Raw genomic sequence first — 144,179 nt, forward strand, 5'->3', positions numbered from 1 at the left:
ACAATCTCTTATAGGCCATGTTTTGGGAGATTAGGGTTTAAAATCTTCATTTGTATCTAACCTGTATTTTTATAGTTCCAGTTCACTTGTGATACAGTTTAGTGATATTGAAAAGAAACATTGTGTATATGTAACTATATCTGAAGCTAGCTTTCCTTTTTGCTTGCCATTCATGTCTTTAAATTTTTCCAAGTACTCTTGGTTTTTGTGCTTTCTAACAGACTTTATTTATATTTATTTGTTCCAAGAATCATTTTAGTGCCAAATACAATTTTAAAAATTAAAATTACAGGAAATGAAGACAAATAGGGAAGGAAAAGTAGGAAAATAAAGTGAGACTAGATGGAGATTAGCACATACAATGTTGCCTAGGACATGGTATATATTTGCAAAGGTGGGAATGAGTAGGTTACAGATCTAATCTTTCCAACAGGCAATTTGAAAAGTGAGCACAATTTGGAAAAAAAAACAAAAACAAGATATTGTACAATGGTATTAAGATGAAAACAAGAAAAGTACAAGTACTCTCGGGGCTTAGTGCCCCCCAAATTTTCCTTACAAACTCTTTCATTTTAGGACTTTGGAATGCCATGAGCAAGGTCAGTCACAATTTTAGGTAAATGGAGTAATGTACTTTTAGGACTCATCTTTGGACTGGAATACTAATATCCTGTAAAAGTATACACACACACACACACACACACACACACACACACACTGTATCAGGAGAAACCAGTTTCTCCTGAGGTTAATATAAGAATGGGTTTTCAAGTAGATGGAAAGACAGGGAAAAGAAAAAAAAAGATTCCTTGATCTACCACAGAAAATTCTCCAAAGATATTGTTTCCAGTCATTGGTTTTGATATGCAAAAGTAAATTCTCTAGGTTCTTTTCATTACTTCCAGTTAGTTTCTGAAAAATCATAAGGAAGCTTATTTATAAGTAAGATCAAAGTGACAACATCTGGTAAGGGTAGAAAATGTTTTGTTTTTTCTTCTCATTCTTTTTGACCAAATATTGCTAGTTACAGATCTATAACTGGGAAAAAATCTGTGAATTGTAACAAAAGTCTGGAACAAAGCTATATTGCTAGAAAAGAATAGGGACTTATAATTTAGTTCTTATAAAACAGGATTATATTGACATTTTCAAACATTAAGAAGCCAAACAAGGACAATGGCTGCAACAGAACACAGCCAACTGGAGTCAGAAGTGGGCAGAGAGGCCCATAGACTAGAGACGCTCTCTCCAAGATATAACAGAGTCCTTTCTAAAATGAATGAGTGAATGGTGGGCCTCCCTAGAGTCCCAGGTGATAAATAAGTGGTTAAAGGCCATTCTGTACCATGTGAGTCAGAATCTGGATTTCATTCCAAACCAAGGGAATCTTCATTTTTAACAAGAATCTCAAGGGATATTGAAGCAAAAAAATTGGTAGTCCCTGCCAGGGAAGACTGGTCACAATAATGCAAACTTGGAAACAAAGTACAGTCAAAATCCACTCCCACTAAATCACTCACAGAATGTCCAACTTTAAGAGGCACTAGCACAACTTACCATCTAAGAAGTGCTGAAAAATATCAGTGCTGTTGTGTGATTGGATGAATTGTCTTCTATATAGGTGACCAGGATTTACATTGGCCAAAATCCTTGAGTGGAGGTATTAAATTATACAAACCCTGGCTAGTGAGCTTATTGGGGTATAGCTATGCAAAATAATCATGTTTATTTAACATATTTTATTAAGCTCTGTAATGATGGTAGTAGCTGTTTTTAGTGATTTATTCTGGATATTCCTGGTGACAACATGATACTGTTATATGTATATAAAATACTTAACTATCATTCTGTGCTCTGTAATTTAGTCATCCTAAATTCATCTGATTTAAGTATTGAATTAAACAACAACAACAACAAAAACAGTTACTTAAAGAAGGTGGCAGAACTCATTAATGTTTTATCCCAATGAAAATCTTGTTAAAGGAACATCTTAACAGACCATGGCTCTTAAAATATCAAGTTTTAGAACCAGTATAAGCATCAGTAGCTGGCCTTACCATCACTTTTCAACCAATTAACAGATGGTAGATGGTTTCAGTTTCTTGAACAAGTTACATTCAGGGCTCTTTTTAATCTGCTTGTAAAAAGTTGATGAACAATAAGCATGAAAGAGTGTCTTACAAGAATACATACAGTGCTGTGAACTTTTGAAACAGAGACTTCTGTTCACAAAACAAGGAACGTATTTCCTTTTTCAGCCTTCTGAACTCCACCATCTCACTGTATTCTAGTTATGTTTAAAAAACGTGATAATAAGAGCACAATCTAGGGGCAAGAAGGTAAGGAACAGTTAGCACCTTTTAGAAATGTGACTGTAACAAGCTTGGGGTAGCATTTGAAGCCCATTCTTCAGAATCTGTTGGTAAAACCAAACAAACTTATTTATGATGATACATCCTAAAGGCCTAGAGTGGATTTTCAGGTGAGGAAAGTGGAATTTTTAGAATTGGTGGACTCTAGATTCAGGAAAGAATACATACGTTGTCAGGAGAAAAGTAGTTTTGTAATACAAATATTTTAATTAATTTGGTCAATTCTTACCAATCTGTAGAAAGTTGCTTCCAGAGGAGAACTAAATACAATATACCTAGTTTAATAATTAAATGAGGAGGAGTTCTGCCACCTTTTCAACATGCCAGAGTAGAATGGGGTAAATTCTACATTTATAACAGCTCTGGACAAAAGGAATACAATCACAGGATTTACATAGTAAAGAGTACCTACTGCAGATACATTTCAGATGGATAATTTGCTATGTAAAAAAGATGAATAAATGAGAAAATTATTAATAAATACTAAAGAAAAATGATATGAACCTATTCCTGCCTCCAAACACACCTAGTTAAAAGCAAAGACTGGGGAGTAAGAAGTAAGGGTTGTAGAGGCTTTGCAAGATCAAGTTTTGCAGATTTGTGTGGTCTTAAAGAGCATTTGTAAATAATAAAATTATTTTCAGAATTGCTTCTAAAGTAGGAGAAAAAAATAATGTGTGTTCATGACACCAGAGACGGGGTAAAGAAAGCGACATAATTGAAGCCCTAGAAGTCTTCCTTCCTGAAGTGTTAGGTATCTGTACCACAGGAGAAAGGCTGGTAATTCTGAGGTCCACCTAACTTCCCAAGGTCTTTGTGCCTGGCTTGGACCTTTTATTTTCAGTGCTATAGAAGAGCGATCTCTGCATTGTATCAAACTGACATGATCTTCATTAGGAAAAAAAAAAAGTAAAAATTTGTCTTCAGTACACAATGTCTACAAATTAGTGTAGTACCATTTATGGTCTTGCTTTTTCTCTGGGTAGGGAAGGAATTTCAGAATGGACCTTGTTATTAAAGACATTTGATTCAAAAGTACTATTGGCATGGAATGTTAGAGTAGATGGACTATTCATGGACCTTTCCTTTTCATTTATTCTAATTTCTATAACCATATGAAAGCCAGTAAAAGTAAACTTAACAAAAATCAATACAAAGAAAAAAAAATCTGTTGGAAAATCTTTCTATAACAGCAAAGATATGAAACCTGGATATTTGTAACAGGGTGAGGAGAACTAGTTACCAGATTAAAAGATAAGAGAGTGAACTAGATAAAAGAGAAATCGTTAAAAGACTCATATAAAATTAAGATACATTGTGAGATATTTGCAGACCAACTACCTGTGTTGAACCATGCGCACACACACACACACACACACACACACACACACAAAGATTTACATTTGCAAACATTTTACAGTGCTTGAATATGTGTGTCAGTAAGGCTCTAATACGAGTGGGTTATTTTTTCCAATTCCATAATGGATATTGTGTATGACCTGGACACAGCTTATTAGATAAAAGTTCTCCACTTACATCTTTTAAATCCATGTCCTGTGAAAGGGAACATTATCCGTTTCTGAAGATATCCTCTGTGTCACAATTAGTAGGAAATGGAGCGCCAGGTTACCAGGCACTATATCAAGGGTTTCCCAGTTCCACAAACATTTTGGTTATTTCATACTTCCCTAGTAATTAACATATTGCCTTAGCATTTTGAAATTCATTTTGAATTTATTATGTAAAAATCAACATTTAAAAAATAAATATTATCTGTTACTACATAGGGGTTTGACCTACAAAAGGTAATGCAATCGATGTTTTGCTTCTGAAGGTGCCATAGGCTACTCCATGAGCACATATACCCACTGATCTAACTTGGCTTTGGATCTCAAAACTTGGATCCTTTCCATTTGAGACAGCAAGCTTAGCTAGGCCTTGGAAAAGGAGCCGATACATCCAGAAGTCCATGGTGAACATTATTCTGGCAATCATTGATATTCTAGGAAGGAAATAACTGACCTTTTAAAAAATGTAAAATTGATAAGGTTTTTGTTGTAAAGCACTTTTTTCCCTTTTTTTTCCCCTTTTCCTTGAATTCTGCTTCATTTTTTTTCTCCAAATTTACTACTTGCCAATTGTTCTTAAGAAATAGAGCCTAGGGTTGGGCTGCAGAGCACTTGCTTAGCATGTGTTTGATCCTCAGCACCACATATAAACCCATAAAATAAATGTCAATTGACAACTAAGGAATATTTGAAAAAAAGGAGAAGGAGCCTGAGGTCATTGGATGGTGCTGAACTGAAGGAAGGTCCAGGAGCTCAGTAAGGCAAGAGAAACTCCTAAGAGATCCATCAGTGCTGAGGTTGGGGATCTGCCCTATAGGCAATGAGTGAGAAAGCAGTGAAAGGAAGATGGGACCAAAGAGGTGCTCCAAGAAACTCCTTCTGTTACCCACTTCTCCTTCATGGCATTGGCCTGGATCAAGGTACAGATGCTCTGATCCCTCTTCAGGGTTGGTTCAAGCGGGGAGGTGATTAGTACCTACTCAGTGATCATAGATTGCTCAGAGCAAAACATTCTCACCACTGAAATAGATTATCTTTCACTATAAAAATGTTCACGTACTCCTGAGGAATACCCCTAGACTCTAATCACATCTCCCTAGGAGCCAAGTATTTATCTTGCCTGACTACTTTATCTTTGATAAAGGTTAAAATTAAAAGTGCTGAATAAGAAAGGATCTTGAACATTAAAATTCTTGGCACTTGACTCTGAAATTTAACAGAATCTTTTAAAGCAGAAAAATATATATTTTCAGAATTCACCATTGAGTTTAAACAGTCTTACACATAATGGCTTAGAACAATTAATTATGTAAATGGATGCTTTACATAATATAATAAATTGAAAATCATGAGGTTGTTTTTCTCTAAGTCAAAAGTACATTGAACCTCTGACTCAGAATGAAAGCTCCAAAATTTAATGCTTTATGTACATAACTTTATATAACTTTTAAGAAATATTTCTGTATTAATCTTAACCTTTATTGTAATACGGCTCTTAGAAACAATATTAAAGATCTTTTATAACATGATTATCCCTGGTTATATAAACTTATTGGGAAAAATATTTTGGTCATTAAGTACTGCACCAGAGGGCTTAATCTGATCCTTAACTGCAAAGATTTGACACTAATTATGAGTGAATATTCAATTTATCTAATCAACAACAACAAAATTTTTCTTACAATAGAGAGGGCAGTATGATGTGATTATAGAATTCTCAATATGATTTTTTTTTACTTAAAAACTGCATCATGAGTACTCTTCACAGCAGCGGATGTGTAATCACCTTGGGTTTGATAAGAAATTTCCTATGAAGATAGTACACTCAGGCATAAATAACTTTTAAAAGTATAATTGTTGAACAATTGACATGATGTTACACACATGGAACACCACAACTAGAAAAACACATTTCATGGAAAACTTAAAAGACCTTCAAACTTCAAAAGTTATGAAGAAAATTTAAAGAATAGGAATACGTGGCAAATCAGGGGGCATCTTTTGCCCCCTATTAGTAGCAGTAGTTATCTAGAAGACAAGACCCTTTGAACTTTGAGTAAGTGTTTTTCATGCCTTTGTACTTCATTTTCTGTGGTAAATAAAGTAATAAAATTGACAGATTAGCAATATTTCTCCTGTTTATATAATGGCTCTAAAAAACACTATTATTTTGCTTCATGCAACTTGAGAACCATTTGAACATAAGCTACTGGAATTATTATTATTTTTTTGTTTGAGTTGTGACTTGTGACTTGTAGGAAGTAGAAAAGTCATCAGTTGTGAAATTAACTTTCATAAAAAGCTTTCTAAATTGTAATAACTAGCCAGATATTTTTGAAAAGCAATTGACTATTATTATGATATACACCAAATGCAAAACATGGTATTATTACACTAGTATCAAAATACTAATAGCCCTCCTTGTAATTTGGATCAAACAACTTTGGGATTTTTGCCATTCTGAAGTTTCAGATTTAAGCATCTTCAGAGTACATTTTATGTGGATTTTCTTGATCATCTTTACAACAATGTACACTGGGAGTGAAACTTGATATCATTGTGGTGAACACGGCAATGAACTTACCAACAATTTGTGACAGGTATTTAATATCCAGAAATTCTTCATGTTTTGTGAAATTTGAAAGTAATTTTTCTCACAAACTGGGTACAATCTATTGTCAAGAATGAATGACTCAAATATCTAGGTTTGCATGGTTTTGTAGTAATTCAGAAATAATAAAGCTCAAACATAGTCTATATTAGGTAAAATTATTATCCCTATTGAAAATAAAATTTCAGTGACAATGACATCTTACTACATTTTTTTAAAATGTAACAGAAAAAAACAGAGATACATATTCAATTGTATAGCATAAAATGGCCCAACACAATCTTCATAACAAATCTTCTCATTTGTGTCATTAGCACATAATGAGGTAAGTAGTTGACCCTTTATTCCATCACATTCATAGAGCTTACGAACACTTGTGTCTTTACCATTTGTCCTATTAAGGTATCCATACAAGTCCAGCTCTCTTAGGAAGTTCCAGGGTCCACATGTTGAGAGATACATACATGGTCCATTATTTCCTTTCCCAGAGTTTAAGTACTGGCTTTATTTTATGATTTTCCTTCCAGGTAATGATCATTCTTAAAAATAATCTGCTTTCACAAAACTTAAATTTTTAATAAATAAAACTGAGAATTTGAAAGTCTTAGTTAAAAACACAAGTCATTCAGGTTATTATAAGCATATGAGTGCCTGGACACCGGTCTTCTTTCACACTGCACTTATAACACAGTGGCACTTATTTTATAAGCCATTATCTCTTTGAGTGAGATGACACTTGTGAGGTTCAGCATTGACACTCAGCCTCTTCTTTCAGACCTCCAACCAGGTTGACAGTAGTGATGACGGTGGTCCCTGTTGTAGATACCTGTGCAGTAAGAGACTTTATTTCACACGGGCTAATAAATTGATGCCAATGGTATCATTTTTAGCAGTGTTTCTCAAATCTTAAGGTGCTTGAAAATCACCTGTAGGTCTTGTTAACACATAGATTCCTGGGTACCACCCCAAGGTTTCTGGTTCAGTAGGTTTTGGTTTTGCATGTTTAGTAAGTTCCCCGGAGATGCTGATGCTGATTCAGGAACCACACTTTGAGAATCACTGATTTAGAGCAAAGAAATTCTGATTTCAGATCAGTTATACAAATGCCACCTCTCTGAGTTTTCTTCTCTCTCTCTCTCTCTCTCTCTCTCCCCCCACCCCCTCTCATTCACTCTTAAATCTCTCTCTCTCTCTCCTTTAAATGGTAAGAACTAGGTTTAATAGTTTTTAAAATACTCACTCTTATTCTGAACTTTACTTGTCTATTAAGGCATGTTACCAAAGTATCTGAGATTTTTCTCAAACTATTTAAAGTGCTAACTTTTATCCCAATCTGAAAATTACAACTCTCCTTTCATGCAACATATATAAGACAAAAAATTATCACATGTACAAAATACACTATTTGCACTGATAATAATGGAGATATTTAGCAATGTCATTCCATAAACCTGTATAAAAGGGTTGTTTTTGCTTTGAGTAGGAAAAGGCACAAGGTAACAGAATCCTAAATTCAAAAGATTATAAAACAAATCTGGATGCATCACTTTTCTCTGAAAATGATGAGTAGGGCAAAAAAGAAAGAGATAATAAAATATTAATTATCTTCTAAAAATATTCTGTCCAAATCTTTCTCAAATATTGTGTCCATATCTTGTTTTAATACAATCAGAAGACTTGCTGCTATACTATGAGATGAAGAGAACCATTTCATGAACCCTTCTTTTACTTTTAATGTAATTTCAAGGTGAATATTTGAATCAGAAGATTTTTGAAGAACAAATCTAAAGTACTCAGTGCTTTGTGTTGCAGATCTATTGTTTATGCTACACATGCTCTACTCCTTTAGTTCATGTGTGAGTTGACAGCAAGGCTCTCTTTTCTCCTAACCACCTGAATCTCAGCACAAGCCCAGTGGAAATCACTGGCATAGCGAGTGTAATTAAATGTATGGCCCCATTTTCTGGTGAGGACCATCCTCCTTAGTTGTGCCACAGCACTGCCACATCAGGTAGCATCCCTTGAGTTGTGTGTCCTCTTGTGCTCTTCAACATGTCTCCCTGCCTAGACTACAGCTCTCTTGAAGGCACTCACCTCTTCCTTATTCCCTGTCACCTTGATTTTATCTTATTTTTAAATGTTAAAGTTTTTCCTAAGAGACAGAAATCATTACATATTAGGAGTTACTACAATTTTAAAATTTTAATATACTGTCTTACTGGTCATATGTTGGGGAAGAAATATTTGCAACAGGAAGGTTATAAACCTGAGAAAATTGCCATCAATGAGTGGTAAATTAGTGGAAAATAAAGTTGAATAGTACTTATTTTATGTGGTTATGAAAGGTAGTTTATAAATTTTCTAATGTAATATTTTATTTTATATATATTCCTTCAGATGTCACATTGTATTGATAGTATTTTGTGAGTTTTTTAAAAAATATGAAGTTGTTAATATATGGCATTTGTTAATCAAGAGTTAGTAATTGCTATCTCTTCTAGTAACCAAAAGAAAATCACTGAATAATACTTGGTGATTTTTAACAGCCAATTTGAATGTGTGAGATTAAAATAACAAGGGATTATAAAAAGGATTAGAAATGTTCAAACATTTAATTGACACAAGTTTAAATACATGAAGCTAAAAGTCAAATAGCCTGAAATAAGTTCAGTAATGTTAAATGTCTAACATGTTCAAGTCAAAAGTTGAGATTAGTTTAAACTCACTTTTTTTTTTATTTTCAAAGAGCAATAAGTTATTTAAAAAAATCAATGAATAATTTTAGTTTCAGATCATTAGGGTAATAAAATTTCTTTTACAGATATTTTAAAAAAGAATAGTTTGACTCAGGTATCCTCGTCATATGAATAAATATTCTACCAGTTTTGCAGTGGTCCTGCCCCGTTGGCTGCTGGGAGTGTGCTTATGCTGGTGAGCACAACTTGCTCTGAGAGTTTTGAAACATTATCAAAGTTGCTGATCTGGGTGGTCAGGGACTTCCTGCTCTCTGTGCTTGTCCTTCCCCGGGTGAGACGATCCTCCTGGCGATGGTGAGCTCCAAGGCAACAGCAAGAAAATGCAGCTTTAAATTCCTCCCGAAATTTTCCTGGGAGAATGAAAGAGAAGGGAATTATGCATAAACGTTTCAACAAATACCGCTTAAGGTACAACTGAGGAACTCCCCTGAGCCAAACTACCAACGAGGTGCAATGTTTTACAAAGATGGAAAAAATGGGGAAAGGAAATTAATGTTATTGGTAGATTCTTGTAACAATGAGACTTCTTCTATGTGATGCTCACTCTTTGTTTCATTCCTTTTAGGTCATGTATTTATGAATTTAATTGTATTTAACTATATAATTACAATAAAAATGATCATCTATAGAGGCATACTCAGAGATACATTATTTTTATTCAAAAATAATGAAAGCCATGTTATGCATTGTCCAAACTGTACAGAAATGACTCCCTCAATTTCATTCTAAAGGAGATACTAATGGCACACCAAAGTTCAACAAAATATCTAGAAAAATATATTAAACCATTTATAAGCTTCGTAACATATCAGAAGAAAATATAGAAGGGGAGGAAATCTTTAGAAATCTGGATCAAAATTATTGATGGACAACTGGAAACAATCACCTTTATTAGAGCTAATGACAGTGCTAGAAATCATCAACTCTTTTCTTTGTGCCTCAGTTGGGTTACCAAGTGTTTACATGAGAAGATAAATGTTAAAGCATCAGGATACCCCAAGTTTCAGCAATTATTGGCTGTTTTCCATAACTCATTCTTAAACCCATACCAGGACTTTGACTTGGCAATAAAATGAATTGTTATTTTTACATATAAAAAATATCATATATTAAGCTAATAGGTTAGAGAAGAAGACAATCAAAGATGTAGTCAATGAAAATGCAATTCTAAAAGTCAGGCAGGTAAAATAGAAAGAAAACAATAGTTATTTAAAATAATTTTTTAAATCATATTTTTTCCATAGACGTAGGTAGAGTGAATAATTTATAGATGTGTGTATGTGCATGTTGCTTACATTATGTATAATTTATGAACAATAGTTTTAGTGGTCAGTGAGACCACACAATTTGGAAAAGGAACAATAAATAGATAAAAATTATTTTATATGATTGTGAATCATTAAGTTTAAGGTATGACACACAAGATTCTATGTTATTCATTTCTTACAAATTTCACTTTCTTCCTATTTCAACACTTTTCCTAAATTTACCAGAAAAAAAAAAAAAAACACTTAGATAATTTTCTCTGATGAGTGAGGTAATGTGTTTCTTCTCAGAAAAGAAGAAACTCAAGCAAATCAGGTCAGAGGAAAATTTGTTTCAAGTAGCAACAAAGCTCTTCACATACTTTAAGATTGTTCCAAACTTTTGGTTATCGATCCCTCAGTCTCTTTCAGAATTATGGTTTATAGAAAAATTAGTTTAAAACTTACCACTGAGAAAATTGTAAATAATGGGGTTTGCAGCACTATTGGCATATACAAGCCAGTGGGAAAATGTAAACCAAGCATATACAGTCTCTCTGTCTTCAGTGTGGGCAAACATTCCAAATACTCTGTAGGAAAAGAAACAAAAACAGAAAATCCAGAGTGATTCTGGGAGGCCCATTTTAAATAATCATTTCAAAGGTGAGTAGGGCCCTTGGTAGAGCCCTAACCCCTAGTCCTCTGAGAAGGTATCTACTATCACTGATAATTTCATGACAGCAGAGTCCCTTTAGAATAGCCTCAGTACCTGAACAGAGACACCATGGCTCAATCAGTAAATCAAAAACTGAGTAAAATCAGAGGGGTGGTGGGGGTCCTCTCCTTTCTGTAAACAGCAAATGCAATGTTTTATGGTAGAAAATACAGAAATTGAATATATATCCTTCTTATTTCATTTTGTTTCTAAATACAATTGTACAATGTTGTGTTGATATTCACATACTATTATGATTTAAAAAGCACTTATTTTAAGTAATACTTCTTATTTGTTGGATTTGACTGATCAGGCCAAAAGTTAAGTTTCAAGGAAAAGATGCTAGGATATTTTTGTATGTGAGAGAGAAAGAAAAAAGCATTTAATATTCAGGGCAAACCTAGAGCTAAGTATTTTAAGAAAATGTATGTGGTAAAGAGAAGAACGATTTTCAAGATTCTTTTTAAAACATTTTAACTTTGTGGGAAAGAAAACACTCAAAAGCTTGAAAATATTTTAAATTGAACTTGGACTTTTTCCTTAGAAAGCTATTTGTTTTCCTTGGATAGGATGATATTTAACTCAGAAGTATAAGATAAATATTACTGACAAGTAAGTATTTGGAAATAATGAAAGGAAAAGGTACAAGTGCTGAGATATAGGAAATTCAAATGAACAACCAAGAGAGCAGTAAATCCACTTTTTGTTGAATTTTGACTAGGTAATAAAGGAGAGAGTAAGAAACTCACCCATGACCATAGCATATTTTCTTATAACATTCTTAAGAACAGAACACAACATCTAGCAAAAATTCAGAATAAATTTGTATGGGATTTCTCTGAGCGAGAAAAATAAGAAGGGGTGATTATGGAAAGATATGAAGGCAAAACAATTTTCATGATCTAGCATATGGCTCAAGGAAAAGCCACCCAAAATCTTATACCTTTAAGGTTGGGATGGCAGTAAATAATATTATTGAACAAAAGTTTATTTTTCATTTTTTTCTTTATTAAAAAGGGCATTAGGCAATCAAAAACAAGGGCCAAAGAGAATGAGAAATTTTTGGAGCTGGTTCTACCACCTTTAGTCAGTTTCCAGCCAAAGCTGCTGCTCTCCAGAGTCCCCAGCTGTGAGGAATATGATATTGACTCTGAAGCAGGAAAGAAAAGCAGCAATTCAAGGTTAAGTTTGAAGTCTATTATAAACAGAATTAGTATAGCCTTGGGACCTGTCTATTTGCAATATTTTTGCTAATTCCCAATAAAGTTGACTGGTCCTGAAGTTCAGAGTAGACCACTGACTTTGCAACCACTTTTCCTGTCATATTGACCCATTATCTGAACTTAATAGTAGTCATGTCTGCAGCATAACAAATTCTATACTTTCCCCCATTGAAAAATGTTGTGCTAATTTTTATTAATCTTCAACTTGAGAATATTTCAGTAATTTAAAGGGATTTTCTCTTCTAAGTTTAGACATTCAGCACATAATATCTGTTTTGATTACTTTTTTGTTGTTGTTTAGTGCTTCAAACAAAAGCTTATCTCTTTTTATCCTTTGGAGAGAATTTTTTCATGATTGCCTACTCTTTGAGAACAAAGTTTTGCAAAACCCATTTGTTCCCATCAAAAAAGAATTCTTAAGCTGTAAATGAGTTTTTTTTTTTTTTTGGTTTTGTTTTGTTTTGTTGGCATTAGAACTTTTTCTGCATCTTAGGCTTAGCAATTAGCTTGAGGAGGTTAGAGGAAAGGTCTGTTTTATGTCTGCCATTCAATTGAGAATCTGCATGAACAAGAGCACATGTCAATGTACTCTGAGAGGATATTCACCTTACCTGCTGGTAACAACAGCATAACTGAGTTATCTGGCCTGACAAGCTATCAAGGCAGAAAGTGGAGATTTTGGGTTTTGCCAACAACAACAACAAAAGTTCTTAATTAAAATGTCAAGTCACTTTATTTTCAAATAGTAGATGTCCTTTACCTCTTTAGTACATTGAGGATGCTAATCGGCAGATAACAAATTGCAAACACCAAAAGCACCACCATCAACATCCTCGCTGTTTTCCTTCTGGCTCGGATCTGCTTGATTTCAGCGGCCACAGCACTAATCCGGGACTTGGTAGGCTGCCCTGGTCCTCGGGGCTGTGAAACCGGCTGCAGGGGCTTCCATTTCCTCTGAACTACAGATGATGTTCCAGGAATCTGAAAGGAAAGGGAATCCTTTGTTGGTACTTGGTTTAGGAATGTTCCACTTTGGAGAAGTCATTAGAAGACACAGGAAAGGGTCTCAGACGCTGGCTGTCTGGGAAGTTTGAGCACCTGTTTCTCCAGAGCATTTGCTAGGTTGAGTATGTTCTTGGCATTCATTTAGTCAAATGCCAAATGGGTGTTGGTAGGAAAAAATAATAATAATAATTAAAAATAATTTTGTGGAGGCATACCGAGAACAGCAAATGGAAAATATATCTTCTTATATAAAGAAAAGCAAAATGTGGGGGGAAAGAATGCTAAGAAAAGGGCAACCATATCATCCCACAAGGAATTCTAGATTCAGATCCCTTGACTAAATTTACAGAGAAAACCCTAGCAGGTAAAGGAAAAAGTAACATGAAGGGATTTTTTTTTCATGCATCAATACTGCCATCTGCTGTCAGAAGGAGAGAGAGGACTTAAGAATCAACTGCTTTTTGTTAGGTTTTGTGTTTCTCAGATTTGGACAAAGCAAATCTTTGGGGTGGGGGCTGGGGGAGACAAATATTCTCTGTTGTTTACAATTTTTTAGTAATGGAATTGTTTAAAACCAATTTTTTCAGTTCAGCCTTTTAAAATGCACTCACGCAAAAATACTGAGAATCCTTTGTGGTCTTACATTAACATTTCAAATAGTTAGAATTTGAAACAACAGTTATACAACTTGTACTTTTCCATTTCTTTTCAAAGTTATTTGATAATAGCAGGGAGTCCTGCCAAGTATAATATTTTCTTAATTATAAGCTCATGAAGATTGATAGGGTTTAGTGAGCAAAACAATAAAATTCAGCATGCCTAATTTTTTTTAAGAGGAAAATGTGCCAACAAGCACACCATACGGCTGTCTAACTTCTATTAAGATTATTCAGCTGTTGCTTTTATCTCTGTGCTGCACGCCAGGACAGACCAATGTGTCCCTGTGGTCTCTCAGAATGAACGTTAGATGGATTCTGTTGCTTTTACACCACAAGATCAAAGTCTGTTAGATAATCTTTAATTTGAGAACAAAATTTTACTTTGATGTCTACACAGCAGAAATAAAAGATGCTCCTTTTGACCATCTTCTCTCTCGAAGAATAGTCCATGATGCTAATGAAAAATAGGAAACATCTTAAATAGGAAACATCTAATAAATTATTTTCCTCCTCCCTCTGTATGTCCTGTTATGTTGATTACCCTTTTCACACAGTGGTAGTAGAGTTCAGTCTTCTCATGCAGTGGTTAAGGGAAGATGGGAGCTGAGAATTCCTTCCTCTTTTGTGACTCTTTAAGCATGTTTTTTTTTTTTTTTAAGCAATTGAGATGAAGCAGCAATGGATGCTGGAAAGTTCCAGAACTCTAGCATGAAAGCCCCCAAAGTGCCTGCTAAATGGTCTTGAACTATTTTCTAAATGATCTCAGAGAGATCATTTAAACTTTTGTGATTCTATTATTGAGTGTTCCCCTGAAGGAGAGAACCAACAATCTGCATCTGATGATTATAGAAACTATCCAAAACAGTTCCCATGAAGAGAAACTACCACAGGGAGCACAGTTATAGTCCCAGCAGTCATTTAAAAAAATTCAATGATGCCCCTTTTCAGATCATAACCTAAACAAAGGACAGAAAAGATGCTCAATCTTGCAACTTATTTTGAGGACACATAACCTTTCTCCACTGATAAGCTGAACAAAGAAATTGAATATCCAGAGAAAACTGGCATAAAATTAATTAGGAGTTACTGACATTAACTGAACTTCAGGAACAATGAATAATTGTGAGTGATTCTTAACTCATAACTAAATCAGATTATAATCTCATTTTATAGGTTTTGATCATGTAGATACTGAGAAGGATTATATCAAAGTCCCTATCTTTAATGTGTGAAACCAGAATTTGCAGTCAGATCATCAAAACTCATGTTTTTTCTATTGCGATGCAAGTTTTTCATTTGTAAACTTGTGCAAAGTGATATGGGATGGGAGTCAGTAAAATTTTGAATACATGTTTAGTTACATGGAAACAGTAATAATGATACAAAAGATAAGAAAGGTTAATCTTGAGAGGCTGCTCTTGTGGGAAGGTCTTTTCCTTGCCATGTTGGTCAGGGCTCCATAATCTTTAACTGTGGAGAGCACATTCACAGACACAACACTTTTATAGCACTATTTTAAACATTAAGAATCATCTTTCACAAGAAACTATGTCCTAAAAGAGGAATTACCACCATTATGAATTTGAAATATCATGTAAATGATGGACTTTGGAAACTACACTGTCTTAAAAAGTATTTGTGACCAGAATGAAGCTACATGAAAAGGGAAAACATGCTACAGACATTAAAAAGGGAATAAGGACTTTTATGAACTACCAGTAAGTTTGCCAACTTATATGAAATGGGCAAAGTACCCCAAAAAGGATTACCCAAAGCTGAGATTGTGCAGTATTTAACAAACCTTGCTGAAAAAAATCTGCAAGTCTATATAGATTCATTGATGAATCCTATGCAACAAGAAAAAATAAATAACATATATGTTTTGGGATTCCTTACAAAATTCATAGACAAGATAATACTGTGCAGCAAATTTTATGAGGTTGCACTTATCTTGATAATCAAAGAAATGATAATAGAGGAAAACTACTAATCAAATATCCCTCATGAATAGAGAAAAAAATCCTTAAAAACATATTTTCAAATCAAATCAGCCATGTGTAAATACGATGATTCAGTTTGCTCACTTGGAATGTTTCCATCAGTAGTTTTGACTTTACTTTGAAATATCAGTTAATAAAATTTATCATATTAATGGTATAGAAATGATAAATTCAATAGATAAAAGCACTTGAAAAATTCAACATGGGAATTTGAAAATTTCCCATTTATGATTTTAAAAACTCTCAGTAACCAATAGAAGGAAACTTTCTCAACCTTCTATCACCCTACTAAATGATGAAAGATAAGTACATTTTTATAAATCTGGGAATGAGTAATGAAGTTTTTCCTATACTATTTCTACTCAACATTGTACAAGAGTTTTGGACCAGTTTAAAAAGACAAGAAAGATAAATAAGAGGCAAACATATTGATTCTATTGAGAAGAAATCACTGCTTACAAAGAAAATCTGGACACAATCATGCCAGAACTAATAAATGAATTTAGCAAGATGCAGAACACAAAATCAATTGTTATATCTCTATACTGGTAATAAATAAATGGAAAATTAAATTACAATATAGACGTTTCATTCATACATAAAATTCAGACAAAATATGTGCACTGAAAACTATTAAATGTGGTTTGAAGACCTAATTAATGAAGATATTCATGTTCTAGAAGATTTAGTATTGTTAATATGCTAATTTTTCAAAAATTGATCCATATATTTAATGCAAAAATTCCATTCAAAACCACAAACTCTTTTGTGTTTTTGTAGCAATTGAAACACAGATTTTAAGTTTTTTTGTGTGTAAAATGTAAAGGACCTGTAATACAAATTTTTTTTAAAAAAAGAACGAAGTTGGAGAACTGATATCATCTGATTTCAAAACTTATAATAAAAGCACAGTGTGTGCTTATGTGTGTGTATTAATTGTGTGTATTCAGAGGACTGGTCTGATTTTCACATTTTCAATTACCACATTAAGAAGGTGTCTGGGGAAAGAGACATCTAAAAAAGTGCAAAGAATTGTCATGAGACCAAATACAGAATCATTCAATGGCCAGAAAGGAGAGGATAACCATTTAAAGGAAAGAGATGCAGAAAGACATACAGAAGGGTCAGGGTAGGGAGTATATGGACAGTGAAATCGTGAACACCATTGTTTAATTTTGTAAAAGTATCAAGCAAGAAAAATTTTAGGAAATTATTCTTTAAGAATCATTGGTGACTATAGTGAAAGCTGTTTCACTACAGTGATAGAACTTAAAACACGAACAAAGTCCTGAGAAATCAGTGTTGCTGAGGGTTAGAAAAAGAAGCCAAGTGGAAAAAAAAAAAAAAAAGCAAAGAGTGAAATTGGTATCTAGAATGGTCTTGAGAATTTGGAGGACACTTTTTTTACCATGTAACAAATGCCTGCACCAGGAGGAGGAGTCTCAAGTCTCCTTTGTCCTTACCCTATTCCTTGATTCATTACCCATTTCATCAGCACAGAGTGCAGCAGACACTTGACAGGTGCTGGCTGTCTTACATGAAACAATAACCACACATTTCTCTGTTTGGCAGGGAAAGTGGGACTTTTTCTTCTTCCTCACACTCAACAACATTTGAGGATGATTGTGTTCCAACACCCCAGTGACTTTTTCTCATTAAACTCTATGACTTTTTGTAATTAAAAAAAAAAAAGAAAAGAAACAAAAACAAAAACAATAAAAAAATAAAATAAAAAACTTGGCACTACTGTGTTAGAATTAAGATCCACATGCTAAGTTCTAACAACAAGGATTATAACAATTTTTGTTGTCCCTTCTCTGTTAACTTTATTCTCACAGTAAATACCCACTTTAAGAGCCAATAGCCTTATGGACTGCCACTGCTATAACTGATCTTCTCAGCTAACCCCAAACCTGTTTTTGGGTTCCGTGACCATCTCCAGATCCATTGGTCCAATCTTATCTGTCATTCAGGGTACTAGCTCTTCCTTGTAGAATATACTTCCTTTCTCCTTTCTGAAAACTAATGTTTATTGTCCATTGACTAGGCTCTCTCACCTCCTGCACTTCTAGGGATATAGCCTCTAGTCCTAGACAAACCTTGGGTAGTTCTCAATTATACTCTTTCATTACATGGACCTATCAAATTGCATTTAACTCTTTTTTTCCCTTCTTACATATTTAGCAGAATTTTCAAAGAGAAATCTCCATCTTTTAAATTTTTTATTTAAAAAATCAATTTTCCTTTTCTTTTTTAGAAACAGGTTGAACATACCATAAAACATACCATATGGTTTTAAGGAGTAGAAATAAGTAGTTTTTACTATACTTACAGAGTTGTACAACTACAACACCATCACTACCTAATTCCAAAACATTTTCATCATTCTGAAACACAGCTCTAAACTCATCAGTAATCATTCCCCATTGTCCCTTTCTGCCACACTTGGTAAGCACCAATCATTTTGTCTTTATAAATTTGTCTACTCTCAATACTTCACATAAATGAAAAGAGCTTTATTGTATGTGATCTTTGTACCTGGCTTCTTTCATTTAGTATCATGTTTCAAAAATCACTTATGCTGTGGTTTTGTGTCAGAACTTCATATCTTTTCATAGCTGAATAATACTCTGTGGTGAGTATAGACCACAATTAGTTTATCCAGTCATTCATTGATGAACATTTGGGTTATTTCCACTTTGGGCTACTATGATTTATACTGCTGTGAACATTGTTGTGTAAGTATTTGTGGGGACATGTTTTTAGTTCTTTGGGCCATGTACCTAGGATTGAATTGGTGGGTCATATAGTAGTTTCTTTAAAATTTTGGGAAAATATGTTTTCCTAAGTAGCTACCTATTTTGCATTTGCAATGGCAATGTACAAAGAATCTGATCTCTCCATATTTTTACAACCAAAATTATCCTTTAAAATTTGGGAGGCTGTCCCATTGATTATGAAAACATATATATTGTGGTTTGGTTTACATTTCTCTAATAACTAATAAAGTTGAAAAGTTTTCCATGGGTTTATTAGTCATTCATATATCTTTGAATAGAAGAAATTCCTATTTAAATTTATTCACACTTTTTTCCTTATTGTTCATTCATAAGAATTCTTTATAAATTCTAGAGACCAGTCTCTTAACAGATATATGATTTGCAGATATTTTCTGACATTCTGTGGATTTACTTTTCATTTTCTAATGATGTACTTTGAAGCAGAAAAGTTTTAATTTTGATGATGTCTATTTTATTTGTCATTTTATGCTTGTGGTTTTAGAGTCATATTTAAGAATTCCTTGTCTGAGCCACTGCATGGTGGAAACCTATGTTTTTTTCTAGAAGTATTTTAGTGTTACTCTTATATTTCAACCTATGATTCTATTTAGGTTAAATTTTGTATATGGTGTGAGGGGATTCCAACTTCATTTTTTTGTGAGTGGTTATACAGTTGTTCTAGCACCACTTGCTGACAAGACTGATTCCCCTCAGTGAGTTATGTTGTAACCCTTGCCAAAAATAAATTGACCATAAATACTCAGGTTTACTTGTAGACTGTGAATTCTATTCTATGGAGCTATCTGCCTGTCTGTATGTAAGTAGTATGTTATTGTCTTGATTACTACAGTGCTATCTTAGGATTTCATATTGTGAAGTAAATTTTCCAACTTGTTTTTCTTAGACAAGATCATTTTGGCTATTTTCTGTTCATTTTATTTACATATTAATTTTTAGTATTAATTGCTTGTCTATTTTATAAAGGAAAAAAAACAGACACCTAGAAATTCATGGGGATTGTATTGACTCCATAAGTCAATTTGGTGATAATTTCTGTCATACCAATATTCAGCCTTTTTTGTTCTTTATCAAATTGAAGAACTTCTTTTTAGCCTAGTTTTTTGAGAGCTCTGATCATGAAAGTTGTATTTTGTGAAATGCTTTTACTGTATCTGTTGAAATGATCGTGTGAGTTTTTCCCTTTATCCTATTAATATATGCATTACATTGATTGATTTTCATTTATTAGACCCACCTTACATTTTTAGGTTAAATCACACTTGGTCATCATGTGCAACCCCTTTTATACATTATTGGATTTAGTTTGATAATATTTTGCTGAGTACTTGACATCTCTGTTAATATTTAATTAGACTATAGTTTTCTTTGGTTTTCGTGGAAGGGTATGCTTTCTCTTGACCTTAAGGAATGAGTTCTCTTGTCTTCTATTTTCAATAGTTTGTGAAGTATTTGAAGTATTTGTATTAATATTTAAATGTTTGGCAGAATTCAGTGAGAAAGTCAATAGATGCTTATAGACATAAATTTTCCTCTCAGTACATATTTTACTTAACTCTATATACATATTTGGTATATTGTGTTTTAATTGTCATTGACTTCAAAATACTTGTTTTCCTTGTATAATTTCTTCTCTTAACTATTGGTTATTTCAAAGTATAAAATTTAATTTTCTTACTTATGTAAATTATCCATTTTGTGTGTGTGTGTGTGTGTATATATGTGGTAGAACTGGGGATTGAACCCAGGGCCTTTCATATGCTAAGCAAGTACTCTAACCATTGAGCTACATCTTTAGCTCCCAAATTTCTTTTCATGGTTATTTTATAATATAATTCTATTGTGATAGGAACTTGTACTTTTTATTATTTTAGTCAGTTAACATGTACCAGTGCTTGTTTTATGAAGCCCTATCATAAGTATGATTTGCTTGAAACATGCATTATATGCATCTGGGACAAATGTATATTCTACTCTTTTTGGTGACATTTGGCAGATATTTGTTAAGTCTAGTGATTGCTATTCTTGTTCCAATCTTCTAATTCCATTTTGATATTCTGCCTACTTTTTCTATTTATTAGAGTTAGTGGAATAGTGGAGTTCAATTGTAATTGTTGAACTACTTATTTATTTCACCAAAACTGTTAGTTTTTGCTTGGTCTGTTTGAGTTTCAGTTATTAGGTCCATTTTTATATATAATTTTTTTATCTTCTGGATGAATTGATTCTTTCATCATCATGAATTATTCCTCTTTACCAGTAATTTTTTTAACTTATTTTGGCTAATATTAGTATAACCACTTCAGTTCATTTTTGAGTCCTTTTTACATGGTACATTGTTTTTCCACTATTTTACTTTTTACCTATTTGTATTTTTAAACCTAAGGAGTATCTCTTGTATACAGAGAAAGTTGTTTGTTGGTTGGTTGGTTTTGTCTACTCTAATATTCTATGCTTTTTGATTAGAATATTTCACCTATTTATATTTAATATAATTATTGAGAATATGCAATCTGGTTTTATTTTGAGCCTTTCATTGGCAAATTTATTGGATCACCTTATGGTTGGCACAATTAGATAATTTTACTTTCAAAGTAGAACTTAGTAAGCTAATTAACTGATATACTTCCTAAAGAAGGATTTTAAAATTCTTTTTATTTGTTCCAATTACTTATACATAATAGTAGAATGTATTTTGACATATTATACATATATGGAGTATCACTTCTCATTCTTCTGGTTGTACATGATGTAGAATTGCATTGGTCATGTAATAATATATGCACATGGGAAAGTAAAAGTCTGATCCATTCTACTGTCTTCCCATTAGCCCTCCATTCCCTACTTTCCCCTTTGTCTAATCCAAGTTACTTTGATTCTTCCCTACCTAACTCCCTCATTGTGAGATAGCATCCACATATCACAGACAACATTTGGCCTTTGGCTTTGGGGAATTGGCTTATTTCATTTAGCATGATAGTCTCCAATTCCATCCATTTACTGGCAAATTCCATAATTTCATTTTTCTTTATGGCTGAGTAGTATTCTATTGTGTATATTTAACAAATTTCTTTATCCATTCATATGTTGAAGGTTTCCTAGGTTGGTTCCATAGTTGAGCTATTGTGCATTGAACTGCTATAAATATTTATGTGGCTGAATCACGGTTGTATGCTGATTTTAAGTCCTTTGATTATAAAACTAGGAGTGGGATAACTGGGTCAAATGGTGGTTCCATTTCAAGTTTTCTGAAGGATCTCCATAGTGCTTTCTAGTGTGGTTGCACCAATTTGCACTCCCACCAGCAATATATGAGTGTACATTTTCCCCCACATTCTCATCAACATTTACTGTTACTTGTATTCTTGATGATTGACATTCTGACTGGAGTGAGATGAAATCTCAGTGTGGTTTTAATTTGCATTGATGCCAATTTAATTTCAATAATATACAAAATGTTTGCTCCAATATAGCTACATTCATCCTCTTCCTTCTTTTCAATTATGTCTTTATACATCATAAACTGAATCTTTATTATTTTATGCAAGTGTCTTTTAATTTAGATATAAGAAATAATTACACATAAAATACATGTACACCATTTTTATATTTACCTATGTATTCACCTTTACTGGTGCTCTTTATTTCTTGGTGTGGACTTGAATTACTGCCGTCATAATTCTGCCTTGCAATTGTGATTGACTATTTCTCACACTAGACTTATTTGTTATCACTTAACATTACTGTGTTAATTTTAAATTCTCCAAGAAGAATATTAAAAAATAAAAAGAGACATAAGAGGGTAAGAAAAGAGCTGGGAAGTAGAAGGTCTTTCAAACTCTTCTGAAAGTAGAAATATAGTCTCAGACCCAAGTATACACTATAGTTCATCCCAAATGCCTCTTGCAGTACCAGAAACAGTATGTGCTTAATAAATATTTATGAGGTGAATTAACAAAAGTTCATGCAGTCTCGAAGATTGAAGTGTTGTTAAACTCTCTGAAGGATCAGAACTGGAAATAATGCTGACACTATGCACACAGGGCCAAGCAAGCCAAAGTTAACAAGTTCTTAAACAGAAGATTTTAGAGAACAGTCTGTTGAGTTTTCTAAGTCATATTGTCAAAAAAAAAAAAAAGTAAGTAACTGATTTCAGCAAAGCAATAGCTAATTCTTTTAATGAGGCTTAAAGTTCTTGAGAAAGTTGAACAAGGGCACACAGTTCACTTACTAATAATCTTATGCTTACCAATTCAAAAGTATATAACAGATTCCCTCCATCTCTGTAATTTTAAACAAATAGGACAGGCCTTCATTTGATGGCTCACTTGATGTAGCCTATGGCACACATAATGCCTTACAACTCTGTTTATAGACACTAGCAGTTGGAAATTGAGAGTTGCTCAAGCAGAATTCTACATAATTACCCATTTGGGGTTAATTTACTTTATTGTGGCTGCTAAAGTGAGCTCAGCTGAATTTGCCATTTTCCATTCCAATCTGTTTTGTAAATGTTTTTACTTTCACAGCCCAGGCATTTTACTGCAATCTTCTGAATCATGTGGTTCGCACTAACCAGGACAGTTCATCAACAAGAATGTGGATTATTTCTGAACCTCTAATACAATTTTGAAGTATTTTAGAGTTCAGGCAATTGTGAACTATAAGCTGAATTAAGTTATGAAGACATAAATTGTTTGGGGTTTGGTAGTCATTAATTTATTCAAAAATGGTTTTGGAATACTTTCTATGTGAGGCATCACATAAGGAATGGGGATACAATGGTAGCAACGCAGATCTACATACCACCCTTAAGGTGTTTTAAATGAATGTTAATTTATAAATAAATAAGAAAATATGAGTTTCTATTATGCATAATGCACTAATGAGTAAAAATGTGGAAGGGGATGCACTTAACACTGAACAGTTTTAGCATCTCAATCTAAATAAAAATATCTTCATTACTCTGTGCTCACTGAATATTTTTTCTTCCACAGTAATTTTTTCTAGGTTTTCTTAAAACATCTCTGAGTTAACTGGGCAATGTATTCTTCCACGTCCCCCTTCACTTAAATCCTAAATACTTTCTCATATCTTCTCACTTTTTATCTAAAGCATTTATTGAGCAACAAATATGTATTGAGCATTGTTAATTGTAGTGATACAAACATGAAGGCTATAGTGTATTATCTTAATTGAATACAGTAAAAGAGTCATTATAAGGTAATTTACAAGTGCTATAGAAGAGGTTCATTTAAAAAAAGGCAGTCCTATTCAACAATTCAACACATTATTTTGGAAATATAAGCAGAATTGGTTGAAAAGCCAAATAACAGCATATACTATTAAGATATTTTATTTAATGAGCAGTCTCTATGCTTTAGGTCCTTAATTAGTCTAACGTATGTAACCAATCTGTGAGGTGGATGCTATACAACTCCACTCTAAAGATGAAAGTGAGGCACAAAATAATAAATAAATAAGCCATTGACAAGATTATGTAACTACTAAGTGACATTGTCAGGGTGTAAAATTCATGTTGTCTGGCCTTTGGGTCTGTCATTTTTACTTCTTTATACTATAGTATTCCAGATTTTCCACCCCTCAGCTTGCAAAAAGATCCCTATGGCCCTGTGACCTTCTGTGTCTTTAGTAAGGCATGCTTCTCTTCTTCATGGTCAAGATTATACATACAAGTTTTGGCTATTAAAAAGTAAGGAGGCATAACATACGCCACCTCATGGCAGAAATTTTCATTTCTTCCAGCTTTCTGCTCCTTCTCTCAGCCCCAGCATGCCATGTCTAAGGAAGAACTGTTTACTCAGATGGGAGTACAGCCATGGCAAATCCCCAGTACTGACATGAAACACGAGTGACACAGAACTGTTGCTGCAAACCACATCCACCTTTTTATAGCACAATAATCACTGAAAACTTACCAACACAATTATACGCCCCAGGAAGTGGGATGCTACATTAACAAAACACCATGAAATATGTGGCCTTGGCTTCATGGGTAGGTGGAAAATGTTGAGGAAACTCACTGGGATCAAGAAAATCACCACTCATGTTTTACAATGGTTCACATTTTGGGATTTTTTAGTTAAAAAGGTTGGGGAATGGAGTGCTAATAAACTTTGCTATTGTTTGCACTTAAAGGTCATAAAAGAAATGGCTTCTTAGCAAAAAAATTGAGAAAAAGAAAACTTGGAAATCATACAATATATTTGGAAGATGCAAGTATTGCTCATATCTAATCAGTATATACACAATCTTAAAAAAAAATGCTTTGAATAATGAGAGTCGAATAAAGACCCAACCCCAAAGACCAAATAATAGGTTTGTGAAATCCTTTTAACAAATTAAGATGGTCCTGATAAGTTCTTTCAGTTCAGTAAAATATGTCAAAGAAAACAGATCAACAGCATGGCTTTTCACTAACCTGATAAACTCAATATAATGACAATAATTTTAAATAAGGACAAAAATACATTTAAAAAATACATCTTTAAGAAGTGTGTCATTTTAAGATACAACTTACAAAATATAGAAGGCTGACCCATAATCTTTTTCTGTGCCTTTATAAACCACTGAAGGTATGTGTTAGTGATTTCATTCAAATCATCAACTTAACACTTCAATACTTACATGTTGTAGGCCTTGGATTCCATACCCCTTCACTATGTCTTATTCTGCTTCCCTGTACTTATATAATTAAGGTGATTTTCAACCTGCATCTGACTCTGCCCCTTCCAATGTGTTACTCAGTGACATAAAAGAAGCTTTTAGCTTCTTGCAAGACAAGTGTGAGAAAGATCCGTGATGAATGTTTGGTGAGTGAATAATTGAGTGAAGCAATACAAGCCTTTGCCAACACAGCTGAATTATCTAACAGATTGCAATAACTCAACTGGGAATTATTAAAGTTTTTAAAAATCTAAATGAGACCTGATTCTTCTACCCTTCTAAAAATGAGATCTCTGAAGTTGGAGATTTAACCCATTAGTTAAAATGTAAATCTTATTTTAAAATATTACCTTCTAGATATAGTCTCAGGAAAATTTAAAGAAATTTTTATTTGCTTCTTCTCAAAAGAACAAAATTAATAATGTTATTCCAAACAAAAATCAACCCAATCACTGAAGTTACTGAAGTTAAATTTTGGCCATAAATTTAAATTCCTTAAGACAACACTTAAAATATTTCCTAAATATCACTCTAAAAAAAGTCAAGACATATACTTCCATGGCTAAAGCCTCATTATTATTGAACAAATGATCCTTTGCTGAGCATGGTATGGGGCACAATGCATTCTTAAATTTTAAGCACTTCCTAAAGAAAACACATGCAAATATTTGGCATTACATACCTGTCGGCACCAGAGTTTCCGGAATATTTGCAGATAAGCCAACACCATAAGACACAGGGGTGCCATGTATGTCACAAGAAAGAAACAGATGTGATACATCTTGGGGTAAATTTCACCTGGGATGAAAGTTAAAATAATAAAATCTTATGTTAAAATTGATGAATTTTTAAGATAGTTCTCTCAACATTTTTCCTTCAGAGTCTGCATTTAGTCTTCTTATGGTTTCATTAGCATATTTCATATAGATATAAAAATAATTTACAATATTTACTTAAATTTACTCAGTGTATGTGTATACATATACATGTATACATATACCAAATGTGAAGTTGTGATTTCACTTTATGTACTTATTAGCCATTCCTAATTTGTGCTACCATAATCTATCCAAAATCGAATATTCCTTTATTGAAAGGCCTTTATTTCACTAAGTGCAAAACATTAATTGGGGTTGTTATGTTTCCATTTACAAAAAGGGACTTGACTTGGTCAAAGCCTAATAAGGAAATCTTTGGATAAAGTGGGAAGAGAATATAAGCTCAGTTGATTCCTTCTCATTAGAATACAAATTCCCTGAGAAATTGGGAGGTTGTTTCCCATTGTCTTGAATGAAATATCTAAAACTTTCGGAAAAATAAATACAATAAACATTTGATGATTCTTTTTGTTTACTTACTGTAACACATACAAAACTTCTCTTAAAACAGAACATCTCTCTGTGTGTGTGTGTGTGTGTGTGTGTGTGTAGAAGAATATATGCATGCACTTTCAATGAAAATGAGAAGTTTAGAGCTTTTTAAAGTTAATTTTTAATCCAACATGGGATTTTTCTTTATTATAACCATCTCACTTTTTAGGAATAAGTTCCTTTAGGCTTGTAGTGATTTTAAAAATTTATCCTTAATCTAAATACACCAATGATGTTTATTACTAATTAGACATTTCACTGAAGAGTTGATTAATTAGTTACTTAATGGCATTATACTGTTAACATTATACCATTTCTAAAATACTTCTATCACTGACCTTTTATTTTGTTGTTGCTTTGTGGTGCTGGGGATCAAATGAAGGATATGCATATGCTGCACAAGCACTCTGCCCTATCACTCACTGCCTTTTTAAATGCTATAGAAAATGTTTTCCCTACGCTAGTATTTGGATATATCACAGACATACCTACTATAACTGTAATGTAAAATAAAACAGTATATATTACACAGATAAGATTCATATTAAACCTAAAACCTCAATAAAATTGTAAGTGGATGCTAACAAAACAAAGTTATTATCATTTCCTTCTAAAACCACATGCCTTATTTTGACCTTAATACGGCAAAAGGGTTACTTCCATACTATTACAGAGAGGTAGTGCTATCCCCTCCATGAAATATTCTCTTTATTTACTTCAGAAAGGATATGAATGATGAAAGATTAATTATGTGATCAAAATTCTGATAAGGGAAATTTATTGTCAGGATTTTCCAACATTAAGTCTGATAATGACCATAATAATGGATAACATTTATTTGGCAATCATCCATTTTATACTTACTGAAAATATTTTAAACCTTACTATGCATTTAATATTCTCCACATTCTCTATTCCATAGTTTGTCGTCCTGAGTTGGTTGAACTTGAGTCGAATATTCTCTGTATTCTCTCTTCTAAAACTATCTTATTTCTCTGTTTTTTCTTCACTGTAATCTTCTGAAGGAACAGCAGGATGCATGTGCTGCTAGGAGGTCTAAGAGACCAATTTGAGCTGTCATTTTTAGCTCTGTCTGGCCCAGAAGGCACTCACCTAACTCATCAGTTTCTAACTTCCTTTCAAGTTTATCCTGTACAACTGGCCAGTGACATAAAAAGTGATAGAATTCAAGCAGCCTGACTGGAGGAATAACAAATAGTATTTCCCTTTGAAGTGCTACAGCCTGAGATGCATTTGGTGGGCCAATTTCAAAGGAATTGGAAGGTGACCTCAGCACTTTTCAGGCACCTAAGTGGCTTTGAACTTTTATTTGTTTTGAAGAAAGTGTCACATGAGCTTTCCACATTAGAAAACAACAAAAAAAAAAATTATCTTTGAAGCTTACTTACCTGTGAAGCCCTGATGTCTGCATTAGACTAAATTGACTGAGGGAAGGAAAGTAGATTTTATAGCTAACTTTTAAAAAATATCATCACTGTGAAAACAGTTTTGGGTTTTGAACAGATGGGTGCAAAACCTTATTTTGCAGCTTAGTGTACTTATGAATAGTTGGAAAATTATGTAATTGGCTAGTAAATGCATATTATGATAATGAACACTGAAATGGAGATCAGTTGATCAAGCAAAATTATATTTCCAGGCAAGGATAGATTGTTTTAATAAGGAGATTATAATAGATAATTGGGGAAACATGATAGTCTTAAATTCCTCATTTTGTGCTGAGAGCACAGGCCAATAGGAAACCCACATATGCCACTGAAAATTTAAATTGTACATTGAAAATATCTCTGAAACCTTTCTGTAGTAGATAAAGTAATGTCTTCTAAACATTATATGACACTTATATATAACCTAGAATGGAGCTGTATAAAATGATAAGCAATGTCTTCTAAACATTATATGACACTTATATATAACCTAAAATGGAGCTGTATAAAATGTGTTTCCCTGGAGGACTATTTCAATTAGAAATCAGCATTTCAAAGATGGACAACCATTAAAAAATCTTTGTCTCTATTCACTTGGTGGCATCTACAATCTAAATAAATTTTTTGCATAGGTAGGTATGTTTCATATATGTTTATACACACATATACATATCTAACAAATAAGGAACAAATGAAGTTCTTAAAGCCATCTTTGAAATCAGAGATTAAAGATTCCTGTCATATTATTAAATTTGACCATTATTTCAAAACTCATGGGTCCATTTAATGTACCTGAATCTTTAATATGCTTTATTATCTTCTCCTCTAACAAATGTTTTTAATAAATGTTCCAATTAATACACACATGTACATATTTAAATGCTTTGAAAGCCTCATAATAAGCTACTCTTATAGAAGAGTGCCACTATTTTTTTCAGACCATCAAAGAATAACTTGTAATATTCAAGAGAAGAGCTATTCATCAATCCCCAGTGTTCAGAACCATGTTTGACTAACAGTACATGTTCATTAAAGATTTGCTAAATGAGTAGTGAAGTGATTATTTTTCTGACTGTGCAAAAAGAAATAACTTCCTTTTCAATAGATTTTTATCACGTGGAACCATGAATTTACAAACCAAGCCTTCAAGAAAGTAGGAATATAATTCTGAAACAATTGTTTTAAACCTTAGGAGTATGAGTTGATGTCAGTGGAGCAGTGAACACATACAAAGAGAAGAGCTATTCACCAAGATCCTTAAAATCAGTAGTATGAATATACTTCATATTTACTTAAGTATACATGTGTCTATCAGAATATGTGGTTTACAGTCAATTTTTAAAAAACAAACAAACAAAATATTGGCATGATGACTATTATTTGTTTCAGAAATCATTTATTCATAACAGTTATATGTTCTGTATAATATTTCCATTGAGACATGATTCCAAGTTATTTTTTACCACATGTAAAACAGGATTTGCTGGACTTTCTCAGAAGAAATTTGATAGAGATAAATCAACTGGCCACATGGTTTTTCTGACTTTTTCTCCACTGTGATATTGGTTGTAGGAAAATTAAATATCACTGTTTACTTTTATAATTGTATTATTTGTTGAATTTAGGAGAAAGACAAGAAAAAAACAGATTGTGAATTAATCTCAAATAAGAGTGTATTTTACAGCAAAAGTTTTAAAATTGAGTTCAAATGTATTGGGCGTTTAGAGATACTTGAATTTAGAAAAGTGACATTATAAAGTGTACTTTCCTATGGTGTTTTTAGGTTTTGACTATCAGACATATCCCAAATTTTAACATCTTTACTTGGACATAGAATTATAAATATTCTACTTGACAGGACTCATGGAATATAAAATCATTTTAATAAATGATGTATCTATAGAACAATAAGATTAGAACCTGGTTGGAATTATTTTGTATTCCTCTAAAAACATTAAGTGATTAGCAACTACATTAAATATTTAAAAAGCTAATTTATGTTTATTGCTTAAAGGCAAGAAAAAATAATGTGCCTATTTTGTCATATCAATAGTAAATTGATAGCAATAACAATAATGGACAGGATTCATAGCTTTATAACTTTTTTTGTTAGTAGGAATTAATGCTCCTTCATTACTTAGGAATACATAAGAACTTTATGTGACAGTCCATAAATATGTAATGAAACCAATACCAAAATAGAGAAGATACTCCTGACACATGTTGAATAATAACTGAGTATTTTATCATAATTTATAATCTTCATAATCTTCAAGGATACCAGATTTTGAGTTGGAAGCTTTAGATTTACATGCAGATGTGATTTTATAATCTTGAACAAATAGTTTTATCTCTCTAGCTCTCAATTTAGTCATACATTACCTAAAAGATTCTGAGCAACAAACTTGAAGCTGTTTTTCAAATATTGTTAAGGAACTGTATAAGAAACACAATGTCACAATCTGTCCTCAACATACCTTTTTTTTTTCAAATTTTACTTTTTAGCCTATCTGCTCTGTGTTCCAGAAGTGATAAATTCCCATTAGGTGGGTTCCCATTAGGTGGGGTTGCTAGTTCCTGGTACACCCCTTTTCTCTTCCAGAATTCCCACTTATTTTTAATGCTTTGCTGAAATGTTCATAACTCCTCTGTAAACTTTTGTCCAAATGGCTAGGACTAAGTTTGTTCTCTCATTTGTGTTCCTAACACTTTGACTATATTAGATTAATATAGTGATCACACTATAAATATTTGTTTATTTGCTTTTCAGCCTCACTATAATGAATATGCTCAATTAGGGAGAGTCTACTTCTCTTCAGGCTGGCAAAATTCATGGCATACTCTAAATATTCATAATGTTGTTTGAACATTAAATAAGTGGGACACAAGACATTTATGAAATACACGTACAATATTGGAACTTTCCATTCATTTTTTGGTCTATATTATTAAAGGAAAAAAATTGTAAGATTGAAGATGATCCAGAAAATAAATATGGCAAACCAATTCTGATTTTATAAAGGAAGTGTAAATCTACATTTAAAAAAAGATTACTTAATATTTGGGGTAATAAAATTTGGATGAAATTGCTGTTTTTGGCAGGTCTAATGACAATATAAGATAATCCCAGTGTCCTTTTAATTTTATATTGCTATAATGAAAGCATATTTCTCAATTACTGATTTTTCCCCTTTTGTGTTCAAAAAAAGCACCAAAGAAGAATTATCAGAAATTCAAATATTCAAACATTTGTAAACAACGTATCTATAAACAATCCTTGGGGTACACTGTCTTTTAACCCATCTTTCTAATAAGCATAACTGTGCCCTTTTGTCACAAACAAGCACTCTACTATGTTTAAGTTGCCTAAATATGAGACAGGCAATACACTTATCCAAAAGAAATCACATTATTTTCTTCCTTTATGTGATAGTTTTGTTATTGCTGTATGCTATGTGAAATGCAGGATTACTTTCTATCATTGTTTGTTATATCTAGGATTGTGCCAGCACCAGGTATAGACAAAAATGTTCCCATTCTTACTAGTTTTGAACCAAAGGAGCACTTCTGCTTATTTAAATTTTGCTATTGTACATGTCAGATGGAAAAACAGAAGTGATTCCTAATTAACATAACTCCTTGATCAGATAACATTTATTCCAATGATAAAACTCATCAACTGATGTGTTGAGAAGAGAGAAAGCAAATTGGAATAATACCACTCAGAACAATACAAGTCCACATAGTCACCTCTGGTCGTGTTCCAAGGACATGTTTCCAGGATGTGGTTTTAAATCAGACAGCAGTTGCATTTGAGGTTCATCAGAGGATTTGAAACTTGAGACAACATGAGGTTCGACCATCTTAGAAGATGCTAATTATTCTAGAATATATTTTTTATTTGTATTATTTGACTGCTTTTTAATAGAATTTAAGAAAAATGAAAATAACAAAATTTGGACTATAGAATAAGCTTCTTCTTTCATTTCCTTTCTGAAAAATTTGGACACTGGAAAATAGTGCATATAACATTTTCAAAGGACTAAGGTGGAATTATTCTGTAAAATTGTTTTGGGTTTCAACTTGGTTTTCACACTTGTGCAAAACCAAATTAACAAATACCAGTGAGATACATAAGCCCAGCTTTATAATGACTATTTTTGGTTTTCAGGTGTAATGTTAATGTCAGCTCATGGGCCATAATATGCTTACCTCCCCAGCGCTCATCACATACTGTAAATAGAGTGGTTTTATTAGCTAAGCCGGGGAGCATGGTACTGCACTCCATGACGATGGCCTGAGGAATCATTATGATGCAGGAGACAATCCAGATGATGACGATGCTATTCCGGGCCCGCTTGGCTGTGCTCTTGAACATCAAAGGGTGACAGATTGCATACCATCGATCCAAGGCAATGCAGCTCAGTGTTAGGACAGACACAGACACAGACACAGTCTAGAGGAAGAGAACAAAGTACAGGAGAAGCATCAAGTGTCAAAAGCATTGCTTATAGCATATTTACCATATTACAAAGGTAGCACAACCAAGATTGCCAAAAAGCAATTCATGTAAGTGATTTCTATTTAAGGAAAGCTACGTAAAAAAAGAAGAAAAAAAATAGAAGTCTGTTACTAACATTACTATGACGATTACTATCATGATTCTGTTTTCCCACTTAGCCATTGACAGGGGAAATCATATCCTTGGATGGACAGAAATAAAACATATATGAGTGATATGAACTGGAAAATTCTCTTTCACTTAAAGACAATAACATAACATGTCTTTCCTTTAAATCATCATGTAGGGATTTGATTGAAATTATATTCAATTTTCATACTTGAATTCTGGGTACCTCATTTCATATTTTAAAATAATAAGGGATATTTGTACTTTGATATCTAATATGTTGCATCCAAATAAAGGCATGGGTCATGTGACAAGAGAATTCTATATATGGATCTCCTTACCATAGTTTGCTTACTGTTAGTATAAACAACTTGCCTCTTAACAATCAGATTAGGTTCACCCAGTCCAGCAGTCCAGATTTCTAAATACTACCACCACAAATGATTCTTTGTCTTGGAGCTTTAAGGAAATAATAAGCATTTAATCTTATTTCCACACAAAATGTAATATGTTTAATGGATTCTTCTATACTGAATGAAACATTGATCCTGATATTAGTCTCAAAATTCACCCTTAAAAATAGAGGGTCCTTCTTATTTTCTTCTTAGTACTAGTCATATGATGGATTACTTATTTAATTTGTTCATTTGTGTGTATGCTCCATTGCAACAAAACCCTATGGCAGAAAGAATTTTTTTTTCCACAACTGTGTCCTGAAAACCTAGCACAGCATTTAAAGTGCTTTATGTAATTAACAATTTTTTACTCAATTAATAGTGAAAAGCCTCAATGTAAAGTAATAGATATTATCCAATCATTTTCCTCTTCTTTTCTGTCTTAATTGTATTGATCCCATAGTGTGCAGCAAGGATAGGTATAATTGCTTCATACATAAGGATGCTCATTGTTAATGCGTTTACTACAGGTATAAATAAATGAAAGGGGGCTAAGATTCAGTGCAGAAGAGAAGAAAGGGCTTTGGGTTAACTGTTAGGGTGAACTGGTCTATTCTTACTCTTCCACCAGTGGACTACATAACATTGGGTCACACAATATTTTACACTTTGGGCTATGTGTGTGTGTGTACATCTGTTAAATGGAAAAAAATCAGCAAGATGAGATTTCTATCAACTCTGATTCTTTTGAATCTCTTTGGGAGAGAAAGAAGGTTGTAATTGGATCAATTCTAAAACTGGGTTTCCTAGGCAAGAAGCACATCTGGTAGTATTGGGTAAGTTACTCAACCTCTTTATTCCTCAGTTTTCTCCTCTATAAAATGTGGATGATAATAGCACACAAAATATAATTGTAGAGAGAGTTAGTTGAGATCAAAATATGAGCTCCAGACCATCACATAAGTGACAGGCTTATGATTCTTGATAATTTTTTTGTGCTATGTTAGAGTGCCTTCAACTAACACACACACACTCTCACTCTCTCTCTCTCTCTCTCTCTCTCTCTCTCTCTCTCTCTCTCTCTCTCTCCCTCTCCTCTCTAAATTCCACTCCTCCCTTGACCTATTAAAAATGAATCAAGTACTTAGAACCTCTTGATTCCATGGCTAACCCAGGAAATCCACTATGGCAGTCTTGATCTGCAGTTGATTTTATTTTCATATCTACTGGGTCAGGGCTATATTTATCCTCTCTAGCAATTAGAAGTGTAAAGTGTTCATCAAGGCTTAGTAATTTATTATTCATGAATTTTAATCAACCTGGATGAATGAGATAGAAGTAGCATACTTCAAACTTGAATGTCATTTCTAGTATTTACCACTACTATTATATACTAATAATAAATCCATACCAGCTAACTTGAAAGACTGATGTCCAGTGCCAAAGAGGTACCCAGGGTGCAGCGCCATCTGTTTTGTATAGTGAAGGGAGAGAATATGCTGGTGTGATCCTCACAGCAGAATCCATTGAATGCACCTTTGACAATCAGTGATTTAATATTCACTCTTGCTACATCCATATTTGCAGGTGTATAAGGCACACCAGTATGCAATTAACATCCAATTTACAAGATTTTCTTGAGGGGATATAAAATTTCATCTTACCTTAAGTGATTATAAATGAGAGATTTGTTGCTGCTTTTCACTTCTAGGAGTTTACTTCTGGGTGCCTTTTTCATTTACATGCTGATATTAGCTTGTGTCATCCTGATAGTAAGTCTTTGAGAAATGAGTCTAGTATGAATTATGAATGTTGTTGAATGTGAGATGATGGGAGCAGGTTCTGCCTTCAGGTTCTTGGTGTCACTCATCCTAGAGGCACCAATGCAGAGGGCAATGCTTGAGGACTTCCTTTGGTAGAAAAGGATCCTTTTTTATGCTAGCATAAAGGTATGCCAAAAGAATCTCAAAGGTCCATGACAGGTAGGAATAGAAATCTTGCCAAATCATAAATTTGGATGATAGGCACTAATAGATTAGAAGGTAGTAAAATATAACAACTGAAGGAGTAAGAAAGCCTGTCTTACCACCCTACATGTACCACCTACATCTCACTTGGATTTTGTTCTTTTTCTAGCAGTTCCTATGCAGAGCCCATTATACAGCGTTTTTTTAAAAAATAAATTCACTCTGAAAATAATCATCTGTTCCTGTCATTGAGTGAAATGCATGATTATTTTCAGTCAATATTCTACTAAATGTTAATGGTCTTGGAATTATAGAATTATTAAAATCTAAAAGGGTCATTTTAATTATTCAGCTAAGCTTTATTACGTTTGTGAGATTATTAAGTTGTTTGAGTCTTTGCCAAAGTGTTATAGTACATCACTCATAAATCTAAAGGTTGTATTGTATTTAGAAGAAAAAGAACACATAAATCATAGAGAATTAGTAAATGCCCTACAAATCTTAAGTGGAACCAAATAACCTTAAAACGTGGCTGGAAATTATGTAATGTTTTTAAATATTAAATAGGACATAAATATCACCTCAGAGATAAAATTCATTAGCTTCAGAATATCACATCTAGGAGAAAACTACTCAAGGTTTATTATCCATTGGCACTATTTGTGACATTTGGAAAACTTCTATGGAAAGGAAGCAATAAATATTGAGAATTCAGACGTAAGTTTTGTCAGTGCATGAAACTCTTTGTATGCTAAGAAGTGATGTTGAATGAGTGAATGGAGAGAATGAGTCATTTCCATTCTGTGGCTGCTCATTTGTTTCCTCCATGGCTTGTAGAGAAGAGAACCAACTGTGGAATCAACTAACTGGACCCTGTTTATACAGAAGTAGAACTGAGGATGCTCTTTTAACTGCAGGACTTGCAGTTAAGCATGAGGTATGGATGACCATTGTCAGTGAATTCAGGAGAGATGCCTGCTTGCATCACTTACTGGTTCCTTGCTGCCCCCCCCCCTGTGTGTCCTTTAGTGCTTACAGGACATCTGAAATACCTGCTCCATAGCAGGGTATTGTTATGCATCAGAATAGGGCTGCACCTGCTATAAGGTGATGCACCCCTCCTCATCACTGCATTCCCCACTAAAGCTTCTGGTTCACAGAGAAGACACAAAGACACTCTTAGTCAGCTGAAGAATCTGGGTAACTAGAGCCATTCTGAAAATTACAAGAGCCCCATCATTTCCTCCTGATGGTTAATGGCTCAAAAAATAATAAAAGTTTTCTGGAAGTACCACAGGCAGTTGAATATTGGAATTCTTTGCTCCTTAGAATTTTCCCAGTGCCTCCATGCAAATACTGTCAGAGGTACTCACTTGTCTGTTGTTCCTTTTACTATCTCTTGCAAAAACTTTGCTACAGTTCATTTTTTATAATCTGTTCATGGTTTGCAGCAGGCTGACCCAAACTAACCTTACAGTTAAACATATGTGCATGATGCTTACAACTTCTAGGGCATTTTCCACTAGTCTGCAAATGATGTCTGACCTTAAAAATTATCACTTCTCTTTATAAGAGGTCACTGAAGAACTATTGAGCTGAAAATCCCTTACAACATTTCAGTTCTAAAAGACCAAACAATATAATTTCCAGTAATGAGCTATTTGTGGTCTCCCCCAACTTTCTGTTACCAGAAGCCTATTTTCTCTTCCTGCAAATATTATTATCCCCGCCTGGAAAACTGGAGAGAATAAGACAAAAGGTGGAGGAAGACTATGGAAGACAGGTTGAATAGCCACCATTTCACTTACTGTCCAGTTCCTAAAAGGGAATTTATGTCTAAATAGTGTGGCTGTGGCCACTATCATGGGAAATTTTTTCCCCAAAGGTCTCAGAACTACAAGAAGAACTAGAAGATTACTCTCTTAAAGTATTTGTTTTTAAGGTCTTATATGGCAATTAAATATAGAAAACCTGCCCTTGCTGTTGACTAATAAAACATGCAATAACAATGTTGATAACTGAGGTTTATTGAGAACATATTATGTTTACAAGATCATCAGAGGGTAATCACTCTGCGAAGGCATTTATGTAAATTATCTAAGCAAACTGTTACAACAACATATGAGATAGATCTCATTAAAGATTTCATCCTTGTAAAATAAGTGAATTGCAAACAGTCTGAGTATTTGACTTGATAGCATGCCATTTGTGAACAGCAAAACAATTTCCAAACCAGGTAGCCCCAGAACAACACCAAAACTTGTTCACTGTAGTGCTTGACCCCCCTCTTAATTCCTCCACATGAAAAGAAACCGTTGTAAAAACAGATATCCTATTATTTGTACTGGAAGAAACTCAATCATTAATTTTTTCAAATTCCTTATTTAACAATGGTGAGATTAGAAATCAAAGAAGCCAAATACTTGTGTAACACTATAAAGATACTTTAACAGCTTTATGTCTCTATTTTGTACTCAGACCTTAACTTGTTTTTCCAGGAAAATCTCAAGTATTATCTTCCTTAAGTCTGCCAGTTCCCAGCAAAGTATAATTCTTTCTCTACTCATTAGTTTACCCAAGGCCATAGCTAGCTACTATTGAAAATATATATTTTTTGGTAGTGTCTGTGTTTGAATTGAAAATATATGTAATAAAAGAATTACCTGTAAGTAAGGGATCACTTTACAGAGGGACTGTCCGAAGAACCAGGTCTCTGTGATATCCACAACCAGCGTGGCAGGAAGGCAGGTGATGGTCACCAGCACGTCAGCCAGAGAGAGGTTGACGATGAAGTAGTTGGTCACTGTCCTCATGTGGTGGTTCTTCCACACGGCCACACAAACTAATGTAAGAAGGAAAGGGAACAGTAAGCAAGCAAAAGAAGCAGGGGTCAATAGGGAAATTCTGTCTATCTGGCTAAGACTTCTTAAAGTCCCTACATTGAATAGGCAAGGTCATGAAACCTGTACTGTTTTAAACTGAACTAGTCAATCTGTGTGGATGCTGAGTTACATGCACAAAAATCTGTTCATTTGACTTGCTACATAATTTTCGATCAATCATAAGGCTGTGTTTTTTCCCACTGGATTTTGAGTTGCAGCTATCAGAACTTAAAGAATAATCTTCTATTTAGCCTCTATTTTGCCAGCACTCAGCAATGCAGAAGGGCCTCAAAAAATATTTGATAGCTAAGATGAATTAGCAGCCAGTGGTTTTCAACCAACTGTTACGGTTTGCAACATCCATGATCTTTACCCAAATCTGTTAAACTGCATTTGGAATTTCTAACAGAGAAAAAGTCTTATCTTTAAAAGTCAAGAGCCAACAATTATTCAGCCCCTACTATTGCCAAATACTGAGCTGGACTGCTCATATACTTAAGTTGTTTAATCCTCACAACATTCCTAAGGGAAGACGTCACCCACATGCAAATGTGAGGTAACTGAGACACAGGGAATTCATGAGACTTGTCTAAGAACACATGGCTCGTGAAATAGAAAAATAGTTACTACTGGGATTTAGTTCCAAGTGAAAAGCTGGCTTTTTCACCACACAGGCTGCCTTCTTTCACAAAAATGAGGGAGTTGTAACAAAGCACATATAACTTTTGGAAACTCTATCCTCCCTCCTTTTTATTCTTGATGGTCTCCAAACATCAACCTCAAATCAAACCTGTTTTTCAGTACTCTCACAGCGGGCCTCCCTCATTGCCTTGTAGAACATCCCCAGTTTAAAAGCTGTGCTATCTCATTCAGTTGCTCTTTCCTAAAAGAACATCCAGTTCCCGTATTCTTGGTCTTCCACTTGTCTGGTGTGTGCAAAGTTTACAAAATCACTGGCTCCAAAATTATATAGGTGTCCATGTCTATTGATGGGTTTGCTTTACTGAAAGTAGCTGTGAATGTGTCTGGGGTATTATTAACCTATCAGAGATGTCACCCATGCACCCAAATGATACAGTGATTAGTAACCTTATAGAGGGTAGAAATAAAAGTACATTTTGTTAAACTTACATTACGGAGTAAGATTTTCTTTTTGATTAACATGTGCCATTTATTAAGAGTCTTATATTATAGGATATGCTTTTATCAGATTCTAAGGCTGAAATTGGCCATCAGCTATGAGTTGATGTCAGTTTAATAAACTACTTAGATTTCTGATGATTTCATTTTGAATATTTCACCTCTTTCTCTAACACCTGCACAGTAATACTGAGAAACTCAGGTGAGCCTTAACTAGGTAAATGATACTTTATTATTTTAAAATGATGCTGTAGCATGATTTATTTCTCATAAACACTTGAAACACACACACACACACACACACACACACACACACACCCTAGGCAACTGACAAACACATTGTCACAGTTTGTAAGAAGAAAATTGGCAAAAAAACATCATATTTCTGATATTTGTTCAACATATGGCCTAAATCATGGAAACTTGGATCTAGAAAAGGACATAGGCCTTGAAAAATGCAATTAGTTCTGGTTTGACTTTCAACTCTTCATATTTTGGAGATGAGGAAAAGCAGAAATGGTAAGACTATTAATGCACAGCATCTAACCAACATTAAAGGAAGTCTATGTTCCACAAACACTCCTTTAGTACTTATTGCATGCCATGCCTGTATAAGGTACTTTAAATTATAAACTAGTTTAACAACAATAGCACCATGAAGTGAATACTATAAGCATTCTTTTCAACATGAGAAACAAGAATAGAGAAGTTAACCTAACTTTAAAAACAACAACAACAACTATATGCATGAGAGCTTCTATTTAAATCTCATCCCCCCAACATGGTCATCCTTACATACTCCTTTTTGGGAGGCAGGTACTGGGGACTGGACTCAGGGTCACTCAACCATTGAGCCACATTCCCAGTCCTTCTTACATACTTACATACATACAAGTCCTTTTTCTTGTTGAGTTGAAACCTGCTTCTCTTTTATTTCTGCTTACTCATTTTTAATTCTTTCTTAGAACCCAAGGAATAGACTTTACGTAATTTTTAAACTTGTACCTGCATTCGTCTTCTAGGGCTACTTCAAAAACTGAGCATCTTAAAGCAAGAGAAATTTATTGTCTCACAGTTTTGGAGATCATAAATCAGATACCAAGGTATTAGCAGGGCTATGCTCCCTCCAAAATCTGCAGGGAAATCTGTCTTTGCCTCTCCCCAGATTCTTAAGGTTTTCTGGTTACTTGGGTGATTTTGACATTTTGGGCAGCTGCCTAAATGAAGTCTCTGCTTGGATCATCAGGTGTGGGTCATCCTGAGTTTCTGTCATCACATGGCCATCTTAGAATAATAACCATCGGCTGGAAAGGCTCACCCTATATGACTTCATCTTCAAAAATTATATCTATAATGACCCCATTTTCAAATCAGGTCATCTTCTGAGCTAATCAAGTTGGGACTTCATCATTTATATGGCGGCAGGGAGCGGGGAGAAGATTTCAAACTACAACAGTATTTATTCAAATATTTAAAGACCAGATTTTTTTCATTCCCTAGCCTTTGCTTCACCCTTTTAAAAGATCTCCAGAATCATTACGTGCACCTGAGGGGCTCTGTATCCCACATCACCATGGTCCTTTTGTTCTGAACACACTCCAGAGGATCAGTAATGGCTCTGAATGAACTATCTGTAACTGAACACACGTCTCCAGGTGAGATCCATCTGAAGCAGCAAGGAGCAGGATGATTTCTTGGGTCGCTCTCTATTAAGACACTACAAATCTTATAAGCTTTCTTAAGAGTAAAGTCACACTTCTTTGGATCATATATGTATCTAATGACTAGAAACTGGTTTTCTTGTGTAAATGTTACACTGTCTTTACCTTTGAATCCTCAGGAGGTAAAAAGGGGGAAAAATCTATAAAGAATATTACTGGGACAATTAGAAAAAAATGAATTTAGATTTTATGCTAGATTACAACTATACTATTTTAATATAGCTTAGGTGTTGTATTTATATTACGTTCATTTGAATATTTATATATTGTGACTATGCTTACTTACCAGGGCTTTGTTGTGCTGGGAAAAGGAATTGTAGTTTTTCATATACAAAGCAGAGTTTTGCTTATTGTCACCTGATCTATGACACATTCCAGATTATGAGTACCTTCTTCTAAATGACATATTCACAACTGCACACACATCTCTAGGTGCAAATATCCTAAATTTTTGTTAAGCTAACATTCATTAGTTAACTCACCCATTCAAGTACAAAAGTCACAAAGTGAATACCTCCTTCTTCTGATAGCATACCAAATTGGTACAAAATAAAATTCACCTTTTCCTGAAATTGGAAATTTAATTTCTTTCCTTTTTCTTTCTACTGGCCAATGTTTGAAATCTCCAAAATATCTCCAAGCTCTATCACAATCTTTCTTTTCCTATTGCAAATACCCAATGTCATATCCATGGAACCATTAGCTACAATAGTGCAGACCACCTAATATTTTCCTCTACAGTACATCTGTCTTTATTCCTGTGTATCTTATCTAATAATGCTATTCACTAAAATTATATTATTTTGATAGGATGTCTCTTTTCTTCTCAACTAAGTATAAAACTCTCCGGTTACCATTCTACCATTGGGGGTCTTCCCCTTGTATCTGGCAATGCTCCCCATATAATATTCAGACCACCAGGATAAGTTTGATATCTCACTGTTAATCAAACATATTCTATGTATAGGTCATTGCTCATGTCCTCTTCTGTCTGGCATTGCCCACAGTCGATTTAAATCCCCTTTTCAACTAAATTAGTGCTTCCCTTTGCAATAACTGTTAATTAAATTGACTTTTATAAAATTATAGTTTGGTACTTTGGTACGATACATTCTCCCAAATGAAAAGTCTTTAAAAGGAAAGGAAAACCCAAATGACAGAAAGGAGTATTTACTTTCTCCATTTCTTTTGAATGAAATCTGAGAGTTGAGAACTCAATTGCTTCTCAATGTTCTCTTGACATAGTAGGCTATTTTTTGTCATTCTCTGTATACTGCCTTCTGGTGAACTTGGGAAAGTCCCAAGACCTGAATTGGATAGTACATTTGACATCAGTTCTGTGAATGACATCATACATCAATATTAAGGTCTGTTTGTAGTTTCTACAATTAAAAGCCTGCAGCTCTCAACCAGGAACAGGGGAAAGAAATTGAGCATGAAGAGGTGAAAGAAGGTAATAGAAGACCAGAATGCAGATTGCATGAAGATCTGCCTTAAACAAGGACTTTGTTGAATAGAGATTTCTGAAATGCAGATGTGCCAAGAAGATAAAAATCTACTTTTCCTTGTCTTATCATGTCTTTTTTTTTTAAAAGAATGTGATGATGTATAGCTCTTGCTTTTTGTCTGCATGACAAACAGATGGAGGTGGCTCAAGCTGCATAAGAACCTCCACAGGCTATGATTCAGAGGGATTTTTAAAAGAGCACACAAATACAATCTTTAGAAATGAACTGATCTGTTTGCTTGTTACTGTGTGGACCTAAAACTAGAAACTAAACTGACATTTAAACAGGAAAGCAAAATATGAATTTATAAAAGTTCTTTGCCACTATTGTCTACATTTATGGTAAATTTACTTTATAATAAATTGGCTTTTAAAGTCTATCAGATCACATATGGACAGAGTTAATTTTTCAAAACTAATAGTTACATGTAGAAAAAACTAAAACTATGGTGATACTATTAGTCTACTGCTATTCTGAATTAATCAAAAACATATAAACTGCATGACTAAGATTGCATATTTTATTAAACATCTATTTGGTCCTTGAAATATCATGTAATAATTTTCCATAAAACATGATTTTGAGATGTGACTGTGAATGGAATATAACTAGTGTATTACTGCATGTTTTCAATGCTTTGTTCTAGATATTTCAGCACTTTTTAATTTTTCATATTTTTGATGATAGTCACTCTTCTAATGGGTAAGAATGTTCCTTAAAAAATCTTTAACACTGAATGGAAATGCTCAGGAGTGAACTTAATAGCTAATTTTATGAATGTATATATTTTAAATCTACTAACATCTAAAGTAAAAGATAAAAAAATTTCAAAATTCAGTAGTTTCAATATATTAATGCAGTATCAAGGAAAGCAGTCATCTGATTTTCCCACAGAAGTTTAGTTATTCATGTGCTAAAGCATGCTAATGAAAGATTTTGCAATTTCTTGGTTGTTTATTTAATTTACCTATCTATTTATATCTATCCATAGGTATACAAATAGGTGAAGTAACAATTTATTGATATTTGTTATATTGTGCACATATAAAATAATAGTCATTTCAGAAAATTTTCCAAAATAACCTGTAGTTCCACCATTTGCCACAAAGTGTCAGTGAAAGACTTTGAAACCATTTACCTTGTCTTGTCAAGGACGTTTTAAGCATTAAATAAATGGAAGTACTCTTTATAATGAGGAAGTTAATATATTTACTTCAAATTGGATTTTATAGACCAAAAAGAATGATCAAGAAAAGATAAAATTACCAATGTCTTCTAAATTAAGTGCAAATGAATGAATGGGAAAAAAAAGAGAAAAAAATGAATACATTCAGAAGAGAGCCTATAGTTAACTCCTTAAAATTAAAAAAAAAAAAAAAAAAAACAAAAAAAAAAAAACTCTGTCTTGAAACAGATCATAGACTGGAGAAATCTAGAATTATTGTGGATACAGACTTCAGTCCCTTAGAGGTTCGCCATCAGTACAGTCCTGAAAGAGTTGAAGGAACTTCCCTCACATTAACAAAGCATTTTCCTTTGTCTCATCTTCATGCCACCCCATTATGGCATTGATATTATGGCATCCTTATTTCTACCATTGCTTTTACTCCCTTCTTTTCCCAGATCAACATGCCTCTTTGAATCTTCCATTTTCCATCTCCACATCTTGGTGAAGTGTTCTATGAATCTCTCTGTCTTGGAAGCATGGCCCAAGAAAATATTTCTGTGTCCTGAAATGACCCACCCAAAATTCATTATTAACTGGCATTAAAAAAAACTTTAAAAATAAGTTACCATTTTATATGTTTATGACCTGTTTGGATTTTCATTTGCTCAAGAAAATATAAAAGTTTGTAATTTGATAAATGTATCTCATGAGCACCCGCCCATTATGTGAAAGTGGGCAGAGATTCTCATAGAGTCTAATAGTGTCATTGTGGTATTGAAATCAGTGAGGCAGAGTGGGGAGTAATTAAGATTTCACAACTAATAATTTTCTTGGGAAGAGATTTAGAAAGAGTACCTTTACACATGCAAAAATGCAGGGAAGAGATGCATAGAGGAACACTATAAAACTGATAATAATCAGGAGATAATAATCTAAAGTAATCAAGCCCAAAACCAAATTCTTTAGAGAGGATAAAGAATACAGCAAAGAAAGTGGGAAAATAGGCTTATCAATGGCTTCTGAGTGGCATGATTCCTCACAGGGAGGGCTGGCTCAACCTTTTATGCAGGACCTGCCTGAGAACAAAAAGCATGGCTATTAATAGGTATCCATACTGCTGTCCTGAAGGGAAGGTTAAGAAGGTGAAATGCTCCATGGTCTGAGCATTCTCAGTTAATTAATGGTTGTATGTAGTACATAGTTATAATTCTGCCTCAATGGAATTTGTTTTTGAGGAAATGTCAATTTCCTGGTTACCCATTCCTTTTGACTGTTTGCAAGTAAATCACTACAAGTCCCTGTTCTTAATGCAGCCTCTCAGAATTGCACCTGAATTTCTGCCCTACCCTCAGAACTCTTTGGGGGCAGATGGTCAGTCCTCATTTTTGACCACTTTGCATTCATTAATGCAATTAACCCACACAAGCAATGGATCCTTCCCATGATATTTGATGCTTGTTTATCTTACTGTGTGAATTTATTTTGGGGTCTTTTGGCAGAGATGCTTTCTATTTCCACCACATATAAGTCTTCAACCTACTTGTTATTTTTCTTCCATGTTCTTTCCTTAGTTGTTATTAACTCTCAAAACTTCAACCTTCATCTTTAGGAGTCTAACTCACAGGTTTAACCGACAGTTTTAACGCTAGTTCTTGGCCCTCTCTCAATTTCCATATCGTAATTTCTAACTATCATCAAGATGTTAGAAAGAGCTCACATTTTATGGAGTCAGAAAATGAAAAGATTCAAAAAAATATAATAATGAGGTTGAAATATGAGGATTCAGAGAGGGATTAGATATGAGAGTAAGGAACTGAGCAAGTATATGGCTGGGAGAAGTTCCTAATACTCACTGAGGTAGCAAATGAAGGAGAAGGATCTGGCTTTGTTTGAAAGAAGGGATAGAAGATGAGTAATTCAATTATGTGTACATATATTTGAAGCAATTGTGAATTATCCGAGTGAAAAAATTCAGTTGGTATTTAGATTTATGGCTTATATTTCAGGCGATATATTTTATTTAAAGGTAAATACTTGAGATTCATCAGAATAGAGACAGAGATTAAAACCAGTTGAGTGACTAACATCAACCAGGGATGGAATGAAAGCAAGAAGGGTCCTAAGTCATCTCCATATATCTGGGAAGTTTCAAATATATATTTCAGACTGGGAAATATGCCAGAAGTTCCAACAATTGAAGCATACATGTTTTACTATTATAAAATAATTTATATTTCTGATAGTGGCAGATAACATTGTTGCAGAAGACAAGTCTGACCTAAAGCAACCAGAACATTGTACATTTCTTTAAGACATGGGAAAGCCACAAAGGCAGCAAAAAATTTCAAGGGCCAATATCCTGAAGGAAATGTAACAGGAAAGATGTTCTAGCCTTCAGTACCTCTTTTATTCCAAAGGCTTTGGCAGTTTGCAAGCACTGGTTAATAACTTAGAAGACAGAGCAGAAACTGAGTCAAGCAGGAATCTGAGTAGTCCAAAACTGAGAAGAGAACCTTTGAGTTTAAGCCTATCCAGCAGGTTTCAGCTGAAATTCCATCTCTGGTAGGGATAAACCTGAAATACATGAGCTCTCCTGAAGAGGAAGCTTAGGTTCAAATGCCTCCCTTGTTGACCAGACTAATGTACCAAGAGTAATGTAGTGGCTCTTCTATAAACAATAATTAGTAAACTGATTCTATAGGGCAAAACTGAAATCTAATTTCTTTTTTTGTGGGGGCACCATCACTGTAATAATATTTATTACATAAATGAGCAATCAATGCAGAAATATCATCATTTCCTATTTTTCCCCACAATTTTTATTGATACATTTTAGTTGCTCATATTGATGGGATTTGTTGTTACATATTCATATGTGCACAAAATATAACAATATAATTTAACCAATATCACTCTCCATCACTTCCCCCATATCTCCCCACCTAGCACCCCTTGATCCCTTTCCTCTACTGATCTCCCTATGATTTTTTGGAGATCAATCCCCAACTCTGATTTCTTTATTACATCTTTTACAAATATTAATTCTAGGTCCATTGTATATCTAAATATGAAATATAAAAAATAAATTTCCAGATGGGGCTATAACTCAGTGGTAGAGTACTTGCCTAGCATGGGTAGGGCACTGGGTTCAATCCTTAGCACTATATAAAAAGTAAATAAATAAGATAAAGTTATAAAAAATTTTTACAAAAATAAAGAAATAAATTTCTCCTTGCTATCACTTGTGGTACATAAGCATATATTGGACAGATTGCCTCAAAAATATTAAACATAAAGAAAATGTTCAACAAACTAAACAACCCTAAAATTACAGTACATCCAGAGAGTATGAAAATACATGCCACAGAGTAAGAGAAGTTAATTAGGGCACATTTATTTGAAACAGGTCAATTTGCATAATTTTTTCTTATAGCTAATGAGCTCCCCTCCCCTGCTGTTGATCATGTTTTAAGATAGTTTTTATTGTGGGATGGCACATGTATAAATACATACAGACTATAAATATATCACCGGTTTCATGGAGTGAACATACCCTTGTAAATACAGTTCAGACCAAGAAATACTGTATGATTTGCACCCAGAAGATTCCCAGTATTTCGTCTCTACCAGTATTCCCACTATGGCCAAGAGAAAACCTACATTACTGATTTATACCACCATAGATTAATTTTCACCTATTTTTAACTTTATCTAAATGGAATCAAATGTATGTTTAATTGTGTATCTGACTACTTTCACTCATGATTATGTTTGCAAGATCATCAATGTTGTTTTTTCTTGCGTAGCTGAAGGTCCATCATTTTCATTGCTGTACAGTTTCCCAATGTACAATTAGATTACCATTGATCTGCTCTATGATTCATTAACATTTTGGTTTATTCTAACTTGGGATATGGTAAACAGGCTACTACTCACATCCTTGTGTATGTATTTTGATACACATTATGTGTGGATTTCTATTAGTTATAAATCTAAGAGTAAAATTGTTATCATATAATATGAATATGACCCCCAATACTACATAATAGCCAATGAGGTTTCCAAAGTGCTTGTTGCAGTACCAGCTTTTACTCTTATCAACAGGTAGGACTGTACTGGTTGCTCTACATTTTTTTGCCAACACTTACTACTGTTAGGGGACTTCTTTTCTCATAATAGATACTCTTTTATGTTAAGTTTAACATATTTTATATATTTATTGAATATTTGAAATTGGAATAGACCACTACTCTCTAGGACTTTTGTTATTTTCCAAAACTATTATTAAAAATACATCAGACAATTTGAGGACTACTTTAGGATGTGATTCTTTCAGAATTAACATGTGTTATTTGGTTTAAATTTGGATCTATTTTGGGCTGGGGTTGTGTCTCAGAAAAAGAGAGCTCACCTAATATGAGTGAGGTACTGGGTTTGATCCTCAGTACCACATAAAAATAAAATAAAGGTATTGTGTCCATCTACAACTAAAAAAATAAATATTAAAAATATATACACCAGACAATTTGAGGACTAGTTTAGTATTTGGTTCTTTCAGAATTTTTTTTTGGCTTAAATTAAAACTAAGCATGCTTTAAATTTATCTAGTTATTTATCTTCCTTCTTCCTATAGTACTTGGAACACTTGTGTATTTTTTCCTATCTCACATAGTCTAGCTTTTCTTAAATTTTTATCATTATTTTATACATTTAATCTTTAAACATTTATTTTCTTTAGTCAAGTTTTCTATTTCTGAATATAGCAGATGCACAATAAATGATTGCTGAGTGATTGACATTACATAAAGAAATACATTTACATGACTGAAATTTTACTTTTGACATTAGGGACTTAATCACAAATATTTAATCCTCAATAGAAAAACTATTCACTATAAGTGAAGCATAGAAGCTATGCCGGATTTGCACCTTATATCATTTTGTTCACATAAGGTCCCAAAATAGTCTCAGATGAAGTCTCAGATGAAATGTCTCAGATGAAGGCCGAAAATAACAGAATAACCTTTAAATAATAAGATACACCACATTAAATCTTTGCACCTAATCTAAAGACTATGAGGAAACTTCTCTGTCAGGGTATAGGTACACTGCAATCATAAAAATTCCATCTCTACCACAAATCATACTGATTTCTATTTTATAGAAATTTATATTTAATGAATGTAAGTGGATCTACTTGCCGCAGCCCGGCTGGCTGGGCAAAATAACCGGGGGTTAACGAACAACTTGTGTAGATTGATACAGCAGGAGTGGGAGCCCTTTATTGTAGGACAACAGAGGTATTTATACATTCCACATAGCTTATCTAATTAGCATAAACTAGATACATCAGTCAACCAATAAGGAATATCCACACTTAATGGCTCCCTGGCATTACTTCACAAACCATTCCCTCCGGCATTTTGCCAGGCGCCATCTTGACTTGTTTACAGACCCTAACATTTCTCTGGCAAAATGCCAGGTGCCATCCTGACTTGTTTACAGACTCTAACATCTACTACTCAATTACTACATGTTTAATTTTACTAAATAATTTAAAATCATGTTTGGCGTGCTGCCTTTGAATATAGTTGCAAAGACTGAGTAAATAATGGAAAACAAAGACTATTTGCACCTCTTTCAAATATTACTAATTTTAAGCTTGTCCAGGATTATGATAGTCAATTGAAATTTGATAATAATATGCAATGGCTTTTTTTTTTTAAAAAAAGCGTTATTGATTTTCAAAAATCTGTCTTTATCTCTCATTTGATTTTATAATATATAGTTCACTTTTCCTGGATCATAAAACATTCTTTTCTCCATACAACTGTTAAGATCCTGGAAGGGTATAAAAAATACCTTAAATTTTTAATAAGATTTTATTGATATAATAATGCATAATACTGGGATTGATTATGCCATATTCATACATGTTTATAACATACTTTTTATTAGCACATTGTAGCTATCCATAGTAGTTGGATACATTTTGACAAAATCATACATTAAAGACTTTGATTTCAATTACATTTTCCTGAGTTTTCCTTCCCCCTGCTTTATTCTCCTTCCTCTACTGATTTTCCTTTTGTTCATGTATTTATTGATTTTTGTTTGGAACTTTCTACATATACATAAAGAAATTTGGTACATTTATATATGCATACACCATGGTTTTGTTAAATTCATCCCATTTTCCTCCTTTTTACTATTCTTCCTTGCTCCCTATCATTCTTTTTCTTCTCCTCCACTCATCTTCCCTTGTCTTTTTAAAAAATGTATTTTTAGTTGTTGATAGACCTTAATTTTATTTATTTATTTGTATGTGGTGCTGAGAATCAAACCCAGTGCTTCAAGCATGCTAGGTAAGCACTCTACCGCTGAGCTACAACTCCAGCCCTTCCCCATGGCTTGTGACATTCAATCCCCCCAACCTTTTTTCCCATATTTTGCTCTAGATTCCACATTTGAGACGAAACAATCAACCCTTGATTTCCTGTGTCTGACTTATTTTACTGAGCATTACTTCTTCATTTCCATCCATTTTCTACCAAATTCCATTATTTCATTCTTCTTTATGATAAGGTAAAACTCCATTGTGTATATATACCAGATTTTCTTGATCCATTCATCTGTTGACACGCATCTAAGCTGATTTTGTAATCTGGCTACCATGAATTATGCTGCTGTAAAACTGAAATGATGTATCATGGTTTGCTGATTTAAGTTTTTTTGGATAAGTACTAAGGAGTGGGATATCTGGGTCATATGGTCCATTCTACTACTAGCTTTTTGAGAAACCTCCATATTGCCTTCCAGAGTAGTTGTACTAATTTGCCAGTATACCAACAATGTATCAGTATGCCTTTTCCCCGACATGGTCATCAGCATTTATTATTATTGGTGTTCTTGATAGGCCGTAATCATATATGCTTATAACATAACTATAAAAAAGAAAATAATCTAGTCATTCAATCATCATTCCACTTGTATTAAAATCATTCTCTTCAAACTGCTTTTTGTTTCATAAAAGTTAAATTCATGTACTTAGGAAGTAAAAATCAGAATTTATATTCCACATTCAATATTCTGTTAACTTTGGGCAAGTTATTTATTCTCTCTCTTAATATAGATATGAATAAGATTGAGATTCCTGTATCTCTCACATAGAACTCTTGCCATGCTTGGGACATAAATCACATATTTTTCAAAAGAGAAAACTCAATAAAATTTATTAAAAGTGACCTATGTCACACAATAAGTAAGACTCCTATTAATGAATATTTTTTAAATTTTACTGAAGAAGCTAATCTATATTCAGTGTAAAAACTTGACCTTTAATCAGACACCAACAAACTCTTCCTGGTGTTAGAGTTTGTACTGAGTTTCAATTTCAACTCTAAGCAAGAAAAAAAAAAAAAAAAAAAAACCATAACGAGTGTGTCCACCTGGCTCCATTAAACAGCAAGAGCAATGGCATAAACAGCCACAGCTGCTTCAAATTCACATCCCATGGATTCAGTGAGAACTCCCAAGGAATTAGGAACTGTGTGATGCATTTTAATAAGTGAATATGTAAAGATTATATTAATTAATTGCCCATCTGACTCAGTAATATCCATACCCCAGTGAATGGGCATGAAAGTGAATTACATGCAAATTAATGTAAATAGTTGCACATTGACAAAGACAGGATGCTCTTTGAAGCAACTATTAGTATTGTTAAGTTTTTAATTATATGTTCAGGCCAAATGTTTTTGTCAGAATAGATATTTGAAATAAAAAAAAAGGAAGCGTTTTGTGTACAAAAATGCATTTAGGAAAATGGGTTAGGACACATCTGTTCCATGGAAGATGGTGGACAATTAACCAAAATGGAGAAATTGATCACAGTGGGAGGGGAAGGATGGAAGTGAAGAGATTATGAGTTTTATTTTGAACATGTTAAATTTGATTTACTTACAGAACATCCATGAGGATGGATACATAGTGAGGTGTAGTCAAAATTTAGAGCAACAACAAAATATATGATGAAAGAGACTTTACTGGGGTGGTAGAGCATTTATTCAAGCAAGGATCATAAAAGTAGCCTAGCACCTCACAGTTTTGCAAGTCTTTTTCCTTCATTCTTTTCTTTCATTCATTTTTCAAGGATTGAACACATTTTTATACCAACTGAATCTGCCACATTTAAGTAATTCATTTCTAATTTGAAAAGACAATAAAGTAGAAATTTATTTTTTTTTTAAATCCTTGCTTGTTTTTCCTAAAAATAATGTGTTACTACCATAGTTTTAATTCAGAAATTAACAACCTGGGCACTTTTCCTTGTTCAGTTAAATAAAGTGAGTTACTCTTTTTAATTCTTTTCTCCATTAAAACAAAGAGAATGATCAAATGTGCATTTTTTTAAAGCAAAAGACAAATTTAATGCTAGTCAGTTATTTCAACATGCATTTATCTTTTTGTTAAAAAGCACACTAAGAAAGCCAAAAATCATATTTTTTGAAACCTCTTAAAATATTGCTGCTGAGAAAATGAATTTCAGTCATTTTCAAATTTGTGTAATAAAACGGATGATTACCATTAACTGAAAAAGCTTTGGCTATTTCTAAACATTAGTTTTTTGTGTGTGGTACCAAAAACTACTACTGTTTCAAAGTATCTTAAAAATTGCCCCCAAATTATTTCTGTAGCTGTGTAAACTGTACTTTGAAATGGGTATCCAAAAATCTTTTTTATTAATGAATTATTACAGTGCACCACTACATTTAAAGACTCAGTTTTATTATGCATGAGCTTTATAAACATTAAAGAATAAATTGTGAGGTATTTGGCGGTCTTTATTTCAAACGCTGCACTTAAAGGAAAGTACAAACTCTTGTATCCACGTGGAGATATCTGATTCAGTCTGAAATGTTTGCCAGCTTGCCAAGGCTGATTGAACTCCCTATGTTGGCAAAAAGAGGCAGGAGGATGGTTCGCCTGTTTGACCAACTGGCTATGGATACCCTGCAGCATGTGTGAATGCACTGGCATCTGGAAGCTCAGTTTTCCCCATCAATGAGCAGAAGTGAAATTTTCTTGAAATATCAATGTCTGATATGCACCCAAAGTCCTCTTTCTTTTGGAGTCCAGTGCCCAACAAGTGTATTTGACTTTCCTCTGGATAACATATGTGAATGTTGCAAACTTCATTCAACCTCAAGAGACGTACAAATTGGTATTGTTTTGTAGAACTCTCTCTAGCTAGGAAAGGGCCATTCTCCTTTATGTTTCAAAGAGCAATTGCTGCCTCTGATCAGGTAATGTAAGAAATGTAGCTCTCTTGTTTAATGAATTATCTTCATCTCCAGAGAATGACAGCTAAGGTTTGTTTGGCAGAAGTAAGGGAAATTATTTGCCTTTGGCTCTGAGAGGTAGTCTGTTGCTAGGGCCTTGAGAAACAGGTGGGTACTGTGGGGGACTTTGAGTTTTTGAGAATGCGCTGGCCTTGTGAAATGATGGGACAAAGCACTCGGGATTTGACTTGAAAGGAAAAATATGGGAGCTCATAGAAAGTAACAATGGCTGGGTCAAGAGTCTCTTAATGCACATCATCTCCATCATTCTCTCTTCTTTCTTGTCCCTCATCCATGCTTTGACACTGATGGCTTCCTGGGCAGGGCACTATTTCTTTAATGCCTGTGATTGGAGGTTAAGGAGGTTTTTGTATCTTGGATAAATGCTTCATGAGAGACCTTCTTGCTGGAGGGCAGGGCCTGTCAGAAAACACTTTTTTTTTGTTTGTTTGTTTGTTTTGTTTTTGTTTTTTTTTTACTATGAAAGGTGTGGGCTTTCTGTCATGTGGGCCAATGAATGACAGAGGGGGAGGTGGTATACTTCTTTCTACTGAAGAAGCAGGGAGCTTTGTTGTTTCTGGGTTTTACTTTTGCTAGGCTCTTTGTGGTGGCACTGAGTGAGTAGAAGTCATGATTCTGGTTTTTGGGACAAAGAGGGCAGCCATGCATCTTTGAGGAACCAGAAGGCTGGGGGACATTTTTGGAGCATGCACATTAAATGAAAATTTATATAAAAAAATGGAAACATATAGAACATGGGATTTGGTTGGGACAAGGCTGGGCAGGTAGGATGGAGTTCTGCAGAGCCTCATCATTCTTGGAGGATGGTGGTTAGCAATCAACAACTTATATGGCCTCCACTTGTCTAGGTTGGGAGGCTCACATTCTCCATCATCCTCCCCATCCTGTCACAGGGACTCGAATAGTGATCTTCTTCAAAGGATGCCCAGCCCAGGTTACTTCATGGTGTTCTATCTTCAGGAAGCTGATGGACTTGGGGTTGGCTTGAAAATGCTCCTGCTCTCATACTTGTTCATCTCTTTACTTAATTTAATTCTTGCCCCCAACAAGTCCCCTTTCCCCCCTGGTGGCCCTTTAGTGTATGATAATATATGGATATTTTATCATTGCTCCTCTTAAGAGAGACTATGATTCTCCCCATGCATATCAACTTTTGTAACTATAACTTAAGAAATAATGAAAATTGGTATTGAAATATTTGTGGTTTAAAGTTAAAAAGTACCCTTCATAGAATCTAAGTCTATGCCCATTATAAATATGTGAGTGCTATTTACAAATTTCATTCATTTTTGCTTAATTACTGAAATGTCTGCAGATGACTAATATGAGTTTGGTATTATTTGTATCATATTTTTTTAGAAATACAGCATCTATTTCCTAGTGCTTGCCCAAACCATATCTTTGAATGACACACTGGTCTAAAAGTGGCAAGAGCCCCAGGACCTAGGAGCTATGGGGAATAGTAATTACCTGGGCTAAGTATGGAAATGATCAAATGAATTGATCTGTCTCACTGTCTCATAGTTCCCAGTAAAGTACTCCACGCAGAGATAAGGTGAAAGGGTCTTGGCCTTGTTAGTTAGAAACAAACTGGAAAAGGAATTTTGAACTATTTCCTTGGATAATAACATTCAGATGACTGAGCACACTTCTTGAGTTTTCACCTGAATTCTTATTCTTCAATCCATTCTTTCAAAAGATAGTTACTGAAGATAGTATTTCAAGTTTACAATCACGGAAGCTTTGAATATACAATAACTTTTTGTGTGAAAAGTATAAACTGTACTGTGGCTTGAATACTTCTGATCTGGTATTTCAGTATTCAGGCATTAATGCACATGAAATGGGAATTTATATAGTAACTAATACATGTCACTCACTAGGTTAGATCACAGTGAAAAATGTTTTGGTGTATTTTTAAAATACATCCTAGAATTGTTTAATTCAGGAAAACTGTATTTCTTCTCATTTTTTTTTTAAATTCCTGTTAAATATTTTAAAGTACAGTATCGAAAGGAGTGAAGTTTCTCAGGCAGGTGATGGCTATGGCTGCTTCATGAAATATATTTTGCACAACAAATCTCTAAGGGTCCTGTCGTATTAAACATTTTGTATATTTGTTTTACTGTTGACATTACTATTATTACAGAGTTTAGTATCATACTACCCTTTAAATAAAGAATTATTAAGCACATAGGCAAATTTTCGTACCTTATCATATGTAGGTCTACAATTCATTATTTAAAACAGAACAAATAAGTTTTTGGTGGGATTAAAATAAAGTTATTTATATTCTTGGTTCAGCCATATCCTGGTTAGGAGATATACACTCTTCTTCTAATAGTGTCTCCACTAAATTATAATTAAGGAACACAAGTGTTGTTTGGGTTGGCACCTTCCAAGTCAGAGAACTACAGTTACTGTCATTTGACTCCCTAGGACACCCTACTTCCCTCATGGGACTCTAAAAGAATTCCGGTTCTATTCCCACTCAGCTGACCTCTTTGAAGCAGCATATGTGAGCACTGCTATATTTTATTTTATATTCTATATATTTTATTTTATTTTTATTGTGGTAGGACACATAACATTGCATCTACCCTTGAGATGAATTTTAAATACATATTGTAGTATCATTAATTATAAGTACAATGTGGTAGAAAAGATACCTAGAACATACTCATTTTTGTATGATTGAAACCATATACTCACTGGATAGTAAATCCCATTTCTCCCCTTGTGTTCTGGTAACCAATATTCTATTCTTTGCTTCTATGAGAGTTGAATTATTTTAGATTCCACTTAAAAGTAAGATAAAATCAGTACCTTTCGGTGTCTGGCTTGTTTCACTGAGCATAATGTCCTTCAGGTTCATCCATGTTGTTGTACATAGAAGGATTTTTTTCTTTTCTCAAGGCTGAGTAATATTCAGTTGAGAATATACACAATATTTTCTTTATCCATTTATCCAGACATGGGCATTTAGGTTGTTTTACGAATAATGGTGTAATAGAAAATAGAAATACAGGTATCTCTTTGAGATTCTGATTTCAATTCTTTTGGATATATATCCCTAAAACAGATTTGCTAGATCATATGATATGTGTATTTTTGATTTTTTGAGGAAAAAAATTTCCTCAAGAAATTAAAATTTTCTACAATGGCTTCATCATTTTATATTTCTACAACAGTGTACTAAAGTTCTAATTTCTCCATGCTCTTTGCTATCATTTGTTATTCTTTGGGTTGTGTTCTTTATTTTAATCATAGCAATACTGATAGGTGTGCAGTGATATCTCATTGTGGTTTTGATTTGCAAAAACTCTATGCCTAAACACTCCATCATGAAAATCAGCCTCATCACATGCACGGTGACCAAAACTGTGCAGTAGGCCTGCATGGCAAATGAATGTGAATATGTAGTTTATTTCTGAGTGCATCCAAAACAAATGCTAAAAATTTGAGTTTTAGTAAATCATTTCTGTGTTCTCAGCTGTCATTAAAATATTTTATCCAAATAAAAAATTAGAGGTAACTTGAAAATGTCCTTCCTTAAATATCTTGGGAAGACGTTTAAGGGAAAAAAAAGGTAGAAAAATTAAATTGTTCAATCTAAAACGTTTTAAGAATAGAAGTGAGCTTACTAATTGTCTAAGAAATTTGTTTCCACTTGATATAGAAAGTCAAATGAGAACTCTAAAGCAAAATGAATGTGTTGAGATCTTAGAGACTATTTGTTTGATGAATGAAAAATATTAGTGCATGTTTTTGGAAATTTTGGGTTTATTTATAATGTTTTTCAACATACTCTCTGAAGAAGCCCCACGGCCCAAACTTACCAGGAGTCCTGGCCTGTAAGATGCAGAGATTCTTACACTCCAGTCTACATTTCCGGCCAAAGAGGCTGTGAAGCAGCATCACACACTGAATTCACAGGCTTTGGGGGTCAAACTCTATGGTATTACATCCTAAACTTTAATGTTTTGATATCTTATTAAACTCTTTATTTTCTTTTGAAGTTACAACTAAACATTCTCTGTTCTCCACATTTTCACTTTCTTTGATCAATTCTGACACACAAAATTCCAACCTTTTCTCTGCCCGGATTCTGCCTGACTTATTGGTTCTCTGTCCCGCCATGATTCCTGCTAGGCTCTGAGTCCTCAAGCTCTTTCTGTTGAGATTCTACTCCCCATCACTGTCCTGGAAATTCTCTCAGCACCTCAACCAAGGCTCCTGCATTTGTTCAAGTCTTAATTAACTCCTCCCTCACGGTCTGTTCTTCATGCTTTAGGGCCAAATAAACCAACTTATTGAATCATCTTCCAGACTCTGATCAGGTCCTAAAATAATCTGTCTCCTAACTACCAAGATAGCAGTTATTTGGATAAATAATAATTGTTATGCCCACCTTCATTTGTCTTCTCAGATCAGTCTGTCCCAGGATATCAGTACCTTCATTACATAGATTTTTCTATATTCTCAAATCTGAGTTTCATTTTAATTCCATTTATCTTTTCTTTTTCTCTTTTATTTGTTTGCAATAGAAATTGCCTCTCCAGGTTTGGCGGTCCCTATTCTCCTCACCAAGTGTAAGCAAGAGCATCTGCTTTAAATGAAGTACAATGTACCATGTAGAAAACAGAGGTGCATCTGATACTGTACTTACCCTTGCAATAATACAGATATTTTTATGGGGAGAGAAAAAAGTTAGAACAGATAAAGACTGCCAATTGTCAAATATTTAATTGTGCATGATGTACAGAAACAATTCTTTATGCAGTACAGAATTCTCTAGTAAAACAAACATCTTAAAATATTAATGTTTTTCATGTCACAGAAAATTAGGATAGGAATTTTCTCTGGTGACATTTAATGCGAGCTGCTCTTATAAATCTCCCCAAAATTATACAACTCAATGTTACTAAACTTTTGCCTTTCTCATAGCATAGGGATGCCCAAATGGGAAAGATGTCCCAACCAGCATAGACTGTCTTTCCTGGAGAGTTGTGGTGAGGACCAAGTAAAAAGATTTGGAAAATGTCTTGTCAGTAATAAGCTTATGAAATAGGGCTTACCAAACATTTAAGAATGAAAATCCTTATATAAAGCAAAGAGTATCAAAGACATTTAATAGCTGATGATACTAAATTACAATCTCAATTTGATCAGAGTCAATCTTTGAAATGCATTTATGATTTATTAATTACAACACTGTTTTTTTATGTGTTTAAATTATTAGCCTGTGCCTGTGGAATTACTATTATCATGTGCTTGAACATTGCTGAATAAAAGAATCAGGGGTGCCTCTCTGTGGTCACATTTGCCTTATACACAGATTGTAGTAGAATATTCAAGAATCAGTTAGGGGGCTATTGACTTGGCCCACACATTCCTTGTGTGCAGCAAAGCATATGCCTTCCCCACACCACTTGGCACCAGAGCTCTACACCATTATTCTAGAACAGTCGATAATCCAACTCCCAGAAGAAAGGGCATGCATGAGCAGAACGTACTTTGTTTTCCAAAAACTGATGGGGATAAAAATCATAAGTAGATTGGTAAAAATGTCCTTACACACCATTCCTGAAGCCACCTTTCTATTAGATATTTGAGTCATGTTGTCATGGAAAGAAACATTTCTGTGAACATAGGCCAATAATACAAACTGTGAATAAAATTTCATACACTAATTCCTAATTTTATTTCACCACCCATATTAAAAATTGTATTATTTGTATTTTTTAATTAATGCAAAAATTTTATGTAATTATTGTGTACACCATGATGTTTTGAACTATATATATAAAATCATATACATATGAACTACACATGTGTGTGTTTATATATATATGCACTCATACACGGTGAAATGGTTTAATTGAGCTAGTTAACATATGCAGGACCTGTTATACTTATTGTTTTTGGAGAGAGAACACATACAATTTATTCTTAGCAATTTTCAAGAATACAATGCATTCCTTTAACCATTGTCTGCTATTGTTAAGTACTGTCACCATGTTACAATACCTCTCTTGAATCTGTTCCACAGATATAACAGCAAATCCATATCCTTTGAAAGCCTCTCCCCAATGCCATATAACCCACATTCCTCAGCCTGTAACCACTATTGTATTTTCTATTGTGAGTTTGACTTTTTAAAATTTCATATGAGAGTGAGATCACGAAGTATTCCTCTTTTTGGGTCTGGTTCAGTCCACTTAAACTAATGTCTTCCAAGTTCATCATGTTGTTTCAAAAGACAGGATTTTCTTCCTTTTAAAGGCTGAATAATATTCCACTGTGTGTGTGTGTGTGTTTGTGTGTGTACATCTGTTTTTCTGCCATTCTATACAGTTTATACAGTACTATAGCATTGGGATATGTTTTAAAATCAGAACTTGTGAGATCCCTTGCTTTGTATTATGGTCTCAAGATTGTATTGGTATTACATGCACTTTGTCATTCCACATGAGTTTTAGGTTTTTTAAAGTCAATTTCTACAATTAAAAAATTGCCATTAGGATTTTGATAAGAGTTCCACATAATCCACAGATTGCTTGGGGTAATTTGAGCCTTTTCACAGCCTTCAGTCTTCCACTTCATGAATACGATGCCTTTCCATATATTTGTGTCTTCCAGCAATGTTTTATAGATTTTAGTATATAAACCCTTTACCTTCTTGTTTGATTTTATTCCTCACCATTCTTTATAAAAAATTGTGATGGGCTCACTCCAGTAAGACTGGCAGCCATTAGGAAGTCAAACAACAATAAGTGCTGGAGAGGATGCGGGGAAAAAGGCACTCTTGTTCATTGCTGGTGGGACTGCAAATTGGTGCAGCCAATCTGGAAAGCAGTATGGAGATTTCTCGGAAAGCTGGGAATGGAACCACCATTTGACCCAGCTATTCCCCTTCTCGGTCTATTCCCTAAAGCCCTAACAAGAGCATGCTACAGGGACACTGCTACATCGATGTTCATAGCAGCTCAATTCACGATAGCAAGACTGTGGAACCAGCCTAGATGCCCTTCAATAGATGAATGGATAAAAAAAATGTGGCATTTATATACTATGGAGTATTATTCTGCATTAAAAAATGACAAAATCATAGAATTTGGAGGGAAATGGATGGCATTAGAGCAGATTATGCTAAGTGAAGCTAGTCAATCTTTAAAAAACAAATACCAAATGACTCCTTTGATATAAGGGGTGTAAACAAGGACAGGGTAGGGACGAAGAGCTTGAGAAGAAGATTTACATTAAACAGGGATGAGAGGTGGGAGGGAAAGGGAGTGAGAAGGGAAATTGCATGGAAATGGAAGGCGATCCTCAGGGTTATACAAAATATCATATAAGAGGAAAGGAGGGGTAAGACAAGTTAATACAAATGGAAGAAATGATTTACAGTAGAAGGGGTAGAGAGAGAAAAGGGGAGGGGAGGGGTGGGGAGGGGGGATAGTAGAGAATAGGACAGACAGCAGAATACATCAGAATCTAGAAAGGCAATATGTCAATCAATGGAAGGGAAACTGATGTGATACAGCAATCTGTATACGGGGTAAAAGCGGGAGTTCATAATCCACTTGAATCAAACCGTGTAATATGATGTATTAAGAACTATGTAATGTTATGAACGACCAATAAAAAAAAAATTGTGATGGGGAATTGTTTTCTAAATAGTTTGTTATTATTGTATAGATTTTTCTGTTGATTTTATATTCTGAAAACTTTGCTGAGTGTACTAGTTCTAAGAGTTTCCTTGTGTAATTTTTAGGCCTTTTTGCATGTAAAGTCATGTCATCTGCAGACATAGGCACTTTTACTTCTTTCCTGATTTCAGTGACTCTTATTTTTTGCTTGTCAGGTTTCTCTAGCAGGGACTTTGAGTAGTATATTTGGTTGAAGTGGCAAGAGCAAGAGCCCTTACCTGGTCCTTTAACTTAGTTGAAGAGTTTTCAGGTTTTTACTATTTAAAATGAGGTTAGCTGTGGACTCTACAATTATGGCTTTTATTATTTTGAGGTACAGGTCTTGTTTGATTGTTTGTTGAGTGTTTCATCATGAGAGTGTTAAATTTTGTCAGGTGCTTTATCCACATCTATAGAGATCACCATGTAATTTTTACCTTTCACTCTGTTGATGCAGTGTATCATATGGATTGATTAGCCTATGTGAAACCATCCTTGCATTCCACTTGGCCATGATGTATGATCCTTTTAATGTCTTATTGAATTCAGTTTGCTATTATTTTGTTGAGAAATCTTGCATCCATGTTCATCAAAAATATTGGCTTATAGTTTTCCTTTCTTGCAGTGACTGTTTGATTTTGATATCAGGGTAATGATGGCCTCATACAATGGTTTATAAATACTCCTCTTCAGTGTTCTGAGTTCCACAAGTACTCTAAGATAGATGAGGTAGGAAACTGTCCCTCCAGTAGCCTCTCTAAAACCTGTAAGTCTGTGCTCAGGTTCTTTGTCTCCACAAGAGAAGATAGAAGTTGAGAGTTTCCTCCTGCTTATTCTGTGCTGAGCTGGGGAAGGTACTATGGAAAATGAATGCATGGTATTTTACACTGATGTCTTTGTTTTCTTAGCCCAAGAACTGGCTCCCTTTTCTGCTAACATTTACATTCAGGCAAGGCCAATGATATTCCCTTGTGTATTCCCCAGAAATGTCATATTATGGGTCATATGTATAGTATTCTCTTTTCTTCCCCAGGGAGGAGCAGTGGCTGGGAGATTTTCTTTTTCCAGATGTCACTTTGCTATACCTGGAGGAGTGACTGCTGAGCAAGTGCCCCAAGCTTCCTTCTGACTTCAATGCAGTTAATGCTATACTTACCAAGTGTACAAGGCCCTCTTAACTGGCCTCTTAAATTCTTACACAGGGAGTTTATTCATTTATTATTTTTGAATCAGTGTCTCCATGGACAGAGATTCTTGGGCTTCTTATTTCTCCATATTACTGATTCCTAATTTTTAGTTCTCCCCCAAATTTTTAATAAATGGAAGGATTCATAACAAATAATTCAATATCAATTATTTACACTATATGTTGGTTATTTTAAGATGTCACAAAGTGATTGTCACTTATTGAAACTTGTTTTTTGTAAACACTAAGAGTTTTATGCACCCCTAAGATTGCTACTTATTGTCATTTGGTGTTCTCTTTTCATTCTATTCTGTTGTACCTTTTTTTTTTTTTTTCAAAACCTCAAGCATCTACTTTCTGTAATGCTTACTCCCATCCAGGATTTGACCTTGTCTTGTTATTTTTCTCTCTTATCTTCCCTCTCTTACCCTACTTCTCTTTTATATCTTATACTTTAATTTCCTTTTCTCCCTTAAGAGTCACTCTGCCACTGTCTGGTACATACCAGAATGGAAATCAAGAATCACAGCTACAGTGCCAATGTAATAGCCTAGGAAGCTCTCCCTGTTGAACAAATCAGGTCTTTTATAACCTCTTCTTTCTTTGGGAAGTGTAGATAGTTAGATGTTTAAACTAAGTGGCCATTGATCAGGTGCATTTTTATTAGATCAAGGAAAGATTACATTACTAATGAGGTATTCATCTGTGGAGAACAGGTTAAGACAAAAAGGTTCTGCCCTTCTCGGACTATTCCCTGAAGACCTTAAAAGAGCGTACTACAGGGATACTGCCACATCGATGTTCATAGCAGCACAATTCACAATAGCTAGACTGTGGAACCAACCCAGATGCCCTTCAATAGATGAATGGATAAAAAAAAATGTGGCATTTATACTCCATGGAGTATTACACAGCACTAAAAAATGACAAAATCATGGAATTTGCAGGGAAATGGATGGCACTAGAGCAGATTCTGCTTAGTGAAGCTAGCCAATCCCTAAAAAACAAATGCCAAATGTCTTCTTTAATATAATGAGAGCAACTAAGAACAGAGCAGGAAGGAAGAGCAGGAGGAAAAGATTAACATTAAACAGAGTCATGAGGTGGGAGGGAAAGGGAGAAAAAAGGGAAATTGCATGGAAATGGAAGGAGACCCTCATTGTTATACAAAATTACATATAAGAGGTTGTGAGGGGAATGGGAAAATAAACAAGGAGAGAAATGAATTACAGTAGATGGGGTAGAGAGAGAAGATGGGAGGGGAGGGGAGGGGGGATAGTTGAGGATAGGAAAGGTAGCAGAATACAACAGTCACTAATATGGCAATATGTAAAAATGTGGATGTGTAACCGATGTGATTCTGCAATCTGTATTTGGGGTAAAAATGGGAGTTCATAATCCACTTGAATCTAATGTATGAAATATGATATGTCAAGAGCTTTGTAATGTTTTGAACAATCAATAAAAAGAAAAAAAAGGTTCTTATTATGTAGCAAGAATCAAGATGAATGCTTTCTTAGGGTTGGTTCAGCATTTTATGAAATAAAGGGTCTCTCTCCACTCTTCCACATGTCCCCTCATCCTCCCTTTTACATCATGTGATTACAAAATGTCTCCTCAACTTCAGGTACCATACTCTTTCATTACTGCATCAAAGCCAGGAAGAGAGGAAAGAGTCCTAAAGGGATCTCCACTTGGTATTGCTTAGAGAAAAAAATTTCTCTAAGGCTCCCAAACTGGATTCTGCTTAAATACCTTTGTCTAGAACTTGTTGACATGTCTTCTTCCAAACCAGACATTGGGAAAAGGGTGGAGGATTGATATGGTTTCTTTAGAATAATATTGTCTTATCCTTGAATCTGGGCATGTTTCAACCTGAAGGAAATTGGGATTCCTATAGTAAGGAGACAGGAGAGAAACCACTTGTGTATTTATTAAAATGCATCTGCTTTAGAGTCATTTCTAAATGGATGGAGTTTCAAGGAGCCAAACTCTTTGGTTCATACCAGCAGCAGGTATCGCACTCAGGAAAAAAATTGCAACCATCATAGGGTTCTTAGGAAGCACAATATTTGTTTGTATCCTGGTCCAGGAATTTATTAATGAATGCTGGGCATTCAGCATACTTTGGGTTTATGAATCAAGATATGTATTTCTCTGTATGTGTGTGCTTGTGTGCATGTCTTTTAATGTAATGCTTTTGTTGTTGTTGAGCACTTACTTATAGAGAGTACCTGTGTTAAAACAGGGGACAAGACTGCCATGACTTTTGTTTATATAATGCTCATAGGATAGCTGGAAAGATGCCATTGAACAAATAATAATAAAGGGAGATATCACTGTGGCATATAGTCCAGCAAGTTGTGGGAGAACACATCCTACCTAGCACATTGGGAATGATAGAAAGCCTCCTGGAGGAAATGGTGTTCAAATGGAAATCTGAAGCGGTCAAGCAGGCAATTCCATATTGGGAACAGTGCATGCCAATGCTCCCAGCTCAGATACATGCTCTGTTTAGAGATACAAGAGAAAACCAATAGCACTCGAAGGTACAGTTAGAAAGGAAGTCATAAAAGATGGGCCAGATCATGAGAGGCTTTTATCATTACCAAATGTATCTATTCCCCACAAATAGGGATAGACAGCAAAAAATCCACTGAATAAATGACATACTGAGTACGATGAGAATTATAAGAATAATGAAAAAGTCTGTGTTGTCCCATCAATATTTAGACAGACTGCCTTTTCCAGAACTAAGAAGTGTATTAATTATAGATTTTTAAATGGTGATTTGAATTATACCATTTGAGGCTTTGTAAAATACATGTGACATACTTAAAACAGAGGGTCCAGGACACTTATGATTTGAAATTTACTATGCTTGTAAGAATTTTATTTATTTTATATATCTTATTATCTAGTGATATGGAATAAATCGACTTGATAATATACTTTTCTGAACTAGGGTCAATGTCAATCATGTTCAGAAGGGATTTTAAATACAGGGGAAGGTCACAAAATTAGGTTGTACCCAGTAGTTTTATTTTGTTGCAAGTAAAAGAAACCAACTCTAACTTATGAAAAGATATAGAAATACTTTGTAAGGATGCTGGCATATTTTATTGAGCCAAGATAGGGCTATATTTGTCTACTGGAAGAGACTGTAAGCAGGAAATAAAAAACCATCAAGGCCATCTCTGTGTGTCTTGATCTTTTTCCTGCCCTTGATTATTTATTTTATTCTCCTCATTTGTTCTTCTGGGGACTGATCTTCTCACATTCCCACTGCAGCAGTGGAGTATGAATATCCATCCTATTTTAATCTCAGTTATGGCAGAAAAGTGCTGCAGCTTCTAAGTTCATAGTATAAATTTTAAGAAAAAATTGGAGTAACCCAGAGCAGCTGTCCATCCCTGCTATAGTCAGTAAGGACCAAAATTACAGCCATACACAGTCTGGCTAGCCAGTTCTTTGTATTCAGAGAACAGACTCCCAGCTCAAAAAGTGTCAATCTGAGGCAAGAAAATCCCCAAAATTCCATTATGTTATTAACAAACTAAAAAGTAATGCTAGTAATTATGTTTTTAGTAATTTCAAATATTTTATCTCATTATACCTGCCAGAAAATTAACACATTTCTAATAATCCACTTCATATTTGCAGTATGTCATTAATGTAAGAGAGGCTATGTTCAGTGACTTCGTTTCTGAATGGTAATACTTTGAAAGAGAAATCAGAGGACATCTTGTGGGAGAAGTGTTCCGTTGAATGAGATTCTCTATGACTTTTTCCCAAGTTATTTTTTTAATCAGTTAACCTTTTTCTGTGATACTTAAGTAGCCTGATAAAGCTTCCATTATGTAACTCACTAGTGTTCAGATAGCCTAGAGATTCAGTCATGTGTTCTGAAGCATGCTGATAATGTACAGTAGGTAGAATATAATTATTTACAACTTCCTCGAGGTGCCTACTATAATGGATTTAGAAAACTCTGGTTTACTTTGAAATTATATTATCGTAACCTACAGTGGTATCCAGTAGTTAAATGAGAAAATACATCTATAAAGAAACATTAGGAGTAAAAAAAAAAGTAATTTTTAAAATTTGTGCATATTTTCAGTACTTCGCATCTCCTTACTAAGAGCTGCAGTATCCACATCTAGACCTTGATTTAAGGCCTTGAAGACGTGATTAAACTACAATGCAATTCAAAATAGTGCTTGATTTCAAGTCCTCTGCTCAGCCCTGTGTGAACTCTAATAAATAATGCCTTTAAGCAAATGTCATTTCAATGCATGTTTCTTTATTTATGTAGTGCATCTAAGTCTGATGCTGATTAAAACATAACTCATCGTGGAGTCAATCTAAATGTACCTAAAATACTCATCATGGCTGCATGCCATTACAGATTTAATCTGAAGGAGGTCTTGAATGTCATCGCGTCAGAAAATGGGAAGACGGACACCAGCTCAGAGTGAGGTTCAACTTCATCCATATGAATCAGAGCAGAAATCCATAGATGACTGGGGTGACACCCTGGATAAACATTCCTCAAAATATATGTCAGTGAATGATTAGATTTAAACATAAATAAGACAAATTTAAGAGTAATTTGTTCTTCACTGCAGGTAAAACTTGGAATTCTGTTTCTTTTATTAAACAAAACAAAATAGTTCTTGTTAAAAAAGGTTGACTATGATCTTATTAGGATGGAAATTCATGCTTGTTCAAAGCCTATCCAAACATAAGTATAAAGCCATATCACATGATAATGTCATTAAAGAACAAAAAAAAACCCACCTAAATTTCTTTTAGGATCACAGATATTACAAACTGTTTTCAATATCTGTCATTACAGCAGGTTTTTTAGTGGATTCTGATTATACTTTGACATGTGACACTAGATAATTGCATGTTGTTTTTTGATAATATATCCTCTTAAAAGATAGGAAAAGGTGAGTTGTTGCTATTTTCCTATCAGAAGAAACCGTAAAACTATAGGAAGAAAATGTATGGTGTAATGGCAAGTTGTACAGTGAATTGCTTGAACATTTGACTTTTTAGGAGCTTGAATCATTATTTCAATCTGTTTTATCACTTTACCATAATTCTTAGAAGTTCTTCCCTATTGTAAACTTCAATTTCTCCATATTATTTCAACCCTTTTATCCTGATGCAATCCTACAAAAGTATGAATGTGGTTCTTGTTTCCTGTATGCTCATAATCAAATTAAAATTTTATGCTCATCTCAAATGCCAAGGTTTAAAACAAATCAATCACATCTGTATTTCAGACTTGCTATAAACACTATTGAAAAGAGATACACTAATTACTAAGTGCGCAGAAAAGATGAATCCTTCAACCTATCCATTTTTGTTTGACTGAGTTCATGGCAAAGAAAACATTCTGTTTCACATGTTACATATTCCATTTAGAATTCCAGCAAATGCTGTTATTATTCAATGTCTTTATTTTACAAATTAGGAATGCACTTATATAAAATAAATCTCCTTTACCTTATTGGAAAAATGCATTTGAAAGTTATCTCAATCCTCCCACTTTATAGAAAAGTAAACCAAGCCAAAGGGTTAAGCTTATTTTATATGGTCACACATCAATTAATTGTAAAGGCAGAATTATCATGAAGTCTCTGGTCCTCTCAACAAGTGTTTTTTCATTTGTTTGTTTGTTTTGTTTTGGTACCAGGGATTGACTCAGCAGCACTCAATCACTGAGCCACCTCCCCAGCCCTATTTTGTATTTTATTTAGAGACAGCATCTTACTGAGTTGCTAAGCACCTCACCATTGCTTAGCCTCTGGAGCAGCTAAGATTACAGACATGCACCACTGCCCCTGGCTGGTTTTATAAACTAAAAAAAAAAAAAACAAAAAAAAAACACACATTAAAATTGTGCATGTTTGTGGTTTGCCTATTTAAAATCAATAGTAAGTCAATAATAATAATCACAAAAATTATTCTATAATAGTCATTTGAATATTTTTTTCTGATGTGATCTTTTCAAAAGGAACAGATTATACTAGGAAGTTTCTAATTAAATGATAAAAATTTTCTCTCAACATTAATACATCTAAAATCTCTTGTGCTTTTAATGAATGTCATATCTTCATTTTGCCTCTATTGTTTTGATCCAGTTAGGATGAACTAAGGATATGAGACCTTCATTTGAGGTATGCTACTATTGTTTACAAATTTGGCTTTTCAAATGCCAGTAGGTAGATGCTGTCTTTCAATACACTTCTTGCACTTACTTTTTTTTTTTTTTTATTTTTTTTTATTTTTTTTTTTTTTTATTGGTCGTTCATAACATTACATAGTTCTTAATACATCATATTACACGGTTTGATTCAAGTGGATTATGAACTCCCGCTTTTACCCCGTATACAAATTGCTGTATCACATCAGTTTCCCTTCCATTGATTGACATATTGCCTTTCTAGTGTCTGATGTATTCTGCTGTCTGTCCTATTGTCTACTATCCCCCCTCCCCTCCCCTCCCCTCCCCTTTTCTCTCTCTACCCCTTCTACTGTAAATCATGTCTTCCATTTGTATTCTCTTGACTTACCCCTCCTTACCTCTTATATGACATTTTGTATAACCCTGAGGATCGCCTTCCATTTCCATGCAATTTCCCTTCTCACTCCCTTTCCCTCCCACCTCTCATCCCTGTTTACTGTAAATATTCTTCTCAAGCTCTTCGTCCCTACCCTGTCCTTGTTTACACCCCTTATATCAAAGGAGTCATTTGGTATTTGTTTTTTAAAGATTGACTAGCTTCACTTAGCATAATCTGCTCTAATGCCATCCATTTCCCTCCAAATTCTATAATTTTGTCATTTTTTAATGCAGAGTAATACTCCATAGTGTATAAATGCCACATTTTTTTTATCCATTCATCTATTGAAGGGCATCTAGGCTGGTTCCACAGTCTTGCTATCGTGAATTGAGCTGCTATGAACATCGATGTAGCAGTGTCCCTGTAGCATGCTCTTGTTAGGGCTTTAGGGAATAGACCGAGAAGGGGAATAGCTGGGTCAAATGGTGGATCCATTCCCAGCTTTCCGAGAAATCTCCATACTGCTTTCCAAATTGGCTGCACCAATTTGCAGTCCCACCAGCAATGAACAAGAGTGCCCTTTTCCCCGCATCCTCTCCAGCACTTATTGTTGTTTGACTTCCTAAAGGCTGCCAGTCTTACTGGAGTGAGATGGTATCTTAGGGTAGTTTTGATTTGCATTTCTCTGACTGCTAGCGATGGTGAGCATTTTTTCATGTACTTGTTGATTGATTGTATGTCCTCCTCTGAGAAGTGTCTGTTCAGGTCCTTGGCCCATTTATTGATTGGGTTATTTGTTATCTTATTGTCTAATTTTTTGAGTTCTTTGTATATTCTGGTTATTAGGGCTCTATCTGAAGTGTGTGGAGTAAAGATTTGTTCCCAGGATGTAGGCTCCCTATTTATCTCTCTTATTGTTTCTTTTGCTGAGAAAAAACTTTTTAGTTTGAGTAAGTCCCATTTGTTGATTCTATTTGTTAACTCTAGCGCTATGGGTGTCCTATTGAGGAATTTGGAGCCCGATCCCACAGCGTGTAGATCATAACCAACTTTTTCTTCTATCAGATGCCGTGTCTCAGATTTAATATCAAGCTCCTTGATCCATTTTGAGTTAACTTTTGTGCACGGCGAGAGATAGGGATTCAGATTCATTTTGGTGCAAATGGATTTCCAGTTTTCCCATCACCATTTGTTGAAGATGCTATCCTTCCTCCATTGCATGCTTTTAGCCCCTTTATCAAAAATAAGATAGTTGTAGTTTTGTGGATTGGTTGCTGTGTCCTCTATTCTGTACCATTGGTCCACCCGCCTGTTTTGGTACCAGTACCATGCTGTTTTTGTTACTATTGCTCTGTAGTATAGTTTGAAGTCTGGTATCGCTATACCGCCTGATTCACACTTCCTGCTTAGTATTGTTTTTGCTATTCTGGGTCTTTTATTATTGCACTTACTTTTTGTAAAAGAAACCAGATTCTTATTAAACTCTTAATTGCCTCAAGCAGTTTCCATTAACTTTAGTTTGGGTTTGAATATCTGCTTACTTCCCCTGTACTTTATCTTGGCTAGTTTAATAAAATAAAGATAAATAGAACAAAGACTTTTCTTTCAAAGGGGATGAAGAAAACTCAAAGGTGCAAGATCAATCATGGGTTCATGTTTTGTTTAAAGTTGTTTTGCAGTTTTACATTTTTAAAAATATTGTTACTCCTTACCTTTTAAGGTGTTTCAAAGATTATGAATTCAAATAGGTATTCCATAAACATGCACAATTTTAGTGTGTCAATTTTTTACAAAGTAATCTAGCTTGTAATTTATATAACTCCGTGTATACTTATTTAAAATACTGTTAGCAAAAACTTGTGTTTTCATTAATAAAATATATGAAAATTTTTCTGACCAACAACTTGCTATTTATTAATCTCATTAAATATTTCTCAAAGTCTTCCTAAATATTTATTTAGACCTTAGTTTCCAATAAATGAAACAATGCCTTTATTAAGTCAAACAGGTAGTTAACATTATTAAACACATTGTTGTTTATTAAAGATTATTAAAAATTTTAAAAATAGGTGCAGTGGTGTAAACCTGTAATCCCAGCATCTTGGGAGGCTGAGGCAGAGGATTACAAGTTCAAAGCCAGTATCAGCAATTTAGGGTTCATTTTTTGTTTAAAGTTAGTGAGACCCTGTCTCAAAAACAAACAAACAAACAAAAAGTGCTGGGGATATGATTAAGTGGTTAAGCACCCCTGGATTCAATCTCTGTTACCAAAAAAAAAAAATTAAATATAAGTACTAATATAATAAAAGTGTGTGAGATTAACAAAGACTAGCAAAAATTTATTAGCTGAGCAATATGTAAAGGTATTATGTTATGCAGCCAGGACAAGAGTGCAAACCTAAGTAAAAATATAAAAGATACATAACCATAAAACAAGAAATCTCAAGAAATCACTTTTGAGTCTATTCTGCCTTCCAAACACTCCCCATTTATTTTTTAATTGCAAAACTACTGGAAATAATTGAAAAATTATCTATTACCTCCCCTTGCTCTGTGCCTTCTCTTAGAATCCTGTCTATATTTATACCCACCCCCCACCATTTCTACACCAAAAAACCACCTCTCCTTAGAGTTATGATGATCTCCAAAATGTTAAGTTCCATGGTCTCTTCTCATTCTTCATCTTATTGAACTTATTAGTAGCAATTGAACTGATTACTCTCTTTTTCTTGAGTCATTTCAATTTCTCAGCTCCCTCAGATTTTTTTTTTCTGCTTTGGCCATTGTTAGTCTTTTCTCATGTTTTACCCTCTCTGTAACATTTATTGGCATACTCCTTATCTCAGTAGTTGGGTGTTTTCTCTTTTGTACCTGTATTCACATATGTAGGGGTCTCAACCAACTCATTACTTCAAATATCAAGTACATGTTGACATTTCCCCAGTATGTATCTCCAACCTGGATTTCTATCAGACCCCACTCACATATTAAGGTGTTTGTTTGTATTTTTCACTTGTATATATAATAAACTCATCAAACTCAAATATTTAGAAATATAATTTTTATATTCTTGGATTTGAATTCTCTCAAATTCAAGTTCCCACTTGCTTGCTTAGGAAAATAGTTTTGGGGGACATCCTTGACCTCTCTCCCTCTCATCACAATCACAATCTGATTGTTAATAAATCATGTTAACTTTACCTTCAATATGTCCAGATCATGACAGTTCTCCTGATCCTCATTGCTACCATCTTGGTCCAAGCTACCAGACTCTTTCCTTTACTTTGCTACTGCAATAGTCTACAAAGTACTTCCACGTTTCTATTCATTGCCTTGGTCTTAGCTCTGGTTCCTATAGAAGCCAATTCCAAGTAAAAAAATTCAAGCAAATGTAGTTTATTTGGGAAGAAATACCTGCTGGGAAATAGAGAAGTGAGGTCAAGGGGAAAGAAAATTAATAATAGATCAGAGAAACCCTTCTAGGTGACAGCATAGAACTCATACCTCAGAGCTATCCCATCTGAAGAGTGTGAGAGCTGGAGTATTCATCCACTAAATTCCCCCGAATCACATCATTGTGGGTGCTCCTGGTGAGCCCTCTGGGTCTAATAGTCTACTGAACGTGTGGGCTGTTTAGGCTCTCATGGTGTTCATGAGAGGGTATAGAGAGAATTTTTGTGCAAAAAGTCATAGGATTTGACAATAATAAGTTAGGCTGTCCTGTAAAACACTGAGCAGATAAGGATAGGGTCATCACAGGATCTGATACACACCTTTTGCTCCATTTTTTACTCAGTATCAGGGTAGTCCTGTGAACTGTAAATTAGATCAGGCCACATTTTTGCTCATATTCTTCAAATAGATCCATGTCTCAGTTGGAGAAAAAAGTCTTAAGTCCTTACAATAGCTCACAAGTTCCCATAGTTGTGCTGTTCGGTTCCTAACTGTGTCTCTTCTGCATGCCATTAATTCCTCCCTGTCCTTGTGGACCCAGAGCTGCTGCACTGGTTGTTTCCTTGGTTGGGAATGTTCTCCCTTAAAATAGCTACCTGGAGTTCTTCTTTCTTTCTGAAGGTCTTTATTCAAATGCCACCACCTCAGAATTCCTGTGGCTATCCACTTGTAAGGTAGACTCATGTTTCACCAGGCATCTAAAGTGCCTGTCCCATTGACATAGAATCTAACTTCATGTAAAATTATAATGAATATATTTTTACCCTTGTTTGTGTGCATTGTCCCTCTGCCTTCAACAGAAATTAGCTCCAAAAGAGTAGGGATTTGTTTCTGTATTTTTATTTCTCTCTCCCTTATACTCTTTTTATTTTATTTTATTTTTGCATCAGGTTTTAAACCCAGGGGCGCTAAACCACCGAGCCACATCTCCAACCTTTTTTTGTATTTTACTTAGAGACAGGGTTTCCTGAGTTGCTTAGGGCCTTGCTAAGTTGCTGAGGCTGGTTTTGAACTCATAATCCTCCTGTCTGAGCCTCCTGAGTTACTGGGATTACTGCCATGGGGGTGCCTGCCCAGCTCTCCCTTATACTCTTAACACAATTGGATACATAATAGGCCCACACTATAAAAAATGAACAATAAAAAAATCCAAGAACCTCAAACCATGACTATAATGTTGAATATCACTGTTTAATATGAAAGATATACAATAATGAGGAAAAAAACTAAACTATTTCTTGAGCTTTAAATTACATATGTTACTTTTCAAATGAAGCTTTGTGTGTAAGACTAAAGACAAATTCCTGTACTCAGAGAATTTTATTTTAGACATGCATATATAGTTATTTTTAATTGGGTTTTAATGAAGTTTAGGGCACATGCTTGAATTTAGAGAGTGGGGGTCCTAATTATGTGGTTGTTTTGGGTTCTAATTTTAGTATAACAATAAAATTGGAAAAACTGTCAATAATGAACTGTGAATATTCTTTCTGAATCAGAGTTTTTCACATCTTTAAGGCATTGGAAATATATTTAACAACTTTGATGTAAAATTAAATGTCATGTAATTCTGGATGTAGTGCGAGGTTGGGGTTATAGCTCATTGGTGAAATACTTGTCTGGAGTGTGCAAGGCCCTAGGTTTCACACACACACACACACACACACACACAGAGAGAGAGAGAGAGAGAGAGAGAAAACTTAGCCACTGACGAATATGTGTGTGCGTATATGTCACTTTCTTCTGTCCTACAACATTTTCCCTGCCATGCTTTTTACAAATCCTATATTGAGTAAATTAATTCCACAGGTCAGATCCTGATGTTAGGCACTGCTCTACACTGAAATTATATTATTCCCAAAATTCATGTTGACATATTCTCAAAATGAGAGCAATTGAAGATAAACACTTTCATTAGGTCATAGGGTGCCCCCCTCAGTTGCAGGATCTCAAGGAGTTGTGTAATTTGAGGACACACTAAGAAGACCCCTCTCTGAATGAGGAGATGGCTCTCACAAGATGCCAAATTTAATCTTGTACTTCTCAGCTTCTAGAATAGTCATAAATAAATTTCTGTTGTTTATAAGCCACCCAGTCTTGTAGCATTTTCTTATACCAGCCCGAATTGCCTGTCTTAATCAGTTAAATGCTTAGTCTGCATATCATTCTTTACAATTAAAAATGAATGATGAGGCAAGGGGAAGATACATGATTAAAGAAAAAAAGAACTGGGCTGAAGACAAAGATAGCGTTTAGTCAAAAATTATTCTAAGAAACAGATAAAATATTGGAATTTTGCTTAAGTTTCTCAAAAATGAAAGGGTCTTATAGTCTCATTCATGAATGAGCTAAGATAAAAGCAGAGCACAAAAGGTAAGTGAATTAAAAATAAAGCAGTACCATGAGGCTTTCAATTCAGGGTAGGAATTAAAAGAGACACTAGAGGCGACAAGCCCTGGAACCAGTAGTGTGCAGGAAGCATTCCAGAATTCAGAAGAAAGAGAGAATGAAATGTAACTATGTCAGAGATGAATAAATAGACCAGACCAGAATAAAATAAAAACAGTGTAAGAATTATAGGTAATACTGAAGAAATTCCAGCCCTATGCAAAGAATGGAAATATCTTTAAAATGTAAGACTCAAATCAGATGAAATGGATGCATACAACTTCAGATACTAAAACTGATTATGGAGTGAGAAAAACAGATTGCTTCTCTAAGAGCAAAAGAACCAGGTTTGATTAAAATTATCTTCTGACTGTACTAAAGTACAAACACTTTGGGACAAATGTGTATAGAATAAGATTTAAAATTTTTATGAACAAGGAATTTCATGTCTAATCAACCTTAAGTTCACTTGCAAAGCTAGTGAATTCCATTATCTGTTAGGAAAGGACCATTTGGATCCACAAAAATCAACGCATCAATCAAAATCAAAGACAACAGTGGGAAACAAAGTATGAATGAACTGCATTTGGAAATTAGAACCAATTATATTAAAGATTAACAAAATAATTGCTAAATATTTATAAAGAATTCAAAGGAAATGCTAAAGGCTGTTGTACAAAATAACATTTACAGAATATGTAACAAAATATTGTATAAAATGTATTGCTAAAAATAAGATAAAATTATACTCAGTATCTCCTCATGAATAGTAAAAAATCAGTAAATGTAGTTTTAAATTTTAAGGATAAAGATCAAGGAAATTATAAAGAAGAATATAGAATCATGGAAAATTATAAGCAAGGCCAAAAGAGAAACAGCAGTAGATATTCTCACTGGGAAATTAATAGACTTCAAGGCAATAATTAGTAGAAATAAACATGTGAGTCCTATCTTCCAAATCACTACAAAGTGCTTTGAAATATATAAGAAAAAGGAACTCTATATGTAACTATATATATATATATATATATATATATATATATATATATATATATATATATATTTTACATATATATATATTACATATATATTGTGATTCTATATATATATAAACTTTCACTGTTAATCTGTAAAAGTATGTACATATATATATGATTGTATATAATAAAAATTTAAAAGGTCATTTTAAGGATTGAGGAAATATATAGTCAAAAAATCTAGATTCATCTAGGAAATTTTTTTAAGATTTTAAAATGATGTGCATTTTCACCTTGATTGCTGCAATATGCATTGCCTTCCATGGGGGAGAAATCTACAGTATGGGAAAATTCCCATAGACAGGGTGTGGCAGAGCCCAGATCAGACCATGGGCCACTCTAGACCAACCCTTACTCACTATATTCTTACTCAATCACATTCAGAACACAAGAGGTAGATTTCTTTAATGTATGTATTCAGGTACTGAGCACATTGATAATGTGCAGTGAATAATGTTTTGATGGATTTAGATTTTTGACTGACTGATTAAATCCTTCCCTTATGAATTTTTCATTTCATTCATGCAAACGGGGGAGAAATGTCGAATTTTAATATAATATCATTCTCAAATCATCCATTATAGTGAAGAATATTTTTCCCTCAAGCTTAAAATTAACCCCAAATTGCATCACTTGTTATTTTTTAAAAAAATAAAACAAATGCAATTATTTTGAAATTCACATGAGGAAAGTTGAACACTATTATCCCTAAATGCATAATTCTATTGTGTATTTACCTTCCCATTGCTATTTTTTAATACATAGAATGCATTGTTAGAAAAATCAGCAAAATACATGAATTGTATATTTGTACTCTGGATGGATCATCAAGTAAAAGACAGAATGTAACTTTGCAAATTGCAATAATTCTGATTAATGAATTAGAAAGAAAATAATGTTGTAAGTTTTTTTTTCTGTCAAGCTACCTACATTGCCTGAGTCAAAAGCCTCACTGCTTACATCCTTCAAATTATCCAGTCCTGCCCTTTGTAGACATCTTTATTAAGTCATTTCTAAAGTTTTTTTTTCTTTTTTTTTATTGGTTGTTCAAAACCTTACACGGCTCTTGACATATCATATTTCAGACATTAGTTTCAAGTGAGTTATGAACTAATACAGAGACATCTCCAACTTTGTGACATATCTCCTTTAAAGAAATGACTGGAATTGGGGTTATAATTAGAATTAAAGTTAGTTTGAAGTTAAGATTAAAGTTAGGATTAGAGTTAATATCAGAGGTAGTTTAGGAATTAATGTTAATATTAGGGTTAGAGACAGGGTTAGAGTGAGGTTTGGCATTAGATTTGTGGTTGGGTATAGAGATAGGATTGTGGTTCATTTTAGGATTAGGTTTAGAGAAAGGGCTGCTTTCAGGATTTTTAGGATTAAAATTAGCATTAGAGTTTGGGGGGTAAGGTTAGGTTCAGGGTTAAGTTTAAAGGTAGGTTAAACTAATGTTAGGGTGTGGTTAGGGTTATAAATAGGATGGGGTTTAGTGTTATTGTTATAGTTTTGATTGGATTGAAGGTAGATTAGAGGTTACTGAGACAGTAACACGTTCCAGGACTCATTTACTTGGAGATCCATGGAAGACCAGCCAAGCCACCAGTATATATATATATATATATATATATATATATATATATATATATATATATATACTCATCTCTACATCAGCAGAGAAAACAATCTCAAAGTAGTATAAACTACATCAGGAAAGAATAGTGAGTGGTAGTGAGTGAGAGCTTCTTATCTACCTTCTCCTTTCTTTTTTCCCCTTTAGTCTTGTTTTTTTCTCCCTCATCCCACTACTTACAAAATACAGGCTGGATCTTGTTTTATTTAGTGTTTTGAAATACAACCCTTTGAATTTAATAAATCTAAACAACATAAGGCACATGCAACTGGGGAAAAGGTGAAGAATTTTTTTTTGGTCTTCTTAGATCTAGGAATTCAAACAATATCATTAGGGTTCGCTCCATCTCTTTCTCTATAGTCTGTAAGTTGGTCTAAAATGCACCTACTTTACAATAGTTCCCTCTCATCCAGTGTTTTAGTTTTCAGATGTCACTTACTTGAATTCAACTGCCATTAAAAAGTTTTGAATGGGAAATTCCAGAAATACACAATTTGTAAGTTTTTAATTGTCTCATTCTGAGTAGCATGGTGTAATCTCACATCATCCTGCTCTGTCCCACCTGGGACATGAATTACCCCTTGGTCCAGTGTACTCAGGTTGTAGATATTACTCACTCATTGGTCACTTAATAGCCATCTTGGTTATCAGAGCAATTGTGGTGGTATCTCAGCACTCATAGTCAAGTAACCATTACTTAATTATGGCCCCAAGATACAATAGTACTTATGTGGCAATTAGGGATATGCCAAACAGAAGTCACAGAGTGCTTGCTTTAAGTAAATAGATGAAAGTTCTTGATGTAATAAGGAAAGAAAAAGGAATCGTATGCTGAGGTTGCCAAGACCTGCGATAAGTTATCATTGTCAAACTCCTGCCTAATTTTTAAATTTTATCATACATATGTATGTATAGGAAGAAATAGTATATTCCTATCTATACATATCTATATAAATGATATATACATATATATCTGATACTATTTATCTCTCTGTGGTTTCTGGCATCATGGGGGTCTTGAAACAACACCTGCAGATACAGGAAGGACAACCGTAGATTGTTTTCAGTGTGGGAAAGAGATCTTAATCATCTCTTAGGTCTAGTCAGTTCAAATGGCAAAATCTTGGGAAAACATTCATTTGTATGTAATAAGATAGCTGAAAATACAACAAGCAAACTAAATGTTTCCTTAGATAATTGCCCCTTGAATGGGAGATGACCAGGCATTTCTGTATCTGTATCTGGTCCCAACAGCTGGAGTATTATGATCAATCTACATTGAATGGCAAATGAAAAGTCTCCTAAAGGAAGAGGATGTGCTGTTAGAAGAAGGATGTCATGGCTTAGATGTGAGGTGTTCCCCAAAACTCCTGTGTGAGATGATGCAAGAAAGTGTAGAGGTGAAATGATGGGGTCATGAGAGTCTTACCCTAATCAGTGCATGTAAACCCCAGATAGGGATTAACTAGGTAGTGACTACAAAGAGATAGGGTGTGGCTGGAGGAGGTGGGTCCCTGAGGGTGTGCCTTTGGGGATTATATTTTGTCCTTATTAAGCAAAGCTCTCCGGCTCTGCTTCCTGGTACCATGTTCCCAGCTGCTTTCTTCCACCACATACAGTAATTTTGTGCCTCATTTCAGGTCCTGAGGAATGGAGTCGGCCATTGATGGCCTGAGACCTCTGAAACTATGAACCCGAAAATAAACTTTCCTCCTCTAATTGCTCTTTTCGGGACTTCTGGTTCCAACAATGAAAAAGCTGACTAAAACAAATAGGGGATATGAAGAAAGGGTTTGTAGATAAGGAGCATCAATTACAGATCCCTATGCTAGAGTGACATTTTTAATGACTGACATTTTAGTTAATGTTGAGGTACACAGGACACTGTGTTTCAATTCATCATCTGTCTTTTTTCTATGACGAGAAAAAAATCAATCTCTCTCTCTCTCTCTGATTTTAATTGATTTCCTCTGGTTTTATCTTTAGGGGTTGCCTAGGACAAAATGATGTATTATGTTTCTTATGTTACCTCTCTAGAAATGCAGTTTAAAAGTTCAAGTCAACCTCAAGTCATTCTGATATGCTTTCCCTTTAATTTTGTTATTTTTGATGTTTCTCTCCCAGAGGTATTTTATATTGTAATGTTTCTGTCTTTTTTTTTAAAGAAAGTCGATATCCTATTGATGTTTCATTATATCTTTATTCACTTTTTCTGTTCTCCATTGTTACTGAGTTTCCTCTTCATTCATTCTTTCCTCTTGCTGCCCTTTATTCGGATAGCGAATGATTTGACAATTTTCAATATCACAGCGGTTTGGGTATTAATTTGACTGGAAAACATGGTGTGTGGAGGAAGTAATATGCCTCTATATTTTCAGTTTCTAAAATATTTTATATGAATCACTCCATGTTTGTCTTTTAATCTAATTTTGTCTTTTCATATGATTGAATTTTATTTAAAAGTCATTCTTTTTTATATTATAGAAATCCAAGAGGTTCACAGCTCTTATGAGCTGTACCAGATTCAGTGATAAAGAGCTGTCACTTATGTCCCATTGTTTTGATGTTCCACAGGAGCCATACCTCCAGCCCACTCAGTAACACAGACACGTAATTAAATATCAACCTTGTAGGAGCTGAATATTGTGAAACCAAATAGAACACAACTTCCCAAAATACATCTTAAATTTTTGTATGAATCTGTTTATCATGTTTATTAGAAAATTAAACTCTTATATTAATATTTTATTCTATTTTCAAAATTTCATTAAATTATCAGAATTTCTAGATGATGTAATTTGTTGTTTTTAAATCATAGTGGGCTATAGTATTAAAATATATGTTTAAAATGAACTCTGTTCTTTTACTATTATTCAGAGTAAAGCATTATGGTCTTTTAAAGAAAGTGAATGGTTACTTAGCAACATAAAATATTTTCCCCTAATAGAATTTTAAATAGATAGAACTTGCAAATAACCAATGTTCCTAATAGTATTTTCTACATACCAAAGGTGAATATATCCCATAATCTGCAAATTGGAGTGATGGGAGAAAAAACTCTCAAATACAAATGTATTTTGTCATTCTCTAAAGTAGCAAAAGTTTGGCTTCTTAATGTCCTGCTTTTACAAAACCTTTTGCCTTTTCAAACCTTTTGCCTTCTCTTGTCATTCATTTATTAATGTACCAATCTCCTGTGTTAATGTTTCCTTGTCATCCATTGAATAAATTATATATATATATATATATATATATATATACATATATATACCCATATGCATATATCTGATCCCACTTCTCAGTTCTTTGTTCATATTTCTTTAATAGTAGACATCATATTGAGTTGTACTTTAGTACATTGTATTTCTGATCTTTGAATAAGACTGCTAACTCCTTGAGGTCAAGGATGAAATATTTGTGATCTATGATCCTTCCTGATCAGGGGAGAGTGCTTGGCAATTAATAGACTCTCCATATTTGTTTCATAGATGAATGAATGAATGTTCTCTTATTATCTAAATTTAAATTATACCTATTCCACAGTGACACACTACCCACATTAGATCTGAGCAGAACATGAGGATGTAGACTTTTTCTCTTGAGAAAATGGTCTTCAAGTTTCTGAAAAAAAATTGGTCTCTGTGATCTGCAGTCATTATCAGCACTTCTTAAATCTGAGCACAGAACATGTTTGCTTGTATTAATGCTCAGTGCTAAAGATGAACTTTAAGTATTAATCATAATATTGAACAAAAAATGGACATTAAAAATATAATATGTATCAAATGACTGTGTTGTATTCTGAGTATGTAGAGTAACATATGAAGAAGTCAATTAGATTTAATGAAGAATGAGTTTAAAATGTTTTACAAATCAGCAGTTATCTCACTTATCAATACAGTTAAGTAAACACAAAGTAGTAACTGGGATATATGTATAGAAAAATGCATATTCCCAGTGTTTAAAATAATGGCTTTCTTAATAAAAGCCAAAACAGACCCAAAATATTTTTATTGGAATGAAAATAGGAGGTTTATATTATAAAAGCTTGAAATAAACATAAAGGGATCCAGATTATCTACTACAAATCCACTGATAGAGCCTTATAATATACGTGAATATACACAAGGTTACATACACGTGCACGCACACACACACCACTTATGCAATGTATACAAAAAAATAGGCTTACACATTTAAATTCTGAAATTACTTTTACTTTGAAATGAAAATGTCTCTTCTTTAGTCTGCTATAGCTAAATACATCTCAAGTTTTATAAATCTAGTACAATATTTTGGTAATACCTACACGTTGGGGTTCAAATATTTACAAATTCCAGAGTACTGAAGAAGAAAGGTAGATAACCATCTGTCTGCAGTGGATTAGATGAAGCTTTCTAGAATCTTATTTTTCTTCCTTTCTTTTTTTCCACACAGAGGATTAAAGATATTTCAGTGAAAATTGCATCTCTAATATCAGTATAGACAAGTCCTTAGCGGAGAGTTTTATTCCTTGTTGTAACCTTATTCTTCCAGTATTTTCATGTCTCCCATATTAGTGCTGAAGTTTTTGATGTTTTTCAACTTTTATGTAATCTTAGTATCTACGCTGTGACCAACAACTTCTGACGTCTCTCATTTAATAAACCAGAATTGCTAGGTCTGAATCAGAGTGAGACTTTCACAATGCTTTTGAGTGGTGGTGAAATGCCTTTAATTTTAATACCAATCCTTCATTTCTCTCCCTAACATAATTAACTGCATTTATCATGTATAGAAATGAGTGTATGGACTTTGTTTAATGGTTCAAGGAACACAAAGTAAAAGGAAGTGATTTCATTTTAATCGTGAACGACTGACTTCTTATATGGAAAATTGTGAACTAGAAAATATAGAACAAGATTTTGCTTTATTTAATCTATTGTGTAGTCAGTCCTATATATCACACCAGACTTCTGAGATGTTCTTTTTTTGGGGGGGGCAGTGCTTAAGATGTATTATTAAAAGCATATTGGTTGGGCTGTGTCTGTGACTCAGTGGTAGCACACTTGCCTGGCATATGTGAAGCACTGGGTTTGATTCTCAGTACTATAAATAAATAAATGTCTATCAACAGCTAAATAATAATAATAAAAAAACATATTGGTTGCCTAATACAATAATAAAGTGCACATGTATAATCACAGAGGGAAAAAAAAACATCTTAGAGAAGCAAATTAACTTTGAATGGCATGAGGGAGGGATGTGGGGAGCAAGCCCCATTTCCTGTTGGACAGGAATATTCCTGCAGTCATTCCAGTTCAACCCATCTTTGCTAAATTCATTGTGATCCCTCTACCATACTTGATTTTCTTTCCATCTTCCCTGTCAATGTTAAGAAAAAGACAAATAAGAAATCATTGTCATTTCTTTGGCTCAAAACTTCTATTGACCATTAGGTGCTATTTGTTCCTTTTAATTTCCCACCTCTGTGGCATTGCCAACCTCCATTTCCAGAGTTTCCATCCTATTTGTTTAATTTTTACCCATATTCAATTCTATTACTGACTTTACCTATCAATCACTGTCCTGAAGAGTCTCAATGAACTTCTGTATTTTTAAGTGTTTGGTCTCATACCTTCAACCCATTCCCACCATTAATTGCCCCAGACTAGTCTTCCCTTAGAAAGCTCTGAAATATTAGAATAAAGTTATTTAGAAACAACTCCAGAAATTTTAAATTTTGTTAATTTCAATTCACCATAAAAAAAAAACACAACAGAGATGACTGGGCCAGACACCCACATAATTAGGAGGCTGTAGAAGGGATGCAAACCCCAGAGAAGCTTAAGTTGCTCTTTCTTGAAATTCCTCAGAAAATCTTATTGGAATGAAAATGGGAACTTTACATTTCTATCTTAAAATAAACATAAAAGCCTATGTTTTACTGAAATTTCCTGAGAAATTATTTTGGTATGGTATATAGACAACTATTTCTATATTTTCAAGCTATCATTATTTTGATACTTCATCAACTTTGGTGGAAACTATTTTCACTCTCTGGAACTTTTCAAAATTATATTCACATGTCAGCAAATGCAACCTCAAATGTTACTTCCTCAATGAAGGAATGGTTCTTACCCCATGTCAGATCTAGCTCATAATTTGATGTTCTAGTACTTAACATGTGCCTCTTCAATAACCTCTATACCATTGCCTATTGTTCACATGTTAGTCACCCTCACAAGATTAGAAATTCCTTGTAGGTAAGGACCATATCTCATTCACTTCTGTATTTCCTCCACAGAATGCAATAGAACAGATTACATGTTGTGGGTGTTCAATAAATATTTGCTGAATGAAATAAGAAAAGGAAATGGCTCCAAATTGGATAAGCCCAAGAAAGTCAATGTGTTGGCTCAAGATGTTTTATTTCTCCTCATTTCTTTTACTGTTATAGCAAAACTGAGCCCTCTGTGATTCTGTTGCTTTTGCCTCCATTTATATGAGAAAGAGGAGTTTGCATACCTTCAAACCACAATTTTCACATAGATCCATTGTTGCTGAAGGTAACTAAGCAATCAGAGCCATATTATTAAGCCCTATTTACAAAGTGAAAAACATCTGTGCTTGACTTGACCCTTGCTCTTGAATTCCTCACTCTTCACTGCTTCTAATACCTGTGACCAGCTACCTGCAATGAGATACATAGATCACTGAGGCAGCGGTGATTAATCAGGGAACTCAAGTGACTTTCAGTTGAGTTTATTGGAAAATATTCGGGAGAATTTGTGTTTTCCTACAATTTCCCAGATTATATTTTTAACTCGTTATACAGACTAGCATAGATATACCATCAAAAGAAGAATGGAAATGGGAAACAGAGCATTAAATTTTCCACTCTTTAAAAATGGTAAAACTGATAAATAAATAAGCTTTTGATCCACCTCAAGGCTATAGAAAAGGAACAACAAACTAATTCCAAAATTAGTATAAGATGAGAGACAGTTAAGATCAGAGTTGAATTTAAGAAATTAAGCATAAAAATACAATACACAGGATCAATGCAACAAAGATTTGGTTCTTTGAAAAGATAAATAAGGTAGATAAACCCTTAGTCAAATTAACCAAAGTGGGGGAGGGAGAGAGAGGGTGTGTTTGTGTGTGTGTGTGTGTGTGTGTGTGTGTGTGAGAGAGAGAGAGAGAGAGAGAGAGAGAGAGAGAGAGAGAGAGAGAGAGAAGAGAGAGAGAGAGAGAGAGAGAGAGAGAGAGAGAGAGAGAACATAAATATATAAAATTAGAGATGAAAAAGGAGGTATCGCTACAGAGACTTCTAAAATTCAGAGGATCATTAGAAACTATTTTGAAAGTTTATACTTCTATAAATTAGAAAATCTAGAAGACATTGACAAATTTATATATACAGATGACCTGTCCAAAATAAACCAGGATGATATATAGAAAATATAAGCAGACCAATATCATATAACGAAATTGAAACAGCAATTAAAAGTCTTCCAACAAAGAAAAGCTCAGGATTAGATGGATTTTCAGCTCAGTTCTACCAGACACTTATAGAAGAATTAGCACCAGTCTTTCTCAAATTATTTTATGAAATTGAAAGAGAGAAAACACTCTTAAATACATTCTATGAGTTCAGTATAATCCTGACTCCAAAATGACAAAAAAGATACCTCAAGGAAAGAGAACAACACACCAATATCTCTAATGAACATAGATGTAAAAAGCCGTAATAAATTAGCAAACCACATTCAAAAACACCTCAAGAAGATAGTACAGCATGATCAAATAGGTTTCATCCAAGGGATACAAAGTTAGTTAAGCATAAGCAAATCAATAAATGTAATTCACCACTTGAATATAATTAAGAACAAAAATCATATCATCATCTTAATAGATGCAGAAAAGGCCTTTGATATAATCCAGCAGCCATTCATGTTAAAAATATTGGAGAAACTAGTGTTAAAAGGAACTCAATTCAAAATTATAAAGGTTTTATATGACAAACCCAAAGCCAACATCATACTAAATGGAGAAAAACTGAAAGATTTTTTTTTAATCAGGAATAAGACAAAGATGTCCATTATTACTACTTGTATTCATTATTAAAAATCTGGTCAGAGCAGTCAGACAAGAGAAGAAAATTAAAGGAATACAAATAAGAAAAGAATAAGTCAAACAATCTCTGCTTGCTGATGACATGATCCAAAACTAGAAGATACAAAAAACTCCACCAGAAGATTTCGAAAGCTGATAAATGATTTCAGCAAAGTAGCAGGATACAAGATCAACACTCATAAATCAATAGCTTTCCTAAACTCCAACAGCAAATCTGCTGAGAAAGAAATAAGGCAAACCATTTCTTTTATAATAACCTCAAAAAATTAAAGTATTTGGGAATTAATCTAACTAAGGAGGTGAAAGATCTCTAAAATGAAAATTATAGAACACTGAAGAAAGAAATTGAAGATGACACTAAAAATTGGAAAGACCCCCATGTTCTTGGATAGGCAGAATTAATATTGTCAAAACGGTCATACTACCAAAAGCAATATATTCATTCAATGCAATTCCCATCAAAATATCAATGATATTCTTCGCAGAACTAGAAAAAACAGTCCTTAAATTCACTTGAAAGAATAAAAGACCTAGAATATTTCTTCTTCTGTGAAGTGCCTGCTCAGTTCCTTTTCTCATTTATTGATTGTATTATTTGTTTAGGGTTTTTTTGGGGGGTGGGGTGTTAAGTTTTTTGAGTCCTTTGTATATCCTAGAGATAAACGTTCTAGTTGAGAAGTAGGTGGCAAAGATTTTTTTCCCCTCTCTTCACATTCTTGATTGTTTCCTTTGCTGTGAAGAAGCTTTTTAGTTTGATACCATTCCATTTACTGATTCTTGATTTTACTTCTTGCACTTTAGAAGTATTATGAGGAATCAGCTTGGTTCTCAAGCTGATATGATAAAAGTTGGGCCTACATTTCCTTTTAATAGGTGCAGGGTCTCAGATCTAATGTCTAGGTTCTTAATCCCTTTTGAGTTTTGTGCAGATAGGGATTAAATTTCATTCTACTACATACAGATTTCCAATTTTCCCAGCACCATTTATTAGAATAATAATAGATATTTATGGCAGCTTTGTCTAGTATAAGGTCTCTCTCTCTCTCTCTCTCTCTCTCTCTCTCTCTCTATATATATATATATATATATATATATATATATATATATATATATATATATATATATCTTTTATTCTGTACCATTGATCTCCATGTCTGTTTTTCTTTCAATACCATGCTGTTTTGAATACTATAGATCTGTAGTATTATTTAAGGTCTTGTATTGTGATGCCTACTGCTTCACTTTTCTTGCTGAGGATTGCTTTGGCTATTCTGGGCATTTTGCTCTTTCAAATGAATTTCATGACTGCTTTTTAAAAATTTCTAGGAATAGCATTATTGGGATTCTATAGGAATTGCATTAGGTTTGTACAGCATTTTTGGTAGTATGGCCAATATTTATTGTCAATATTTATTCTGCCTATTCAAGAACATGGGAGATCTTTCCATCTTCTAAGGTCTTTTTCAATTACTTTCTTTACAGTTCTGTAGTTACCATTGTAGAGGTTTCTGACCTTTTTTGTTAGGTTGATTCCCAAATATTTTATTTATTTATTTTTTAGGCTATTGTGAATGAGATAGTTTTCCTAATTTCTCTTTCAGCTGATTCATCATGAGTGTATAGGAATACAATTGATTTATCAGTGTTTACTGTATATCCTGATATTCTGCTCAATTCATTTATGAGTTCTAGAAGTTTTCTGGTGGATTTTTTGGGGGGTCTTCTAAATATAAATCATGTTGTCAGCAAATAGGAATAGTTTGAGCTCTTCTTTTGTATTTGAATTTTTTTCTGTCTGATTGCTCTGACCAGGGTTTTTTTGAGGACTAATTTGAATAGGAGTGGTGAAAAAGGGCAGCCCTGTCTTGTTCCAGTTTTTAGAGGGAACACTTTTAATTTTTCTCCATTTAGAATGATGTTAGCCTTGGGTTCAACACATATAGCTTTTATAAGTGGGCAAAAGAACTGAACAGGTACTTCACAGAAGAAGAAATACAAATGGTCAACAAATATATGAAAAAATTTCAACATCTCTAGCAACTAGAGAAATGCAAATTAAAACTACACTGAGGTTCCCTATCATTACAGTCAGAATAGCAATTATCAAGAATACAAGTAATAATAAATGTGGAAGATGTAGGGGGGAAAGTATACCCATGTATTGCTGGTGAGACTGTAAATTGGCACAATCACTCTGGAAAGCAGTATGGAGGTTCCTCAGAAAACTTGGAGTGGAATCACCATTTGACCCACTTATCCCACTCCTCAGTATATTCTTAAAGGACTTAAAAATCAACAAACTACAGTGACACAGACCCATCAATGTTTATAGCAGCTCAATTCATAATAGCTAAGCTATGGAACCAAACTAGGTGCTCTTCAACAGATGAGTGAATAAAGAAATTGTGATATATACACACAATGAAATATTACTCAACTACAAAAAAGAATGACTTTACGACTTTTTCCAGTAAATGCATGGATCTGGAGACTCTAATTATAAACAAAATAAGCCAATCCTCCCAAACCAAAGGTCAAATGTTCTGATATGTGGATGCTAACACACAACAAGGGAGGGGAGGGGAAGAGAGAAGTTCAGTGGATTAGACAATGGAGAATGAAGGGAAGGAAGATCAGATAGGAATAAAAAAAAAAGTGAGATGAGTCAGACATAACTTTGTTATGTTCATATAAGTGAAACTCCATATCATTTACAACCATAAGAATGGGATTCTAATTAGAATAAGTTATACTCCATATAAATATAATATGTCAAAATACACTCTACTTTCATGTATATCTAAGAACAACAACAACAACAACAAAATGACCTAGAATAGCCAAAGCATTCCTGAGCAAGAAAAGCAATGCTAGAGTCATCATAATATCTCATCTCAAATTACACAATATATCTATTGTAACCAAAACAGCATGGCATTGACATCAAAATAGACATGAAGCCCAAAGAATAGAACAGTTTACACAGAGACAAACTCACATACTTATAGCCATTTGTTATGTGACAGAAGTGCCAAAAATATATGTTGGAGAAAAGATAGTCTTTTTAACAAAAGGTGCTGAGAAAAATGAATGTCTCTATGTAGAAGAATGAAACTAGATCCCTCTCTCTCACCCTTCACAAAAGCCAAAGCAAAATGAACCAAATACTTAGGAATTAGAAATTGTAGTAACTGCTAGAAGAAAACAAAATGTTACCCCTCCATTACTCCTATACCAACTTCCTCAATGAGACCCCAGAAGTTGAAGAAATAATACCAGGAATAAATGAAGTGAAATGCCATCAAATTAAAAAGCTTCAGCACAGGAAAGGGAATGATTAAGAACATGGAGAGAGAGCCTAAGAATAGGAGAGAAATCTTTGTCAGCTGCTACTCTGACAGGGGATTAATGTCCAGAATATATAAAGAACTTGAAAACACCAAAAAAGTGAATTACCCAATCAGTTAAGTGGGCAAAAGAACTAAGCAGATATTTCTCCCAAGAATAAACATAAACGGCTCATAAATATATGAAAAATGTTCAACATCTCTCACCATCAAGGAAATGGAATTCAAAACTACACTAAGATTTCATCTCATTCTGGTCAGAATGGCAATTATCAAGAACACAAAGAATACATGTTGGCAAGGATGTGGGTAAAAGGTACATTCATACAATTTTGATGGGACTGCAATTTAGTACAATCACTCTGGAAAGCAGTATGTAGATTCCTTAAAAAAAAAAAGGAACAACTCTATGACCCAGCTATCTCATTCTGATATTTATCCAAATGGAGGAAAGTCAGCATACTATAGTGATACAGCCTTTTCATTGTTTCTAGCAACACAATTCACAATAGCAAAATTATGGAATCAGCTCAGTTTCCCACCAAAAGATGAATGGATCAAGAAAATATGGTATATATACACAATGGAGTTTTACTCAGCCATAAAGAAAAATGAAATAATAGTATTTGCTTGTGAATGAATGGAAATTGAGAAAATCATGAGAAGTGAAACAAACCAGGTGCAGAAAATCAAGGATTGAATGTTTTCTTTCAAATGTGTAAGCTAGCTCAAAATAAAAGAAAGAAGATTGGGGGATCAGATATTATAAAGATATAGGGAAAATTATTGGAGGAGAATCCAAAGATTGAGGGAGAAAAAGGAGGGATGGGAAAGAGGAGGAAATATTTTATGAATTTAACAAAATTATGTTATATGCATTTATAAATTTAACTTTTATGTATATGTACACAGTATCAATGAAAAATAAATAGAAGAGCAAAAGGAAGATTAGTAGAGGAAGGATAATAAGAGGAGGAAGGGTGATGGAAAAAGGTAGGCAACCAGGATTGAAATCAAATTCCATGTCTTATCTTTTCAAAATGGACCTTATATGTGCCAACTGATACATATAAAGCTATACAGACAGCCAACACAATAGCAGCTCTCTAATTAATATAAATTTCACTACCTGGGAAAAGGAGTAAATAATAGTACTATCACAGTAGTGATTATAGAATTAACTAATACAGTCTATGATGAAGACTTTTGTTGATGTGTTTATTCTGTAAATTCTACTGCAATTCACTCACTTACTGTAACAACAAATACTGATAAAGTTGGTTTGATTGTTCCAAGGTCTGCCAAAATTCTCAATGCCACCCTTCTCTTCTTTGGATTTTTAAAAATTTATAATTTGATTGACATTTCAGGAAACTGAGAGCCAGTCAGAGGGTTATTGTTTTCTTTATTCACTATTACATACATTTTTACAACTATTCAGCTTTGATCAACATTGCTCTTGAACTCTGCCTGAAGTATGATTCTTTTATTTATTTTTCTCAACAGTGCTGGGGATCAAAAAAAAAAAAAAACCATATGTAGGACCTTGTCAATGCTAGGCAAGTGCTCTAACACTGAACTATATTATATTCCCAGACTTATTTTTTTTCAATTGTCTACACAGTCCAGAGCCAGAGTCAAACAATTGGGATAAATCACTGGTAAAGTAAGAAAATGACAGAGGAATCCTTAATCTGAGCCTTTTGGGGCATACCTGATCCCCATGCAACTCTTTTTACTGAAAAAAATACATAGAATCATGGTGACACTTGGTCACAGCTCTTACCTCATTTAGGACATTAATGGTCAAGTGTTTCCTTAGACTTTTATGAAAGTGGCTGGGGATTATTTTGAAACAAACAGTTAGAGTAGAAGTTTATGCACATTACATGTTCTTCTCCATTATTGTAGAAATACAGTACATTATTTGGAAGGTTCTTGGTGTACTTTCCTTGAAAAAACAAAAAGCAATACTATTACAGTTTATAAATCACATTTGCTTTCCATGAAAAGCAAGTAGTTTCATGCTGAAGTCACTAAGTAATGTCAAAGAGATCACAGAACTGTTGAGGAATTTTGGAAGTCATATCTCACAATCATTATTTTAATAACCTAAAACTCTTATTTTAACATACATGGTCCTTAAAAAACATACCAAAATGGGTCTCAAATATAGCTCAGTGAGAGAGCATGGGCCTAATATGTATAAGTCCCTAAATTCAATCTACAGGACCAATAAATAAATAAATAAATAAATAAAGATATAAACCAAAATAATCACAAATAAATGCAAATCATTGAAATTTTATTTTAAATATGTATACAGAATCTTAAAGCTCACAATACCTAATTTAAAAAATATATTTACATCCAAGATATTTCTCCTAGTGGAAGTCTAGCTATTAATTTGGTAGTTTTAAAACATTCTGAATTCCTGGCACTGTTCTAGGCCCTGAGGATATATCTGCAAACGAGGAAATTAAAGAAACCACTTTTAAGGAACATACCCTTTACTTAAGGGACATGGCAAAAAAAAAAGAACAAACAAAACAACAATATAATTTTAAAAAGTAATAAGTCCTTTGATGAAATAAATAGGTGGGGGGTGTCTTCAACTCTTCTTGTACAGGAAGGAGTAGCAATGCAGACTTTGAAGTCTGACTTTCTGTGAAAATGTGACACATTAACGGAAGGCAGCATGGGAGCATCAGAGCGGGTAGCAGCTGAGAAGACCCTAAAGCACAAATATATGGAGTCTGTTGAGGAGAAGAAATGATGTTACAATGACTAATCACTCAGGGGATGCTCCTTCTTTGGATGTTAATTCAAGGACTTATTCACCTCCAGTGTATTTGACTTTTCTATTATCCTAAAGTCTATAGTTCATTTACACAGTGGATAGTTCCCTTTGATTTTGGGAAGATCAAGGCTGTAAGTTCAGTTTTTGGCATATTTAATATTTGAAAAATAGCTTCTTAATCCTGCATTGAAAAAAAAATAGAGCCTACTAATCATATTATTCATATTATGAAATCTCCCAAATTTGTATTTACGTGTAAGATGTGTGAACACATTTTTTGTGTTTGCATTTTTAAATTCTTAAATTTTTAATTTCCCCTTTTCTCTAAAATGGTTGGGTTTCCTGTCAGTGACCAGTCACAAATTTTACTATGCCTTGGGGAAAAAAACATAAATTTATAAACTAAAGGTAATGTAAAGTAATCTAGTAATATTTCAGGAATCTCTGAGTCACCAAAATCCTTTCCAATAACTTCAAAGAACAATGACTTTCTAGGCTTTCCTGTGTCCAAAGTATAAATCAAGCCCATGCACATAATTATTCTAATCATTAAGATGTTTTTCTATATTGGCTTATAAAATTTGTAAATACATTTGCTTCCAGGTTTTCCACCATTGATAACTTTTGTATAAAATACTATAATTGAAACTATTATATTTTTAGCTATTTTTTCATAATGAAAAGTTGACTCAGTCTCGCATAATAATAATATGCTTGCATAAGCACTTAGCCCTACATCTTTACTCCTGTTCCAGAAAGATTAGCACAATCTTTCCTTTTCCAGAAAGATGGATTTCCTTCAAAATGGTATTTGTAAGCATTTTAGTTGTCCACCAAAGTGGATGACTCATCAAATTCTTTCCAAATTGATGAAATAAACTATTATTGCCAGTGTTTTTACTGACCCCATTTGTAGTAATGTAGTAAGCTCACGTCCTCACATGGTTACAAACCATGTGCTTTATAAATTTCATTTTAGAGTCACTAAGTAGGGATAAAAGACCATTGAGAATCTAGAAAAGGATACTACAGCTTTTAATCACTGTTGGCTTCTCATTGTGAATGAGAAATAGCAAATGAAAGTTTTTAAAGTATCTTTAAAACTTTTGAAGCATGTTCTCATGCCAGTTCTTAAGGAATTCACTGAAATTCCTTAAGAATTGATTGGGATCAATGAAACATCTTTAATTATAATTTAAATGGTATAAATATCAATTAAAATAAATTTTCAAATGAAAATTTTCCTTGTGGTCCTGGGAATCAAAACAAGGGAGTTGCCCAAACTTAGTAAGCATTCTACAAGTAACCATATCCACAGCCCCTAGAAAGTTGTACGTAATGAAGGAAAAAAAACCCTGAAATTTAATTGATAAAAAAGTTTAAAAAATATTGATTTGATTTCAATATTTTAATCTTTTAGCTTTCGGTGTGAGGCCCAAACTTGAATTAAAGGCCAAAATAAGGAATTGCTAAGAGTATAGTAACACACAATAACCCAAAGAGTTAAGTTATTACAAAATGTGTTAGTGAGAACCTATATAAAATATTGAAAAGTATTAATAAAGCTATGCCATGTAAGATTCATAAGCATATATTCAAAAAATAAATTATAGATAATTATTTCATAGATAAATTACTTTTCAAATTTACATTTTTTTCTTTCCTTCTATATTTCTTATTCTTTCCCCATTTTCTATCTTCTTTCTTCTCTTTTTCCTTATGAATCATGTAGAAGGCCTCCCAGAAATAATTATCTAGGGAATTTATATTATGACCACTACTGTCAGGTGTTTTTTTTTTCTTTGTCATTAAAGCTCTCTTGATTAATTAGAGGAGCCAAAATAAGACACAAATCTCAGTATGAAAACTTTCACTTGTCTTTCTTTATTTGGATTTATTCTCTACATCTTCTTCAGAATGCTCTCATGGGAAATGCAAACTAATGAAGTCACTTTCTTTAAAATCCTTTAATGGCTTCCTCTTAAGCCAGTGTCCAAGTCTCTATTTTGAGCATGGTACACAAGGCTATTCATGGTCCAAACTTATCTCCAGACTTTCCTCTTCTCTACTCACACTGGAGTTACCCAATTGTTTAATATTCTCTTTATAGTTCCTGCAATTTCATGCCTTTTTGACTTTGCTCATGTTGTTTCCTCTGCTTAGAACATCCTTACCCAATTTTCTTCACTTGGGGAACTTGAATGCATCCATTAAAACTCAGTTTAGGTGTCATTTCTTCCTGTATTTTCTCTAATCCCCCAGATGGAGCTAAGTGTCCTTATATGCTTCCACTACATTTTGTGCCCCCCTCTATCACAGCAAGGGACACATTATATTGAGATTCTCTGTTTACATAATTGTCTCTTCACCTGGACAGCAGGTCCCTTGGATTCTATTATCTAGCATTCTCAGATCAGCACAGTAATCGGCACAATTGGCTGATGACAATTCAGGGTTAATGCTACTATGGTGCAGCCTGGCTCTTCAGACCAATGGTCTTCATGTGTCAGTGACATGTATGTCATGTGACCTATGTGTCAGTCATGCTGATAATCATCTGGCCAAATCCAATCATGTCATATCAACCTTACTGTAAGGGAATCTAAGAGATATGCAGCTTCTGTACAGAAAAAGACTGATGGCTAAAAGGACAAAATCCCTCAATGTTATCAGTTATTTCTATTTTCAGAGATCCAAAATGTGAATGATGTATCCATCAGTTTATCTTAGTGGTATACCATAAGGTATGGAATTCCTTGATTCCTTGTTCTGAGTTTATGAAAATTAAGAATACTTGTAACTCTTTTGATTTCTGTGGCAGAGATTGCACGTCTCCCAGTTTCCCTTCCAGTTAGGTTGATATAATATGATTGGGTTTGGCCAAACGAAATGAGCATGACTGACATCTGTTTTTTTTTTTTTTTATGAGCATTACTGACACATTATATTTTGGAAAAAAGTAGTTAAGAGCCAAAAAGTATTCCAGTTCACTCCTCTGCAATGACAACTTTAGAATCTGTACATCAACTTATTCCAAAATTTAACAGCTTAAAACAACAAAAATGCACTGAGAGAATGGTCAAGAAACTACGAGAAGCTTAGCTGGATGCTTTGACTCACAGTCTGTCATTAAGTTGCTCTCAATCTAGGGATTAGTGAGGTTGGGAGTGCTCTTGTAGTCATCTCAAGACTCAACCTGAACTGTGGAATTTGCTTGTAAACTCACACATGAAGTTGTTAACAGACTGCATTGCCTCTATGACTTTGGCTAAAGAGTTCAATACCTTGTCTAGAGGAATATATTTAAGAGCAAGACGAAGAGTGGACACTAAAGCCAGATGTTATGATCTTTTATAATGTATTCTTGGAAAAGAAATCCTCTTACATTTTCTGTATGCTGTTGTCACCCAGACCAATTCTGACATAATATGGAAAGGCAACAAACAATGGTATGAATATCAGAAAGCCTGCAAGGGGTATCACTAAAAGTTTTCTTGGAAGCTGGTTACCAGAGTTCATGTGGTGAAGAGGCACATAAAACATGCAGAATGCTCCACATGCATCATTAGGTGAAACAGACTCCAGCTCACACTGAATGTTAAAGGAGCAAGCAATAAACCTCTGTGGTATTAAGCTGATGACAATTCAGGGTTAATGCTACAATGGAACAGCCTAGCTCTTCAGACCAATAGTCTTCATATATCAGTGACACATATGACATGTGACACATGTGTCCGTCATGCTGATAATCATTTGGTCAAATCCAATCATGTCATATCAACCTAACTGCAATTGAATCTGGGAGATATGCAGCTTCTGTACAGAAAAAGACTGATGGCTAAAAGGCTGGGATTATAAGTTACTTCTTACCATAAATTAAATTATTAGAATCATTAGTTTATTTTATTTTGACAAGTTAGTGACTTTGATTAATGTGAATCATTCCCTGAATACTAATAAAATTAAGTAGCAAAGATGGACTAACTGAAGGCCAGAAAAAGGTCATTATATCCCCTTTTTTCCTGTGCTCTTGAAATACAAGAAAATCAGCAAGATTTCCCACACTAAACACCTGACATTTCTGTGTACTCATGCTTTTCATTCATTGTGACTTTAAATCACTTCAACTACTTGAGTTTTCATAGAACGTCAGCTTCATTGCCTGAGGTTGTGGCTCAGTAGTAGAGTACTCGCCTAGCACATATGAGAGACCCTGGGTTCCATCAGCACCACATAGTAATAAATAAATAAAATAAAATTATTGTGTCCAACTACAACTAAAAAATAAATATATATAAAAATGTCCACCTCATAAGGTCATTGTGAGGAACAATTGAGACCACCCCCCAAAAAAACCCCGCAATAATATCACCTGAAGGTTAAAATACTATAGAAATATTAAGCATCGTTTCTATGTTTCCAATGTTGAAAGTAAATTACTAGTAAAAACACAGTGATAATAATTTCTAATATATATTAGGAATATATTTTAGAAATAAAGTAGTCACTTATTTTAAGCATTTTGGGAGTTTTATGAGAAAACAATTCCACTGGCAAATGATTTAATGTAATTTTAATATCTATCCTACACATCTATTTGGTTAAAAAAAATCACCTGTCCTTGAGAACAAAGACAAAGTGAACAAATATAGTCATCATAGTCAGCTATTTGATGGACTGTCCATACACATCATGCATTTCATTCCATTGCATCTCAGATTTTCTACAGTCAGTGTCTTAAGTTTATTTCATGTATGGTGTAATACGTGACACCTCTTTGTACATATGTAAAAAACATTCTGGTCTAGGAACACTATTATGTGATATAAAGATTGACCTATTTAACAAAAGGAATATAAACTTATGATTTATTTAAGCAAATATTTTTTAAAGACAATTTAATAATTTTTTTAAACACAAGAAAAAAAGATCTATAGATTATGTGAGGTTGTAAGTGCTTAGGTCTTTGTCTTCATTTATGTCTAACAAAAGCACTTTTGATAACAAAATAATTCCTAGCCACAGCTGTCTTTCTTTTTTTCCAGTGAGTCACCCCCACCTCCAGAAAAGCAAAAGCATTTTTGGCAGCACCTATTTTACCTTAGATTTTTCTCTTGTACAATAACCCTAGAATGACCTTGATTAGCTTATCAAATGAGCTCATCCTCAGAGCTGAACTGTAGTCTACCAGAAAAACAGCAGGGCAACATGCCAGAAAAACTGTAAATCGTCTAGAGGGCACATCAGAGCATTATTTTCTCCATCCTTTCTCCTGTGTGCCTCCAGTTAGGGTTAGAAGCTGGAGAAAGAGGAAGAATGAAGTAATAAAGCAAGCATGGAACATGGAATCTGATAAATGGGTGTTTGAATCTTAGTGCTGCTACTTACTATCTGACTGATCTTGGGAATACGTTAAAATTATTCTTTGTATTTCATTTTTTTCACTTATAAGACAAAATAATCTCACAGTAAGTTTGCTGTGAAGCACCAACTAAACACATATGAAGTGAAGTGAAGTCTGGCATATAGGACTTGACATATGGAACTCTATTGAGTTCTTTATTTTCTTTTGCAGTGAGAAGAAAAAGTGGATTTGAACACCCTCAGTTTTACCTCTCACTTGTCACTGCCTGAATGATGCCAGTGAGCCATTAATCAACAAAGAGAGCATCCCTCAGTGTGGGAAACATCAAGATTCCACAGGAAGGAAGGTGGAGGGAGCTTCTTTCACTAGTGAACTAATATCAACAATGGATATTTCTAAAATTTGAGTAGTTTGATGAGAATTCAGAAACTTTGGAATAATAACATAGCCACAGCACATGAGATTTTTTAAATATAATTAAAATACAAAATAATGAAAACTCATACAGATACATGATGCAATGTAATATGTGCGCCCTACTAAAATGAGAACAAAATTTCAAAAACTAAAGAATTACACTTGAATTTGATTTTCATATTTTCCCTCTTTTAACAATGCTTTCTATTCCATTATTTCACTTTCAAATATGCAATGAATCTGTTACATTCAAATTATCAGTACCATGTTACTCTCATTATTATCTGCTCATGATAAATGTCGCTGTTATCTATGAAGCAGCCATTTGAAAAGTTATCATTTGAGATTCTATTCAAGTCAGACATAATGTATTTTTACCAATTAAAACTAAATGGCTATGGTTTTAGCAAAAACGCAGATGTATGGGTTGGTTCAACTCTTATTTAGATAAGCATTTTTTGAAAATCTATTACTAAAAACACACAACAGGTTTAGAATGTAATGGCTTATATCACCATTTACCTTCATGATTCCTGATTTCTACTGATTCTTGGCAAACTTGAGTAGTGTACCTCATCCTCCTCTTCTTTTTGTGTAGGAAAGGATGGGTTTACAGACATCCATGCTGCTGAACTGGATAGGAAGAGAAGCAGAAGAGCACTGTCTCCTAGGCTTAGGAGTGCCAGTGGTCACCTCTGCTACTTCCCCTTTCAGGGCATAAACCTGACTCTGTAGAAATTCTGTAGAAAACAGCACTATTACAGATTCCCACCGCCCACATAGACAAATTATCCTAACTTTTACCTGATAAATTCTTTAATTTACAATGTATTTAAACTGAATTAAATCAACATATTGTATATATGTTATTTAAAACATTGGTAGTGATAGATAAAATGACAGCAACAACAGCGACAAATGAACTTTAAGTGAAAGATACCCAGTGCTGGCAACTTAAACTGAGAGAAAAAGAAAAATAATCCAGTCATTAGGAATGACCTTCAGAGAGAGAGAGAGAGAGAGAGAGAGAGAGAGAGAGAGAGAGAGAGAGAAGGGAATATTGAGCAGTCAGTAAGAGTAGGGTGGATGGATGGAGCTAGGAAGGAAAAGAAGAGTAGAGTGCCAACTCCAGCTTACTTACATTATTGAGAAAAAGGTGAGGGCAGAGGCCATAAAGAGCTACAGAGATTCAGATTGGCCATAGAGGCAGAAGATGGCTACAATCCACACTGAGGAGAGATTACAGTAGTGGGAAAAAAGGGATAGAGATTGACATAAATCAATAGTGTTTACTCTATTTCAAAGAAAGTGTGTGTGTGCGTGTGTGTGCGCGCACGTGTGTATGTGTGTGTGTGTGTATTCCTCTATATATATCCACAGAGGATATCTATACATTATATTCTGATATAATTTCTATAAGGCAAGCATTATCAATTTTAATTTTTAATTAGAAAAAAATGGACCTGAACAATTTAAAACTTGCTAATGGTCACACAAGAAACAAGAAACACATCACTGGACTAATGTCTATATTTCTTGAATTTTTTTTATCATTTTTCATATAGGAGACAGTAATAACTAATATAGAAGCATACCACGTGGATGTTAGGATATCTGAATACAAAAGAGAGGCAGTATATTGATTATTTTCTCTAGGTGTTTAATGTTTGAAATGACTAGAAACCTTTCTTCTCTCTTTCTCTCTCCCTATCCTCCTCATTTCCATTCAAGGAATTAGAGGTAAAATTTATATCAAATATATTTCTTCAAGTTTCCCCAGGAGTCCTCACTCACATACACATTAATCTTAAAAACCAAACATTGAGCTGGGCACAGTGGCCCATACCTATAATACCAGCAGCTTGAGAGGCTAAGGCAGGAGGATAGCAATTTGAAGCCAATTTCAGCAACTTAGCAAGGACCTAAGCAGCTCAGCAAGTCCCTCCCTCAAAAAATCAAAACAAAACAAAAATAAATAAATAAATAAATAACAATGCCCGAAATATATTGATTAAATAATTGGGTATATGTACTTGATCATCATACCAGATAAATTTATGAATAGGTTATGTGTCATCAGTTTGCAGATAACAGAAATATACTCCTCCCCCAAAGAGCTTTTACCTATGCTCCTTCCTAAAAATCTGCAATTAGACACACATATGGCTTTTTCCTAAATACAAATTTTCATGCCATTCTATTTACAGTAATTTGTTTCTTCATATGAATGACTTGGTCATTTTTTCCAGAAACAGCTTTCTATCTCTGGAATTAGCATCTGATAATGAAGAGTAGACATAAGGATAGAGAGAGACTGTGTGTGTGTGTGTGTGTGTGTGTGTGTGTGTGTGTGTGTGGTGGTGGTGGTGGTGGTGGTGGTGGTGGGGAGGGTGGTGACCAAGACTTCATTATTCTGCACAGAGTATCTTGTGACGTCATTTCACCAAAGGACACTGTGGGAGAAATGACTTCTAACTGGTGGCATTATATGTGTAAGTTCAACAAGATTGATGTTTTCCAAGCAGTTACATGAAAGCTCAAATAGTGAGTGGACCCAATGGGTCAGTGTTTACATCTGCTGCCTACACTGTTATTTCACCTTCATACCTCCCATTGTCTCTTTATCTTGCATGAATAATGTGACTTCTTGTCCTGGTATTCTCTGTAAAATTAGTTATGTCAGAGGGGCAAAAAGGCATTTCTAAATCTAATCCATTTTGTATATTTGACAGTGACATCAAAGAGCAAGAAGTTGACTGTGAGTAATGACACTGCTCATTTGTGTAAATGTCAAACCTGAACCTCATCAACTTTCAGGGATATGTCAGTAAGGAATGAGTTTCAGTTCAGCTGCAGAGGGTTTCAGCGTTACTCAATCCTGAGGAAAATAGCTGTCAGTATTTTCAGAGCAAAGTGCTTTGAGTAAATATTTCTTTTTAAGCTGAATGAAATTGGCTCTTTCAGCACTTGGGGCTGTGGACAGTGCTCTTTTCCTTGATGTTATGAAACAGGTAGCTTTTACTGTAGAGGTGTTTTCTTTTAGAAATTAAAATTCCTCAGGCTAGTAAACATATATCCCTAAACTATGCAATTAGGATATGAAGACCATGTAATACAACATATGTGCAATGAAAAAAAATGAAATAGCATCAAAGCAGAGTTCATTTTATCACAAAGATTAAGCCTGAAATAAAAATAAATAAGGAAAATAGTTATGGTTTGTAGTTATTCCTGCAGGGAAAAAAAATGTCATTTTGTACTGCACAGAAATCACATTCCTCCTAGACAGGTTTTTGGTGGAGGGAATGACAGTGCCATTAACCTCTTGTGGTACTTTATTGGCTGAGGACATAGATGAAGGCGAGAAGAAACCCATCCAATCGGCTTGCAGACAATCAGGAATACAGAATCCATTCTCTATATGCTTTCTAGATCTAGCATGGAATAACAATGGAGAATTCTGAATCTGAGGTCAGAAGAAATGGAACTGAATATCAATCATGACCTTTAATAAGTCACTTAATACCTCTAAGTCTTGTTTTTCCCTCTAATGTGGGCTATTTTGCATTTTAAGTGACAGCATAAGTGAATGGCTCTGGCACACAGTAGGTACTCAATATATGTTCATTTTTTATTACCTACCTTTCAGTAAGTGTTAGCATAATGCAGTAAAATGTTGCTATGCTGGTAGCCATGTGTATTAATAGTTTTAATCTAATGATGGATCACAAGAAGATAAGCAATAAAGGCATTTTTATTAAAGAAATCCTTATAAAAAGATCCTTAACTATGCATATTTATACTTTTATTCACTTTGTCTGAATCCCAAGATGATCCCCTTTATTTTACCTTTAACAAAAATCACAAAAGCAAAACTGTCCAAAAATTATATAGAAAGAGCAAACTAAAGTTCTCAGAGTGTTCTTATCTCATCAAATAATATCCTACTAACTCTCCAGAGAATCCTTCTCAGTCTCAAACTGTCAGCTACTCTGCCTGCTGAATTGGTGAGAGACTATTTTGGATGCTTCCTATCCATACTAACACACCTGGGAGAAAAGGTAAAAATCAGGTGAGTGCTCAAAGCCTGATAAGTTCCTTATCTTCCTCTGTTGCTGCCACAGATCTTTTGCTTTTAACTTCCAAGCCTCCCATCCCGTCTCACCTCACTCACCTTCTCCCCTTTTTATAACTGAAAATCAAGAGTATCTTGTCCTAGCCTCCCCCACCTCCTCCTGTGATTTTTCAGCCCAGACTTCCTCCACACTGCCCTCTGCATTTGAAATGCCTCCTAGCCTCCCACCTCCATTCATTAAGGTGCATGCTCCTTCCATTCACAATTTATTTTAAATCGCCCTTCCCTTTCAAAGCTCCTTTTCTTGAAGTAGATTCCCCTCCTGCCCTAACAAACTGCATAACCACAGCCTCATAAGGTCACCTAACCCCCCTCCACATCCCTCATAAATTATAGTGGGGAGGGTGATGGGGGGAGCAAGAAAATTTGAGTTTGCATACAAACCTACCTAGGGACAAGTAGGGGGAGTCTAGTATTAAGCTTAGCATCATCTTTGAAAAAAAAAATCATTCGTACAAATATTTTTATGAACATGGCAACAAGCGCCCTCTGGAGAGGAAAAAAACACAACATATTGGTTGAATGGATGAATGAATGAATGAGTGAATGGATGGATGAACGATTAAGGTCTCCGTGGTACTTTTCTTGGATGCTCCTCCTTGCTCCCTGCATGATTCCTGTTTAATTCAGTTTTGGAGAATGAGTGTGCTTCCCTGCTTTGCTTCTGTCTCTGCTCTCTGCCCTTTCATTACCATTTCTTGATGGGAGCCTAAGCCTCCTTGCCAGAGGGCATGCTACCTAGCTCACAATATGCTTTGTGACTTCAACAGCCAAAGAGAGCTTACTCCCTAGGGTCGCAAGCATTGCATTCAGCAAGCTCTATCTGCCCCCAAAGCTCCTAAAACACCTAGCCAGGTTACACAAAAGCATGACTGATTCCCTCACACTCCACAAAATCCACCTGGAGATGCCTGTCACTGTCCCTCTCCCTGTATTTGTAACCTGGATGCTCAGAGGAAAACAAAAATAAAAACAAAAACAATCCACGGTTTCTTTTCTCCCCTTGCAGAAAAAGAAATAATCACCCTTAGTCCTGATTAGTAATATCAGAAAACTTTTAAATTTTTTTTCTTTGTATCAAAAACCTCACGGAGAGCAGCAACCTCTTTGTTTGCATCCCAAGGGAAGGGAGGGGTCTTCAGAGTCTTTGCAGCCTGGGGCAGGGGGGGAGGTGACAGCCCTTTGGAGGTCTGCCCGGGAGGAGACTCACCCAGGACGTTCCCAATGAGAGCCACCACAAACACGATGATGTACCCCGCGATCAGGACCCACTCATATTCTTTCGGGTGTAGGTATTCCCTCCACAGGTACCGCAGGAATTCCTCGTCGTCATAGTCGCTGGGATTTAAAAACGGCTCTTGAGTTTCATTCAGTTCCGAAGCAGATGACCAGTTGCGACGAGGGAGGGAGTCCTCCAATTTGGTGCCGGACATCACGGGCTCGAGTCCGGTTCAGCTCAGTGCTGCAAGCTCCTCTTCGCCTGCCCCATGAGCACTGGTGATTTGCGGTGGGAAAAGCTGCGTGGAGAGGCGAGAAGGGGATCCAGAGCAGAAAATGACGTGAAAAGTTACTGAGCCAATACCTCCGTAGTCTTACGCCGGGCAACTTCTGCGGCGGCTTTGCTGTCTTTGTAGGCGATTTTACACCAGGAAGAGAGGCAGCTGAGGAACTAGGGACCCGGGAGTGGAGGCTGCAGCAATGACACCGGGAGGAGAAAGCTACCTCCAGCTCAGCACAAGCTCAATTACTCCTCATTCCAGCACTGAGTCCGCAGCCTCCAGCCTCCTCCTGCTTTGAGCTGAAATAGGAAGAAAAAAAAAAAAAAAAAAAAAAGTAATGAAATTTTAACCTGCTTCTCTGTGGGTTAAATGTCCTTGTTTTCTACCCTTCTCGCTCTCTCTCTCTCTTTTTTTTTTTTTTTACATGCATTTTTCTCCAAATAGAGATGCAGGTATAGGGAAATGAGGAAAAGGTCATCACATGTTTAATACAGGAGGTGTTGATAGATTTGTCTTTGTAATGCAAACATAAAAGTAATGAGGAGGAGCCACTGTGGTCCTCAAGCCCCACAATTCAAAAGTCATTTAAGGCAAATATTTTAACATTTCACAAAAACATATTTTAACACTTATCATTTGCCAAATTGGCACTAACTGAGTCTTTAAGGCATCTCCCTCCTCCTCAAGACTGGAGGATAAGAGAGACCATTTTTTAATTGAAGGGCATATTTAGCAGGAATCTGTATTGGCAACAGCAAGTTTCCTACAAAATACAACAGGGAATCCTTGAAGGATATCAAGTTTCATAAATGTGACCATAGTTTATGTTGTCAACAGACAACTGTAACAATACTAAAGGATATTAAAGAGAGTCTCAGTAGGATGACCAATACAAACATTGCTGATAAGTACCCTTCTTACCTTGGGTGTGATTACCCATTTCTCTACCTCCACCACTATAAAATCGCTAGTTAGTAGGCTGTTCCTTACATTCACCAAGTAAGACCTTAAAAGAGTCAAACCTCTATTTGACTTTTTAATTTCCCTCCAACTCCTCATTTGCATCTTGGTACTATACATAATAAATCTTTTAATTAAAATTATTCACATTTTCAAAATAAGCATCACAGCCTCTACTTTCCTTTCCATGTTCCTTATGATCATAGCCCCCTCAATTTTCTTCACTCTTTTTCAAATTTCACTGTTTCCACACTTGTAGAAGTATTTGGTCTACTTGTACACAATTGCCAGTATCTTGTAAAATATGCAACTGGAAGGAAATATAATAACCTGGTTTGAGTCCAACCAGTACAAAAAGTATTCTTTTCTTTGGATGCAACATTGTATCTATTTTTTAAAGTTATCATGAGACACTAACAGTTTACACTGAGGTTTTGATCAACTGCCCCTGGTTCTACCATCTGTCATAATTTTTCGTATTTGTTTTGTACCTTATAGTTAAAAATTCTTTCCTATAAATTATTTTAAAATTCTTGAGAGGTTGGACTATGATTAGGAGTGCTTGACAAATGAGGAAACTGTTTCTGAAAAAATTAAGTGATTTACTAAAGATCAAGTGATTGACCAGCAGCAAATTCTGACCCAGTGATTAAATAATGTACATATATTATATTTTACATGAAATACTGCTTTTTTTAAATCTGTACTGTTTAAATTTATTTTTAAAGAGAAAGACATAAATTTACATTTATTTTTCACCAAATGATTTTATCCCACTCAGTGATATAAATCAAATAGGTTACTATTTGCATATTTTTTATTGTGCTGTGAAGCTAGTGAAGAAACAAATCAACCAATAAATATATATAAAGAAAATAGTTGGATGGGATAAATGCTATGATGAAAACCAAACAGGATGAAGTAATGGAAAATGGAGAATCCCAAAGGTTACATTAGAAATGAGTCGTCAAAAAGCCTCTATGGAGAGGTGACATATAGGCAGAAAAAAACTCAATTGATGTATGCATATATTAATTTGGTTTTGTTAATCTGAGGTTTAAACAGATCTTTCTTAGATGTTAATGTCATTATCAGAGATATTAGCCATTCCTCCAGATGTGTTGTGTTGTTCATTGATAAAATCATGATAGCTTTCTGCTGTGGTATGATGTCTTCTTCTGACTTTTGAATACTTGTATTTTCCTTTTCCACTGACGTTTTCTTTAAAAATGGGAAAGCTTGTTGTAGCTTTAGTTTAGATCTGTATTCATTAATGTCTGCAGATTTTTTTGTTGTTAATGATCCACGTGTGAACCCAGTCTGCTATTTTCTGAGTAGTCAGTGGCATTAGCTTTCACTTTTGACATTTCAACTTATCTAGAGTTTAATCTTCTCTTTTGACATCTCCTACTGCAATTAATCATCACTGTTTATTAAAGTTACAAATGAGGAGAAATAAGAATATTTTCAAGATTTTATTCTGATATCTGCTTTATGTTGTGACAAACTTGGATTTATCTTGAGCCTACAAAATATTACAGTATCTATCCATGATTAATCAGGTGATCTACTTAATGCTGATACTCCAATGTCAGACAAAATTCCTCCCAAATATTCAATTATTCCCTTTCTTTTTGCAAGCACAATAGAGATGATAAATACTACAATACTCTTCACTAATAGCTTCTTTCTTAAATACTTTAATCTTTCAAAATATTCTAAAATAATTTGTTGTTATTAGGTATTATTAATTCAAAATCTTTCTGCATTATATAAGGAAAAGAAGTCAACCCACTATCCCAAAACACTAAAGAGAGACTTAAATTTTCTCCATGATCTCCTCTTAAAGTTGTTATGACAAATAAATGAATAGATATTTTTAAAACAGTTCCTTGTACATAGAAAGTGATCTGAAATATTTAATCAATAATGCTTTAACATTCATGTTTTATGAACATTATTTCTATACATGATAAGTTTCTATGTTTATACTTTTTTGTTTACGTAGCTTAAATATTCTGAATGATTTGGTTGAACTACATAGCTTGTTTCCTGTGACTGTCAGGCACAGTGATGCATGTCATTAATCCCAGCTACTCGGGAGTCTGAGGCAGGAGGATCACAGTTCAAGGCCAGCTTGGGCAATTTAAGAAGACCCTGCCACAAAATTAAAAATTAAAAAAAAAAATAAAATCAGTCAGTGATAAAAGTTCAATTTCAAGTACTGGGGAAAAAAATCCTCTAACTTTTATTTCTCCTACTAACCTGAATATATTAAAAATGAGGGTGCATGTGTGAAGTGAAAAACAAAATAAAAAAGGGGAAAAAGGAAGAATGAATAAACAACCAAAATCCAAATTTCTTTTCTTAGGGGTTGTAGTTAGATTGTTCAGAGATCTCAGGTAACATATACCGTGCCAGACTTTATTTTCGTATTCCTGGTGAAAGATCATTCTTTTTGAGGATCTCTTATAACTTTCTAGATCAATTTCAATAAACAATTCTGAGTGTCTACTGTATACCCAGGAGTTTAGGTAGGAACTGGGGACATAAAGATCAATAAGTATAACCTCAATGATAATTTAGTCCTCTGGTAAATTGGAGATGTTATGATTTTCCAATAAATCCGAATCTTTAGGGTTGAGGGATGCACAAAGTGTAATGAAATCATGAATGAGTTCTTATTCAGTGTGGAGAAATCCAGAATGAACAAGGAGTGTCGCTCAGGCTGACTCCTCAGGGAGAAGGAGGTGGTTCCTGAGTGGTTAAGGAGTGGAAGCATTCAATCAGAGGCAACTGCACTTTGTGAAGACTTGGCAGCAGGAGAAAACATGGAGCAAAAAAATGCAAGGTGCAGTGAATCAAAGTCAAGTTTTAGAACAATCTCTAGCAGAAGCATGGAGAGTGCATTATATCAAGACTGAGGTGAGATAACCACTGAGAACCTAGTAGAATGATCCTACTGTCAGAAGAATGGCTGTGATTATGGGGATAGGGTGGAGTTGGGCCTTAGTCACAAGTCTAAGGGTCTGGACAGACATCCTCCAGAAGACAGGAGTCTTATTAATACTTCCTTAAGGAAGACTGACCTCATGGTAATAGGATACTAGAAGCTTGTTTCTGTTTTCTCTTTGTAATTTTTATGACTGCAGTTTTAATTTTTAATTGACACAAGGAAATTTTTTCCTATTCATGAATTATACTGTGAAGTTTTGATAAATGTATATAAATCTAACGATCACATCAGGATCAGGAGCAAATTCTTCATCTCAAATATTCATCATATCTTTGTGGCAAGAGAATTTGGAATCCTCTTTTCTAGCTATTTTTTAACCTAGGTTTTTTTTTTTTAAATGCCTAATTAATTAATTAATTTTATGTGGTGCTGAGGATAGAACCCAGTGCCTCACATGTGCTGGGCAAGCTCTCTGCCTCTGAGCCACAGCCCCCACCCCACCCATTTTCTAGCTATTTTGAAATGTACAATGATTCTTTTGAGCTATGGCCACTGTGCTGTGCTTTGAAGCCTGGAAATCATTCCTCCTATCTCTTATGTCACAGGAACTTTTTAATCAATCTCTCCTTGTCCTCTCCTGCCCTCTGCCCTCTCCAGCCTCTGGAAATCACTCCTCTACTCTCTACTTCTGTGAGTCTATACTCTGAGGAAAGGAGCAGAGATGTGTCCAAAGGTTGACTTCCTGGAAATTGAAAAAAGTCACTTTCCTTCCTTGCTCCCTGTTGCAATAAAAACAAAACCAAGCCTGAGCACTCTTGGTAACGACTGTACTGGCAGTGTGTGTTCCCAAATAACTGTATTCCTCTCACAGGAAGTTATCTGACATCTCTAGGCTTCCAACACCACATTTTCTTACAGGATGACCTTGAACTAAATCATTCTGAAAAAAATCCTAAATTACAGCAGGTCTAGAAAGCAATGTAGAGGGAGAAGCAGACTACTGATCCCAAGGAGAATCACACTAAGGCATGCCTTAAAAGACTAGGCCTTAAACCATCAAAGCCACTTGTTGCAAATTGCTACAAAACATTTCCGTCTGTCATTCCTCCCCCACACTCTTTTAATTATGTCTCATCTCAAGCAATTTTCCCTCTTCTCTTTCCTACATCCTGATTCTGCATTATCAGGCCTGATGATTTCCCCTCATGATTGATGAATATCCCACTATCTTTGTATGTTGAGCATACAGACACTGTTCCTGTTTTTCAGTCTTTATTGTATGAAAAGCGTAGAGGAACAGGAAAATAACTTCATTCAGTAAAACTAATATCCTTAGAAGTACACCTTAAAAATTCTGAAAATGCAAATGGAAGAGACATCTATTCTTCCATTGTGGGATGGAGAAGGCTACCTGAATGATATTGTCAAAATGAGAATGGGTAGTGGTAACCAGATTATGGAAGGGATTCGAGGAGGTTGTGGGTGCCAAATGGGAAGAAGTGAGTTGTTTGTAACAACAAGAAGAGTGAATGTTCATCAAGTCACTGTATAGGCCAAGTTCCGTGCCAAGGACAATACATCTATTAACTCAATTGACCTTCGTAACTTCAGGAGGTAGATCTTATGAATTTTTATTCCAAGTTTGCAGATGAAGACTTTGAGACACAGAGAAATTAAATTACTTGCTTAAAGTCACACAAATAGAAAGTTGCAGAGTTTTTGAGAAAAACTTGTTAAGGTCCAATTTTAGAAATCAGTTTTTTGCCATTACCCTGTTCAGTTTCCACAGTAAAGAACCAAAAGGTTTTCAGTATAAGTACTATTTCCAATATAATAATAATGACAACAACAATAATAATAATGAAAGATTTTTATGCTTACCAAACACATTTATAAAATTACATGCATTTTATATTTTAAATACCCCTATACTTTAGTATTGGAGTATGGAATTGTAGGGGAAATTGTTACTCTCTTTAAGATGATGTCTCCCCTAAAGCAAATCAGTCTTCTTCTATGTTCACTAGTACATGAATGTTTATTTTTCAGGGCATTATATACTGAAGGTCTTAAATGCTGTCTCATTCATCTTTATATCCTCAAATTCAGAACTGCACTTTCCAGGAAGCGATTGTTCAGTCACTTCTTTTTGACCAGGCTTTAAACTGAAGGGAGGAATCCCTTTTTCAAAAGGGAAATATTTTGTAAAACATTACAAATGTGTAACCTTGGTTTACATAAAGCCAAGGAAATTGCTGTATTGCTGCCTGTTGTTGAATTTTCTGCCTTGAAAGGACTTAGCCATCTTTCTCTTCTAAATGCTACTCTATTAATTCCTTTTCTCTTGGAGTAAAGTTTGTTCTTCCTATTCACTGAGACAAGTGTTCATTTTAAAACATTTTAATGACATTATTGTTATTTAAAAATTGTAATAGCAAGTAGAAACAGAGTGTGTTTTAAAGCATTCCTGGAGTGCAGACTTCCTTCAGGGAGTCATTTGAAGCACCCTTCAATAAGCCCCACTGCTACCTCTGGAATCTGAAGGTGGGGCTCCTGTGATGGTGGGACTGTGAGCAGGAGCCCTGCATTTCCAAGCACCATCCCTGGGACCCAGGAGAGTCTGCCAGAGACTTGCACCTTGAAATACTTCTATGTTCTTTCAATATATATTGTTTTTTTCTTGTCATGTCTCTGACCTTCTCTTGCTTAAAAATAATAATATTTGGCCTTGTTAGGTAAGCAGCTGGTTCAGCAGGTAAACATTAAGTCACATGCTCCAATTTTTCATATTAAAAATAATCCATTTTATTGTGTCCATGAAATTCACCTTAATTCTATTTTAACAAGTATACATGCTGGGTATTCCAAATAGTTATAGTGAAGATGAATCATGTATTGAATTCTAATATTAAAATCAAGGTGACACGTTGTTACTCAGAAACAAATGAAATAATTGAGTTGCATTTGGATGCATTGTGGACCACATGCTGTCTGGGAACCTCTGTTGTTGATTATGTTGGTTTATTTTTTATTTTCTAGTTTAGGTAACATTCACATAAGGTATACTTTTGTAGATTTTGAAGGGTACAATTTAACAGTTTGTATGTATTCACAACATTGTGCCACTGTCGGAGCTATCTAGTTCCAGACACCCCATAACTCCTCTTTCCCTTCTCCTCTCATTCTGCTTCTATGGACTTAACTACTCTGAGGGATTTTTATAAATAGGAATATAGCCAATGGTGGGTTTTGTGCCAGGTGTCTTTCTCTTAGCACAGCATGTTCAGGATTCATCCGAGTTTTAGTTTTTATCAATATTTCAGTTTTGTGGCTGAATAATATTCCATCACATTGGTATAGCACACTTTTTTCATAGCTCAACAAACTTTTTAGATATTTCCTCTTTTGTCTAGTATACATAATATTGACATGGATATTCATATTCAAGTGTTATGCAAACCTATGTTTTCAATTTGCTTGCATATGTATCTAGGATTGGATTTACTATGTCAGGGAATAACTATGTTTAACTATGTTCAATTAACTCCTCTTTGTAGTAGTTTAGTTATATGCTTTTTACAAGGAATGTATAAGGATTTCAATTTCTCTACATTCTTTCAAATCTTGTTATTTTCCTCTTTTATTATAATTATCCTAGTGAGTGTGAAGGAGTGTTTTGTTGAGATTTTAATTTTCACTTCCCTACTGACTAAAGATACTGTATCTTTTCATGGGCTTATTTGTCATTTGTGTATCCATCTTGGAGAAATAACTATTCAAATTCCTTGCCTGTTTTAAAAAATCAGATTATTCATCTTCCTTTTTATTGTTGAGTTCTAAGAGTTCTTCTATAATCTGAACACTTGGCCTTCCTTATCAAACAAATAATTTGCAAATGTTTTCTACCATTCTATGGGTTATATTTCCACACCCTTTATAACATCCTCTGAGATAAATCAGTTTTTCATTTTTATGAGGTCCATATCTCCACATGTTATCTATTGCTTTTTGTTTTAGTGTCATCTTTAATAAATTCCCACTTAATATAAAGTCACAAAGATGTATGTCTGTTTCTTTCCAACAGTTTATAGCTTCAACTCTTTAGGTATTTGACTTATTTTGGGTTAATATTTGCAGATGGTGTGAGAAAGAGTTTCAAATTCATTGACTTCCTTGTCAAAATGTTCAAACACCATTTAAGGAAAAAACTCTGCATTTCCCATTAATGATCTTGGCACCCCTGTTGAAAATGAATTAACTGAAGATGTATGGGTTTATTTCTGTCCTTTTCAAATTCTATTCTGTGGACCTTTGTCTGTCTTTATATCAGTACCACAATGTTTTAATTATTGTGTCTTTGTTGCATGTTTTATGATCAGTACAAATGTCTGCAAATTCAGTTTTCCTTTTTAAGATTTTTTAGCTATTCAGAATTCCTTTCAATTCCATATGAATTCTAGGATCAGTTTGTCCATATCTGCAAAAACGGCAGCTCTAGACTTTGTAAGGATTGTTTTGAATTTGTAGATCAACGTACAGCATATTTCTATCTTAACAACATTAAATCTTCTAATTCACAAACATAAGAAAGCTTTTGATTTATTCAGGGAATTTCAACAATATATTTTTCAGAGTCTACAGGTGTAAATTTTGATTAAATGAATTATTAATCATTTTATTCTGTCATACTATTTAAATGGTGTTATTTTGCTATTTTTATTTTCAGATTCTTCATTGCTAATATATAGAAATGCAAGTGTCTTTGTGTATTGATCTTACATCGTGTAACTGTGCAGAACTCATTTATCAACTCCAATAGTTTGTGTGTGTGTGTGTGATCTTTAGTTTTTTAAATGTAATATGGCCTCTGCCAGAGATAATTTTACTTCTTCCTTTCTCATCTGGATACCTTTTTAACTACTTTATCATGCCTAATTGGCTTGAACTCCTGTGTAGTGTTGAGTGCTATTTGTGGGCCTGCTTATCTTGTCCTGATCTTAGGGGAAAGCTTTCAGTCTTTCACCATGAAGTATGATGTTAGCTATGGGATTTTTGTAAATGTCCTTTGTCACATCAAGAAAATTTCTTTCTATTCCTGGTTTGTGGAATGTTTTTATTGTAAAAAGATATTAAACTCGGTCAATATTTTTCTCTATGGAATAATCTTGGGTGCTTTTTTCTCCCTTTATTTTGGTATACTACATTAGTTTTTTTTTTTTTAACTTTAACCAGTCTTGTCTTCCTGAGACAAATTCCATTTGTCCTTGCTGTATAATCTTTTTAGTATTCTGATAGCTTCAGTTTACTAGTAATTTTTTCATTCATTTTGCATCTATATTCATAAGAGATATTGGTCAGTAGTTTGTCTTTCTTATAATACCTTTGTTTGATTTTGGCATCAGGGTAACACTAGCCTCATTGAAGGACTCTCTGGCATTGATTACAGTTTACTATTCACTAGATATTTTAGTAAGGAACAGTCACTTAATAAGTTAGAACTTTATGTTCTTCATTTCTGGATTAATATCTCCATACAAATTGTGTTAATGATTAGATAATGTTATCATGTATGCTTCATCAACTTTAAATTGCAGTATTTATATCAACTTATGAGAAGGATTGGTGTGGGGGGAAGTACTAAGAACAGCAAATAACAAAGAGAAGAAACAGCTGTCCCTTGACTCAAATTATTATACTTGATTTTCCTTGTTCCCCATTATAGCATCTATGAAATTAGTCACAACCATTCCAGTTGTGTACAATAACACTTGTAATAATGCAAATTTAATGATATAATTGATACTTTCAATACTATATATACTGAGCGCACAGGGCTCAAGCACTTGATATCTATGAATTTATTTTATGTCCACAGCACTATAATGAAAGTGCTGATATCATCCTACATTTTCCAAGTCAAGATGGCAAGTGAAATTTGGGTGACTTTTCCCAGGTTACACAAGTTTCAAAGAACCAGTTAATTATATGACATAGTAATACTCACAAAATTAGTCATTTTTTCATTCATATCCAGGAATTCCTCACATATTTATGTAGATGAGTCAAACTTTGTTCATATATTTTTCAGAAATCATCCACATTTCCTGATATAATCAATGCATTTAAATTAAAATAAGAATGAATCAATATATCTTTTTTCTATCACCTTGGAAATTAACTTCTTTAAAAAACTTTTTTTCCTTTAATGCTTGAGTGAATCAACAGTGTGCATGTTGACAATGTCTAACCACCACCCCCGCATACCTCTTCAATGAATAGCACCCAGGCCTTGGCAATCCAGACAAGTGTTGTTTCTGGAATAAAGCACCAAGCACTTATAAAAAACATTTATGAGTAATGGCTGAATGTCTTCCCTGAGAGACAGAAACAAAGTTTATCTGATTGTTTAGATTGCTAGTAAGAATATGAATTGGGGGCTGATTTAGAAATCCTTGGCTATTTTTCTGTGCTAGCACAAAGTATTACTTAAATACATTTAGCTCTTGTAAATAGCTAAGAACTCATTAATTGCTTTTGGTAGTTGATACTTAAAGCACAATTAGGGACCAACTTTTGATCTTAGAGGCAAATTCAGAAACATAAAAGGAAACCCATTATAATCTGACTGTAAAACCATGGATTGGTTTAATTGGTTTAAACATACAGTGTTAGGATTGTGTTTTCTATTTCTCTAAAAATCCTTTTTTTTGCATGAAAATTATTGGTATTTTGATAGAAATTAAATTGAATATGAAGACTTGTTTTGGAAGTATACACATTTTAACAATATTAGTTCTTCCAATCTGTGAACTTGGATGTCTTTCTGTTTATGTGCGTCTTTAATTTCTTTCATCAGTATGCAAGTCTTTCATACTCTGCTAAAGTCTATTCTTGTTTAAGAAAAGACTTTATTATTTTTGATGTTATTGTAAATGGGATTGTTTTCTTAATTATCTTTTCAGTTTGTTTTTATCATATAGGAATGCAACTAATTTCTGCATGTTGATTTGTTGATTTTATATCCTGCAACTTTATTGAATTTATTTTTTAATTGTATCAATTTTTGTGGAGACTTTAGTTTTCTATGTATAAGATGTTATCATCTGTAAACAGGTTGTTTTATTTCTTCTTTTCCAATTTGGCTAACTTTTTTTTTTTTTCCTCTTGCCTAATTGCTCTGTCTAGCACTTCAGATACACTATTGGATAGACATGTCAAGATTGTTATTGACCTTAGAGAAAAACCTCAGTTTTCCCCCATTGAGAGTGACTTTAGCTGTGGACTTTAAATATGTGTATTTAAGGGCATTGAAGTAAGTTCCTTCTAGGCTTAAATTTTCAGAGTTTATATCCTGAAATGATATTGACTGTTGTCAAATATTTTTTATGTGTTTGTTGAGATAATCAAATGTTTTTTTTTTTTCTTTGCTCTTTTGATGTATGGTGCCACATTGATTTTGATATGGTGAGCTTTCTTTGCACCTCAGGGATGAATTCTATTTCATCTTGGATATGATTCTTGAAATGTGCTGTTGAATCCAATTTGCTAGTATCTTATTGTGGATTTTTACATGTATACTCATTAGATGTATTAGTTTGTAGTTTTCTTTTCTACTAGTGTCTTTTATTTTAATATCAGGGTAATGCTAGCCTTTTAAAATGACTTTGAAAGTGTTCCCTCTTCTACTGTTGAAATTTTAAGAAAGGTTGTTAATTTTTCAAATATTTGGTAGAGTAAACCCACAAAGCCATATTGCACTGGGTTTTCTCTGTTGGGATTTTTTTTTTGTTATTAATTCTATTTCCTTACTTGTTCCTGATTTCTTCAAGATTTATGTTTCTTCTTGTTTCAATTTAGCATGTTTAAAATATTTTGAATTGGCCCACTTCTAGGTTGTTTAATTTTTGGTATATAATTGTTCATTATAGCAATTTTATGATTTTTTTTTTTAATTTTGAAGCATCCATTTCAATGAGTTCTTTTCCTGGCTTTATTTATTTTAGTCTTTTCTCTTTTTCATAGTCAAGCTATAGGTTTGTTAATTTTATCATTTCAAAAAAACAACTTTCATCTTTGTAATATTTCCAGTGTTTTTTTTCTCTATACCATTAAATTTTTCTTTAATGTTTACTATTACCTTTTTTTTTAAGAGAGAGTGAGAGAGAGAGAGAGAGAAATTTTTTTAATATTTATTTATTTTTTTTAGTTCTCGGCGGACACAACATCTTTGTTGGTATGTGGTGCTGAGGATGGAACCCGGGTCGCACGCATGCCAGGCAGCGCGCTACCGCTTGAGCCACATCCCCAGCCCCTACTATTACCTTTTTTTCTGCTAACTTGGCCTTAGTTTATTTATTTTTCTTTTTGCTTTCCTAGTATGGAGCCACTAGAGCCCATTAGATGGATACTCAATAACTAAAGCAAATTTTGAGTTGGAAGAATAAAGCTGGAAGCATCACAGTTCTTGACTTTAAATATATACAAAGGTATACTATCAAAACAGTATGGCACTTCAGTTAAGCACAAGATATACAAACCAACGGGACAACACAGACAATCCAAACATAAATTTGTGCATTTATAGTCAGCTGATCCTTAACTGGGGTGCAAAAACTAGACAAGGGGAAATGAGAATCCCTTTGACAAATACTGTCAGAAAAACAGGATTTCCAAGTGTAAAAAATTAAATTATATCCTAATCTTAAACCGTACACAAAATTCAGCTCAAAATGGATCAGACTTAAGTCTAAGACAGGAAACCATAAAATTTCTAGAAGAAAACAGAGAAAAACCTTAGCATTGACTTTGGAGATGATTTCTGGAATGTAAGACCAAAAGCACAGGTAACAAGAGTAAAAACAGATAAGTAAGATTAGGCTGGGAATGTGGCTTATTGGAACAGTGCTTGCTTAGCATTCAGGAGGCCCTGGATTCAATCTTCAGTATCACCAAAAAACAAAAACTCTAAACAGCAAAGAAAAGAATCAAGAAAATGAAAAACTAACCTATGAAATACAAGAGAATATTTTCAAGCCATATGTAAATGTTTATGTGTCCTCAAAATTAATTTATTAAAATGCTGTACTTTAAAGTAATAGTATTGAAAACAGGCCGTTTGGAAGTAATAGGTCATATGGATGATATCCTCATGAATTTGATTAGTTTGTTCAGAAAGGGACCACAAAGCGTTATCTTACCAACTCTTTCCTTAATGTGAAGATATGACCCAGAAAAGTATCTTCATCAGAATTGCCTATATTGGCATTCTAATGCCAAGTTTCCTGCCAGAACTGTGAAAGACACATCTCTGTTGATTATAATCCATCCAGTCTATTGTATTTTGTTATAACAACAAATGGTTACTGAGACACCATACTTTAGATAAGGAATTATTATTCAAAGTATATATGGCAATATTACAACTTTCTTCCCCCCAAAACAAGTTTAATTAAAAAATGAACAAAAGACCTAAATACACAATTTTCCAAGAAGATACACAAATGACAAACAAGTATATGAAATGATGTTCAATATCACTAATAACTAGGAAAATGCAAATCAAAACCACAATAAAATATCACCTCATACAGTTAAGACAGCTATTCTAAACAAAAACAAAAACAAACAAAAAACCTGACAAATAAAAACCCAGAAGATAACAAATGTTGGTGAGACTGTCAAGAAAAGAAATATTTTGTACACTATCATTTGAAATATAAACCAGTGTGATTATTATTATAGAATTTATACTATGGAAAATAGTATAAATTCTCCCATACTATTAAAAATTTGAAATAAAACTATGATCCAGCAATTCTAATTATAGCTATATATCCAAAGGAATTCAAATGAGGATCTTGCAGAGACATCTGCAGTCTATGTTCTTTGCAGCATTATTCACAATAACCAAGATATTGAAGGAACCTAGATGTCCATCATCAGATGAATAGATAAAGAAAATGTGGTATGTAAATACAATGGAATATTATTCAGCCTTGAAACAAAAAATGCTGCCATTTGCTATAATGAATGGATCTGAATGAGTCTGGAGTATGCTAAGTGAAATAAGTTGGAAAGACAGAAAAGACAGAAGGACAAATACCACATAATAGCATTAATATGAGCAACTCAAAAAGAGGAAGACTCATAAGCAAAGAAAAGAATTGTGGATGCTAGAAGCTTAGAGTTTGGGTTGTGGGGGAGATAAACATGGGAGGTGTAGTTAAAGGGCACCAAGTTTTAGTTAGAAAAAGTTCTGAAGATATACTTTATAGCATAGTAACTACAGTTAACAATACTGGGAAATGTGTTGTGTATACATGACAAAATTAATTCCACCAATATGAATAATTATAATGCACTGATAAAATATAAATAATATTGTATTGTATACTTAAAATTTTGCCAAGAAGGTAGCTCTTTTGGAAATGTTCTTACCACATAGAATAATGATCATAATGATAAAGAGATCAGGTGGAAAGTTTTGGAGTTGATGGACATGCTTATGGCATTGATTGTGGTGTTGGTTTTATAGATATATATTTATCTTCAAATTCATCAAGTAAAATACATTATATATGTACAGTTTTTTTTAAAGTTAATCAAATTTTAAGTTTAGTTAAGTGCAACATTGATGTTGTTTAACCTTATCAGATATTCTAAATGATTTCCAATCAGAAGTTCTGAAAGTCAAACACATCTGTCTTGTTTAAATAATATATTCCAAACATTTTCTAAAAATAGGACTCTAAATTTTATGTAGATAGAATTAAGAATAAGTAGAAATTGGAGATAGGTATATTCCCCCTTAAGTATGTTTAAATTCATAATTTAAACATACTTAAAAATTTATTATTGGAATACATCTAAAAATTTTATATAGTTGAAACACTGATTTCAGAATGTTAGTATAGGATATAAATGTTACTTGTCACACTATTTAAATACTGCATTAAAAAGCTTACATTTAACTTTTAATTTGCTGTTCGTTTTTAGATGATAACCTGTTTGCCTTTGCCAAGATGTTTTGATATATCCTCAGTTGGCCTTTCTTGTATTCATGCTTGATAGAACGAAGAGAACAGAAAGCACAGCTAACTTAATTATAATAGCGGTTTGCTCATCTCACAATTTACCCATAATTCTGTCCACTTGCACTTGTGATAAGATCTTGAAAATGAGTGGTCACATCTGCACTGTCACAGAGAAAATTCCTGCTATGTAATATTAAAGTCTGTTGGGAGTTCATCCTGGTCCAAAATATTACAAGCATTGCTGATTTCTTTTAAATACAGTAACAATTATGAGCTAACACATTTTGAAGAAGTAGCATTAAAATAAAACTTTTCTCACAAAATAAGATTGTGTTTGTTTGAAATAAAACAAATACTAATTTTAGAAGAATTACAAACCTAAAAAATGACAATGAATGAAAGATTTGATAGTGAAATTTCCTTTATGAGGTCCTCTGGCTATGATCACACTAGAGTAATCAACCAGACAATTGACCTAAGGTTATATGTATCCATGCAAGTCTTTTCATTGAAAGATATTAACTTTCCCTACTTCATGAAAATATCTAGATTTACAATTAAAGGATAAAATAGCAGGGAAAAGAAATGTATCTACCAGCATTTTACTTTCTTAGCATTTAAGTACTTTGTAAAATTGCATTGCAATTCAGTTATTCCTCTAAGTGGTGGTTCTTGAACTTTGGTAGTTCTCACATGTGTTCAGGCATTTAATGCAATGCAGTGGAATCTATCCACATTGAAATGTTCAAATAAACAAATGCATGTTCTATTTGAAATATATCCAAAAACTTTTTTTTGAAAAATTATTTATGTATTTATTTATTTTTTTAAATTTTTTATTAGTTGCTCAAAACATAATTTCATATTTTCAGCCTGTAGACATGCAATTAGAAGCCTCTCAGAGATACAGGATTTTCGTGTCATAAATTAAGGAGAATTCATAAAATTTCATAAGAGGAGGGGATTGTCTTTTTATGATATCCCAAAGTGGTTTTTCCAGCAACTGGCCACTTGCTTCTGGAATAAACATTACATTCAAGTTTGAAGTAAGCAATCATAGAAGAGAATGAAGAACAGGGGAGGCTGAAATTTCCTGACAGTGAATTCATGGAAAAGCAAAGAATGCCAACCTCTATAATTGTCAATTAACAACTGATATTTCAGAGCCTTAAATAAATAGTATAGGAAGAATGAGTTCTCCTGAAGACAGGTGGTATAGAAGTTGAAGATATGGCAAATTTCTATGATCTTCAGTGGTTGCTTTCATTTAATGTTTTGAAAGATAGAAATTAAGAATATTTTTCATGGTTCACCAGAACAGGTCTCCCAGGATTCTTTCAGTCAGTATTTATGTTTAAAAGTGATTTGTTTTGCATTCCTCACAAAATTAATGATTATTGATAGATGGATAAATACAAAAGAAGACTAATCATTAAAACGACCAAACAAAGATTTTTCTTTTGAGTACCTTCATATTTGAAGTTAATTTTGTCTTTTGTTGCTAAATTTATGTGGTGTGGGGGATTAAACTCAGGGCCTGGTAAATTCTAGGTAAGCAATCTACCACTGAGCTACACATCAAACCATTTGCTGCCATTTTAAATCAGTTCTATAATATTAGAGGATTTTGCTACTTTAAATAAAAATACTATAAACTGTGGTTATCTCACTGTTGGAAACATTAATGATTTATTTCCATTAAAAAGTGAATGCTGTCTAACAAAGATGTCTAACAATGCCATTCTCATGACCTATAGATTCATTCTAGCACCCTCATAGTTTTAGTCAAACACCTTTGCCAGAAGCTCAACTGATTACCACCAGATCAGGTACAAAGTCATGCAAAATACAATCAGCTCTTTTCTTATTGCAACATAAATGTGTATCATCATTTTTAGGCACTAATTTCAGAGAGATGCTCTGTTAAAATGAGAAAGTATCAAACTTACTAGACAGAGTCTCAAAATGAATTATTAAAAATAGCATAATATAAAGACTATTTACTCTGAAAGACTCCTGGTTTAAAAAATCTTAGTTTTGCTTCTAGCTAATTATGTCACCCAGGAAAAGTAAATAACTTCTCTGTGTCCCTGTTTCAGTCTCAAAAATGGGGATAATAATAGTACCTATATCATAAGATTGTATTAATTTATATGTAAAGCACTTAACACATTACTTGATACATGTATATATATATATATATATGTTAATAAATATGTAAGTGTATGTATGTATATGCAAACTTATGGGAGTCTTACTAAGCCTCTGTTTTGCTGGCATTTATTCCCCCTATATATTCACTAAAAGAAAATCACAATATAGTATATATTTATTTTTATCTATTATATATGGATTTTGGTGACATTTCATCAATAACCTCACATTCTATACTTTTACACAAATACTGATTCACAGATTAACTGCAGATGTAACTAATTAGAATATATTTTATTGATTTATATATAACTAATGAAAATCAGCAAAATAAAATACTTTTTTCTTATCCTTGTTTCAGTGATGGGTATTAAATCTGGAACTTCCGAAATGCTAGGAAAGTACACACAATAAAATATTAACAGTTTGAAATATATTAGTTTTAAGTATCCCCTAAACAATTAGTTTCCTAAGTTTTCTGTATACTAGAAACATCTGGGAGTTTTAAAAAATGCTAATGCTCAAGCAACATCCCACACCAGTTAAATCAGAATGTGTGGCTGTGTGAGCAAGTAAAATTAGTGTCTGTTTAAAGATTCCCTAGTTATTATAATACTCAGCAGAATTAGGAATAATTGCTCTGAACCCACTTTATTCAATGTGTAGTGCACAGACCAAAAGCACAGGATTCATCAGGGAGCAACTAAAAATGCAGAAACAGTGGCCTAACCCAGAACTACTAAATCTGAGTCTATATTATTAACAAGATTCCCAACAGATTCATATTCATGATGAAGTTCTAAAAACTTTGACAACTGAAAGAGAAATTAAACAAAGCCCCTAAACAGAATAATATATAGAAACTAGTTTTGGCAAATCTATTGGCATCAAACGTGGCTTAACAGTAATCTTAAAGAGAAAAGAAAAGCTTTTGTGTTTTCCACTAACCTTTGCCTTAAACTGATTTCTGATTTTATTAATCAAACATAAGGTATTTTATCTGCAATGTTAATTATTCTAGCTTCATTCCAGTAAAGCATCTTGCATTTCCCAAGACTCAATTAGCATTTTTGACCTTGAAATGTCAGTTTTGTTATAGATAGGTACTGTGAAAATTAATGTTCACAAGTCTTTTTCAGTACAGTAATAAGAATTTTATAACAATGCTATCATATGAATAGATTATTACTTTTGCATTAGTGCCAATGTACTTTATTCAGGTTTTATGGAATTCAAACTAGATCAACATTGAACATATGCCAATTCCATACAAATAACTATTCTCCACTATTTGACCATTTATGACTGTGGTAATATTTGCTGCATATCCACTATGTTCAAAACAGTTTCACAGAGGAAGGTTTTACAAAGTCTGTACAACTCATATCATACCTCATTCAATTTGAATAAAGGGTTGGAGAAATAAATAATTAAAAGTAAAATTGGAGCAGAGTGCAGTAGTGCATGCCTGTAATCCCAGTAGGGAGGCTTGGGAGGCTGAGGCAGGAGGATCATGTTTTCAAAATCAGCCTCAGCAACTTAGCAAAGCCCTAAGCAACTCAGAGAAACCCTGTCTCTAAATCAAATACAAAATAGAGCTGGGGATGTGGCTCAGTGGTTCAGTGCTCCTGAGTTTAATCCCCAGTACAAATTAATTAATTAATTAATTAGGAATTCCTAATAGCAATTGTAGATACAAAACAAAATGCTATGAGACAAAAAAAAAAGAGTGAATAATTTTCCTAGTACTGGCCACTCTTCTGTGAAGAGTTTATGATTTATATGATGAATGAAAATAGAGGATGATTCTGTTTTAAGTAAATAAAAAGAGTGTTTTGAGAGATTAGAGAAGTTTTTAATAAAATAAAAAATAAGTTGAGGATATAATAAGCTCAGTGATGGAGCACATTTTTTTTTATAAAGAGAGAGGGAGAGAGAGAGAATTTTAATATTTATTTTTTAGTTATCGGCGGCCGCATGCATGCCAGGCGAGCGCGCTACCGCTTGAGCCACATCCCCAGCCCGATGGAGCACTTTTTGAGGCATTAGATTTGATCCTCAGCACTGGTAAATGAAAACAAACAACAACAAAAAAGATGTGTGATGTCATTATGGCATTGCAAGAGAAAGAAGGTTACTGTAGTTAAGGGAGGAAAAGGCTAAAGGAGGTGAGAAAAAAGTTTGGTCAAAATTATTATGAGATAACTTTATATGCCACATCAGAAAACCACAGCATTTTTCATGGGTGTGTGGAGTTGTTAGATGGTGACATAGAAGCAACATCAGGAAAATCATTTTTGTTTGTTTACTTGCTTGTTTGATTGCTTCAGAAGGGGGCAGCTGATATTGAAGTAGAACAAAGAATAGGTTGAAAGAAAATGTAAAAAAAAAAAAAAAAAGACCAATTAAGGATCTGTAGCAATAGTCTACATTTCAGAATACAAGAAGGTAAAGTACATCAGTAATATAAGGAGAAAAAGTCTATAGGGCTTGATGACTTGAAAAATATCAGGCACAGGAGAATGAGACAACAAAGTATACAGATAGTTTTCTTTGTGGTAATATGCTAGGGTGAGGCCAAGATATAGGGAGAAAAGGCAATTTGGAGAACACTGGTAAGTATAATTCTGTCATTCTATCCCTGTGGAAGACTGTAGCATAGCTTTTAAAGAGACAATGATATATTCTAATCCAGACAAGATAAGCACAGTCTGGACAAAAAAAAAAATTTGAAGTCACGAAAGGATACAGGTTGTTGTTGAGGCTAAGTGATCCACGTCACTTGGAAATTGTTGGAGAAAGATTTTCAGTTTAAATCCTGTAGACCAGCAATGTTTTAAAGGTACATGGATGATAATTCTGCAAATGACTTTGAGAAAGAACTGTGGTGGGGTGTAAGCAGGACAAGAAAGTGTGGTGATTTATGCCAATTTTTATAAGAGAACTGAGATAAAATGTGTGCCTGTAAATGTCCATTATGGTTCAGTTTTCTCAAATGTAACACATGACTAATATGCAAACTTAATTGCTTTGTGAATGGTCTGAGGATTACTTAAAACCAATACAAAAACCTAGATATGAGGAAAAAAGGCTGATAATGACTATCTCCATGCATCTTAAAACTTGGCTTTAATCCTTATTGCTAAACAATTGGAGTGTGACTTTTAGGCAAGAAGATCCTGGCACTAGGCTACTTGGATTCTTTGTCGTCTCACAGAACATAAGTGATCCTGAACATGGTAATTTTCTCCTGTATATCTTGTTTCACCGTGTATTAAATGAAGCTCAATGTTATTCCCTTGCCATAGAATTATTGTGTGAATTAAATGAAATGCTAAAGGTCAAAGGTTTGGAAACAGTTGGCCCAAAGAACAACTCTAAACAAATGTTAACTATTATTATAATAAATTTTTTAATTTGGCTTAGATCCTGTAAGGTTATATGGGTCACACCCACAATTCCAATAAGACACCACTTAAAAAAAGAAATAGGAAGCATTTTCTAAGTAAGTCAGCAAGTTTCTGGTCTTAGGAAAACTCTCCTTCAGAACTACTATTTTTTTAAACTTGCCTTAAAAATAGATGGGGACATAACTCAGTGGCAGAGGCTTGTTTCCGATGTGCAAGGTTTGACCTCCTGCTCTGCCCTCCCTCAAGAAAAGGAGAGATATTTGGAATGAAATTTTTTCATAGCAAGACCCAAATAGTGGGTGTGGGGTCCATTATACTGAAATAATTGGAAGAAAGCATTTTATTCTGATGTCTAGGGGAAAAATATTAGAAGACATTGTAAATAAGGGTGACAGAGTCTCTAAACTAAAAAGCCAAATATCTAGAACATAAGTAAAAAGTCAAGAGAATTTGAGGACTGACCTTTCAAGGTACTCAGAATAATATTTAACAATGTGATAGCTTATAAATATTGGAAACTGACATTATAGTAGCTTAAAAATATCTGTATATTTATAATTGTTATAATTTGTAGAATAGTTTAAAACTGCATTTAATTATCTAGAAATAGTCATTTTTACAAATAATATTTATGTATACTGTAAGAGCCATTCTATCAATCACAATCTACCTCTGTCCATCTGTTTATCATCCCTAAATTTTGAAATGTGATGTAAATAGAAGTACATGCATTTCAAAAATATCATCTCCTTGCCCCAAGGTATTCATTCTATCTGTTGACCACATTTAATGTACTTGAGTTGTAGACGTTTCCTTCAATAGAAATAGTGTGAATGACTCCGAATTATGGACCTAGTAACATACACAGCTGAAAAATATTAAATTATTATTATATCTTGGTTGTGCATTTTATCTCTAATATTTGTTTTAAAAATATTAAATCAAGTAATTGTATAACTATGCTATAAAAACAGAAAAATAACATTTTCTGTAAACTACTTATATGTACTTACATATTAATGTTTAAAAGTACTTAACACACAGGTGTGTATCCAAGGAAACTAGACATGCTATTAACATAACTTTAAAATATGAAATGTTCAATTGAAATGCACTCTACGAAATGCCATCATTTGTGTTAAGGACTCTTTAGTTAATTTTCTTTATTAAATTGTTTAAATTTATGTGAAGATAAATCTCAATATTTAATTTACTTTATGTACTCTTTTGACATGTATCACATCTTGATTTTACTATCTGATTAATCATATTGGATTTTTCTGTCCTTTCTTTTATGATTTTAATGTGAAATATTTCACTGACATAAATTTTAGAGTATATTCTCCATTTCTTGGTGTTCTGTGTCCTTTACATTAGGAAAAAAATCTTACATGTATTTTACATGAACTTTAGTAGCCTTTATTCTCTTTAGTACCAATTTCTTTGTACACATCTCATAGTTACAATGTTCTGAATGTGTTCATGCAAATTGAGTCATAACTAATATGTTATTCATTAAAAAATTTTGTTATTTTCTACATATTTTGTCTTCCCGTGGTTATTTGTTTACTATGCTTCTTTGGGAATTGATATTATGGATCCTTAAACATCCAACAGCTAGATTCAAAGCTTCTATGACCAATTTTATCCATTTGAGATACAACTTCCTTTAAAGAAATTAAAAGTTTCTCAACATAAATAATATTTTGTATTATTAAGAAATGATTTACAGTAGAGGGGGTAGAGAGAGAAGAGGGGAGGGGAGGGGAGGGGAGGGGGGATAGTAGAGAATAGGATAGACAGCAGAATACATCAGACACTAGAATGGCAATATGTAAATCAATGGAAGTGTAACTGATGTGATACAGCAATCTGTATACGGGGTAAAAATGGGAGTTCATAACCCACTTGAATCAAACTGTGAAATATGATATATTAAGAACTGTGTAATGTTTTGAACTACCAACAATAAAAAAAATAAATAATATTTTGTAAAAGTAGTGTTCTTAAAACCAATAAAAAACAGTGCATGCATTAGGCATAGGAGCACAGCATGACAATGGAGAGAGTATTTAAGTGGGATTTAGGACCTCCTTCTCCTTCTGACTCCTCTATAAAATTAGGTCATTTGCTTCTCTTTCCTGGTTCTCTCATATAGAAAATGAGAATCTTAGCTATTGCTGGTACAAGTTTCTAGCACAGCATCTGTCACCTGATATGTGATCAATACATATTTTTGGATAAATGGCACTTGTTGAAAAGTTATTAGGTGAAAGAGCAGGAATTCCAACCTAGGCACAGCCACCTTCTAAAACTCCCCATTCCACTAAGTTCCTAATCTCCTTACAGGAAGATATGCCTGTATATAAAATATTAAATAACTTATGAGTATACATTCACAAGACTGTCTAACAAACTTTCCTAGGCAGTTATGAATCTGTAGAAGAAAATAAAATTAAAGTTGAAAAGTTATTTCAATGTCAACAAATTTCCTTTGTACATCTCTGTTTCTGCATCACAAAATAATGGGAGATCTTTCACAGTGTGTATATGTATGTGTATGTCTATGTTTTGAAAGATAAATATTAAAAGAATTTTATAAAATTTAAATATCTATAAATTCTGGGATTATAAATAATGTTTTTTTAAAAACTTTAGCCAAAAATATTTGATGAGCAACTTTTTTTTTTTAATAGGGTCCTTGCTACCTTGTTCATGCTGGTCTCAAAATCCTGGGCTCAAGGATCATTCTGCCTTAGTTTCCAGAATAGCTGGAACTGCAGGTGCCTTCCACTGTATCAAGCAAAGGGAAAAATTTTTAAAAGTTATTTTCTCTTTCCTGCCTTCCTCACCTCTATCTGCCCTTCAAAAGAAATGTTGTGCACGAACCTTCAAGAAACCTTGACAACAACTAAGTAAGGAGCTTGGAGAACTAAGAAAAAAATAGTTAATGACAAAGCAGAGGACCCTTAATGGGATAAAGCTCTTCAAAAGCAGTTTGGATCTCCCTAACCAGTCATGTCAACCACAGGCTGTTTTGTGTTTTCAATATAACAAGAGGGGGAAAAGAAGAGACTGAACAGTGAGAAGTAAAGTTGGGGACATCAGTGGAGGTACCCTGTTGGATTTTCTATTCACTCAGATAGGATTAGAGTAAATTCTACAAAATCAGAAGCACCATTTCATTTCACTTTTTGGTTTGTCCCAACAGGAGGTCAAGGTAACCAGGCATAGATAGACAGATGTGTCAACATCCTGAGATATGACTGTAATCTTCAATGAAGTCAGACAAATCACTATGGCTTACTTTCATAACTATAACAGTGACATTTTATGGAGACATTTTTTAAAAGTTACTCCAACATCTGTAAGTATTTCAAATTGGTCAATTTTATGCTTCCTGAATTTCAAGGCAAAAATCCCTTTCTAAAGAATATATGATTTATCTTCAGATTCTACCTACTTTACTTGGAGCACCAGGCATGATTTCTTGTGGTTTGGAATGTTGCTTGGTTCTTTTTTGACCAATCTAAAGAAAATAGCTTTTTGCTGAAAACCAGATCAGCGATAATCAGGCATAATCATGCCTCCCGTTTGAACAGCACGATGATTTGAAGCTTATGGTTTACGCAGTACTTTTATTGCACATTATGATGTATAATCCTTCTAGCTTTGATCCCATCACCATTACACGTGGAAGGAAAGAACAGGTGTCAGGATTGCACTGACAAGTAAAACTGAGATTTTTAACGATTATGAAATTGATCAACTTCTTGGAGAAGCAGTAAACAACCAAACTTAGTCACAAAGTTCAGTCAAATAAAATGGGGCTTCTTAAGCTCCAGTCTTTAGTTAATTTAGGAGATTAATTTTCCCCTTAAATAACAATCATAGAATGTCTTTAGTGCATGGAGGTGGGCTTCTAACTTGTTGCACTTACCTTATAATTGGCCTCTGCTTGCCTTCTAATTCTTTGTAATCTCCAGCATTCAGTCGGGGCAATGCTCAGCTCTGTTTCTTTCCCCTAATTCCAAAATCTCCAATGGCTACCATCCCAAAAGCGAATCCATAATTCTCATTCTGACCTATGAAGCCCTCCAGGAGCTACCTTCCAGGCTGTTTGTTTCATGTTCTCATCCCAAGGTAGCCACATTTGCGTCTTTCTCACACATACCAAGAACATTCTTACCTTGGGCATTTGGGTTTGTGACTGGAAAATTCTTCCTCCAGATGCAAATGCAATCTGTATTACCAAATACGTGCTTCCAATTCTGTAAGGCTGATTGAGATAGGTCTCTCCTTGCTATCAAATACTCAGTGAGACCCTCGTTATGTAAAGAATCTTTCGAACTCATACATTCTGTCTTCTTACCCTACCATATGCCTGGCTCCTAGAAAAATGCCTAGCAAAGGTAGTTCTCAACAAATATATGCTGCATAAACAAATAAGTGGATGAGTCCAGTTGAGAAGAAAAAAGAGTAAGGTGTTTTGGTTTCTTTTCTTTTTTTTTTTTTTTCTCCATGTGAGTCTATCCTTATGGGAATATTCTTAAGTGGAGATGAGAGTAACCGCTTGCTTTTGCAAGCACTGACTTTCCAGGAAATTTCTAAATGTGGTTTTCATAGGCGCATGTTAAAATTTTGGCTCTAACTATAATTAAAAGATGAAAGCTTTATTCCAGAAGGAGTTAGTTCACGTAAAGCAGCCATGATACATCCCCTGCCTCCCCAAAGAGTTTTTCAACACCTGTTTCTCAACCCACTGAATAAATTCAACTGAAAGTCCAGCTCCATACCAAGTAGCATAAGCATGCTATTTTGCAACCCTGGCCACGTATCTAATACAGGTACAAATTCAACAACTATTAGTCTTCATTTATTTTAACAAGTTATTTGACCAAGTTCAATTTAGCAGTTAAAATTATAGAATCTCACAAAAGCACAGCCTTTTATACAAAGGAGCTCATGTCACATGCTGGAGGTGGATACACAAATTACTTCTTCCTTAAAATGGATGAATCATCATCATATGGATCATTTGGAATATGTTTACAGACAAATCTTTCAGGACCTATATATATATATATATATATATATATATATATAACCATTCCACCTTTTCAGCATGATTGAAAACCTAAAACATCTTTTTTGTTTCCTTTTTTTTCTTCATACATGGTATTTTCACTGATCATGGAAAATACATTTAGGAAAAATAATTCTAAATGTGATTAACTCCTAGACATAAAATAACTTTTTAAGTTTCTTGTACCTGTATCAAGGAAGGAAGAATGGAATATAACACATTTAAAATAAAAGCTATCAAAAAGACACAGGAAATGAAGAAACTTAAGAGTAGAAGTTCCTCTGATCACATTTCTAATGGTAATACCCTGGTTCTTACATGTTATAGGATTTGGTCCATCTTTTCCTTCGTATCAATCCAAAAAATTTATGATAACCCCTATTTTTAAATATTTAATATTTATTATAATATCTTTAAATAATATTTAAATACTATTTAAAGAGTGCTTTCACTAAAAACTATCCCATTGGTTCTACATGATTTCACTAAAAACTATCCCATTGGTTGTTCATGATTACCCACTAAAACATGTGTTAATATTTGTGTTGTTTCATAGTTAATCTGCCTGAGGCTTATCAAGATCCAGATCAAGGACACTTGACTCTGTAGCTCAGCCTTTTCCCATTAAATTATTCTGTCTCATTGATTTCCAAGATATAAAATTGTTTAGGCCATTTAACTAGCTACTCTGTCCAATTTCCTGAATTCAGGGCAATACTGAATGATAATCCTTCTTATCCTTGTCGACAACTTCTAATTACAAAATATTTTTTAAAAAATCTTTTAAAAATCATTGTTCTACCTGTCCAAAGTATCATGATAAATCTTGGGATTTTTTAATGCCTTACTCTTAGAGTAGATACTTAATTAGTTAATTAATAAGCAAATTTGCTGCTATGTTTATTCCTTCTCTCTGTTCGCATATCAAGGACATCAGTTCTTCTCTCTGATGCACCTAAAAGCTCAGTCTCTAAAGAAGACCTTTTAGTCATCTCAGCAATACAGGCTGACATTTTCAGGGTATAAGGAAGGGTTTTGTTGACTGCCTTTCAGGCCATTGGCACTTTAAATGTGGCTTGATGGGTTTTGGATTTAATCTAAAGGATTTTTATTTTTATTATTCCTTCTGTCATTTCTGTAATCAGAACAGAAATTAATTTCAGAAAGCCAAGCTGTGGAGAATAACTTAATGTTTTTAGTGCTCATTTGTATACCTTTGATTATTAGTCATCCATGGACATAATGACTGAAAACTCACCTACTGATTACCCACATCCAATTTTCCTCTCATTCTGGGCTCAAAGAAGGGTGAGATTTTCCACTATGTGACTATCCCTGGCTAATGGTTTGTGAGCAGAAATGATGAAGCATTCAATTACTGGAATGAGACCCTTTGGTGCTCTCGTCCCCTGACTCAGCAACTGAGGAAACATCACCTTCCAGATGGTGTATCTGCAAGAGAAAAAGATTCATCAGATAGGGTCCCCATGTGGAGTAGGACATCCTGCCAACCCTGTAAGCATGAATCAGAAAGGAGCTTTATTGGCATAAACTACTGAGATTTGGGAGTTATTTTGTTTCTGCCTATGCCAATTAGAAATCCTAAGGGACACGAGAATTAAGTTTAGAAAATATGGATAATTTGCAACTTAATAGGTTCATCAACTTGGGTAAGTCACTTATTTGGTGAGTTTCATTTCTTCCTTTCTAGAATAGAGGTGATTAAAATAATCCCTATGTTTTCAAAAAAGTGATTATAAAAATCAAATTACATAGTGTAAGCTGAATTACCTTGCAATTTATATCTGTTAATGTGGTGACATATTTTTTTTTATTTCTTTGTAATTATGACTTCCTGATTGAGTGAATTTCTCTTCCCAATGTCTTAAATTCTATCTCCACGGACTAAATAGATATTAATACTAAAGTTAGAGTGTGTGAGCGTACAGAATTTTGTTCTTAGTTCATTTGTTTTGACCCATTATTATGATGATACTGTGGCTCTAGTAATCAAATTCAAGATTTCTTAGATCAGGCTTTCCAGAGTCAAGTTCGGTTCCATGACAACCAGCTGTTTCAAATTAACCAATGTATTTTTTCTCTTACTGGCTTTGAGCCTCAGAGAATCAAGACGCTTCTTATATTTGTTTCTGTATAGTGTGAAGAACAAAGTTAACTATGTGTTAAGAGAGCATGACATCCTTTCTATTACTTCTGGGACTCTTGGTCTGGATTCCCCAGTTCAGCAGAGCAAAAAAGGCCAGCAAATCTGGGGCAATCATTGGATATCCATTGTTAATTGAATCAGCACAACTAAAAAGGAAAGAGACATATAATTAACATTCTACCTTTTAGGGCCTTGGTAAGTAAACATGTCTTATCTTCTTCCAACCCAGAGAGGCAGGGGATGTGATGTGATTCCTTAAGCTGACAGGCAAATTCTCTCTCCACTGAAGAAGAAACAGTGCAGTCATTAGAGAGACACTCAAAACAATGGTTAAATGTGGACTGTTCAAGGCCAAATGAATTCCTGAACCACAGTTTACTGAATTACCTTGAGCATCAAATTTCTCTATGTCTGTTTTCTTTCTATAAGTAGGTACAATAATAGCAAATAAACAGTTTTTTAGAAAATAAAGGCATTCAAACATATAAAATGTTCCAAAGGACTTAGATATAGTAAGCACTGTTAGGCTTAGTATTTTCTCCTTTTAATCAAACTCCAAGCTATTATAATGAAGCTGAGGGAACTGGTGCTCTAAAAAATGGAGGATTTGGTGGGAGGAAAGAGAAATGAGTGGTTGAACTGGTTTCATAAACATGTTGAAGTGATAGCAGCTGAGTAAAGATCTTAACTTTATTACTGACTAGAGATCTATAAGACTTTATTGCTTTGGGGCCCAGATTTGTGTGTGTGTGTGTGTGTGTGTGTGTATGTGTGTGTTTTGTGAAGACCACATTTAGAAGAAAAAATGTGTTTTATGACTAAACTAAAATCAAAATCTTATCTCTTAGTATTTTTGACAAAACACTTAAGTGTTTTTTTGGCCATTGCAGTATAAGATCTCAGTGCCATTTTTATTCCTGCACACATCCATCTTTCAAACTCAACCAGTGACCAAAACTAATCAATTTTTCTTAGTAGTTTTCGCCACTCCTTCTCTGTGGCCATTTCACAAATCCCTCATCTTCCTACTGTCTTATTGCTTTGGGATTGTTCTTCACATTCTTTTGTACCAGTGAGGCTCACTTATGCCTCTAGTTACCACCAGTTAATCTATACCAATGGATTCATCCATTCATTAGGTTATGACTCTCATAATCTAAACATTTCACCTCTGAACATTCTTACATTGTCTTAAACATGGGCTTTTGGGTAATAACTCATATCTGAACAATGAAAACTCCCCCCCCCACATACACACCCAATGAACTATTAGTCATAAAGAAGAAAAAATATGCCCTTTGCAATAGCTGGAGGAAGCTAGCACACATTATTCTAAGTCAAATAAGCTAGACATAGAAATACAAATACTGTATGACTTCATTTATGTTTTGGAAGTTAAAAATATTGAATCCATAGACATTGGTTATTAGGGTCTAGATCAGGGGAGGATTGCATGGGATGGAGATATTGATCAAAAGAATCAAACTTTCAGTTATAAGACAAATTAGTTCTGAGGATTGAATATACAAAATAATGACTAGAGTTAATACTAATACTTCATTCTGTTTTGTGAAATTTTGCTGAGAATAAATAAATTTGTTGTGTTATTGCTCTTCCCATACACAAAAATGGTGACTATGTAAGGTGATGTGTTAATTTTATCCTGATAATCATTTCACAGTGTACATATACTTCAAATTATCACATTGTACACCTTAACATATACAATTTGGGTCATTTACAACTCAATGCAACTGGAAAAGTATGTAAAAGATTTTTATAAAACAATGACGAACATAAAGATTGTTTGTCAAAGTCCTACTGATATTTCATTGAAAATGCAGTATCCTAACTTTTATAAAAATTTGTGTAAAATCTGGTTAAGTTTTGCTTGATAAACTTTGTCAGAAAACTATGTGAATTGAATTAAAATGTCATAATACATGCATTTATATCCAGAAACTTAAATGTGTGTCACAGTATAACTTATAATTCTCTTATTTCTCGTATATGGGCAAAAAGGCACATGGTATCATTTTCAATCAAAAAGTTATCATGAGATGGAGAAAACAGAATTCCTTGCATGTATTTGCAATCTACTACCTTTGTTAGTTACAGGAAGTATATTTTGATGACCAGAAAATTAAAAATAAGTTATATTTCTGACATTGATGAACCTTTACATCCCTCATTGAAGATAGTAGTGAATTGGGCTTCAATTAGGTGAAGAAAGAAAATTGTGTGGATGTGGAATTGTGATCCACAGGATAATTAGTGGCTACTAGAGACATATAGATTGGTTGTCAGATTAATTAAAATACAAAATACACAAATGTCTTCAAAGAGATGTAAATATTTTTGTGAACGCATACTTTCTACATATGGAAAGCCCCACTTCTGGTATGGTGGTTTTTTAAATTAATTAATATATTTTAATTAGGTATATATGACAGCAGAAGGCATCTTGATTCATTATACACAATTGCAGCACAACTTTACATTTATATGGTTGTACACGATGTAACATCAAACAATATGTAATGATGTCCATCTCATTCTACCATTTTTCCTGCCCCCATGCACCCTCAGTACCCTCCCTCCTCTTTGCCTATTCAAAGTTCCACCATTTTTTCTATGTCTCCTCCTTCCCCGTTATGGATCAGCATCCACTTATCAGAGAGAACATTTTGCCTTTGGTTTTGGGGAATTAGCTTACTGCACTTAGCATGATATTCTCCGACTCCATCCATTTACCTGAAGATGCCATAATTATATTCTCTTTTAATACTAATTAATATTCCATTATGTATATGTACCACAGTTTCTTTATCCATTCATCTATTGAAGGGCATTTAGGTTGCTTCCATAATTTAGCTATTGTGAATTGAACTGCTATGAACATTGATGTGGCTGCATTACTATAGTATGCTGATTTTAAGTCCTGTGGGTATAGACTGAGGAGTGGGATAGCAGGGTCAAATGGTAGTTCCATTCCAAATTCTCTAAGGAATCTCTATTCTGCTTTCCATAGTGGTTGCACTAATTTGCAGTCCCACCAGCAATTTATGAGTGTGCCTTTTCTCCCCACATACTCGACAACATTTATTGTTATCTGTATTCTTGATACCTGCCATTCTGACTGGTGTGAGATAAAATCTTAGAGTAGTTTTGATTTGCATTTCTCTAATTACCAGAGAAGTTGAACATTTTTTTCATATATTTGTTGATCAAATGTATATCTTCTGAGAAGTGTCTGTTCAGCTTCATAGCCATTATTGATTGGGTTGGTTGTTTTGAGGTGATAGTTTTTTGAATTCTTTATATATCCTGGAGATTAGTGCTTTATCTGTCTTCTGTGTGGCAAAAATTTGCTTGCAAAATGTAGGCTCCTTGTTCACCTCATTGATTGTTTCTTTTGATGAGAAGGAGCTTTTTAGTTTTAATTCATTCCATTTATTAATTCTTGATTTTATGTCTTGTGCTTTAGAAGTCTTGTTAAGGAAGTTGGAGCCTAATCTGACATGATGAAGAGTTGGGCCTATTTTTTCCTCTATTAGGTTCAGGGTCTCTGGACTAATTCCTACATTCTTGATTCACTTTGTGTTGAGTTTTGTGCATGGTGAACAATGGGGGTTTATTTTCATTTTGTTGCACATGGATTTCCAGTTTTCCCAGCACCATTTTTTGAAGAGACTATCTTTTCTCCATTGTATGTTTTAAGCACCCTTGTTTATTATAAGATAACTGTATTTATGTGGGTTTTTCTCTGTGTCTTCTATTCTGTATCCTTGGTCTACATGTCTAATTTGGTGCCAACAAAATGCCATTTTGGTTAATATAGCTCTGTAGTATAGTTTAAGGTCTGTTATGGTGATGCCTCCTGCTTCACTCTTCTTGCTAAGGATTGCTTTGGCTATTCTGAGTCTCTTACTTTTACAAATGAATTTCATGATTGCTTTTTCTATTTCTATAAAGAATAACATTGCAACTTTAATTGGCATTGCATTACATCTGTGTAGCACTTTGGGTAGTATGGCCATTAATTTTAATATTAATATTAATTTTATATTATTATATTAATATTATAATAATATATTAATATTAATATTTTAATATTAATATTAATTTTGCCTATCCAAGAGCATGGGAGTTCTTTCCATTTTCTAAGGTCTTCTTTACTGTTCTGGGGAAAGTAGGAACATACCTCAACTTTGTAAAAGCTATCTCTGCTAAACCCAAGGCCAACATCAGTGTAAATGGAGATAAAATGAAAGCATTCCCTCTAAAAACTGGAACAAGACAGGGATGCCCTCTTTCACTACGTCTACTCAACTACTTCTTGAAACTCTAACCAGAACAATTAGATGAAAAAAAATTAAAGAGATATGGATAGGAAAAGAAGAGCACAAACTATCACTATTTTCTAATGACATGATTCTATACTTAAAGAATCCACCAGAAAACTTCTATAATTAGTGAATTCCACAAAGTATCAAGATATAAAATCAACACACATAAATCAAATGCATTTCTATATATCAGTGATGAATCCTCTGGAATAGAAATTAGAAAAACTACTCCCATTCACAATATCCTCAAAAAAATAAATAAAATACTTGCTATGGTGTTTCTTAATATTGCACAGAACTGACAAGGACAGGATGGGTATTGAAGAAAAGAAAAAAAATAGCAGTATAATCAATCTTACTCTAAAATATCTGCTGTCCAACTTGTGAAATTTATTGAATACCTATCAAAATAAAATAGTTTTTTTCTGCTGTAATTTTGATAGAGAAATAAGGAATTGATAAAAAGTGATAGGATCAAAGAAATAAGAAATAAGAAATTACCTATTCGCAAGGGGTTTCGATTTTCATTTGGACAATCACATTTACTCAGAGACCTTAGGCCAATTAACTAAACTAGAAATTTTCTTGTTTGCTGAATAAAGGAAACACTGACTTTTCTGCTATGTCTGTGGTAAGGGAATAAAATTAAGTAGATTTTTAAAAGGGGAAAACAGCTATTTGGGTCCACTTCTCCCACTAAAAGTATTATAGTATTTAGGAAGGAAATATTTGAAGTAGCCAAGTGGTAGTTTTATTTGTAATACAATAAGCCAGGTTTGAATTTCAAAGAATTGACAGACAGATAGATATCCCTTCTTTGTTAGAAGATACAATGACTCATCATCACCAATAGATATTCATACTAGCATGAAAATGGATGTTAGCCATGAATTCAGATCTAATAATTCATTTCTGAATCTCAGATCACTATCCTATAATTGAGGAAAGCTTTGAAATGGATATCATAATTTTACTTTGGGCATTTGTTATTTCTAACTCAATGCATCTGCTTTCTGAATTTTATAAGAAACTTACACTGTGTCTGTATACATGCAGGTACACACACACACGTACACACACTCTTATGGAAAGAAAACAAGGGGGAGAAATATTATGCCTGACAGCTTCAATTCTGTATGCATAAAAAGGCATGAGAAAAGAAAGGATGGAAAATGTAGGAGCAAAGAGACAGCAATGTTAAGCTGGATTGATTATGCCAAGGGGGGGGGGAATGACTCTAAAAAAGTCCTACCATTAAACCTACTGACATTAATTGGATTTTATATTCAACATGGATGTGTTACGTCCATCAGTAATTAAGTCTAGATTGATATCCTATCAAGCAAAAACTATTGTTTCTCAGTGAAACTCAGCATTTCAAGTCTGTTAACCTGTGAATATTACATATGCCAGTTTTTAAAGGATTGTGTGAACATAACTGCATGAAACATTATTTTGTCCCCTATTATTTATTAAAAAGTCTCCTGTAACTTAAAAGCTCTGGTCATCATGCATCTGAGGTATCCAGGTAAAAAGTTATTTGCTTGCTCCCCCAGCTTCCAAAGAATGACTCATGGAAATCAATCCCAACCTAACAGAAAGCAATAACACTTCCAAATATTTTGTTTTTATGTTTCCCTTTACCATTTGCAGGATGAATATAAATGAGAGGTAAATGATAGAGCTGTTCTGTAGCAGGGCACCATGGTCCATTTCCATTGACCCTTAATGATTTCTTCCTTACTTTAAGCCTAAAAACTGTCTCTAGTCTGAAAAAAGGGTGTCCTACTGGACTAGCCCATCTTTGAATACTTGTTCATATTTTTATTTCAGCCAACAACATTCAATTTTAATGTTCTATAGCCTTCTATTTCCCTGTTCTTGAGGCTAATCATTTAATATCTATGCTGTCAACCTATTCCAATGATGGCAAACACAGGGTGTCAATATTCTCCTCTCTTGTGGCCAAAGCACATATAATAATCAATATCAACATTTTTTTTCCACTTTGTTAAGACATCGTTAGAATCTTTATCACTATTGCACTTCTGATAGTCTTCAGGAGTCAGTTCAGTCTAAAATCTACTTGCCATACCTAGTTTACACTTTTTCATTTAGAATATGTGCATTTTAATAAAGACATTCAGGATCGATCTTTTATTATGATTATTTGTTATTAAATTAAATATGAATATATATGCATGTATATAGTAACAGGCTTCCTCACTATAGTCATTAACTTTTATATATCTTTGCTAAAAAATTCTCTGAAACAAAGATATTATTCAAAGATTGTTAATTATATTAATTAAAAAGAGATCTAAATGTATTTTAAATTGGCCGCTAACACATGGGAGTAGAGATTTAAGGCATTATTCTTTTCTTTATGCTCCCAAGATCCATAACTTGATTATAATATTTGATTATCATGCTTGCCACACATCTTCTTTTTTGTAATTGCTTGTTTCATTTACGAGCTTTGTGGAAGTGGGAAAGCCTAATTTCTCTTTGCATCCTTAGCACCACATTCAGAATTCTTCACATAGTAATCAATGACAACTGTTAATAGAATAAATAACTCATCACATAAATAAAATATTTTATTTTATAACAAGCACTCTTATATTACTCTGTTCTCATGGAATTAATTCTATTCTTAATGCTTCCAAAACATTTTAATTTTCTTATCCTAGTTAAATTTTGTATAAGGACTATTTCTACATTTATTTTGTCCCTTAATATATACCCTTTTATTCCTTGTTTAAGTATGAAATTAACTGACCAAAGTGTTATACTCTTAACACTATCGATGAAATTTTTGATATTCGTAATTCTTAAAGTCATAAAAGTAATTATCTGGATTTTGGAGACTTTAAAGGTTTTAATACTCATACAAAATTGTTGACTTGCAAATATCTTTGAAGGAGTTCAAATCCATTCCAAAAATACCAAGTCTTCCTTGTACCTTTGGAGAATCATCTGAAATTTAATTTTTTTACATAAATGGTTTTAAAGATAAACTACATTCACAAATCTCTTCATAGTCTATATAAATTCCACAACAAGAAATGTCCAAAAAGTTAGAATCTTATAAAAGGAATATTACCATTTATTTACAATCATTAATAATGAATGTAAAATTGTTTAGCCCACTCTTAAATATTTATTCTCTTGACCATTTGCAAAATAAACACAGAAAAAAACCCTGACATGGTTTGAGGTGTGATTAAAGCTTTTTCCCAAGCTTTCTTGATTATTGGTATTGTGCTAGGTCACTTCAAGTCAACCTCACTCTTACTGAATTGTCAGCTTAAACTCATCACTTGGGATCTTTTTTTTTTTTTTTTCAGAGAGAGAGAGAGAGAGAGAGAGAGAGAGATAAATTTTTAATATTTATTTTTTAGTTTTCAGTGGACACAACATCTTTATTTTATTTTTATGTGGTGCTGAGGATCCAACCCAGTGCCCCCCGCATGCCAGGTGAGCCACATTCCCAGCCCCATCACTTGGGATCTTGTTTAACAATTTGAAATTTACTTAGAACCAATTCGTTCCATTTTGTTAATAGTATTTTTAACTTCTTCAGTTCTAGAATTTGCTAAATCCTGATCGTAATGACTTGTGCCCCAACGTATTTCCTTTGGTACACAAAGTTTTGTCCATGTCAGACATGTGGTCTTTGAGGAAATAATTGGCCTGATAAATGGGTGTTCACAAGCCATTTCTGTGTATGTTTGTTGGGAAGGGAAGCTATAAAACAGAAGGAAACCACAGGGCACAGAAGAAAGCCTTGGGGTGTGAGGAAATACTGGGTCTTCAAAATGAGGCTGGGAGTTAAAAGACAGACTATGCTTTTCAGGCTCTGTTAATAATAAAGTGTAATAGGAGGCATGGATTTTAAGCTTTATGAGGAGAAAGACATGGTCAAAATAAAAATAGTAATAAAGTGTAATATTTTTATTACACCTCAGTTGTTTTTAAGACTAATGAGGTGTAATAAAAATATTGTACGCAGAGGATTGTCACCATTATCTTCATTTTCAATGTGTCATCCTTGACTGCAACCTGGGAAATGAATAGAAGGGCATAAAGATGAAGAGGATGAAGAGGACCCTAGGCCCACATGGCAAATGATAATAACATTGAAAGATATAGAAATGATTCCAGAAATATATTGAAAGTATAATTTATAGAGACTAATGCAGGGTTACTTTTGGGGAATAAAGTAGAGAAAAATGAGAAGATTCCTAGTTCTCCAGCTAATACTAGTTGCTACATCGTGATGTCATTCACCCCATGGGGAACAATGGGAGAAGAGCAGCAGTGAGAGCAAAGATCACAACTTCTCTGTCGGTCACAGTGAATCTGTGCTGCCTTTGAGATTCAAAGGTGACTAGATCACGTAGGAAATATACAGACGTCTACAACTTTGAGTGATGTTAGATTAGAGATCAAAATGTGTAAGCCACTGGGTTTCAATTGATGTCTTAGTCATGGATGAGGGTAAAAGTACTGGATGGCAAATAGAAGATTAACTTACCAGAGGAAGTCTGACCTAGATTATATATCTAAATAGGTTTTGAAATTTTAGAAACAGTTAATCAAATGAAGATATTGTGTGTTTTTGTCAGCTTTTTTTTTTTTTTCTGCTGTGACCAAAAGACCTGACAACAACAATTTTAGAGAAGCAAAAGTTAATTATGGGGCTCACGGTTTCAGAGCTTTCAGTCCACACATGGCCAACTCCATTCCTCAGGTTTAGAGATGAAGCAGAATACCATGGAAGAAGTACTTGGTGAAGGAAAGCAGCTCTGGGAACATGGCATCAAAAAGCAGAGAGAGAGAGAGAGAGCAAATTAGGTTCAGCTCACAGAATACATACTTGTATGCAACAGTCAAAAGTAGAAAAATTGATGGAATCATGTAATTAGCTTAAACAAAGTAGTGGGCCAAACACATTTTACTAGGAAACATGCATTTTAAGCTTTAGACTGAGAAAGACATGGTCGAAATAAAAATAAAATAAACCAAAGATTATAATTGTTGAAGAGAACCATAGGAAACCCAAAATTTCTGGAAATGAGAGTTCTACAGTATTAGAAGCAGAAAATAAGCATTGGATTTGGAAATGTGGTGTGTGGGACATTTGCATCTATTCCTGTTATTTTGGGGTATTTCCAATTATTTTACGATAATATTATTCTCTTAAATCAACAATAGGAAGTTCTAGTGTGCTATAGTATTGTAAACCAACTACACACTGTCCGTCTTGGTGATTACAATTTATTTTTTTTTAAATGTGAAAACATTTCTAAACCCCAACTACCTGAACACTGTGAAAAACAGAAAGATTGTGCAAAGGAATCAAAATCTGAAGCAGCAACTGTCAAGGGAGTTTTCCTGTGCTACTATTTCAAGGATTTATTCCAAGGACAGGTGCTAGTCAGGGTGGCAGAGCAGCCTGGGGGCAGAACTCTTAAAAGAAACTCCAGTTTTGAAAGAAACAGGAAGTGACCCTCCTGTGGATGGAGAGTATTGAAGAATAATTATAATAAGCTCATTTGTTCTATCATTAAAAAAATAAGACTTATTCGAGATTCAGGGACCTGGTTCTAATTCCATTCCTTACTTGAGTTCTGCTCAACTCAACCTCTTTGAGCATTTACTTTATCCTGTGTGTGGGAAGAAATGTCTACCATATTACTTTCCTGCTTTTAAAGAACATGAATTTGTGCTTAAGTATTACTCATATTTACATTACTCTTGGTTTATGATCTTTCATAATTTTATAAAATGAATTCATCTCCCATGATTTATTGGAATAATGTCAAAGCTCAGACAATTATCATGCTCAGCTTCTCTCAGTACATTTAGTGAAATTATTATTTAGTCAACAGACATCATACTGCCAATGTAGTTGTCTTCTTTGATTCTATGTATCCTTTCTATACAACTCTATAGACTTTGTTAGATGTTTTATTTAAAGCTCAATGTCTATTGAGCAAAGAAGACCCATATAGCAATGATGGAATTGTGCTCTCTGTGACCTTTAACTTCTTCACACTTTCCTTTTTCCATATTATTATACTTCTGAGAGGTTTGTGAATCAAATTCATCACTTGGAACTCATATCATTAAGACCGTTAGTACCTCTAATAATTATGGCTTTAGAGTAGTAGTTTCTGAGTTGGTGCCATTAGAGATGGACTCTTGCATTTTACACTACTATTCAGACTAATTTAATTGATACAATTATTTGTAAGATGATGTCAATGTTTAATTGAATACATCAACTACAGATCATTTTATATCAATTGTATTCTGGTTATTTCAAGAAGAAATAATTTCAATTAGAACCAAAATCTGCTGTTCTTTTCTCTCTTCATTTCTCTTTTCTCTTTCCTCTTGTCTCTTCCTCCTCCTCTTTACTTTTTCTTATCTTCCTTCACCATGTCTCTCTTCTTTTTTACCTCTCCTCCCAAAGGTATTTAATGTCTTTTAATGTTCATGACTTTTACATCTGTCTTCTGCGATCTGAACCCAGACCTTTGCACATATTAACCAGGTATTCTACCACTCAGCTATATACCCAGCCCCTTAATTAAAAAAATAATAGAGTGTAAAACTAATTAAATCTGAACACATCAAAATATTTTCAAGATTTTGCAATCAAAATTAATAAACTCACAAATAATTTGCATTAATAAAATAATTTGCATCTTATATGTAGTAGTGAATTGTTTGACATATTCCATTTGTTTAGCTGGCCATTATATAAAGAACCTCTGCATTCAAACCAAAGATCATAGAGGAGGACAATTTACCAAACACCACACAAAATCCCATTTCTCTTTGGAATCAGTAAATTTCTATTACCACAACACAAACAAACATATCAACAATATTTTCTGAAAGTTAAAAAGTAATTATAAAAGATCTCAACATAAAATTATATGCTACATTAACAAATAGATTTAGATTGAAAACTCTTCAATATCTGAAACATTTTGAAGCTTTATGAAAACACATGCATAGATAATTTAATACATTGCCCACACATGGAGAAACATAGAGACATAAAAATGTAAATTTTATATTTATATCTGAATTTAGAGTAATATTTTGAGTCAACATATGTGTATTTTTATGACTATCTTCTCTTGACTCAAACATTATTATTTTCAGATTAATAATAGCTAGTGCCTATAGATCCATTAAATCTACATAGAAAATAGGTTGACATGTCACTTCTTTTCCATTTAATTTAACAAAGATTGTTGACTAATTATAATGACCAAAATAGTAGCTACCATTTTAGAGACCATTCCTGGCACTATATCAAGTACTTTGTGTACTACACACACACACACACACACACACACACACACACACAAATTTCAGCAACACATATTTTTATCCCACAGGTGACTGAACTGAAGTTTAAATAAATTGATTAAATTTTCCAATTTTATACAACTCTTACAGCAGTAGTGGGATTTGAATTTGACTGATTTTATTACTGTTTTGAACAGAAACCCAGTATTTCATATTAGCAGTTAAGAATATAGAAATGATAAGCAACCAGATTATGAGTTTAAGCCACTCACAGTCAAAATTGAAGGAAAGGTGGAAGGACTCATAACATATAAAATAAAAAGAACATTCATAGACAAATGCAATATGACTGATCTGTTTTTATGATAAAGTACAGTGGAAGCACTGTCATTTGAGCTGTGATCAGGTCAAAGTAAACAGGAACACTAGAGGAGGATTACTATTAAGAGTGTTGGTGAACATGACTAAAACTAAGTCATGAGGAAGAAAGTAAAGTCTTTCTAAATCATAGAGGGTGTCTTTGTTTTGTTTTGTCTCGATTTATTAAAATGTAAAATAAGTTCATGCACCAAAAGCAATAAAAATATTGCCTTCAGAATAAAACACTACTATCATAAAGTGGTCTGATTTCATGTACCAATTATTCTCAAACCATTTTAAAAGTGTGATTACATTTAGTTTCACCTTTCATTATCATTAATTTATTGATAATAATAACATATCAACATTGATCTTTATTTTCGCTTTTGGTTTCAGTGTGTTTTAGAATATACATCTCAGGTAAAAATGTTTAAAATTATATTTGCAACTAAAAGTATAGGTTGGGGTTTAAAAGAAGAAATTATAAGCATATATTTGAGATCAATGAAAATGCACACAATTGTGAGGGATAATTAGAAAAACTCATGAAATATTTCAACTGCCATCATATTTTTCCATAGGCCAACCCTGTGCAAAATTTTAAAAAAAGCGGAGGGGGGGATAACTAATTGGACCACAATAAGCAGTATATGGCTGAAAAATGAGAGGTAAGTTTATAAAATTAAAGAAAAATCAGACTGCACACTTAAAATTTTGGCTTCAATACTGTGATGTTTAAATATATATAAAATTTGATCTCTTGAGAAAGAAACCTGAAGCAAAGAAAGCATTTTGCAAAACTATCCTTCTCTCAACAATATTTATATATATACATTTACTTTAAAATTAGGCCTTTTAAGATATACTTATAAGGAAAAAACTCCAAGAAGGAAAAAATTTATAGTATATAAGCTATGGTACCTCTTGGGGAAAAGGGAGTAATAAATATATTAATGTAATTTATGAGTATGTGTATCTATCCACTTATATATATTCTTTTATATATTTAAAGAAAAATAAGTTAAGGCAGGGAGAAAGACACCTATAAATTCATAATAATATTGATTATTTTTGAAATAAAGAAATTGGTAGCAATAGTTGGTTTGGGGAGCAAAGAACTGGGCTACAAAAATTTAGGGTATGAAGAAGACTTATTTTTTACCAAATGTGCTTTTATAATATTTAAAAATTATTTACAAATATACCAATTTCAAATAATGATAAGAAATCAACCACATAAATTATCAACAAAGAAGTCATATATTTTGAAGAAAAATTATAAGAAAATTTTCTATTCTTACAAAGAAAACATTTATACCAAAAGCAAACTATAAAGAAATAAAAACAAACTATAAAGAAGTAATTTGATTATGGGCCCTCTGTAGTTATCTTGAATCACCTTGGAAGGAAAATCTCTCATCATTGAAAGTACTTTGGTGACTCTCTAAACTACAGATAACGTCATATTGCTTGAGATTAATAAGCTGGGT

The 144,179-nt window shown here is 33.8% G+C and overlaps 1 protein-coding gene across 1 annotated transcript; it reads right to left on the reverse strand.

Annotated features, from left to right (window-relative positions):
- Positions 1-7,322: 7,322 nt before the first annotated feature.
- Hcrtr2 (hypocretin receptor 2) lies at positions 7,323-102,813 on the reverse strand. The gene is made up of 8 exons (XM_026398956.2): positions 102,591-102,813; positions 38,112-38,290; positions 32,669-32,912; positions 26,321-26,436; positions 13,250-13,470; positions 11,020-11,141; positions 9,432-9,657; positions 7,323-7,377 (listed from the first exon to the last, which is right to left on the reverse strand). Exons 1-8 carry the CDS (start codon positions 102,811-102,813, stop codon positions 7,323-7,325), a joined length of 1,386 nt encoding a protein of 461 aa, XP_026254741.1.
- Between the last annotated feature and the right edge of the window lie 41,366 nt (positions 102,814-144,179).

This window comes from Urocitellus parryii, chromosome 8 (genome assembly GCF_045843805.1).
Source record: "Urocitellus parryii isolate mUroPar1 chromosome 8, mUroPar1.hap1, whole genome shotgun sequence".
NCBI lineage: Eukaryota > Metazoa > Chordata > Mammalia > Rodentia > Sciuridae > Urocitellus > Urocitellus parryii.

Bases quoted from the DNA above. Each gene is read 5' to 3' on its own strand.
- Hcrtr2 (XM_026398956.2), bottom strand. From the start codon at position 102,813: ATGTCCGGCACCAAATTGGAGGACTCCCTCCCTCGTCGCAACTGGTCA. The intron at 32,913-38,111 runs GTAATTCTTTTA...CTCTTCCTCTAG, and splicing joins AAGTGATCCCTTACTTACAG to ACTGTGTCTGTGTCTGTGTC. The intron at 7,378-9,431 runs GTAGAATATTTA...CTTACTGCACAG, and splicing joins GCAGGACCACTGCAAAACTG to GTATCTACAACAGGGACCAC.